The sequence below is a fragment of the Taudactylus pleione genome, unplaced genomic scaffold (assembly GCF_031769625.1).
Source record: "Taudactylus pleione unplaced genomic scaffold, aTauple2 ptg000245l, whole genome shotgun sequence".
NCBI classification, from domain to species: domain Eukaryota; kingdom Metazoa; phylum Chordata; class Amphibia; order Anura; family Myobatrachidae; genus Taudactylus; species Taudactylus pleione.
Window position 1 is genome coordinate 324 of NW_028284647.1, and position 144179 is coordinate 144502.

The 144179-nt window shown below is 47.9% G+C and overlaps 1 protein-coding gene across 1 annotated transcript; it reads right to left on the reverse strand.

The window, feature by feature from the left end:
* Window positions 1-819: 819 nt before the first annotated feature.
* LOC148516592 (phosphatidylinositol-binding clathrin assembly protein) lies at window positions 820-60290 on the reverse strand (the record flags this gene model as incomplete). Its single annotated transcript, XM_088479775.1, has 11 exons — window positions 59847-60290; window positions 22290-22432; window positions 14310-14385; window positions 13389-13491; window positions 11640-11733; window positions 10220-10331; window positions 9373-9479; window positions 8954-8995; window positions 5199-5284; window positions 1104-1227; window positions 820-956 (listed from the first exon to the last, which is right to left on the reverse strand). Coding segments are annotated over exons 1-11 (1154 nt in total), but the record flags the coding sequence as incomplete, so codon positions are not given.
* Between the last annotated feature and the right edge of the window lie 83889 nt (window positions 60291-144179).

Sequence of the window (144179 nt, forward strand, 5' to 3'; positions counted from 1 at the left end):
ACAGATGTGTCCTAGTACCCACTGGCTTCAGTCGCAACAAACCGCCCCTCTCGGGAGAACCAGGTTTCCGGATGACTCAGTTACGCCAACTGTCTTTCGCTCAAAATGTGCATCTTATCAGCTCAAATAAAAACAGCTGGAAGCCACAGAACTACTTTGCTAGATTGCTCTGATCAATCTGATATACAAAATAACCGCATATCCGTGTGCGACCGAGTGGGAATCTGCGTACGATTTGCCATGCGGCTGCTTCTCACGCCAATTTTCTGTGTGGTTGAAGTCGCAGCGCAGCAACTGTAGTACACTCCGAATGGTATTTTGCTGGTGTGCTGCAAATTAGACGCAAAATTAAAGAAAGACGCTAGACCTCTCGAAGCTGCTCAGTCGTATCAGTCAGTACACCTGCAAATCGCTTATTTTTTTTTTTATCTTATTTTTTTCAACTAAACAAGGAATTCTATAAATTATCTAAAAAATTCAGTTATCGCCGAGAATTAAACATCACTATGACCTGATAACTGCTCGCAACTTGGAGACGATAAAGGTTCACTATTAGAGGACAAAGAGCCATCAATTGCTGGACATCAAAAATCGTCTATCAAAACAAATAAAGCTCTGTGCTCAGTGAAGCCGCATTGACTCCACACGATGTATCTGCATAATAAAGCACGGATAAAACCCACAACACAATTGATACGTGCGGAGAAAAGACCCTCCCCCCTTCCTCCCACACCCCTCGTTTACTACCATTGTTCCCAGAAACAAAAGACAAACGTGCCTGCTCCCTCAGGTGACGCGGTACAGCGTTCAGCTTTTTACCTGTTTAACGAACCAGGCGTTGAAAAAAGGTCAATTGCGGCTGTGGTGTTTATGCTGCCGGCTGAGGAAGACACGGGGGAGGAGGCGGTGGTAGAGGCGATGTGAGGCTTTTTGCCGAGCTCCTTAAGACGCTGTTCCTGAATAAAATAAATAAATGAAGCCAAACCCATAGCTGTCCGAGGAAAAAACAGCACAAACGAGGGTAGAAACAAAAACATCCTCCTGCAGCAGTGTCCATAGGAGAGCACTGCCAAGGCCTCAGGCATGTAACACGCACACATTACCTTTAAAGCTTTTAGCCGCGCCTGCTCCTCCTCCAGCGCCGCCTGCTTTTCTCTTTCGTCCACTCTAGTGAGAGAGAGACCTGTGCTTGCGAGGGATGAGACTGCGTTGGACAGCGTGGTTGCCCTGAATTAAGGAAATAAAAAGGTCATCATTTACCGGCAGACTCTGGATAAACGGTACATGACGGTTACAGACACCCAGCGTTACAGCTATTCTAACACCTTCCATTTATTGGACTGTATCAGCCCCCATAAAATTATTATTACTGCACCTCCTGTGCTACCTGTACCTGCTGTGTCATTACCCAGGGCAAAGAAAATAACGCCCAGGTGATATAATGGGATACGTTCAGTTTGCCGACACAGGGCACGCCGACACTTAAAATCCAGACACCTGTCAGAATCCCGGTGCCGGCATCCCAAAGGTAAATAGCGGGGTTTGGTTGGGCAGGGTTAGTGTTAGGCACTGGAGAGGGGGAGGGTTAGGATACCTACCGGATGGTGTCGGTATTATAACCCTGTCGGTATGTCATCGACAGGATTTTGACCGCCAGGATCCCAAGTGCCGCCATCCTGTACCCATCCCGATATAGAGCCATATTAAATTTGAGACTAGCCGCGATACTTTTTCGCCTCCCGGACTTTTCGCCTACTTTGCCTGTTTTGCAGGTGGAAAAGTATCGCTCACATGCCTACTTTACCCCGTATTCAATTTGAAAGTACGCAAAAACGGGACCCGGCAAAACTAGAACAGACGGAAAGTACTGTCAGATTTGGGGAAATAGGCCTGACACCCCCCAAAAGATGCTCTGACATAGGGGTTCCCTATGGTACCCCCCGATTTGGCTTGCTGAAGGTATTTGGTGTTTTTAAACGGGCTCAATAGCTGCTAAATAGCGTTTTCTATACCTGATGCAGAATAGTATTCAGGAGTATTTTTTCCTGAAAATAACTTATCCCAGCAAATTTGGGATACTTGAAAATGGGGGGTCAGCATATTTAAAAGTTGCAAAAGTGAAGTTGGGGTGTCCTTAAGTGTTTTTAAAAAAAAAAAATTGACAGTTTACCTTTGGGGGACTGTCTTGTCTGAAGGCTGTACGGGAGTTCCCGCAACGTTGCACCCCCAAACCCCAATTCTGCACTTTTTTCCGCCTGCTATTCAAGGCGAAACTTTTTAGCCTATTACATAGCATTGACTTTCCGCCTTGAATACGGGGTAAAAGCAAAACAGGAGAAAATGACGTCATCGGCGAAAAAGTATCGCGGATCCGGACTTTCGTCTCAAATTAAATACAGGTCATAATGACTTGGCTGGAAATCACAGATGTAAGCCAGAAAAGCAGATCAATGCATCCATTAAAAAAGTTGCCCAAAGTCACATTTTAGCCACTAAGTGAAAGTTATCTGAAGGTTTAAATCACCATGAAGTACCCTAACGGTGCTCCTACTATCTTTATATCAATAATCCATCCACCGATTTCCACTGCACCCTTCCTATTGCTCACCCTTCCATGGGCTAAGTCAATATTGAACCTAGCAGCCTCTGAAGCTCATGTGTCAGTGAGGTCCCTACTTACCAATGAACTCAACCCCTGTAAATCTGCCATTTACCTTAGAGATCTAGAGAGCGTCTTATTGGCACCTGAAGCAGGAGGTACTCCAAGATCTCAATGAAAATATTTTCCTGTAGTAACTAAATGGGAACCCATCATTGTAGAGGCTGAATTGAGGGACAGGGTAGTAAGCACACTATGGTGCAGATGTATGAAGCTCTGGAAAGTGATAAAGTGCAGAGTGATAACCGTCCAGCCACTCAGCTCCCTACTGTCATGTTAAAGGCTGTGTTTGAAAAATGTCAGTTGTGAGCTGATTGGCTGGTCATTTATCACTCTCCACTTTATCACTTCACAGACCTTCATACATCTGCCCCCATGAGTGTAAAAAAACACGTGCGCAAGCAGTAGTGCGCAGAGTGAGTGTCAGTCTTAGGGGGCAATAAACTCCAACAATAACCAGAAAAAGAGGAATTAGAAAGGTCTAATAAAACGCATGGTATACCCAAAAAAACAAAAAAAAAATGGCACTGGTCACACAGGACAACCGATTAAATAAAATCCCTGTATTGAGGCATAAATATAAAAAGCTGATAATAAATGATCAGCATTATAAACTCCCAGTAGTGGGATGGTGTATACACATGCAATAAAAGATCATTCCATATATACACACTATAAAATGAGAGCGCATACAATCTATAGGTAGTATACGTATTAAAACAAGCTGAATATGCAAAAAACATACTGGCGGGCATATAATAGTCCATAATAACCTGTGTAGATCCTAGGCTAATAAAACACGAAGCAACCTTTTATATAGTTCTGGTTTTGTATGGTCTGAAACCAATGTACTTTAATAATGCAGCGCCCAGTGCAGATCTATTGGACGCAACGGTACAATCGCCAGTCTAAAAATCAATCGCTGGGAACACACTCTCTATGCAGCAGAAAATTTATTTTTATAGTTTACAAATAACCAGTCATTCAAGAACAATAAAAAAAAAAAAAAATCAATTAGAATACATCAATATTTAATAGCGTCTCGTAGGCAAATTGATACAGCGGGTGTATTGCCAGCAGTCATACGCTAGGCTGCCTCATCAGGAGGTTTTAGGTGAAGAGACCTAAGGCTTCTCTGAAATCATTTTGCAGAGTAATCTTTTAGGAATGACTGGAAAGATCTTATACACTCTGGGCCCGATTCACGCAAATGCCGATGTTTACGCAGATTGAGCGATTGTTAGTCATTGCGCATGCATGAAAGACGCACTGCGCACAAGCAATAATTGAATTGGAATTACGCTCATACAACGGATTCAATCCAAAACGGAGTAACTGGTTGTCAGCATTTGGGGGAGGAGACAGGCGTGTCGGACCGTTTAAACGCTGTTTTCTGGGCTTCCATATATTAGCCACTGCGTCCTTAATGGCAGCAGGAGAGCCCTCTGTGTATCTGGAGACCCGCTGTGTCTGACAGCTTAGACTTACTCAGAAGGCTAATGGTCGCCTGATCTGCCTTCCATGTTGCCGATTTTGTGCCTTAGAGTGGATGAGAGATGCTTTCTGGGAGCGTCTCTAAGCACTGGTCAGCAAGTGAGCCATTAGCATACTTCTACAACGGCCATCCGTGAGTGATCGTAGCTGTGACTGCATTTGCATGCGGATCTGGATCAGGCCCCTTATAAGGAAAATGACCGTGGTTTTTTCATCAAGAATACACTTAAGGTTAGGAGAGGGTGGCATGACTGTTAGCCCAACTAGAACGTTCGGGGCTCGGGGCCAGCTCTCTGTCTCTCAGCTAATACCCCCCGCTGTATATACACCGTACTCAAACGTTTGGAATAACTAAGACATTCTTTGACTATATATTTTTTTTATTGTCCTGCAACTATAGTCAATATAACCTCCTTTTGCCGCACTTACAGCTTTGCAGACAGCCTGCATTTGGTTTGTGCTGCCTACACTAACAAAGCTAGCGGACTGCGAAGGAAGCGTGCATGAGTGTGCAAAAAGGGGGGGGGAATGCAATTGTGAACAGAGCCCGCTAAACATATGAGCTATTAACATGCTGGAGCACTAGTTAGAAATAGTACCCAGGAGAGGATCCTATTATGTGTAGTAAAGGAGTTTGACCTTTATGTCCCCGGATATCCATCCTCCCACTTACCTGTATCTGGGAGCTGAGCAGTATGTGTGAGAGTAGCCACTGTACAGGACAACATACAGTAAACCCATCCAGTCCTATATAGAGTGACAGAACACTCACTATCTCTGGAAAGCGCTGTGTTATGTGGGAGCACTATGCAGGTAAATCATCACCACCTGTATAGAATTGGATGGATCATGTCCTTCATATAAACAGCACCGTTCAGCACAACCCTTTACAAAATGTTTCTAGTAATACAGACAGTTTTCTATATAAAAGTCCACAATGCATATTCCAAACACTAGCCATCAAAGTTATTAGATACGTAACTCAATGGCAAAAACTTTTGTTCCCCATGAAATGGACTGTAGCGACAATTATTTTACCAGTTACCTGCTTGCCGCCGTGGAATCTTTAATTTTCTTCCCATCCAGGGAGGCTAAATGCTGTTCCAAAGCATCGAGTAGACTACTTGGAGCCTGTGAAAAGAAGTTACCCATAATAACAACAGCATAATTGGCGTAGTGGTTAGCATTACTGCCTCACGCGCCTATGGTTAGAATTTCATTTCCTGACCAAGGCACTGTGTGTGTGGAGTTTGTATGTTATCCCCATTACTGCGTGGTAGGTTTTCACACGGGTGCTCCAGTTTTTTCCCACACTGCAAAAACATACTGGGAAGGTTAACCCCAATGTGTGCGTGTCCATGTGATAGAGAAGATAGATTGTAAGCTCCACTGGGACAGAGACAGCAGTGACACATTGAGGCAGTAATTGCTCAGAATTAGCACAACTGATGTGAGATTAATGTACCACTCTGGATGTGTCAGACCACAGAGTTTCACCAGCTGTATCACTAAGTACACAGGAGGCAGGAACTAGAGGTAACACAGGATTCACAGACCTTCTGCACACAGGAACAGCTTCACTAGGGATCCAGCCCCAGCATGAAACAAGCTGTGGTCTCCGATATACAAGAAATCAGTCAAGTCACACTCTTTATGGAAGGGAATGGGAGAAAAATAAACCAGGCACAGTCGGCCCCTACTATTAATTGGAATACATTTAGTGGCCAATTCAGAGGTGGGCACAGTGGCTGTGTGACGTTACGCAAAAGCCACAAGAGACGTCTTCAGTAGAGAACAAAAAGCCAAAAACACCCTGCGGCAGGTTTCTGTGATCCGCTGCTGCGTCCGCATCGATCACCTGTGTGAATATCTGTGAAATCACGCAGTCGGTGCCAGAGAAGCTGGATCAGAGCATGCGGCCACTGGCTTTGGCAAGCCCAGCAAACATGCCCCCATTTCCTGAAACACTGCCCCCACGCGTCAGCAGCATATCGGTCATACTGCGGCTTTTGGTGCACTGCGAGCGACGCCGCGCGACCTGATCTTCGCATGCCCAGATTTTCAATCAACAGAGTTCTGTAAATCTCTGAATCAGGCGATTAGAGCACTACAGAAATGAGAGGCAGCGCAGGGCCGCTGGGGAATAATGACTTTTTACAGCTGTACTTTCTGCTCCTTATGTAGGTGCAGAACACAAACTGTCCGTTCACATGACTGTAGAAAGTCAGGAGTCCTCGGAGATAGAGGACAAGTATTACCCGTGCGTCTGGACAGATTCTTGCTTATGGAAAACTTAGAAGTTATAAAAATTGTGGGATAGTGGAACTGTGCGTGGGTCCCCTGATTGTTATATATACACACACACACACACACCTTTTGGGATCCCGCAATAATGGCATTTGGGTCCCAACGAACCCTACATAATGCAGCTCAGAGTCTGTAGCAGCTGCCTGCAGCAGTCATTGATTGTGAGCCCAGGATCAATACTGTAGAAATACAGCAGCTAGAAATCCAGCCAGTGTGTGGCTCTCTGCATATAATGGAGCCCTGTTCTCGAGGAAATCTCTGCAGCGCGCACTCGCAGCTGGGAGCCAGACATCTGGACAGTGGTGAGCTGGCACATTCCTCGGAGAGAGTGTGCACCAAACGACAAGTGAAGCATCCCCTCCCCACCCCCGGTACATTCCTCTGGCAACCATCTAAGAGATTACAGCAATGAGCCACTGCTTATATGTAATCTCCAACTGTAGTCTGCTGCCTGGAATCATGCTCAGATATATCTTCCCATGAATGTGGCTGTAACACTCATAGGAAACACTGACGAGGACATGGTTACCCAGTGACTTGTCCCGGCTCTGGTGTACAGCTCTCGCCGTAATGGTGATGTGGATTGAAATTCCCCAGTTGCATCACCCTTGTGGGTTTCCCCAAAATCTTCCACAGATTCAGTGATTTGACCTTAGATTGAAGATTTGGGGCTAGAAGAGTAATAGACTGATAATTAGGATACAAAGCAGCCTGTACCAATGACATACTGATTGATTGGTGTATGTTATCAGGATGTGGTGTTAACATGAGCACACCTGAGTACACTTTGGCCTAGTATGCCTTACGAATATGCTGCAGATGGAATACAATGACAGTGGCGCCTTTGAAAATTGAGTCTATGGAAGGTCTGAAAGGAATTAAAGCCAATACGTGATATTAATAAATAGTTGGGTATTACTGACCTTGAACGTTATATATGAGATACGAGTTATTACACTTCTATAAACATGTCCACCATGATCTCTATAACGTATCTGAGGCAGGCTGCCTCGCTAAGCGGTAGGAGGCTCTGTAACTAGACAGGCAGATGGTGACTGACAGCTGGGCAGACTTTCCTCCCAGTAACACACTGTGCGTATGGGTGTATTCATGCACGTGGCGGGGGCCAGTGGTGTCACAGCAAGTCAGTCTGAGCTTTTGTGACCTGTATGGGACCCCAATCAAAACAATGTGTCTGATTTAGAGTTGTACGCTAACGCCATCGCAGCATTGATCACGTATACGCAGCCGCTGTGTGAAAATCCGCAAAATTTTGCAACACTGAGGATCATATTGGGACGCCCATCGGCGTCTCTGCAAATCCGAGCATCGGCGTACACTCACCGCCACTCCCCGTTACACCCACAACGGCCCACTGACTGGCAGAAAATAAAAAGTTGCTGTGAGCGACTACAGTAATGTACCTTGATGCGTGTGGAGGGCGACTTAGACACGTGCGCAATTTACGGATAACCGCTCAATTGCGTAAATGTCAGCGGTGTGTTCTTTTCTGAATAAGGGCCAATGCGCTAAAAATATAGGAAGGGCTACAGCTGTGTGTGTGTGTATGTATGTGCCTACAAAGCCCTCACCAAATCCTCTCCCGCATACATTTCTGACCTTCTCTCCCCTCACACTCCTGCCCGTCCACTTCGCTCAAAAAATGCATGCCGCCTCTCTCTCCAACTTATTACTTTCTCCCCCTCCCACATCCAAGATTTCGCCCGTGCTACTCCTTACCTTTGGAACTCTCATCCTCTCCCTATCAGACTCTCCACCTCACTGCATATCTTCCAACAGGCTCTCAAGACCCACTACTTCATCAAGGCCTTCCAGCTCTCATCCTAACCCACCTCATGCTCTTTCCTCCCTATCTTCCCCTTCTGTGTCACGCCTGTCTGTCTGCCCCTCCCCTTAGAATGTAAGCTCTCACGAGCAGGGCCCTCTTCCCTCATGTGCTTCTCTTTACATTTTCTTCTACTCTCTACTCACCATTAGGGCACCTAACACGGGACTGCCAACTCCCGGCTGCTTATTGTGAGTGCTTTAATCAGTATTGCAGCAATGTATATAAATCGTGTCCTTGCCCTGCACTGTAATGTACTGTAAGTTACTTGTTTCTTGTTCACCTATTAGTTCTATGTACAGCGCTGCGGAACACTTGTGGCGCCATATAAATAAAGGATAATAATAATGTATGTATGTATGTATGTGGTAATACTTTACTTCCTAACAGCTGCAATGGAATGTCAGGGTAACACTGGACATAAAACTATAACATCTAAGTCCCTCTCGTTAATCACTTTATAAAATATCACTGGCAAAATAAAAAGTCCGCCACAGCAGACAAGATCTAGAAGGTATTTTGCAACCAAAAAAACTATTTTGCATGGAGATGCCAGGTACTGCAAACTTTAAAGACTGCAGCAGCGATTTAACCTTCTAAGATCCATAACTAATAAAACAGACCAAATCAAGCAAAATGTTCCTTACCTGAGATAGATCCGGTATATCGCCCCTGTCAATCCCAACTTGCTGCATAGAGAGGGGGGGGTGGAGAAAAAAAAGCAAATATGACTCAGCATTTATAATGATGGAAATCACCCCATCCCCCTCCCACCTACACCGCGGAGGCGGCCATTCATTAGCTATTCATTCACTAGGAACTAGTGCCATCCCAGAGGCATGAGAAAGAGTAGGGCAGGTAGATCAAACCCGGACCATCCTCGCCAGGAAAAACCATGGTCACACAAATAAAATAAACCAATAAATAAAAATATCCCAGTAACATGGTGTGTATAAGCTGTGCTTTGTTGAGAAGAGAGAAAATTTTGGAAGTCTATTTATCTACTGAAGAAATGCAGCCATTGGGTTCTGGGAGGCCAATAAAAAGTCGGCAGGCGTCCTCTTACCTCCGCTACTTTCAAAAACTCAGAGATTCGGGTCATTCTGGTCAGAAACTTCTTGTAAATATCCAGCCCGTCTTTACACTGATTCTTCTTCATGTCAAAATATTTTTCTAGGGAAAGAAGTCTGTAAAGATCACTATGTGCAGGAAATACGCACACAAGCAAACATTCCGAGAAGTTACAGGTTCTCAGCTCCGGGTGGCGCTATACCAACACCACCACATCCAGCTGGGATCACCAGACCATGAGCCATATAGGGCCCGGCGGAACAATCTACTACCTCTCGGGTACACGTCCTGACCTAGTATCAGCTGGAAGATGGCGTTTCAGTTACAGCATCACATTTATTTGCCTATAATCTGGTTTCAAACATTCAATATAAGTGACATTATGGTTCCTTAAATCTATACGCCATGTGATATACCGGAACGGCACATCGGCACCAGCAAATTTTCCTTCGTGCCACATAGAGGTGCAAGGGGAAGACTTGCAATGTTGGTACTACTGTAAACGGCTGATATGTGCATAGCCAGGCTTTCTCCACCATGTGCGGTGACGGCGCTTTGAATTTAATTCCCCCATGGTAAGCTCTGTACTATTAGAATTTAGGTTCATTTTTTTTTTTAAGTCATCATTAAAACACTCAATGAAAATGCAAAATAAGCGTAGTCAAAAACACAGAAGTACAATATAAAATTCAAAACCCTGCCGTATTATTTATGTCAATATCACCTATTTAAAAAAAAAATAAAAAAAATTTTTTTTATTGAAGAGCAGGACTTGGCGGATTTAAAGGCTAGAGATACTAATTGGTGACTTGTTTACCAAGCATAACACACAGCATATTTACCTAGAAGATTAATTATGCCTTCGTTGTACGCAGCAAACAGCCTGATGGCATCTTTGAAGAGCAGCATGAAAGCGGCATTAATGACGCCATTCGTCAGCTCGTTGGCATTTACCTGGGGTTGGGGTGAATTGTGGGAAAAAAAAACACATGTAAACACAATAATAGTTTTATATCCTGCAGAATTACAAAAAATAGCACAAATACATATACGGATGTAGCGCACGGAGGTAAGAGGTATGTGGACAAGTCGTGTTAAACATAACGCGTGAGCGCCATGCAAATCTGTAGTGCAGAGCGTTTTTTTTGTACAACTTTTTACTTTCAAATGAGTCTTATTCACAAAGTAATGGAGACAGGACGCACAAGCAGCTTTTGCCGATTAACAGGATATGCGGCATGCTGTGCGCGACTGCGGGTGTATCTGCAGGCGAAACGCTATGTTACAGTGTCAGCGTAATGGAGCGAATAGAAGGGCTGTTTAACGCACAAGGAAGTAAGATGTATGTGGACACATCTGTAAGTAGGGAACAGCAAGCCTAACTGTTCTTTATATTTGCAGAAAGAATGTAAAGAATCCGTATACGACTCCCCACTCAGATTTGCAGGTCCACAGAAACGGTCACCCAATGGAGCAGGGCTATAAGAAGAAATGTAAAAGCTTCCTGTTCAGAAATTCCACCCTCAGAACCATCATTAAGAAATGGAAGATAAAGGGACATGGCTGAAAGCTCGGACAAGATCTGGACAACCCAGGAAAGGCTGAAACTGGTCAGATATACATAGTAGGATTCAGAGAAACAGGTTTGACAATTTTACATATATCCTGTAGACCCACAGAGCTATATAATAATTAGCGATGGCATGTACCGAGATGGACACGCGGTGTGAGAGCAAGTGTGCCCCACGCCGCAACGGAGACAGGTCAGACCAGAAGAGGAGCGCAGCGCTGGCACAAGTAAGTATTACAGCAGGGCGAGGCTGTGGTGACCCAGCATATACCAGGTCCATATTATTACACCACTGGGTGAGTTCACTTTCTCAATACTTTTCAATGAATTACAAAGTTACTGATTCATAAGTTCAAATATTGCGCAACCCGAAATTCTGAGTAACATCATGCTGTTCAAAGATCAAAACCACGTTTCCTTTTTATATACCATATGTCGCAAGAGTAGCTAATAGCTTAATAACTGCTAAATCCTGTGAAGGAGTGTAATGCAATACGAGAGCACAGCTTACGCGCAATACAATGCTACAAGGATACCCCTGACCCACCATAAATATTACAGTAAGGATATCCAATGTATTATGACATAGGGTTTAGTGCTCATCTCTCTTACGTAAAGACCCGAAACTAGAGAAGGCCTTACAGAGCAAATACACAAAAATAAAACCCCCTTTACGTCTAGAGCAAACTCACGTTGAAATCGAGCAGGGCGTCCATTTGGTTCTGTATGATGGGCATGGTTTTTAGTAATTTCTCCGTGTTCATTGTTCTCATCACCCCATCAGCCCTGAAAACAAACATTAGGCTAATTCATTAAGTCACCATACAACACATTGCACAATAAGGGAAATAGAATCGGACGTTCTTGGCAGGGTATAATAAGCTCTTATTAAAACGCCAACAATACAAGACGTAAAAGGACAGTGGTAAACAACACATAACTACTAAGGGTTGTTCTATTTTCCCAGCAGATATAGAATTAGATTTCTGAAAGCATTGGCAAGAGAGGCTCAGTAATATATTACAGGTTCAGTATCTGCATAGTAGGAGATATAGTATATACGCTCTGCAACCACCCCCCTTCCCAGCAAAGAGGAACAGCATTGGCAAAAATCTCCAACTTCTAAGGACTTTTGCAAATCTGCTACCTATCCCACCTACCCAAAGTTCTCCGGACAATGCCGTATTCTTCCAATCACTCATCACAATTAAAGGACTCTCGCCACAAAGGCCTCCTTAATATATTTATATCTATCCTCAACCCCTCTGACTATCATTACTGCTGGATATTGTGCTTCATGGCAATATTATTGGAGCCTTTCCTACAATCACCTCACAAGTTTCCCTTCAACATACTGGATCCCTGTCAGCCAGGTTTAATTCCCAAAGCTTCATAGAGCCAGCACTAATTAGTGGCCAGTGATCTGATCACTAATAAACCCTGTGACCTTCTCATCTGCATGCTATACTGTAACTACTCACTTATTATTACACAGACGCTGCATTCTGGCTGGACCCACATGCAATCTGTAGAATTTAACCTCAGGTGTCAAACGCCTATTTACCTATAGATTGTAGCCTGGTCTGTTAGCACTTGTAAAGCTCGGCGCAATATGCTGAGCGCCATATAAATTCATTTTGCTAATATTTCTTTAGCACTCATATTAGCCATTTGCTCAAGGAAGAATGTGTCAATTTCACTTGTCAACCTACCGGGTGTAGTAGGTATTACCGCCGGCCATCAAATCCCGACAGCTGCAGCCCAACAAAGGTGAAGATCACGATCGTCCCTAAGGTAAGTATCGCTAACCTAATTCCCCCCTCCCTAACCCTCCCTTAGGGGTGCCTAACCCCAAGTCCCCCCGGGAGCCCTAAACCTAACCCTCCTCCCCCCACGGCTGTGCGCGCCCGGATTACCTTCGTTCGGTATGCCAGGCGTCGGTCTTCTGGCGTATGGTTTATGACAGGCGTCGAGTTTGACGCCTGTCATTAGTACCACGCCGGGATTAGAGAGTCTGGAAGCCAGCGGTCGGCATTTAGACCGTCAGCTTCCAGACTACATCCCAACCTACAAGCTACGCTAAGGTATGCGGTATTCCAGGGAAGACAGACAAGCGGATTACTAGTACTTTAATACCAGCCCCCATTGTGCTTTGGGGTACATGATTAGTGTTATTGTAATCTACAATATTAATTATTAGCCCATTATACAAATGATTAGATATCCCGCAGTGTCAGCTCTAGAATGACAGGTGCACTGCAACTACAGGGCATAAAACAGAAGAGAAAGCGAGGACTTTTAGTAGGCCGGGGAGAATTACTGTACTACTATCCGATTTATCTAGCAATCCCCTGAGACTTCTAACGCTGTAACCAGCTTCTGATATTCGCTCATCTTATACTTCCATTCAGACCCAAATTTTGTGCATATCCCAGTCTTACCCTCTTTTTACTTTGGTGAAGTCAAAAGCAACTTGTCTGTATGACACGGCCTTTTCATTCAGGTACCGGCTATAGCGTCTAATAAACGTAGACATGTCGTAACCTAGAGAAAGATCAGCACAAATCAGTCTCATATAACACATTCCCTTATGCACACTATATACTTATAGAGCAGAACGGCAATTGGAATATTCCAAATCTCTATCTATTGAGACTGTTACTAGTAAGTGGATTATAACTCATATATATAACAAAGCAGAGGGACTAAGGAAACTGGCCATTGCTGCGATATCGCCAATCAGCCCTTCTCTGCGCTCCCTTGCGGCTTGTGCAGAGCTTTTTCACCCGAAAATGTGGCAAACGAATGCGACGAACCGCTTCAAGAGATTGACTGATGAATTTGATATGCAAACATTTCTGTGTGCAACGGAGTCTAAAGCTGTATACGGAGCGCTACGATGCCGTGGATGCGACTTTTCTCCACGCCAAGTTCTGCTGTGCTATACAGATTCAGTCGCTTATAGTTATGCAAGTGTTGCATATCAAATTATTCAGTGCACTCTCAGTGTTGCCGTAATATTAAGCAAACTGGCATGCGAGTAAGAAGAGCCACCTCTGCCCACATCCCCGTTACAGAGTCATTTGAAGGAAATGACACTTATCTTTACCAAAGGGCCCCTCCTTCCTTAACTAGTGGGAATGTGGCCCTACGGTCAGGGTTTAATTAACCTCACAATTCAGCAAAAGGCAGGGGGCTCAGGGCATGACAGCTGTCCTACCAACCTCCACGGGTTTACAAGTTGGGGGAGGGGGTTTTCAGGCACACAATAATAAGTGGACACCTCCTGCACCATATGTAAAGGGAGCCTCTCGTCTGTTTCACAAGTCCTCTTGTATTGTACTACGCTGCCAGGAACTTACCTTGTAGTCCACTTTTGTCCAAGAAATTACTCAAATTGAACAATGTATTCCGTGAAGCCAGATACTGGATAAAGCGCTGCAGGGAAGATATGACCAGAGGGGGAAAAATAAATACATAATCACTATATACATTTATATTCCAACAGTAACCAACCCTGCAGACATCACTAGAACTATACTTTCTATTGATTACCAAGATTCATTAGTTATTATGAACTATTGATACGTAGTTTTATTTTTTTATGACCAACAATTGTACTGGAGGCAGCAATCGGGTGTGATACGGTGCTCGTTCACAGCAGGGTTTCCACCAAAACCCCAGCATAGTCCATAAACAATTCAGAACAGGAACAGTACACAGCCAGTAACCCAATAAACTGCTTTATTTCAAATAAAGGGGGGAATTCAATTGTTTTGGGGGCACCGATCTCCCATCTAAAGTGCCCAGGAGCAATTCAATGGTTTATGGTAATGGAGGCGAGTGCTACGGGTGCCTGTTATTTCTTCTTACACCCTCCTAAGGTGGCGGGCAGAAATCCACCAATAGTCTGCGGTTTGGGCAGCACGCCCATTACTTTGAACAGGTTTAGCCGCTTTGCACGTCCAAGCCCAGTGCATTTGGGCGCCATAAGTAATGGACGCCTGCTGCACTTGAACCCATTGGCAAAGCAATTGAATAGCACGTAATGGGCGCAAGAAAACCATTAAATTCCCGCAAAACAATTATCCATTTTTGTGAGAGCAAACTAAATGTTATTTACATGACTGTAAATGGCCTTCTGACTGTATTATTAACACTTGCCCTAAAAGCAATATAGTATTTCATCCCACATGTATTATATTAGGTAGGTGACTGGTGCACGTGAATAGCATTGTGTGATATTGCACGATTCACCTTCCTCCAAAAAGGTACATTGGGAATGCAAGTCCAACGAGTCATCTTTAGTCTGCCTACCAACTCAGCCTAAAATATAGCTGCCTCCTTTAGTGCAAGTAATATGTACACTTCAAAAATCAATTATATGAATGTATGCCCAATATTCCAGGTGATCAATGAGTGTCTGGGGAAATAAAAGGAACGAAACTTAACTGATATAAGCTCGTATAGCAGGGGTATGCAACGTGCAGCCTTCCAGACGCTATGAAACTACACATTCCAGCATGCCCTGCTACAGTTTTGCGATTAAGGCACGCTAAAACTGTGCCAGGGCATGCTGGGATGTGTAGTTCCACAACAGCTGAAGCGTCACCTGTTGAATACCCCCTGTTATATTACTGATCAAACACCAGCCTCAAATAAATCAACATTTATGATGACGAGAAATGCCAATTTACCGCATTCAGACCATACACAGGTGAACATGCAGCAAACTAACTAACAAGGCCAAAACGTCCCATGGAAACCCAACAGGAAAGTGTTTCCCAACCAGAAAGCCGAGCAGCTGCAATAGCGAATCATCTCTGGACTCTGGCAGCACAATATAAAGTTAACCATTTACCAGAGAGGAGAGATCCGTGTTTGGTTATATAGCTCAGAGTACAGAAGCCACACAGCCTGGGGTATAGTGAGAGAGTGCTACATACATAATGGTCATTTTGCACATACATAGACAGGAGAGAGAAAGCATATGGCATGTTGAGACATGATCTATTCCCTCCTTTGCTTTGTCAGTGGTCAAAACAAGATCAGGTAAAGTGAGAAGTGGTATGTACTGTATGTGGTTGTGTTACCCTGGTAGAGACACGACTTCATGTTAGATGTAAATAAATAAGCAATATATTGGGTTCTATTTATTAACATTATTTTTACTAAAATTAAGTGAAAAAGGGTGTTTTCACACCCTTTTCACATTATTTTAGTATCACCTGTAGTTACTATAGGGCAATTGGAGTAGAATTAGTAAAATTCTACTCCAACCCCTAGTATCACTTATTTTTAGTAAAGCAGATCGCATTTCCCATAACTGTAATGGGAAATGTGATCCGACCATAGTTACTAAAAATAAATTGGGGAGGTCGCGGGGGTCCACGATCGCGGGGGGCGGGGCTTAGCGTCGGTGGGGGGCAGCAGCGATGGTGGGTCGGCGCATGCGCGGGCTCTTCGTCGCGGTATTTTTTCCGAAAATACCGCGACTAGAGTGCGGATGGGGTCCGCAGGGACAGAGCTTTATCGCAAGCTCTGTCCCTGCAAGGGATTTATAGTAAATCCCTGTGATATTGCCTGAATTCGCAATGCGAATTCACTCGGTAATATCACACTACAATCCGCATGCAATATGCGGATTGTAGTAAATAGAGCCCATTGTCACTTGTCAGCTTAGTAGACAATGGGCTCTGAGCCATAACTGCAATGGGCTCTCTATCCTGGCACACCTACCCTGCACGATCGATACAGCGAGGGTACCCGGCTCACGAGTTGATACTGGATAAGTGGGAAACAGAGACCTATCACTTGATGGCAGGACTACACTGTAAATAACAATTACACGGCCTGCCTGGTTTTGTATGGTTAATACAATCCTGACAACATAACTTTATTGTACCCCAACTTCATACAGCAGTGATCAAAAATATTTACACCTTGTTTATGACCAATTTAATCAATCAGTAAACAAGTACCATTATATAATCCCTGGAGGGGGGCATGGCTTAAGAGCTTCTCATTTTAACATTTTAATTTGCCAACGCTTAATAGGGCACGATTCTATTCAATGCGAAGTGAATAGAGCCGGGAATCAGCTCCCGGAGCCATCAATTCATCGCTTTGCTAAGCCCGACTAAGGATTTCTTCTCGCATTCCTCCTGGATAAAATCCGACAAAAGTCCAGGCGCGATGCTGTTCAGCTCTTAGCGCCAGGAAAACAGCATTGCGCTAGGAAATTTAGTCGGATAAGGCCCGTTCTCGTGCCTGGACACACAGGGTGTTCAGACACGAGAATGAGCCTTCCCCGTCCTAACTTTGCGCAGAATTGATTAGCTCCGGGAGCTCATTCCCGGCGCTATTCACTACGCGTTTATATGAATCGTGCCTATACACTTGTGTATTTAATTCTATAGGGGCGATTCAATTAAGAGCGAGTTGATAAGCACCGGGAAGATGTTCCCAGAGCTATTCAATCCACATCGCAGCTTAGTCCGACTAGCCTGACTTAAGTCTGGGAATGGCGGCTCTCGCGACTAAAGCAGAGTGTTTAGTCACAAGAACCGGCATTCTCTGACTAAAGTGCTGGCCGCGAGGCTTTTAGCCCCGCACTAAGCCAGGCAAACAGCTTTGCAGACGGCACTTTAGTCAGATTTCTCCTCTTACCCTTAGGAGAAATCCTTTAGTTGCCCTAACAGCGCCTTGATTTGAATAGATCTGGGCGCTCCCTCCCGGCACTATCAACAGTGCGAGCAATTGAATTTCCCCCCTATATATTTATTTGGATTTGACTCGTTTAGCGTAGTCTTTTTTTTCCCCCTTTCTAAACCTGCCTGTATCCTATAGGTAATAAAACAGATCCAGACATTCATCTAGGAGTCTACCTAGAACGTTTTATCAATATTTTTGTAAAAATATTTTGTGTTTAATAATTTATAGTATAATTCTACACCATGCAAGGATTATGGGAAAAGAAAAAAAAAAAAACACAAAACACTACAAATATTGTACTGTTCAATCATTTTTATCAAAAACCAACACAGTGACAACGTCAAACACAGCGACTGTCAGGCGAAAACTATTTATAAGGGAAACCCTGAACTGCAGGAGCAGATGTTTATACAGCACATTCCACCCAGATTCCGGGCTCCCAGGGGGAGGTGTTCAGAAAATGCTAATCAAAAGCATATAGAATACTTTGTGCTTGGTCATTCCTTCTAACATGGAAATAGCAACATGTTCTCAAAGCACCCCCTGCATAATGTATTATGTGCAACCATTGTGTTGTACTATACTTCTGATTTCTGTAGGTAACAAAAACATCAGCACAAACAAACGTGTGTACACTTCCATTCAATGACATATTTTGACCTATCAGCATCAAAGCTTAATGTAACAGGCCTTGACGTCTTGCTGAATTGGGGAGGGGTTTCTTGCTTTCCCCACCCTTGGGACACCCGCAGTGTCCCAGGTGTGGGAAAAGTTTTGGTGAACAACCACCACCAGGTGAATAGACGCCATGCGCATGGCATCTATTCACCGTAAGGGGAGAGCTGGGGGGGGGGAGGGGAGGTTTGGGGTAGTCCAGCACCTCCATAAGTGCTGGGCACGCCCCCAAGTGTGACACTGGAGATGTGTCACAAGGACACGCCCCCTTCCTGGCCGACCACGCTCCCGTTTCACCCTCAGCGCCCTGCCCACAGTCTAGCGGGAACACTATAAGCCCTATGAAGGGTTTTTAAAGGGACCTCTGGAAGCACAGAGGAACCTGGTATTTTCAGTATTTTTTCCATGAGGTGGATAATATCCACAAAATCAGTCACCTCATGAGAGTCTTTAGACCATGCCAAAGACAGTAAATTCCATAAACGGGTAAGGTCTTTCACAAATAAATCAGGGTAGAGGTATCTAATGTGAAATGGGTTTGAGGTTAGGAGATGTAAGAGTTAGTGGAGCTGGTCAGTGTGGGTGGGGGGTTTACTGGAGACAATGTCTTATGTTGGGTACACAACTGAGACGACCGGCATTCGTTCCGATTTTCCAGACCATTTCCCTTGAGCCCAGAACTAGCGAAATCGAGCGCGCACACTGCAATCATGCAAACGCCCAAACGGTGGCGCTGTAGTCAGGTGTGAAGTGCAGCACATGAAACCTGACGTCAGATGCGACCGTGGGAGTGCGCATAATGAGCGTAAACACTGAGCAATGTAGGAGATTTGTCGGTACGAAAAAGCAAATCGGCCTGACATCGCTCCATTACGTACCCAGCTTAGGTTGTAGATATGTAGAGAGATATATATATATATATATATAAAATTGCACTTCTTAAACAAACCATGTAGCACTACAAGGAAGGCGTGCAAATGCATTATCATCGGTTTGCTTGCAGTGAAATGACTGCACAATGTTACATGCTGCACGCACACAAGGTCAGTTCTACTTTCACACTGCATTCTAGGCTAGTCTGCGCCTCCATATCAGCTTTACATTATATTGTGCATCTTTATGTTCACAATCTAAGTAGCCTGTTGTTTTACGTGGTGATGAGGAAAAAGCCCTGTGCTATTATTTCACTGATTTGTTACATCCATGAAGGAGTCAGACAGTAGTAAAATAGAGTCGTCGGAGGTTTGGTGTATAAACTCCACAGCCCTGGTGCAGAGCTCTGGAAGAAGTCTGACATTTATAAATAAATTGCAGGTTTTACAGGAAAGGTTCCGTGATGCACGGCTACTGTAGTCTTCTACAGGGTAATGCGATTAGATGCACACACCAGAGTAGGCACATCAGACAGAGTACAGTGCTCACAGGACTGCTCCGTAGCTTAGCTCTGGGGTGGTGGACAACCAGCTGTCAATCAGCGGTTGGCCGCAATATCCTCTCCTCTCCAACAGGGAAGCCTAATGGAATATGTTACCAGTAAATAGACAGTATTAAATAGACGCTTCCCTGCACATCTCTTAGCAGGCTGCTTGCTGTCATGAAAAAAAGCACACAGTGTAGTTCTCCGACTGAGATTTATTGGATAAAGCAACACTGGATATCAGGTTCTCACTACACTCTTGCAGGCATTGAATCAGCGTTTCCGAGCTAATGAATGTCCACGCTACACTTAGAACCATTGTCTAAAGGCCCCCATACATCAGAGATTGAATGCAGCAATCGTGCAATTTGCAATCGATTGTGGATAAAAATCTTTCCCTTTTCAATCTATTGCAGATTGCAAAATTGCGACAATCGATTGAAAAAGGGAGAGATTTTTATACACAATCGATTGCAAATTGCACAATTGAATCAATCTCTGATGTATGGGGGCCTTAAGATAGGGGTAGTTCTAGACTAGCAGGTGCTTCCAAGAAAGTCATCACAGTTTTATTCAATGCAGACAAAGACGGCAACTTGTGCTCTATAAAGAAGTCACTGACATGTTTGAAAAGGGATCTAGGTTTGGTAGAACGAGATAAAACTTACGGAGCTGGGAGTCAAAGCTACAGTAACGAAGTTGGGCCATTTACCGAGCAGTTTGGTAAGCGAATACATTCATGTTGGTGCCGTTGGGCTCATGCTCAATAGAGCATATGGAATGGATAAGCGTTTGGCACTGATCTGCTAGTCACAGAGTATAAGCAAATGCAGGCACCTTGAAGCAAGATGCTGATTATTAGCTCCAAATAATAGGTCTAAAAACACAATTTGTAATTGAAATTACACCATACAGATGTTCTTGGTAGTTCAAATGTAATACAATGCTCTAGAACAGAGGTTCCCAAACGCGAACCTCAAGGCACCCCAACAGTTCCGGTTTTACAGATTTCCATGGTTGAGCACAGGCGGTCAAATCAAATTGACTGAGGTACTAATTAAGTCACCTGTGGTCAAGCTATCCTTAAAACCTGGACTGTTAGGATGCCGCGAGGACCGGGAACCTCTGCTCTACATTTCCAAGGCGCACACAAATCAGGCTCTCCGAGCCTTTTTTTTAATTCATCTGGTAAAAGAACACAATACAGCAGGGTATAATCCAGAACTTGGCCCTTTAAGTCAATCCAAGTGAATGCATGCACTGCCCACGTGCATTCATCTGGAGAGGCTGCACACAGTTTAGCATTATTGCCAATAGACTGGGTGGATATGGGGGTGTTTTCCTCTCTGTGCACAATGCTGACTGAGGAAAATAATCCATCCCTTTTACACCTCCCAGACATCTAGTCTAGGTGAGGAAGCTTTTATCTTCCTCCAGGCTCTGCTAGAAGAGACATGGCCACCTTCTCTGCGTCAAGAAATCCTTTAGTCGGGCTAACAGCGCGGTGAATTGAATAGCTTTGGGAACATCATCCCAGGGCTATTCAGCATCACGTTGAATCGCCCCCACTGTGCCTGGTGCTCCACACTGGTCTTTATTCACCTCTGCACTACAGCCCGGGATCTAGCCTTCATGTTTAACACTTAAAACACATGTATTTCTATAAACACTGTTCTCACTTAGACTGCAGCCCTGACTCCTGCTCCTAGCTGCCATGTTGCGCACATATTGGGAGAATGCATAGTGGCACACATTATAATATTCTCTTTTATTTTACCACATTCCCTCGCCCGGCCAGTAAGTTACACTTAACCCCCTCAGCGCTGGCAGTACCAGGAGCTAACTCTCCCAATCTTCAGGGCCGCACAGCAAACAGCGCCTGGCGCTAGGCACTCCCATTGTAACAGTCCTGCAGTCTTGAGGCCTAGCTTGCCCGGGTAACACACAAAATACGGAATTGCTCTTTACTAAAAAACTGTGTGTGCATTGGGTCCATATCGCCGATACTCATTGCAAACGGAGCAGCAGCACGGAGGTTCAAGCATTTCAGTGCCGCAGACGCCATCTTTGCCACAGTCAGTGAGGTGTGAATGATATGGTGCGTTTTGCAAGCCTTTATAGGTAGCAAAGTCATCGGATTTGGAGCAATCTGGTAACACTTGGCTGAATGTGACCTTATGACTACCAGCTGTGGAGGAAATGCACGTTTACATTCTCTGCTCGGTCAAGCTCTTAGGAAACAAGCGCCCACAATACACAGCGTTCTACTGAGTCACAAGCCGGGACTGACGTGCTCTTCATAGAATGACAACCACGCTTGAACATAAAATGCAACATTTTAAAAAACAGCGTTAGGATTGAGCACAGGTCCGGCGTCAGTAACATTAGCAATTAAAGGGCATGTTAAATGATACATAAGCGAATATGCAGCCGTAGCACAGGCCTCTAACAACCTATCAGAGTTTCTGTAGCAAAGGGCGGCACGTTTTCTCATCAGCCAATCGCAGAAGACGTAACGTGGGAGCAGTTTCTTTACCTCGTTGCCGTATACCATCAGGTGATGCGTTGTAATGAGGGACTTGAAGACCACCACCCAGCTGCTGTTGGTCGTTCTCTCAAATAAAGTGTCCGCCAGCTGTGGGATGTTCACATTCATCTCATTCGTGCACTGGATCAAATCTGGAAAACAAAATGTCATTGGTTCATATGTCAGCATGGGAACAGCAGCCAACACACCTCCAGCTAATTATTACAAGTTGTATATATAGGAGTGGACCCTCAGTCTATGGTACATACAGGGTACTGCATCGTATGACATTCAGGTGTAATAACACTTGTAAAAAGATGGGAAATATGCAACCAGAGGGTAATCGCCATATTCTACAGAGGTCAGACAGCAAATTGCTAATCTTTATAGACAAAGGTAATAAAGCACTTCTAACATTTAATGACATTCGCGGGAGGGAGCGTTAGTGCGCTGATCTTGGAGATTTAGTCATCTACTATGATGTCACCAAGAAAGTAGGCCCACAACAGACAAAGTCATACAGTGAGTGAAACCAATAATGACCATGAGTCCATTAAAGAAGACAGAGGCAATGTGACGTTCCAGAAAGGCACATTCCTGCCGACAATGTCACTTGTTTTCGTTCAACCGCCAGAGTGATGTTGAAGGTACCATATATGGCCTATATATGTGCGCAACTGAACACTGTGGTGATGTTCGGTGACACATCATGCCGAACTGAATCGGCCCTGTGGAGTCATATCGGCAGCCATATTTTCATACCTAAACCTATTATCTCCAATTACATTGACCAGATAAGACTCCATTGGGTTTAAAAGTTTAGCTATAATTCCATTTAGAAGATCTATAATACATCAATTACACGCTTATGGCTAGGCTACAAAAATGCAATAAACTGTATTTCAACATACATGTATTTTAACCATGTTGTAATTTTCGTGGTCGACCCAACATCCATGTCGACAGTCAGAACATGTGGACATTTTGCCGTTGACGTTCTGACTGACGACTTTTCATCACACACACGTGGACTTGTCCTGCCGCGCTGTGAGGTGATCGGTAATGCATGCATTATACACAGGGTAAAGGTTTGGAAACCAATTACACAGATCTCTTAACAGACGAGTCCTTAACTCTTTCCTGGCGGGAGTGGGTTTAATTGTCTTCTGCGAAAAGTCAGGGTCTTGGCAATGCTAACCAGAACTTTGCATGGATTTAGCTGCTTTACGCGTCTAAACCCAGTGCATTTGGGTGCGACAAGCAATGGGCGCCCGCAGCACTCGCAGGCAAAACAACTGAATAGCTCCGTCGGGGGCCCATTACTTTATTGGCATGAAAAAAACAATTGAATTCCCCCTTGGAATATACTGCACGCCTGGGTCACATTGTCAGGGTTTGCTGGTGTCGCGTATCTTGGCACTGCAATCTATATTTCTAAGAACAGCGGCAACCCTAATTGTCTGTGTATAGACCATATCCGCCAATGGCCACCACATGACAGATTAATATGAATATTAGTCATCTGAAATGACATCAGTTTTTCACGTCAGAGTTACACAATATTTTAACCACAACTATTTCTCAACACCATGTATACAGTAAGGATAGGAGGTGTCATAATCAGACTATGTAATGGTCATATTGCAACACAACTAATGAATGATAGACGACACTTCAATATATACATTTTGTCCATCTATAGCATACTGTGCAGTCCATTCTGGAAGCCTAGTAATACCTCTAATCACCATGCAAGAAAAGGCAGATATCCAAACTATTCTTACTTATGCTTTCCCACAAGACCAATACAACAAGTGGAGACCAGGAGGGAAAAAAAAATTAAAAATAAAAAAAAAATTTAAATGAAGTTCATCCATACAACATTTTACTGTTGAAACCTTTGCTACCCCAATCTTCCTGCATCAGTGCTATAGGAGACCCCACTAACTAAAGGTGTCCATAACAGCTGCCACTGACGGCCAGTTAGACCTAATTGTCTGCAAATCACAGTGTATGATCTCAGGCTGATGTTCAACATCGGACCTGGATCAATTAGATATGTAAACTAGGATGGACGATAAACCTGGTCAAACAATTTTACCCCACACTGACCAACCAGATCCAGGCCGTTTCATCCAAGTGCTGGACTTTCAGATTTGGCCACATACAAAAAGTACGTGTGTAATCTCAAATTGTAATGTTTGCTAGACAGGACGGCGTGCGCATCACCAGCGTAGCTATCTTATCTGGCTTCCTACCATTGTTATTATCCTTTATGTATATGGTGCCACGAGGGGTCACAAAGCCTTACTAAGTACATAAAACAGAAAACGTTTGAACAAAACTAGAAGAATACTTATAAAACATTGCAGAATACGGTTCACAAGTAACAATGCTACATCAGCGGTCATAAGACACAAATAAGCAGCACTGGCTAAACCCAACGGTTTGGCGCCGTTGTAGGTAGTGGGGAGGAGACGATGGTATAAGTGAGGGATGGAAAAGCACGAGGGAAGGAGGGCCCTGCTCGTGAGAACGTACAATGTAAAGATCATCCTCTAGCTGTTTTAGGGATGCCCCGCGTCCTGTCCAATTTGAAAGCTCTGAAATGCACCCTGCCCTTATTGCGGCACCCTGTTGCAACAGCCATCCCCCAACTGCGGGCCGAGGTGTCCCGCGGGGGAGGAAAAGTCCGGTGAAACAATCACCGACGAGCTAATAGATGCCGTGCACATGAGCCCGGCATCTATTCACACTGCGGGGAGAGTTTGGGGGCAGCCCAGCATCTCCATGGGCAGGATTCTATTCAACGCGAAGTGAATAGCGCTGGGAATCAGCTCCCGGTACTATTCAATTCATTTGTGCTGCTAAGCCCGACTAAGGATTTCTTCTCTCATCCCTCCGGGGAGGCGAGCAGAAATCCGACAAAAGTCCAGGCGCGATGCTGTTTTCTGCACTTAGCGCCGGGAAAACAGCATCGCGCGGGGAAGTTTAGTCGGAGAATGCCCGTTCTCGCGCCTAAACGTCCTGTTTAAGGTTCGAGAACGAGCCTTCCCTGACCTAACTTTGCGCAGCATTGAACAGCTCCGAGAGCTCATTCCCGGCGCTCTTCACTTCGCGTTTAATTGAATCGTGCCCCATGAGTGCTAGAGACACCCTGTACAGTGATGAAAAGAGGGCATGTCTCAGGGACACACCCATTATCTGAGTGACCACAACCCTTTTTCGGGCACGCACTGAAGTGCCCTTTTCTGACAGACGCCCTGCCTGCCCTAGTGTGAATACTAATCCTCCCACATCATGACTGCCATTGAAGTATTATATCGCACACATATATATTACATACATACAGTCAGGATCCATAAACTACAAACCATTGTTTTCTCAGGAAACAAAATGATCACATATAGTGCCTGGTTCTGAGTCGCACGCTATTCTGACATACATGGAAATGGCCACATTTTTTTCGTTAGCACATGCATCCCGATTGTGTTAGACGCACAGGGCGGAATTCAATTGCTTTAGCGTGCCCGATCTCCCGTCTAAAGTGACGGGAGATCGTGGGGCGCTATTCCATCTATGCCGATTATCGTGTTGACCATGCCCATAGAAGTTGGGTTTATCCGCGTAAAGCGGCTACCCCCCACCAAAGTACTGGGCGCGATAACGAGAAGTGGCGTTTGGGCGTCCGAGCTGAAATGGTGCACTGGCAGCTGACCGCGCCCGACAGGAGCAACAAGTCAATAGCTCCGCCGGGCGCGAAGGGGGCTGGAAACAATTGTATTCCGCCCAAAGTGTCAGAAATGTAAGGGGAGTTCCTAGACGCCGACTGCGAGGTAACAAGCAGGTGGCTAAAAAGGCGCACAGAGATGCTAAATCTTATGGGAGTCTCGCGGGCATGCTGCTGAATGTACAAAGGCGCACAGAGATGCTGAATCTTATGGGAGTCTCGCAGGCGTGCTGCTGAATGTACGAAGACGCACAGAGATGCTGAATCTTATGGGAGTCTCACGGGCGTGCTGCTGAATGTACAAAAGCGCACAGAGATGCTGAATCTTATGGGAGTCTCGCGGGCGTGCTGCTGAATGTACGAAGACGCACAGAGATGCTGAATCTTATGGGAGTCTCGCGGGCGTGCTGCTGAACGTACAAAAGCGCACAGAGATGCTGAATCTTATGGGAGTCCCGCGGGCGTGCTGCTGAATGTACGAAGACGCACAGAGATGCTGAATCTTATGGGAGTCTCGCGGGCGTGCTGCTGGATGTACGAAGACGCACAGAGATGCTGAATCTTATGGGAGTCTCGCGGGCGTGCTGCTGAATGTACGAAGACGCACAGAGATGCTGAATCTTATGGGAGTCTCACGGGCGTGCTGCTGAATGTACAAAGGCGCACAGAGATGCTGAATCTTATGGGAGTCTCACGGGCGTGCTGCTGGATGTACAAAGACGCACAGACGCTCACACAGGCCATACTCAGACTGGTGCAAGTTTCAATGGTGACATCAATAGTGCAAATGGTAATGCAGCCTCTGTAGACCGACACTGCAAGTGCGCGTCTCATTCCTTGCATAATCGGACGCATGGATGTACACAAGGGACGGCTTTATAGCGGCATTAGCATAAAGTCACTGGTGCAAGACTGGCTAAAGGCACAGACAGGAACATCTCCAATGCTAACTTCCATAGAACCCAGCAGACAGGTCAATTGTTTCGCACTGCTGTGAGCGTCCATATGATCAGATTGGCCAACATCCAAACCAGGGACATGGTCAAGGCGCCTTGTTATAAAGAGCAGGATACTAATGAAATCAGTGCTCAGCATTATGGTGCCATAGCTGGAACATACAACATTTATATCACAGATAGGAATTAATGAAATCACAAATGAATAGTCTAGAGAGGACAGAGCACAAATGAGGGGTTTCTATGAGGTCAATGCAATCAGCAGCAGGAGATGAATACAGAACCATAATGCACACTAGGACAATATGTCCTGTGACGGACCAGACCTGTGCCTCAATGTAGCCAGGCTTCTTATAGCTCCCAGGGAAGATGAAAAGCCAGTGGCTTATTAGGGATGAGCTGCTGTTGAACTACACATCCCAGCATGCCCCTGCCACAATTTTAGCATGCCCTGATAGCAAAACTGTGGCGAGGCATGCTGGGATGTGTAGTTCCACAGCAGCTGGAGGGTCACTTATTGCTCACCTCTGCATTATACACTAGTCATAGAGCCCTGGTTACCTGGGATTTGTGAAGTGGTGGGGTATGCAGCCACGAGAGTATTTATAACTCTGCCTCTACAGAGTACAGGTACAATAGGTCTTATCTACTGAGAACAATAGAGAGAAGAACCAATGACAAAGGCGCCTCATAGTGTATTACCCCTGAGGAAGTCCAGGAGATGGGACATAACCCCATCTAGACGAAACGCGTTGGGTACTACTAGACGTTCATATTCAGAGAAGCCTTTTTTATTCCTTGAATGTACGGGCATTTTATATATATTTATTCATGCCCTTATTTACAATCTTTATTGCACTATATGTGTTTCTGTTTTTATCCTATGTATGTTGTTGGAGTTCCATTAAAAACTTATGAACAATCCTATGGTGGACGAATTCGTTCATACCTGTGGAAAAAAATTGAGATAAGCTTACTCTATTATTCTGGTACGGGTCCACTTATTAGCTTTTTGAGCACATATTGGTGGCAATTGCACTAGGAGGCGCCTTTGTCATTTTATATATTACAGAATAAAGGAGGGGGTGTGGATCTAGACAAGGAGCTGTGTTGCCGTCCTTCACGTGGAATTTCCTATGCATTTCTGGAACTGTATCCCATTGGATGGATTGGGACCTCTGTATTACACATTTTTTTACAATTTATTTACATTGTATACACCTTGGGGGGAGGGGGGGGGGGGGCAAGAGAGGGAGATAAATATATATATATATATATATATATATATATATTCTCATACAAACTTGGCACTCACATGCTTTTCAAACTGCAACTCCTTTGAACATTGGGAATGTTGGTTCCAAAATATTATAATAATATTATAAATTATTAATTATAATAATTTGTTAAGCTGACCACTGCTTCACGGTCATTCCCAACAAATTATTGCAATATTTTGGAACCAACATTCCCTATGTTCAAAGTAGGGATGTGCAGGCTCGGATAGGTTCGAGTTTGCACGTGGAGTTCGGATTTTTCCCTCCAAAAAAACGGAACTCAGAACGAGGCAAAACGTCATCTTACATGGACGAACATCATCATTCCTGGACAAAAGACCAGGAATGATGATGTTCGTCCATGTAAGATGACGTTTTGCCTCGTTCTGAGTTCCGTTTTTTTGGAGGGAAAAATCCGAACTCCACGTGCAAACTCGAACCTATCCGAGCCTGCACATCCCTAGTTCAAAGGAGTTGCAGTTTGAAAAGCATGTGAGTGCCGAGTTTGTATGATATTTTTTATGTAGATGGTGTGGTCAGGCATGAGTGGCAGCTAAAAGATATAACACTACGCTTGCACTGACCTGGTCCTTGCATTAACCCCTGATGCGAAGGGTGAAAATTATTTTAAAAGCATGGGGGGGGGGGGGGGGGGAGAGATGTATTAAGCGCCATCAGCACACGTTAAGTGCCGCTATAATACATCTCCCCCGTGGTTAGAAATCTGCTATTCATTCTCCAGACACCACTTGGATAGTCTGATCTGGGAAGTGTCCATATGCACATCTTGCATTATCTGCATAACGTGGCATGATGTGCAACTACTGACCACCACAATGCTAACAGGGTTATGGAGAGATACAACACACCAGGAAAATGAGCAGCTCTTCTGTGCCTCAGAGCAGCGTAACCTGCCGTCAATGGCCCTAGTCAGTGTGTTACCATCAAACAGACGGAGTTTCAAGGCGAATGAAGAGCTGGGGAAGGTGCCACTCGCACTTGAAGTGGAACAGATGCACACACCATTCGGCCTAAACAATTGCTTATTGATGAGAGGCAAGGCATGAGTGTATTCCCATCTGCCTGCGCAGTTTAGGTAAAGGTGGGCAGAATGGGTTCCTTTCATTTCAGAAAAAAACCTGTGCTTGCTAAACAGAAATCCCCATGGCAGAGCTCATCAGAACAGCGACCAGCTCCCTTATACCCAAAATACCTCCAAACAATGCTTCAGTCATCCAAAAAGGGGGCTTTTATTCCCAAACTCCCAGAACATTTCAAAAGACCAAAAGGAGGAGACTGAAAATTGGGCAGAGCCAGAGGTGAGGCAAGTCCCATATAGGGGTAGATGGGACATTTAAAACACACACACACACTTAGGGGGTCAATACATGCGAGTTAGGTCTTGCAAGCTATACTCATGGAGATTTTCATTTCCAATCCAATTCCAAACTCACATTTATTTTTCAGAGGAAATTTAAAAAATTTTATGCGCACCCCCCTGATCAGGTGAAAAGGGGGAATAAATCTTTATTGTAAGGTAAAACTGTCAGAACCCCTTGTACTTCCTCCTAGTGAATATTAATGTACGGGGAGGGGCTTAAATAGTATAAATTGGCCAATAAAGACATGTCAGTTTTTAGGTGAATTTCTCAAAAAAAAATAAAAGCTTGATAATGAATTAATATACGTGAGACAGGTACGTGGAGGTGTTGTATTGACGGGAGAGGGGTTTTTGAACTTGCAAGTAATGGTGCATACATACGGTCAGATTTTTCTTCAGATCTGAACGATAACGATTTAAAAAATCGTTCATATCTGTCAGATGAACGATTTGAACAATGCGCGTTCCCGATGGTCAGATAACGATAACTGACATCTGATGTGTTTGCAGTCAGACTTGGACGATTCCATTCATTTTAATGCAGGGTCAAATCTTTGGTCAAATTGTTCAAATCTTTGGACAAATCGTTCATCTGACATATCTGACCGTGTGTATGCTCCATTAGTGGTAAAAGTGTTGATTACAACTTTTTACAAACTTGTATAAAAAACACTGAAAAATTACTCTGCAGACATTTTTCTGAAGCCCATATGCTGGGAAGACTTTAATTTGCTGAAAAACACTTTAATGCTGTCATTTTTAACCATTAATAAAAAGTGAAGAAAAAAAAAAATCAGTAATTTGACACATTTAAAAACCTTCCAGTACTTTCCTTATGGCCAATATAATGGTGCATACACACGGTCAGATTTTTCCTTCAGATATGAACGATAACGATTTAAAAATCGTTCAGTCGTTAATATCTGAAGGAAAATCTGACATATCTGACATGCCTGAACGATGGACGATTTACAATGCGCGTTCCCGTTTGTCAGATAACGATATCTGACATCTGATGTGTTTGCAGTCAGACTTGGACGATTCCATTCATTGTAATGCAGTCAAAAATCGTTCAATCGTTCAAAACGTTCAATCGTTCATCTGACAAATCTGACAAGTCTGACCGTGTGTATGCTCCATTAGCCTTCAACGCTGAAGTGCAAAAAAGCCATTGGATAAGTGCCTAGTATTGCGTAGGACCCCCTCTAGCCGTGGCATCAATTCCACAAGTGGACGAAAGATCACTGTTGAAAGGTTATCCCATTCCGTCTGCATAGCTTCCCACAGCTCACTAATATTTGTTGGTGCAGGATCTCAGGTGCACATAATGACGTCTATGTGTATCTTCCATTTTTGAAAAGCAGAAATATTAAATAAAAAAGGTGATGTTTATGGGCACACTGAGGGGGCAATTCACATCAAAGCGATGGCTGAAAAGTGGCCAGAATGCCGGCTACACCCCACAAAGGTGCGCAACTAAATGAGCAACTATTAAATGGCAAAACGTATAGAGGAACGCAACAAAATGTGCAACTTGTGGCCGCCAACACTCAATAGAGTTGCGCAGTTAAATGTGTAAACTCCTTTAATTAATCTCCACTTATTGTTACTGCAATACTCGGATGTGAGATACAAACACAGTTTTTAGGACGCAGATCTGAAAATGATGTTCGGTACATACTACTGAACAGTTCATGTGTTTCTTTCAGGCTACCCACATTCAGTAGCTTATGAACTTGACTGGTAACCGATCAAATATAATGAAGTGGGAAAAGCAGTGATGTCGCCCATATCAACCAATCCGATGATTTGTTTTCATTATCTAAAAACTATATGAAATAAAGGACAATTAGGATTCAATTCAGGACAATGTTGATAGTGCTGGGAGGGAGCTTCCGGAACTATTCAATTTAGCACACCGTTAAGGCACCTAAATTACAGATTCGAATAAAGTGCAAGTCACGAGGCTGATTTCCAGCTTAGCGCAGCGCCAACAGCCTTCGTGGCAGCCCCCACTTTGGTCAGAAAACACCGGTTCTCGCGACTAAACACCAAGGTTAAGTAATGAGAACCTGCATTCACGGTGTCAGACTAAACAGAGCGCTGAATTTAATAGATCCGGGCCAACATCCCGGCGCTATTTAACTTGTGCTGAATTGAATCACCCTCCTAGATACTGATAGGTTTCTGGTCAACATTCCAAACGCTTCCTACTTTTACATTTCTCAGAAGATTTCACTCTAATGATTTATAACATTTTATAAATAATTTAATCAGGGGGGGGGGGGTTATTCTCAATTTAAAAAAAAAACAAAGAAACAATGTAATCCACCTTTAGGGATGGATTCAATTAGCCACGATCCTAACTGTGGGCTTGTAGCCTCGGACTTTAACACCCGGAGCTGTTCAATTACTAAGCACCTTTCCCTTGCGTGGCAAGTCCGCAGCGAACATGCATTAACTCAAAGGGTGGAATTCAATTGTTTTCGTGGCCCGGATCTTGGAAAGTGACGGGAGTTCGCGGGCCGCTATTCAATTGTTCCAGCTTTTCACGCTGATCGTACCCAAAGTGGTAGGGTTTAGCCATGTAAATCAGCTAACCCAGACCAAAGTGTTGGGCGCGATCAAGAAAAGTCACTTTTCGACGATTTCAGCTCACACCCCTCTGGGGCTGCGAGCTGAAAATGGAGCGCTGGCGGCTGATCGCGCCCGACAGGAGCAACAATTGAACAGCTCCGTCCGGCGCGATGGGGGCTGGAAACAATTGAATTCCGCCCATAGATTCTGGGTTGAGCGTATGGGTTTAGGCGCTCGCGGCGGCCGCGGTAAGGGCAGACACCCATACTTCCTGAGGATTTTTGTTCAAGCCTCAGGAACAGGCGAACAGAATCCGCATTAAGTGCAACTGAATAGCGCCGGGCACTGCTACAAGCACACGGTAATTAGTGCGACTGATTGAATCCAACCCTTAATGTTGCTGTCTGCACAGTATAAAACTTGTTATACACCAGACAGACAAGAGGTACGATTCATGATTGACAGATGATTACAATCCTATGGCCATCAGATTTCCTAATTATCGTTCCCATCTGCAAAAAAGATATCATTGGGCACGATTCTATTCAACATGCAATGAATAGCTCCCGAAGCTATACAATCCATCAAGATTGCAAAGCCAGACTAAGGAATAAAAAAAATAGATAGATAGATATATATCAATCTATGTCTCAGAAAATTGTACCTGCTCTATAATAGGACACAGCTTCAGTAAGTCCTCTGCTAGTAGGACTGCTCTAGAAAATGTACAAATTGATTACTGCTGGGGCGCTTCAATAGGACTCTAAAAAGATTAAACATATTCCTTATGCTATGTGTTACAGTCCCTCCTAGGCTTAAAGGTTCCGATTCTTTTCTTTTAAAGATGCATTTTCGCCGGTATTCATGCTTGTTCTTAAAATATTGATCAACTAGTCGCATTCATGCAGGTATGAAACTCAGTGGTGACTTAACTGTGTCGTAAAGTCATCACTCTAGTGTTTAGTATGGAAACAGGTGAATAGTGACATGTACTAAGAAACAGGAGCTGTATTATAGCACATTCCCGTAGGCCGCATCCTCTGAAAAAATTATTGCCGCGGCCTCGATTGTGGCAACGCCGTCGTTTTCGACCCACAAAGGGCAGCCTAGGGAAGAGACAATGGTAGCCAGTCATTGTTATTGCGTGCGCTAGTCACCGCTAGTCGGTCTGTCAGTGTGAATCTATGAGATAAGGAAAATATATTTTTTTAATTAAATATAATAAATACCGTAGCAACTAATTTAAATTATGAGTGATATTAGAAGTTATGCTAAGTTCTGTGACCTGTATAAAATCACTATATGGTCAAACCTCAGTAACTAACAGCCGTATAATTTACTATAGGCTATACACTAAAAAAAAAATATTTGTTTCGCTTTACAACTATTTTAGATTTTTAAACGCAGCCAATAAAGACGTGACCACAATTTAAATATCAATTGATGGATCCAGGACAATATGCTGCCCAGTTTTATACCAGACTGGACCTATAGCTCAGTGCATATAATCACAGTTACAGGGAAACCAAACTTTGTTGTAACTGTACAGTTGGGGTCATTCCATGAATTATAGGACACAATACATGAAAATTAAATTGTATCACAGCAGGTGCCTAAGACCTTTTCAAGTTCAATTCTTTCTACTGATAAACTTAATGTAACTGTCACAGTGACGAGGATGAAGTGACCGTTGGTGACGGGTTCTAGGTTGAATATGATGGATGGAAAACGTTTCCCAGGTGAGATCAAGGACATCAGAGATGGTGAATCGTCACAGTTGATCAGGAAGGTAAAACATGCCTACATTGATTAATTCAAGTGGATTCTACAGGTTTGAGTCCTTTGACTGGAGACAGAAATGTAACGCTAGTCACATTGGTATGTAACATGAGTCACATGTCAAAATTGATTTTAAGTATAGTTTGATTAACATTCAGTTTTTTGTGTGTGTCAATTATAAGTTTAAGGGTCTCATAAGTGTATAGTATAACTATCATTTTGTAAAAGTAATTAGGAAAGGTCCTGCCCAGATAGCCCTTTAATAACTCTACGTCTTCTTTGTGTGGTAAATTTAAGTATTTAGGAGTTAGGATTTGCAACTCCCCATCGGATTATACTGCCCTAAATGTCCAGCCACAGCTGACATACTTAACAAGGCAAAAACCTGACCTTGGAGGTAAATTACCCCTTACATTAACTGGTAGAGTCAACCTGGTTAAAATGGTGATCCAGCCAAAGCTTCTAAATATTTTCCTCCAGTCCCCTATTTGTCTTCAATATCAATATTCCGCAAAGTGGAGGGCTTGGTTTCCTCTCCGATCTGGGTGGATAAACTAGCTCAAATTAGTTACAATACTCTTACTAGAGCCAAATCTGATGAAGGTCTGGCATTGCCGCATTTTCGGGTTTATTACTATGTGGCTCAACTATCACACTTGAGGCTTTGGCTGCAAGATACCGCAGTAAATGCCCTTCATACTTTGCTAGTAGCTCAGGCAACGGCGAAACAGACACCTTTGAAGGCCCTATTGGCCAATAAGGAATACAGACTGGGCCCCCAGCTACTTCTTCAAAGTTGCTTAGATAATGGGTAATAAACTCCTGGGTTTCACAGATATTAACCCGGATACACCCTTATGGAATGCTAAAGCGTTGCCGGAACTATCATCCTTAGATGCGGAAGCAGTATGGGGTAGCAGAAGAATAACTGTGTTGAGACAGGTCTAGGACGATAATGTTCCAAAATCATTTACCCATGCACTATTCTTCAGATATATACAGCTTATATACAGCTTATACACGCTTTAAATGCACAATTTGCGAGTGTATCTCTAATGTTACAGGATTCTGTGCTCAAGTTGTTCCTATTTTCCCTAAATGCTGGTAGTGCTCTCTCATGTCTTTACTCCTTTATAATGAATGCTCACCATTCATCTAACTTTCCAAGTATTAAACAAAAGTGGGAGGTGGAGGTTGGCCCAATGTGTGAATACTGGTCTCTGGCCCTTGGTAGTCCATGAGACTCCACGGCGGCTATTCAATTCCAGCAAATTCAATTATTTATACTACACAGGACCTACCTCACCTCTGTAAGTCTCCATCAATTTAGGGGCATGCTGATTATGTTTGTCCTATTGCAGGTGTTCCCAAGGGACCTTTTGGCATCTGCTTTGGTCCTGCCCGAAGGTACACAGTTTCTGGGGCCAGGTAATTAGAGTGAATGCATCATTAAATATACCCCAATCTGCTTCGACTCCGGCAGTTTGTACTCTTAGTACTTTGGCCGAGGATGTTTTTGATCGGTACACTAGACAATACATTCTTAATTTGTGCACCTTGGCCAAAGTATGTACTTTATAGCGAGAGACTGGATGGCTACTACAGGTCCTGAGTTTCAAATGTGGGTTGCTCTAGTTAATACAGTGCCACAATATCTAATGAGCTGTATTTATATACTACTCGTAAAGCTGAATCATAGTTTGACCGAATTTGGCAGAGATGGTTACAATCTACATATGCTAAATTGCCGCTGGATCAGCATACTTTACCTAGACCCGATATTTTGTCATGTTTATTGATTGGCAGTCAGACTATAGTTGGATCTTGCTCAATGCAGTTTATATATGATTATCTAATGCATAGAGCCGTATTCAATTTGATTCGCACCCACGATACCGGACTTTCCGCCTACTTCGCCTGTTTTGGAGGCAGAAAAGTATCACTCGCGTGCCCGTGTATTCCTGTATTCAATTTGAAAGTAGGCAAAAACGGGACCCAGCAAAACTGAAGCAAGTGGAAAGTACTGTCAGATTTGGGGAAATCAGCCTGACACCCCCCAAAAGATGCTCAGACATGGAGGTTCCCTATGGTACCCCCCAATTTGGCTTACTGAAGGTATTTGGCGTTTTTAAACGGGCTCAATAGCTGCTAAATAGCGTTTTTCTATAAGTGGTGAAGAATAGTATTCAGTAGGGATTTTTTGGCAGAAAATAACTTGCCCCAGCAAATTTGGGGTACTCGAAAATGGGGGCCAGCATATTTTAAAATTGCTAAAGTTATGTTTTAAAAATTGTGAAAAAGCCACCTGCCGCAAGCACCTGCAATGAAAAAAAAAAAAAAAACACACCTGTGGCATACTTGGGGACCCCCCTGAAGTGTAGTTCGCTAGTTTTTAATTTTGTCCCCCAATTTATTTTCTGCCCCCAAATTGAAAGTTATTTTTTTGGGGTGTTCTTAAGTGTTTTTTTAAAAAAAATTGAGGCAGTTTACCTTTGGGGTACTGTCTGAAGGCTGCACGGGGGTTCCCGAAACGCTGCACCCCAAAACCCCAATTCTGAACTTTTTTCCGCCTGCTATTCATAGGCGAAACTTTTTTGCCTATTACATTGCATTGACTTTCCGCCTAGGCGGAAAGTCTTTCAAATTGAATACGGCGATACTTTTCCGCCTGGCGAAATGACGTCATCGGCGAAACTTTATTGCCGATTCCGGCTTTTCGCTCCAAATTGAATACAGGCCATAGTGGGAATGGAGGTTTCTACATTCTGTGCCCTAACATGTAAGTGTTAATGCTCTAGTGTAAAATATAAGGGGCACGATTCTATTCAGCGCAATGTAAATAGCGCCAGGAGTGAGCTCCCGGAGCTATTCAATACACCGCGCTGACAAGTCAGACTAATGATTTTTTCTCTCATCCCTCCAGGGATGAGAGAAGAAATCCGACAAAAGTCCCAGCGTGAGGCTGTTTTCTGCCCTTCGCGCCGGGAAGTTAGGTCGGGGAATGCCCGTTATCCCGCCTAAAAAACAAGAGATATGGTAAGAACTTACCTTTGTTATCTCTGTTTCTACGAAGTCCATAGGGTCCACAGGGTTGACCTTGGGGTATAGCTGGATCTGGATCCACGGGCACCACGCAGTTAAAGCTTTGCTGCTCCCAGGATGCACTTGGGTCCGTCCTCCTCTATACCCCGCCCCGGCCACAGGCACCTCAGTTGGTAAGCAGCTAAGGCCGGAGGAGGAGACTAAACAGAGAGAAGGAAGACTGGAACACACAAGAAACCATACTCACAGAAATGGGAGACGGAAAACCGGTGACCAGCCACACAGCCCATTTGAAGCCAGGTGCGTCAGGGCGGGCGCCCTGTGGACCCTATGGACTTCGTAGAAACAGAGATAACAAAGGTAAGTTCTTACCATATCTCTTGTTTTCTACTTCAGGGTCCATAGGGGGTCCACAGGGTTGACCTTGGGGGATGTCCCAAAGCAGTTCAACTAAGGGCGGGGACGCTCCTGTGCTGAAAGGAGTACCCGGCACCCAAAGGATGCATCGTGAGAGGCGAAGGTGTCAAACGCATAAAACCTCAAAAACGTCTGAATTGAAGACCAAGTAGCCGCCTTACACAGCTGAACAGCGGAGGCGCCACGTCTAGCAGCCCAAGAGGGACCCACAGAACGAGTGGAATGAGCCTTAACAGAGGCTGGCACAGGTAAACCCTCCTGCGCATAAGCCTCACAAATAACTGAACGAAGCCAACGGGCTAACGTTTGCTTGTTGGCAGGCCAACCCCTCTTGTGAAAACCGAAGAGGACAAACAAAGAATCCGACTTCCTAACCGAAGCAGTCCGGTCCACATAGATTCTAAGTGCCCGGACCACATCCAAGGAAGCCTCACCAGCAGAAAGATCAGGTGACTGAAAAGCTGGCACAACAAGTTCCTGATTAATGTGGAACTTTGAAACCACTTTGGGCAAAAACTCAGGACGCGTGCGGAGCACTGCCCTGTCCTGGTGAAAAATCAGAAAAGGAGGGCGACAGGAAAGCGCCCCCAATTCTGAAACCCTCCTGGCCGAAGCAATTGCCAGGAGAAAAATGGTCTTAAACGTCAGCCACTTGAGCTCCACCGACTCAAGCGGCTCAAAAGGAGGACCCTGCAAGACCCTCAGTACCACCGTCAAGTCCCACGGAGCCACCGGAGGCACGAAGGGAGGCTGGATCCTGAGAACACCTTGGAAAAAGGTGTAAACATCTGGCAGTGTAGCAATCCGTCGCTGAAACCACACGGATAAAGCAGACACATGAACCTTCAGAGAGGCCAGGCGTAAGCCGAGGTCCAAACCCGACTGAAGAAATTCCAAGATTCTGGAAACCCGGAACACCTGCGGATCATAGTTTCTGGATTCACACCACTGAAAATAAGTGCGCCACACCCTGTGGTAAATCCGCGCGGAGGCAGGCTTGCGTGCCCTAAGCATGGTACCAATCACTGAACTGGAGAAACCCCTAGACCTCAAGACGGCTGTCTCAAGAGCCACGCCGTCAAAGACAGCCGACCCAGATCCGGGTAAAGGCAGGGCCCCTGAGACAACAGGTCCCAACGCTGAGGAAGAAGGTACGGAGCGTCGATGGAGAGGCACCTCAGATCGGAGTACCAAGGACGTCTGGGCCACGCCGGAGCCACCAGCACGAGCGTGCCGCCGTCCTGCTTGAATTTCCGCAGAACCCGAGGAAGTAAGGATATCGGAGGAAACAGATACGCCAGGTGAAACGTCCATTTCACCGACAGAGCGTCTACCAGACAGGCGCCTGCGTCTCTTGTCCTTGACCCGTAAACGGGCAACTTGTGATTGTGACGGGAGGCCATCAAGTCCAGCTCCGGCAGCCCCCACCTGTCCACGAGTAGCTGAAACACCTCTGGGTGAAGCGACCATTCCCCGGGATGCACATCGTGACGGCTGAGGAAGTCCGCCTCCCAATTGAGGACTCCGGGAATGAAGACTGCCGAGATCGCTGGAACGTGACACTCCGCCCAAGCAAGAATGCGAGACACCTCCGACATTGCTGCCCGACTGCGAGTTCCCCCTTGGTGGTTGATGTACGCCACCGTGGTGGCGTTGTCGGACTGCACCTGAACCGCCCTTCCGTGAAGAGCGGGGCCGGACGACTGCAGGGCCCTGTACACAGCCCGCAGTTCCAGGATGTTGATGGGGAGAAGTGCTTCTTCCGCGGACCAACGACCCTGAAGCGATAATGAGCCGGTCACTGCCCCCCAACCCCGAAGACTGGCATCCGTCGTGAGCAGGACCCAGTCCGGGATCCAAAAGGGGCGCCCCTCGACCAGATGCACCGTCTGAAGCCACCAAGCCAAAGACTGCCGAACCTCCGCGGACAACACCAGCATCTGAGAGCGGATCCGGTGAGGTAACCCGTTCCATTCCGATAGAATCAGCCCCTGCAGGGGCCGGGAATGGAACTGGGCAAATTCCACCATGTCGAATGTCGACACCATGGACCCCAGAACTCTCATAGCTGAATGGACTGACAGGCGGCAACTGCTCAGGCAACTGTGTATCCGCAGCTGCAGGGAGGAGACCTTCTCTGGAGTCAGGAAAATCCGCTGCTGACGAGAATCCAGCAGGGCTCCCAAATGAACCATCCGCTGTGATGGAATCAGGGAGGACTTCTTCCAGTTTATCAACCACCCGTGTGCTTGAAGACAAGCAATGGTCAGGTGGAGATGTCGAAGAAGCACCTCCGGGGAGCTCGCCAGCAGCAGAAGATCGTCCAGGTACGGCAACAGACGTAGACCCTGACCCCGAAGGTGGGCAGCCATAACCGCCATCACCTTGGTGAACACCCTCGGAGCCGTGGAAAGGCCAAAAGGCAACGCCCGAAATTGGTAGTGATGGTTCAGGATAGCAAACCTCAGATACCGCTGATGTGCCGGTGCTATGGGCACATGGAGATAGGCGTCCTGGATATCGAGGGAGACCATATAATCCACGGGTTCCATCGCCAGAATGATGGAACGTAACGTTTCCATCCTGAACCTGGGAACTCTGAGGTATCTGTTCAGAGACTTCAAATTCAGGATAGGGCGATGAGAACCATTGGGTTTCTGTACCAGAAACAGAGTAGAATAGTACCCCGTCCCGCGCTGAGACTGCGGAACGGGAACAATGACCCCTGCTTGTAGCAAGGATTCTATAGCTACCTGAATCTGACCAGCTTTGGTCTTGTCCAGAGAAGGACTCGTACAGAAAAACTGGTGGGGCGGCCTGAACCGAAAAGACAGGGCGTACCCCTGAGAGACTACTTCTCGAACCCAGGCATCCGTGGTGGTATTGTGCCAACACTGGGCGAATTGGAGAAGTCGGCCTCCCACTCTGGGGTCCCCCAGAGAGAGGCCCGTCCCATCAGGCAGCAGGCTTATCCTCCTGCTTGGAAGAAGGGCGCCGAGCACTCCATGCCTGCTTCTTGGGCTTGGGTGCGGCCTTGGTCGCCGAATGTCTCGGGAAGGACTGGCCCTTGGCCTTACCCTGAACCCGAAAGGACCGAAAGGCAGAGCTCCTCACTTTAGCCGGCGCAGAGGCCGAAGGGAGAAAAGCCGACTTGGAATTAGCCAAAGTATCCACTATTCTGTCCAAATCCGGACCAAATAGTAAATCACCATTAAAAGGCAAGGCCTCCAGACCCTTTTTTGAATCTGCATCAGCCCTCCAGGACCTCAGCCACAGGGAGCGCCGAGCAGATACCGCTGCAGCCGACACCCTAGAAGTGAGCAGGCTGGCATCCAAAGACGCTTCCCCAATATAGGAAGCTGCATCCCGCATCTGTCCCACTAACGCTCTCTGGATATCCGGAGCCTCATCAGGAAAGGTATCCTCCAAGGCATTGGCCCATGCCTCAATGGCTTTAGCCACCCAGGAGATAGCCATGGACGAGTGAGCCACCGCCCCGGAAAGAGAATAAATGGACTTTAAACAAGTCTCCACCTTCCTGTCCGTGGGATCCTTCAAAGAGGAGATAGACGGCAATGGCAACGTCGCGCTTTTGATCAAGCGGGTAACGTGGGAATCCACCGCCGGCGGAGTTTCCCATTTCCTGCAATGAGCTTCAGGAAAAGGATAGTTCGCCGCCAACCTCTTCTGTGGATGGAACCTCTTACTAGGTAATTGCCAGGCCGCCGCCATATGATCCGATAATTGATCAGACAGGGGGAACACAGTTGAGGTCACCTTGGCCTTTTTAAAATTAGGAAACTTCGACCTAGGAGCCGGCGCATCATCCTCAACATGTAGGATAGCCCGCACCGCCCTAACTAAGGCTGGAACAATAATGGAGGACTTAGCTTCCACCTCCTGCCCCATGACATCAGAGTCAGAGTCCTCATGGATTTCTCCATCATCTGAGGACACTTCCGAGTCCGACAACTGCGCAGCTAGTGAACTCACAACCGGACGTTTAGACACCCTTCATTTCAAAGCCATTGTGGTGGTGAGTAGAGGCCAAAATATGAAAATTCTGTCAATGTCCCAATATTTATGCACCTGACTGTAAATCTCTGCTCAGATAGGTTGCAACAGTCCATGTTGCAAGGCACATCACCTTGCAACATGGACTGAAACGCCGAGGATGAAGCCGCCAGACTCTGTACGGAGCTGGATAGAACATCCACCCAAGGCGGAGGAGCCGTCGGAGCAAAACTCTGCAAAGGCACTACAGACTGACGCGTCCCTGGGGAAGACTGCACATACACAGGCAGTCCCGAGTAAGGACCCACAGTCTGGGCCCCGGGGGAAGACCGCAACATTTGTGGAACCCTCGGGGAATGGGGGATGGTGGGCTGCGGTAACGCCCTAGAAGGGACCGCTGATGGGACCGATAACCGGTCCGCAATAGACGCCAGCACCTGTGAAAACATCGCCCAAGGAGGGTCCTGTGATACAGGGGGGTTGGAGGGGTCCGGTACCAGCTGGCACCGCCCGCACAGACCATCCTGAGATAAGTCCTCCCCATCAACTCCAGCAGCACAACGTCTGCAGGAAAATAGCACAGGAGCCACAGAGCGCTCAGTCTCCTCATCAGACATGATACCGTAAATCACAAGAAATAGGTATCACCAGAGGAATTACGGTTTTAACACCCGCGCACTCACCAGTATGCGACACAACAGCCCAGATATGGTACTGTGTAGCACACAACAGTATGTGACTGACCCCACAAATACGTGTTTTATATAAGTGAGGGTCTCAGAAAAACGCCCTTCCCCCACACACCTGCCTGGCTGTAGGAGAAGGAAAGGGATAGTTATAAGCTGACAGTAAGGAGAATAAGTCACAGACAGGCAGCACTAGCAATAGTCACATACAATGCAGAAAAGTTATACTCACTGCACCTTCCGCTACAATCAACCGCCCAGATTCAGTGTCTGGGAGGGCTATAGCGCTGTGTACACTGTCCTTTAGCAGGGGAGAGGTACACAGGGGGACCGGTCCACTTGATACCGCCTGGGAGTCTGCGATGTGCCAGTAAAGATGGCCGCCGGAGACCTCAGAGGAGGAGTGGCCGAGAGATAAGAGCAGCTCAGCGACGCCAGACTGCTAGTTGAAAGGCGCGCTGAGCTGAGGGGAGGAGCCGCTAGACAGGGAAGGCTGCCTCCCCTGGCTAGCAATTAATCCCCGGGTTGCCGGTCCCGCTACCAGCCTGATACCCTGGTGGTCTAGCGGACACGCGGGGTATTCCTCAATTGAGGGGGAGCCCGCCGCCGCCGCTAGCGCCTCCGGTCTGTCCCCAGAGACCGGAGGCTCCTGACTGCATTGAAGTATCCGCGGGCCGCCGCACGCGGCGACCCGCGGCTTACCTGATCCCCGTCGCGTCCGGCAGCAGTCAAGGGAGTCCCCAGAGCCCGGCTAGTACAGGCTCTGGGGTCCCGCCGCGATCCCCAGAGCTGTACTGGCGTCGCGGCGCCAGCGGGGAGAAGGAGCGGCAGCGTGGACGTCCTAAAGGACAGTCTGATGCTGCCGCTCTAACAGTGTAAAAAAAGTAGAAAAAAATAAAAAACTTCTCTTTTAAAATAAAGCTTAGGGGCTGCTCCTGCAGCCCCACTGCGACAGGGTGACCCGACTCCGGCCGGGCACCAACTAAAACTGAGGTGCCTGTGGCCGGGGCGGGGTATAGAGGAGGACGGACCCAAGTGCATCCTGGGAGCAGCAAAGCTTTAACTGCGTGGTGCCCGTGGATCCAGATCCAGCTATACCCCAAGGTCAACCCTGTGGACCCCCTATGGACCCTGAAGTAGAAACCCTGTTTAAGACGCGAGAACGAGCCTTCCCCAACCTAACATCGCGATGAATTGATTAGCTCCGGGAGCTATCTCCCGGCGCTATTTACATCGCGTAGAATTGAATCGTGCCCATGGAGTCAATTATTTTTATATGTTTATGCTGTAAACTTTTTCTCTGCTAAGCAATTTGCGAATATGTTATTTATATTAGGTGTTCTATATTTGTGATAGATATGCTTTCCGATTGTAATGTGTGATAATTGTTAATTTTTTTTGTTTTATTGCTATATTGCTTGTTCAAATGAAAAAAAATATACTCAATTTCAAAAGAATAATCAATAATAATTAGGAAAGTAGGTTTAAATAAATACAAGTGTCCCCTCAGTTCCAATGTCCATTCTGTTGTAACTTGAGTCACGCATATAAACATAAGTGTACATTTTTTTCTGCTTCTAAGCATTAAGACTACCTAACCCATATATTATCGTCATATTTTTCAAATGTTGACCTTCAGCTTCATTTTTGTGTGGTACATTTAAACTTCTACAAATTAACATGAAATGTAAAGTGAGTTACATGGAATGACCCAGGTATGACACGTATGGTCACCTCAATCTTCCGCTAAATACAATCAAATATTCAACTTTTTCAAGTTGAAATGTGATCGCTATGGAACACTATATTAAATTCCAGTCATCAATTTGCTCCCCCTGTGCCGTTTAATAATTTTCGCTAAACATAAGCAATATTTGCTAAAGCTCATTGCAAGTCATCTTCAACGGAAGAGACGGCTGCCAAAATTCCAACATTTGCTGTTTAAAACCATCTCCTGAGAAAGAAGCGGGTGGACACGTGAGCAACTAATGAAAGCTTTAAGGAGTAACAATTGGAGACGGAGGATTGCTGCAACCTATCTGAGCAGAGATTTACAGTCAGGTGCATAAATATTGGGACATTGACAGAATTTTCATATTTTGGCCTCTACTCACCACCACAATGGCTTTGAAATGAAACAAACAAGATGTGCTTTAACTGCAGACTTTCAGATTTAATTTGAGGGTAATTACATCCAAATCAGGTGAACGGTGTAGGAATTACAACGGTTTCTATATGTGCCTCCCACTTTCTAAGGGGCCAAAAGTAATGGGACTATCAACTCAAAAGCTATTTCATGGACAGGTGTGGGCTATTCCCTCGTTATTTCATTATCAATTAAGCAGGTAAAAGGTCTGGAGTTGATTCTAGGTGTGACATTTGCATTTGGAATCAGTTGCTGTCGACTCTCAATATGAGATCCAAAGAGCTGTCACTATCAGTGAAGCAAGCCATCATTAGGCTGAAAAATCAAAACAAGCCCATCAGAGAGATAGCAAAAACATTAGGTGTGGCCAAATCAACTGTTTGGAACATTCTTAAAAAGAAAGAACGCACCGGAGAGATCAGCAACACCAAAAAACCCGGAAGACCACGGAAAACAACTGTGGTGGATGACAGAAGAATTATTTCCCTGGTGAAGAAAAACCCCTTCACAACAGTTGGCCAAATCAAGAAAACTCTCCAGGAGGTAGGTGTATATGTGTCAAAGTCAACAATCAAGAGAAGACTTCACAAGAGTGAATATAGAGGGTTCACCACAAGATGCAAACCATTGGTGAGCCACAAAAACAGGAAGACCAGATTAGAGTTTGCCAAACAACATCTAAAAAAGCCATTACAGTTCTGGAACAACATCCTATGGACAGATGAGACAAAGATCAACTTGTACCAGAGTGATGGGAAGAGAAGAGTATGGAGAAGGGAAGAAACTGCTCATGATCCAAAACATACCACCTCATCTGTGAAGCATGATAGTGGTATTGTCATGGCGTGGGAATGTATGGCTGCAAATGGAACTGATTGCCTTGTATTTATTGATGTGACTGCTGACAAAAGCAGAAGAATGAATTCTGAAGTGTTTCGGGCAATATTATATGCTCATATTCAGTCAAATGCTTCAGAACTCATTGGACGGCGCTTCACAGTGCAGATGGACAATGACCCGAAGCATACTGTAAAAGCAACCAAAGAGTTTTTTAAGGCTAAAAAGTGCAATGTTATGCAATGGCCAAGTCAATCCCCTGACCTGAATCCGATTGAGCATGCATTTCACTTGATGAAGACAAAACTGAAGGGAAAATGCCCCAAGAACAAGCAGGAACTGAAGACATTTGCAGTAGAGGCCTGGCAGAGCATCACCAGGAATGAAACCCAGCGTCTGGTGATGTCTATGCGTTCCAGACTTCAGGCTGTAGTTGCCTGCAAAGGATTTGCAACAAAGTATTAAAAAGTGAAAGTTAGATTTAGGATTGTTTAGTTTGTCCCATTACTTTTGGCCCCTTAAAAAGTGGGAGGCACATACAGAAACCGTTGTAATTCCTACACCGTTCCCTCAAATTAAATCTGAAAGTCTGCAGTTAAAGCACATCTTGTTTGTTTCATATCAAAGCCATTGTGGTGGTGAATAGAGGCCAAAATATGAAAATTCTGTCAATTTCTAGTGTTCACTCTAGCTCCGGCGGCAGGCAGGGCACTGGAGCTAAAGAGGGAAACTTTGTGCGTGCGCCGAAGGCGCGCGTTCGTCTGAAAAAGGGGCATGGCCATGAAAAGGGGGCGTGTCTGTAAGATGCGTCCCCTGTTCATCATACTTGGGGGCGTGCCCGGCACTTACAGACACGCCGGGCAGCCCCCAAGCGCTGCAGACAGTGAGAATAGATGCCGCACATTTCTCCACCCGCGGGACACTGGAGGGCAGGGCGCCGTGCCCCGCTAAAACAGCCTAGCGGGAACGCTAAATGTCCCAATATTTATGCACCTGACAGTATTAAACTAACCATATCAAAAATTGTGATCTCCCATTAAAGGTAATGCCACATGATCCAAATCCCATATGTAACCGTGCCTATTGTAAAGCTTGGATGGACCTGTTATTGTCGTCCACAGTAACCACCAATACAAGTAGGCTGGAATGGTCAAGGGCTGTAAGATTGTGTAATTCCTTTATTAATAAATTATTCTGGAAATCCAAACACGATATCTACAGGTCTTCTTATGCTGGACATACACCTAAAGATTATCATTCCAAGGGGGGAATTCAATTGTTTTGCGCACCCTGCAGCTCCTGTCTAAATTCAATTGTTTGTGCGAATGGTTGCGAGTGCCGTAGGAGTCCATTATGCAAGCAGAAACACAGCGGGCACAGTACTATGCACGGGTTTACCCGCTTTGCGCATCTAAACCCGATGCATTTGGGCGAGACAAGTAATAGGCTCCCGCTCGACTCGTGTCCGCAGCACAAACCATTGCATATTGCTCCGTCACTTTAGACGGGAGATTGGGCGCAATAAATCAATTGAATTCCCACCCCCACAGATTTTCGTTCCATCCCGCCGACTAGATAGATGGCTGAAAATAATCTTTAGGTGTATGGCCAGTTGTATCTTTCATTTGCAACACTGCTAAATTCTTCTTACAGACAAGAGGGCGATTCAATTGTTTTATAGGGCGCCTAAACCAAGAGCAATTCAATTCTTGTTCTGTTCGGATAAGCACAGCCGTGGTTAGACATTTTTGCTCGCAGCCTCCTGAGGTGATGAGCAGAAATGTGCGATATGTCGGCAGTTTGGGCAGTTGCTATACGAGGCTAAATCTCCTGCTTTTGGGCACGCACATGAGTCACAGGAACCCACACTAAGCAAAAACGGAATTGTTCCATTGAGTCCCTAGAAAAACAAATTGAATCACCCCCATAGTTACATTTTTGCCACCCTAAAGGCAGTAATGCTAAGCTGCTGAAACCTCTCTCACTGGGACTAGCAGTTCAAGTAGTAGTATTGTAGCATGAACAAATGAAAGGGTCTGCAATCTATAGACAAAGGGCTGTATTCAATTAGCTGCGACAAGCAGTTTTCGGCGTAAAAGTTTCGCCAGTGACATCATTTCACCAGCGGAAACTTATTCCCGTATTCAATTGTAGCTAATTTTTCGCTGGTGCAGAAACGCAATGCAATATACCCTGTGGAAAAGTTTCGCCTATGAATAGCAGTCAAAAAAAAAAGTGCACAATTGCGGTTTTGGGATACAAAGGTGGGGAAACCACCCTGCACCCTTAGGAAGGTCCCCAAATTTAACTGCATAAAAAAAAAAATCCTAAAAATTTAAGAACACCCAAAAAAATTACTTTGAAAAGGGGGGCGAAAAAGTACAAAGTTGGCGAACAAACTTGAAGACTAGCGAAATAGACTTTGGGGGGGGCCTGCAACTGTGGGGGAGTTGTCTTTTTTTTCTTTTTTGCAGGTGCTTGCTGAAGGTTCGATTTACTGGTTTTTTTAAAACCACACTTTTGCGATTTTTAACCATTTTCATGTAGCCCAAATGTGCCGGGACTAGTTATTTTCACCCAAACAAATATGTTAAATACTATTCTTCACCACTTGTGCAAAGACGCTAATTAGCTGCTAAAAAGAGCATTTAAGTACCCCAAATAGCTTCAGCAGGTCTATTCTGGGGCATCTACATTGATCCCCAATGTTAGTGCATCTTTTGGGGGGTGTCAGGCTGATTTCTCCAAATCTCACAGCACTTTTCGCCTGTTTGCGTTTCGCCGGGTGCCGTTTTTGCTGATTTCTAATTGAATACGGGGATAACCGACGAGCGCGATACTTTTCCGCATGGAAAACCAGCGATGACAGCGAAAATCTCACCAGGCGAAAAATACTCGACTTTTCGCACCTAATTGAATATGGCCCATAGACTGAAAACAGTGTCAGGTGTGGGGGATCACTTTAAAGGGCCATTAAACCAGTCTGGCTTGCAGTTTTCTAGGCCAGTCTTGTCCCAACAACTTTGAAAGGAAATAAGATTCTTTCCCTTATATATAATAATCCTCTCCGCCACTGCCCAGTTCTCTCAGGTATGTCGTCTGTAGCTGCCATCAACAACACTGAAGAGAATAAGCCAGATGAAGACGGAACCATCGTTCTGCCATAACACTTTACATCTGAAATGTTGCAATTAGCCACCTTGTTACATGAACCCATCAGCCTGGCGGCGCAGCCAATCCCTAATCTGCCTATCGGTCCGGTACAATTAATTTCATCACTTAGGGGGTGATTTAACTGTTTATAATGAACGGGAGTTAGTTGTTTAGGGCGACAAGCATCGATGTAGCACCTATTACGGATTTCTGTCCGCACTCACCGAACTTGCGAGCAAAATTACGCATAAAGTAGGGCTTTGGGGCTGGTTGCGAGGGTTGGACGCACCTTAACTGCAATTTGCTTAGCGTGGCCAATCACATGCATTTTAGGGCAAACAATTGAATAGCCCTGGGTCACTTTAGACAGGAGTGATAAACATTTGATGATTGATAGGCTGCCTGTATGGAATTTATATTATACAAAAGGATACCACCTATAAACAAACAAAACACTCTAAGGGGTATATTTACTAAAGTGCAAGTTTCTAGAAGTGCATATGTTGCCCATAACAAACAATCAGATTCTAGAAGGTGCTGGATAATTAGGTAGAATCTGATTGGTTGCTATGTGCAACATATCCACCTCTAAAAACCGGTGCTTTAGTAATTCTAGCCCTAACTCCAAAATAAAGGAGAAATATGGGATCAGTCAGGTAGAGATTCCCTAAGGTTCCAAAGATATCAATAGGAACAAACAAACATTACATCATCATCAATAATCTCATGAGAAATACAAAAGGTAAAGGATTAAAGATACCACAAGCTTGAGAGCAAATAAGAAAGGTCACCCGGGGAATGCTCAGGTGAAACTCGCTATTACCAGGAAGGTATACAATCACACTATGAGGACCTCCCTGTGTACTAGATCGCAGAGCTGGTGCCATCACTTATCTCTGCAATGATTCACCAGAGAACGCAGCCCATAGGAAACCACCTGCCATGAGATGGAACGGCTTAAATGATAGTACTACCCTCTTGTAACCACAGAACACGGCGGATACTTTGTAACATGAGTGGAAGCTGCCACATCGATGTAAACTGAAATATTGTCCATCAATAACGATAGTGATTGCAAAATACGCGCTATAGCGTGTTTTTATGCGCTGCAGGAAGTTGGGTACCCATTTTTTTTTTTTTTAAACTCAGCAGGTCCCGCAGGACGCGCGGTGTGTAGTGCCGAAGCAGCCAATCACCACCGCCGGCTGCGTTTTCTCAACCAATTGCCACTGGCAGAGTCTAATCGACCTATTGCTGCTGGAAGAGTCTCCTCCCCCGCTGGGCACAGACCGGCTGGCTGGAGATGTGAGAACTACAGCTCCCACAATCCCCGTGTCCGCCAGCGCCTTCGGCAGATGCCCCTACCCGCTCTCTTGGACTCTCCCTGTGCCTCCCTCCCCAATCTTAGCCTTTTCTACTGAACCTCCCACCTCTGCTCTGTGCCTCACCCTCCTCCCCGCGGGCAGCTTCCTCCTCCTACAGACTGGCAGCACACCCTGTAGGTGAGTAATGATAGTGGCTACATTAGTAAGTGTGTATGCTGGTAGTACAGTGCTGCTGTGCATGTGAGGAGAGCTGGGGGACAGGACACGTACATGCTGCACAGGCACTAATCACAAGAGCTGGCAATCTACCTCAGTGCCTGTGCAGCATGTACGTGTCCTGTGTACCTGTGTGCAGGAAGTGGCTCTGTGCATTGTGGGGAATCCTGCCCTGTTGCCCCGAGGGTATGGAAGAGGGGTGATAGGGGCTCTGGGCAGGGTGGGTAATAGGAGGGTGTACACCCAGTGTTCTACTTCCCACCCTCCCCCCACGTGTGTATGTAGGGGGCAGCGCTCAGTGATTGCTGTGTATGCGCATGGTTACTGCAGTAAGTGGGGCATTAGACAGTGCCCCTGGCACTTATTCTGGGCAGAGTATTAAAGATTGTATGGGATATATTTATTTCAGGGTAATAATCCCACCATAGGGCATCTGAATTATTCACATAAAGCGTTTTTTCAGAGCAATACACATGATGCTATCATTCCTCTGAGACACCTATACCTGCTGTGAGCTACAGAGCTAGCACTCCATCCCCAGCTGCCACTGTATTTAGTGTCCTTAATCAGTGCTCTCTACCCCAGCTGTCCTGGTCCATAGTGACCCTCTAATACGAAGCAAAACCCCAAACAATCTTTGAAATCACCCCACAGGTCATAGGTTACCCCCATACTGTGCTTACTTCCATAATACATACAAATCACTGTAGGCAGGGATACTGGATTTATCCTACTGTACTGTAAACTACCTTAGCGGTAGTGTGCAGCTGTTAGGACTGATACTGAAAAGTACTTTGCATTTCCACAGCATAAACACCTTACCCCCAGCACTGCCTGTCCTTAACCGCCCCCTTGCCCCCAATTCTACCCCAGCTAACTACCCTTGCCCTCTCCCTACACTTAGTACTGCCTACCCCTAATCTCTTCCTTGCCCCCAGTACTGCCCCAGCTGCTATCCAACCTTTTCCCCTTCCTACCCCCAGCACTACCTGACCCTAGCCCCCTCCTTGCACCCAACATTGTCGCAACTGCTGGTTGCGCTTACCCCTGCCTTCCCCCAGCTCTGCCTGCCCTAACTCCCCTCTAGCCCCATCTCTACCCAACTTCTCCTTTAACCCCCTGTACCCCAACTGCTATCTGCCCCCAGCAGTGTCCCAACTGCTGCCTGCCCTCACCCCACATAATATGTTATGGGACCCAAACACAGTGGAGTAGGTCCCCAATTTCTTAAAGTGAGGGATCGATGGGACCCACAATTTATTGTCGCTCAGCACAATCACTGAGATAAATGTGTTGCATCACATAATAGGGAGTAAAGAAGGGTCCGCGTCTAGGAGTGGTAGGGCGTCTTTAAAAACAAACATCAGTAGAACTTTTAATTTCAGCTGCCAACACCCCAGTACTGACCGGTGGAAGATCAAAACGGATTGGTCGGATTGCTGCGATCAATCTATGCTCTTAGTACAGAGGTGCATTGTGGGGGGGGATTCACTGCCTACTTTTACAAGGGACTACATGTTGTCTATGCCGCATGGAAGAGGAACATTATTAGTAGAGGAGATTAAATTATCACAGTTATTTGAATGCAAGAAAAAGATTTTATGTAGAGAAATACTGTGGTTGCTTAAAACATCTTGTTATTTTTCTGTTTGAATCTATCACGTCACTACACACTGACAGGCAACAATCAATAAACGCCCTTGTTGCAGTATTGAAGGATACAGCATCCAAAAAATAAAAAATAAAAGAGAATATGACAAAGCATGTCCTGTCAATTGGTCATTAAGAGCTAGCTGGATTATTTACTTGGGAAAGAACTTTATCCAGGCCTGAACTATAGTGCATACACGTCTCCACACAGTAAAACAGAGTATGTAGTTACTATGGGCCTGATTTAGAGTAGTACGCAAACCCGATGGTTTGCGTACTGCTCCGATTGTGAAAGATCTGTGCATGCGTGTCATCTGTTCGTGCATGTGCAGGTTTCCCTCTGCGAGCTCTCTAGCCGCTCCCCGAAGCTGTAGGCTGATAAGGCAGGCTTCGGCCATTTTGGGGTGGGGAGTGGGCAGGGCCGGCCTCCGTCCCAGAACACTGGGGCATGTCGCTCCAGTCTTCTGGGAGTGCCGAGGCCAGGGTGCGTGCCTTCCGACGCAGCTTTCCTGGCCTCGGCTACAGAGGGCAATCTGAGTAACCTGGTCTCGCAGAAGATCTGATACTGCGTTTTAGGACGCAGCTAACGGATCTGCGAAGCAATCAGAGGCATCTACTTACACCAGACGCCTCCTGCTGTATTAGCTGTACGGTATTGCACAGCCACTTCCCTTCGGTTGCAGCTCTAAATCAGGCCCTGTGTCAACAGATCAGAATTTCAATGTGCAACACACCAACATTTTATGGGGGGGGGGGGGGGGGGTCAATTGCTTTTTCACGGCTCAGTTCCTGTGTAAAGTGACAGGAGCAATGCATTGGTTTGTACCTCCAGGCACCCATTATTTCTGCTCACACCCTCCTGAGGTGGCAAGCAGAAACCCGCCCAAACTATTGTTTGGGCAAAGCGCCCATGTGTTAAGCCGCTTTGTCAATATTGGGGGCGATTCAATTCAGCGCAATGCCGATTAGCCCAAGTAAGGAGCCATTCAATTGACCTCACTGTTAAGGGTGCGAGTAGATATCAGACTTTAGCGCTGGCCACTATGCTGTTTCCCAGCGAAGTGCGGCATTAACAGCCTCGCAGCAGGCACTCAAGTCAGAGAATGCCGTTTAGCGCGTATAGACACCCAGCTTAAGGCGCGGTAACCAGCATTTTTCCACTTAATTGGTTCTAGTCTGACTTAACATCGCCGTCAATTGAATAGCTCCGGGAACTCCTTCCCAAGATGCCCTGCCAACAGAAACAGCCTACGGGTTCTGTCCTGCACCCACGGGAAACCGGCAGAGCAGCGGTCAGCGCCGGTGAATAGACTCCGGATGCATGCGCCCGGCATCTATTCACAGTGACCACGGCACTTGGGAGCTGCCCAGCATGTCCATAAGTGCCGAGCACGCCCCCATCAGTTACGTAAAGTGTACAAGTCATAAAGACACACACCCTTTTCATTAGCGACGCCCCTTTTCTGGCGTACGTGCCTTCGACGCGCGCAGGTGTGCCCGAGCTCTAGGCTCGGCGCCCTGCCTGCCGCCGGACCTAGAGAGAACACTAGATTGTCTTGGAATTCATTACCAGAGAAGGCTGGGAGAACTGAACATAAAAAGGAAAACTACACGTTTAATATTAAATGGGGGATAAGATGCACAGAACAGAAATCTAAGTCTATCAGCTATTCGCAGGTGGCAGCTTGCAGCACAGTGGGGGCGATTCAATGGTTTTTTGTGGCTGTGACTAATGTGGGCCCGTCGGAGCAATTAAACTGTTGCTCCATTCGGGGGCGTGAATAGCCGCAGGAGCACAAATTTCTGCTCGCACCCTCCTGAGGTGGCGAGCAGAAATGTGCGGCAAGTCCTTGGTTTTGGCGAGCCAACCAGGACTTTAGACGGTTTTAGCCATTTCACACAGCTAAAAGCGGTCTAGTTGGGCGCGACATGCGTGATGATGAATGGGCACCCAAAGCAATTGAATATTGCACCCCGATCTCCCATTACTTTAGATGGGAGATCGGGCGCAATAAATAATTACATTGCAACCATGGTGCATATAATTCTCTTTCCAAGAAGCACTAAGGCCCTATTAAAATAGCTTATTCATAATGAATATAATGATGAATTAGTGTTGATCTTTGTTAAACTCTAACGCATGATTTATATCTGATTACAGCAGACAAAAGTTCCCCGAGTGACAAAACAGAAGAAATGAATAATATTGTAGCTTTATATTTGCAATTTCTACAGACAATGGAGTTTTAGATGCAGTGTAAGGACTTCCTACTGCAGAGATGTGCGCACCTGAGGGGGATGTCTTAAATAGAAGCAGCTTCTGGTGACACTACGGCCTTTATTACAGCAGAGGGGGCAATAAGAACTGTGGCAAATCATATCAAATGTTCTACAGTTTGACAATCTCAAAAGGAAAATTACAATTGCTGCCCAGAGAGGTGGCTGTAATGGATCCGGAGAGGCTGGACGATGCATGTAAAAACGCAATCACATATGGGATTTGTGGCATCACGTGCTTCTCCTTCACTTAATTATACTCTAATTTACAACAGCACCCAACCCTTGGTTACAGCCACCATGCTGCAATGTATAAATCATGTACTTGTCCTGCATTGTCTGTACTGCTAATATCTCTTTTCTTGTGTGCTTATTTGTTTATGTACGGTGTAAGGCGCTGCGGAACCCTTGTGGCACCATATAAATAAAGGATAATAATCACACAAACCATGCAGCAAGCACGTCAATCTAAAGCCAGACCACGGAGTGTCCACTAATAAAAAAAAAAAAAAAAAAAAAAAAACATACCAGCAGTGACTATGTCTAGCTCTGATGGTGTACAAAGACCATTACTTTCACCGGAACATGCTGTATGGGGGCAATTCAACGGTTTTCCCCGGCGCCCGATGGAGCAATTCAATTGATGTTCAGTTCAGGCGTGAGCAACCGCTAATGCCGCCATTTCTGCGCGCACCCTCCAAAGGCAGCAAGCAGAAATCTGAGAAGTCGGCAGTACTTTGGACGTGTTTAGCTTTGCAAGGCTAAGCCGATGCTTCTAGGTGAGCAAATGCAGTACTCACACTTGGGGAGGGGGGGGGGGGGGTTGACAACTGGATTGCTTTGATTGGCGCCCACAAAACAATTGCGTCCCCCCCTCTACGAATAGTCTGCAATAAGAAGGAATGCACACACACCGAGGGGTCTACTGAGGATACTGATCAAAGCACTTTCTCCAGTCAAAACATTTTTTCTACACAATTTAGAAGCCAGGCTTTGCCAACATTGTAATCGTGCAGTCGTTTCACAGTCTGTGATGTGCCTACACTGAACTCTCAGTGTAGGCACATCAAACATCCCCGTACACGGGCAACCCGACGACGCCGTCCGGTTGACCAGCATGTTCGGGGGTGATCGATGTAGAAAAAGACCAGGGGGCGCGTGCATCGCTGGTCGTTTAACTGCCCGATTTGCGGACGATTACTGAGCGAATTAGGATTATGATGTCGTCATCGTGCAATCGCTCAGTAATGTCGCGTAGTGGATACGCGGCATAAGACACTGGTGACATTTGCGTCTGCACAAACGTGTGGCAAAAACAGGTGGACTTATGGGTTATATTTTTCTACTAGACAATGTACAAGTAATTTAAAATTAGCATTTCATTATTTTTTTTAATACACTGTGTAAGAGTATTTAGAAATGAAAAAGTGATAAATGTTTTATGAAATCAAAGTAGTTCACCAGCCTCCACTCATGTAGAATGAAAGGAGCCAGCAGGAATTTAAGAAGTTAGGGAAAGTTAGCGCCCATTAAGTGCAGTAGATGTGACTCATTTTAGGTGCACCGGCTACCTGTCTCCTGGGATTAGTCTGTCCCTGCCCTGAAGCAGGCTGTCTGCGCTGCCTGTGTTTGCAGCATACAAGTTATTTAAAAGCTCACCTGCTTATTTGTGTTAAGCAGAATATTTTTACACCTATCTCGTGGTCTACTAATATATTCTGATTCGCTAAAAGTTTATTTACACAGAGATAACCTCTGCCTAGGCTCTACTACAGAAGCATATGGCCTCCTTATCCCTGTTGTAAACCAATAAACAAACCAACACTGGAGATCCACCATTTAAGTCTAAATTCAAGTTTACCTTGCGCCCGCAGCTCCCATCTAAAGCGACGGGCCATATTCAATAGTTGTGCCGCTGGGTGCGAATGCCACGGGCTCCCATTACATGCACTGGGACTAACTGCGTAGAGAAGATAAACCTGTGCAAACTACTGGGCTAGCTGCCCAAACTGCAGTTTGGGTGCCCAGAAGACCAACGTTGTGTGACGTTCTGATTATCACTGCAGGATGGTGCGCGCAGAAACAATGGCCGTCCATGGCACTCGCTCCTAGCGGCACAAACTGTAAAATAGCTCCAGTCACATTAGACGGGAGCTGCGAGGGAGAGTAAGCCATTGAATTCTCCCCAATGAACGCAAACATTTCATGGCTCCTTAAACAATCCTGCTGGTTCATACATGGTCACTGAAGGCTTTTCAAATTCTAGATTGCTTTGTCAATCCCTTGGTAGTTTATTTATATTACTGATATTTCAGAATGGACTTTTGCAGAAATATGGCAGCATTCAGTCATCAACTGCAGACTAATGTTCCATCAACCAATAAAAGCTGAGATAGCACAACTTAATCTTCTATGAAATACTGGGCATGGAATGCTTATATGAAACAAGACCGGCGTCATCACTTGCTCATGGGTGAAAATGTTTAGTGCGTTTTGGCATCACATATGGTCAAACCGGGATGCGGTCAATATCCTGACCATGGGGATTCCAGCGGCCAGAACGCTGTCGCCATAATCCCGACACTAGTCACAAGTCCGTTGCTGGCATCCAGACCGACAGGATCCCGAATGCAAGTACTGGGGTTAGCGGGAGGGGGAGCGATTAGGCACTAAAGGGGAGGTTAAGTTTAGGCTGTGGGGGAAGAAGGGTTAGGGTTTGGCCAACAGGTGTCGGTATCCTAACCCTGTCGGTATGCCGGCGTCAGGATTCTGACCGCCGGCATCCTGTACCCATCCAGGTCAAACCCTATAGCCAGGATCAGTGCATGCAATTGAATATGTGCCAAAAGGCATTTTGCCTGCAATACATTTTCAGTCAATATGGTGTTATCCAAGCACGATTTGGGAAATCAGTCTTAAATATAAATGGGTGTTTGATGATTATATACATTATTCTAGGTGATCAGATTGTGCTGTCCCATAATCCCATGTCAGTGAAGAATTGATAAATAAAAGATCACATAATACTGTGTACATAGCTGGGAAACCTGCAGAGTAAGGTCACAGATGAATGCACACAATTTTATGGATCACTTTGAGCTAAAAATTCCATCTAGGTTATTTCTATAACACAAAAAAAAATCCAGACAAATACAAATGAATGTGCATAGAGTACGCAAACTGATATGTAACCAAGGTTTGCATAGCAGATACCACGTCATCTATTAAGTATCAAATTAATAAATAGGAGTTTTTGCATAACATTTTACAGTTGGAAAAAGAAAGTCTACAATTGAATCCAATGAATACGCAAGTAAATGTACTGGTGGGTATGCAGACACTGGAAAGAACTGAAAAGCGGTAAAATGGATTTCAAAAACACCAGAGGATGTGACGCAACAGACGGCCAGCTTAAAGAGCGCTATAGCAAATGTAACATGCTATAAGAAGATACGAAAAAGACATTAATAAGGGGGCGATTCAATTGTTTTTTGGGCACACAACGGAGCAATTCAATTGTCGCTGTTTGGGCTCCCAAAAGCACAGGGTTTAGCCGCATATAGCTAGCGTTCCCGCTAGGCTGTTCAAGCGGGGCGCGGCGCCCTGCCCTCCTTCTGGAGGGCAAAAAGCCCCTGCCCTCCAGGAGGAGGGCAAAAAGCGCCCTGCTCTCACAGCCTGCGGGTGCCGTTCTCACCCGCGGGACGCAGTGTCCCGCGGGTGGAGAAAAATGCGGTGACCCAGTCACCCCCGGAGAATAGACACCGGGCGCATGCGCCCAGCGTCTATTGTCCCTTTCTGCAGCGCTTGGGGCATGTCCGTAAGCGCCGGGCACGCCCCCAAGTATGACGAAAAGGGGACGCGTCTTATAGCGTTCCCGGTGTAAAGTCCTGCTTTGGGAGCCCAAACAGACAACTTATCGCACATGTCTGCTCATCACCTCAGGAGACTGCAAGCATTAATGGGCACGATTCTATTCACCGCGAAGTGAATAGCGCCAGGAATCAGCTCCTAGAGCTATTCAATTCATATGTGCTGTTAAGCCCGACTAGGATTTCTTCTCGCATCCCTCCGGGGATGCGAGCAGAAATCCGACAAAAGTCCAGGCGCGATGCTGTTTTCTGCCCTTAGCGCCGGGAAGTTTTAGTCGGAGAATGCCCATTCTAGCACCTAAACACCCTGTTTAAGGCGCACCCATAACAGAGAAACAATTGAATTGCTCTCTCCGGCACCCATTAGTTTAGGTGCCCTATAAAACAGTTGGATCGGACCCAAAGAATTTTGAAATGGACAAGTCTCACCATTCTCTTTAACACTAAGGAAATATATAACACAGATATAAAAAGCACTACCAGCAATGTCAATATGCCTGATCACAATCTACATAGGAAGACCGTAGAGCAGGCCTGGCCAACCTGTGGCTCTCCAGCTGTTGCAAAACTATAAGTCCCAGCATGCACTGCCACAGTTTCAGCATGCTCCAATTGCAAAACTGTGGCAGGCCATGCTGGGACTTGTAGTTTCACAACAGCTGGAGAGCCACAGGTTGGCCAGGCCTGCCCTAGAGTGACACTGCTCAGCGTGAACACCACAAAACTATAGACATGTTCAGCTCCAACGCTTCAACAAAGTAGAATTTAGAACAGAGGTGGGCAGTAAGCGGCCCGCCAGCTGTTGTTGAACAAATCCAAGCATGCATCCCAACATTTTTTAGCATGGCCAAATAGCAAAACTGTGGTAGGGCATTCTGCGATGTGTAGTTTTAAAACATCTGAGGGGCCGTTTATAGCCCACCCCTAATTTAGAAGCCAATGTACTTGTCATAGAGAGTGACAGCATGAAAGTCCCAAGTCTAGGGAGGAGCAGCTCCAACGCTGCATGAATTCAGGGCAATGACACTGTGGTTCTGTCATGTGTCCACATAATAGATCACTCAAAAAACACATACACAAAGCTGAAGCATATTCATTTAATCAATGAAAAGGGGGCAGCTAGAAATGTATTCTTGAAAACCCCCATGAAACTCAATTCAAAATATGCTGTTGCGTCGACAATCTGTAAAAACATAAAATGTTCATTCATACAGTGCATAGAGAGTGTTAGAAGGTAAGTCTTAAGCTTGGGGTCTGTATAGTACCATCCTGTATCTAAATACAAGCAAAGTCCATGATACACCTCCACATAATAACTGGTGTGTTCTTATTAGAGACCCTCCTACCTGTGGTTCCAATATTATCAATCATACACAAAATACCAAGAGGCAGCCGCTCCGGTAGATGAAGGAGCACCAGCCGGTGACAGATTGTAGGCTTTGGCAGTTCTGGAATAAACTACTCAAATGGGAGAACGTGCTCCTTGGTTCTATTTGGTCTACAATATACAGTAGCCAACAACAAAGGCTCCTAATAAGTGGTCTGAGCAGGCAGCATGGTGGTCAGCCAACGCATGAGGGGTATAAGCTGGCAGTAGTGTGACCAGGTGACCTGAAGCATGATCATCAATGACATGTCAAGCCAATGCTCAGAACCATAACAAGACACTGGCACATCATTCAGGCACCACCAGCAGGATTCCACAACAATATGGTACCCTCCAGGTATAATATAGGAGACTACTACTACTACTACTACTACTACTACTACACACTGGTACCACCCTTGCACTACAGAGCCGGGTCCCACCACACACTGGCACCACAGAGCCGCGTCCCACCGTGCGCACACACACGCGCTGGCACCACAGAGCCAGGTCCCACCGCGCACACCCGCTGGCACCACAGAGCCGGGTCCCACCGCGCACACGCGCTGGCACCACAGAGCCGGGTCCCACCACGCACACGCGCTGGCACCACAGAGCCGGGTCCCACCACGCACACCCGCTGGCACCACAGAGCCGGGTCCCACCGCACACACACTGGCACCACAGAGCAGGGTCCCAACAACTTGGGCATAAATGAGGGTCCCACAACACAATAGAGAACAGCACAAGTAACCTCAAGCCACCCTGGCACCACCACACATTGGCACCTCCCTGGCACTGCACAGCAAAGGAGTGCCACTGGCAGCCCCAGGTATGACTTCAAGCGCATAAGCACTGGGCTACTTACAGTCCAGGTGCTTCTTCTTGGGGCCCATGATCTCGTGGGTAGTGGCCTTGCAGACGATCTTGGACACGGCGGAGCCGGTGACACTGTGCTGCGCCGCCGTGATGCGGTCCGTGATGCTCTGGCCGGACATGGCGGCTCCGGGCTGGGGTCTGACACGAAGAGGATCGGGCCCGGGAGGAGGAAGAGGGGAGGGGGGGGGGGATCCGGCGTCACCTAGCCACTGGCCGCACACCTGAGCATGGAGGCCCGGAGCACAGAGTCACACCGTCAGCCCGTGCTGCCCGCCGTACGGCGCAGGGTGTCAGGGAACGGGAGCTGCTGTAGGAAAATGGCGGCTCAGCTCCACCTCAGAGATCCGTGAGGAGAGAGAGCCCGGCGGAGTCACGTGACCGGGAGGCGGACATCTCCAGCGGGGGCGTGGCTTCCCGGAGACTGCTAAATGGTGGGCGGGGCTCCAAAGAGACGTCTGTGGTGAGGGAGGGCTTTCTAGGGACGTACGCTGTGTAGGCGGGGCTTCTCAGACACTGCTGGACTGTAGGCGGGACATCCCACAGACGTCCCTGTTGTAGGCGGGGATATCTTGTGTTGTAGGCGGGGCTTTAAAAGAGACGTTAGTATTTGGGCGGAACTTTACGTGAGAATCCTGCTATATGGGCGGGACAAGTCCCTGAATGACACTACTACAGTGGTGGAATACATCCCAATCAGTCTCAAAGTATTGCTAGTGCAGCCAGTGATATATAGTATACTTGAATATCTAGAAATGCCAATACAGCCCATACAGTGATATTGAATATCCTTAAACCCCCAGTAATGCCAATACAGTACACCCATATATCCATCCAGTCATATATAATAACCTTATCCTCCCCATAGGCAAACGCAGGGGGGGTTTCCATCTGCCTGGAAACCCCCCTCCCCAGCCCACACCATGACCACAATAGAAATAGTAATATAATAGATTGTTACTAGTGCTACATGTTCTTCTCAGTATCACAAATGAAATAATTAGCACCACATGTGGTTCTTTTAACATGTATCAGCCAGTAATAGATAACCTGTGCACCAATTAGAAAATCTGGAAAACAGGCACTATCAGAGATGCACTGCTATAGAGCCCAATATGTACAGATACAGTATGTTCAGGGCAGTGATAGGTTCTTCTGCTGCTCCTCCAGGCTCCAGGACTTGCTCCAATAGTCTGGAATGGTGCTCACATCCAAAATAAATATATTTAGCTCAGGCAAGATGGCTTACAGACACATCTAATGGGTTACTGTGATCGCTAGTCCTGTATATGCTGGAATTATTGTACACACTACACTTTGTATGACGCTTATTAAAGCTGGTTAAGTACTAATTCTGCCCTCTTCATTGACAGGCCACACTCACTCTAAAATTAAGCCTTTGGAAACCCCCCTCTGGAAATCCTGCGTTTGCCACTGCTCCCAGACAGGGCCGGCGCTAGGCTGTGCTGCGCCCAGCGCCGTCCTGTTTTGCCACCCCTTCCCTCCTCCGCTCCCTCCCCCTGAGGTTACATATGTGCTATAGTACCGGGAGGGAGGATGGGCGTTTCCTGCGCCCTCCGGAAACAGTAGCGCTCCGGGCGACGGACCGGCTTGCCCGTGCCTGGAGCCGCTATTGATCCCAGTAATGCCAGTACAGTACACCCATGATATATCCATCCAGTCATATATAATAACCTTGATTCAGTATACCCCCAGTAATGCCAATACAGTACACCCATATATCCACAGGGCTGGACTGGCCCACAGGGGAAATCCCCGGTAGGCCCCACTGCTTGAGGGCCCACCCTCACCTCTGAATTATACATTGTTACTCTATTACGCAGTCAGTTACCTGGAGGAGTAGGACAATTGATCAGCATGGTGCTTGGTTACCAAACTACACCAAGATTTTCCTAATTGTTAGCCAAACATCTGTGACGGCTGGCCACACCACCTCTGGTGGATGACCACATTCCTTAAGTAAGGGCCCTTATCACGCAATCTCCCGGTGAGCCCTTCGTATCAATTCAGTCATAAATAATAACCTTATACCCCCAGTAATGCCAGTACTGCACATACATCAAGTGATATATAATATCATTACACCCTTATACCCCCAGTACTGCCCATATATCCAGTGATATCTAATATCCTTATACCAGGGCTCGACAAATCCCTGGGGCCAGGTCGCCATTGCGACCAAATTTTGCTGCCTGGCGATCACATTTTGCAGGGAGGGAGGTTTTACATATACGTTGGTTACGCAGGGCGCCACCTAGCGGAGGGCGCCCTGTCACCGTGACACAGCTGCCTGTGCAGGTGCGCTGCAGCGCTCAGGAGGGCACTCGCCGACGTTGCTGCCAGAGCTGTCCCCCGCTGCCATTACTCTACTGCCGCTGTTGGAGCCAGCAGGTAAGTATGAGCAGGGGTGCCCAGGGCCAGATTAAGGCTTGTGGGGGCCCCAGGGCAACCGAGATGTGGAGGCCCCCACCAATAAAATTGACAGCCTGCTTACTCTACTAGTATGCCCCTTACTTACCTTGAAAATCTGGAAGCTCTGTTCAGCGGTTTTCCCCTGCAAAGTCGACGTGGAAGTCCACAGCTCCCGCTGCGACTGATATCCTGCGCCCGGACCACATGCTGACCGCTGGCGCCAGGTCCTGCCTCCATATTGCTGCCTGTTGCTGTTTGATGTAGTGCCGCGCGCCACTGGGCCCATGCGATGACGGGAGGTGTGGCCGGGTTGCAGGAGTTTGTCAGTGGTGGCCAATGCAACCTTGCGGTGCAGCCAGCCGTGAGGGAGAGAGGCCGCAGCGCAGAGGAGCCTTCTCTCTTGTGATTGCTGTTGCCTGGACTGGCAACTGGCTTCCCCAGGTAGGGACAATACGTGCGGCAGTGTGGGGCCCCCCAAATGTGTGGGGCCCCCTGGACGACTGCCCCGTTCGCCCCCCCTATAATCCTGCCCTGGGGGCGCCCAGAGGAGAGGTGGGGTGGAGCGGGTACAGTTTGCCCATGGTTGCTGGAGGGGCCCGGCCCAGCCCCCTCCCTCATAACTCACTGCAGCCCAGCACATGCTACGGTGTGCCGGGCTGCAGTGGGAGGATGCACTCGTCTGCTAAGCAGCAGCCGCGGCAGTATCATATGCCTGTGGGCAGGGGGGGGCGATCACACTGATCATGCCCCCCCCATGGCTTGCCACAGGGCTGAGGGTCTCACAACGCCCGCTACCCCAGAGGCGCTGAAAGATTTAATTATAATCATTTTAAGCCTAAGAGGCGTGGCCATGCCACCAGCAATTAGGCCATGCTTCCTTCACCGGGCCCTGCACGGCTCTCTACAGCCCTGAGTCTGAGTGGGGGCTGTGATGGAGGGTACTGTTATGGGGGGGAGTGAGAGGGGGCTGTGATGGAGGGGGCTGTGAATGAGGGGGAGTGAGAGGGGCTGTGAAGATGGGGTACGAGGGGCTGTGATGGACGTGACAGTTGGAGGAGCTGTGACGTTTGGTGTCTGAGAGTTACCTGACTCAGGTGATGAACTGGATTCTGCGGAGAGCGGCATGACAGGAATCACAGATGAGGTAGATAGCTCTATTGCAAGACTTGTGGCAGTGAGAACTGCCTTTGATGATAAATGACAGGAACTTGGAACCAGTAGAAAACTTTGAGGAACCAGACTGGGACCGGCAGGAAGACTTGCTGAGTTGAACTGGTGAACCGAAGAACAAGAACGGGCTTTGACTCCGGACTGGAGTGACGTGGATTGAACTGAAGAACTTGGGCTTTGACTCCGGACTGGAGTGACGGGAATTAAACAGAATCCGGATTGGGACCGTAACGGGCAGTATCCGGGCTGGAACCAGAACGGGCTTGGAACTTGACTCTGGACTGGAATAATGTGACAATGGCTGAAGGGAAATCAGGTAATGCTGAGATGAGGGCTGAACAGGGTAATCCAGAAATGCTTTGACAAAGGCTGGAAGTCAGGAGCAGGCTGGATTGGGTAATTGGGAATAACATGTTCAGGAAGGAATAGGTAGGTTTGGGAATTTAAGGTTCAGGGAGGACTGGGTAGGTAGAGGGAGCAGGAGTTGATCCACAGCAGGAAGCAAGGCAGGGTAACACTGTGCAGGTTTGCAGGGAGCCAGGGACCAACCAGGAGTAGGGCAGGCAGCGGAGCACAAGACTAAGGGCAGGAACTCACTTATAGCTGATGCTGAAACACACGAGTTGCACTGGCCTGGGAACTAGCAGGATTTCTGGATGCTTCAGATATTGCTGTAAGCAGGATTTCTGGATTTGCCAGGTATTGCTGTAAGCAGCATTTCTGGATTTGCCAGGTATTGCTGCAAGCAGGATCTCCAGATGAGCTAGTCTAGGAACCAGCAGGATTTCAGGATGCACCAGGTATAGCTACCAGCAGGATCACCAGATGAACTGGTCTAGGAACCAGCAAGAGCCTGGGATTCACTTGTACTCAGAAGTAGCACAAACTATACACCATGGGAAGTAACGAGATGTTCATGTCCAGAATGCTATCAGAGGAGGATATATATACCCTTGGTCTGGCAGCAATTGGTGGATATGGACAGGTGGTCTGGTAGTAGCACTCTGAGTGGTGGAAGGCACAACATGCAGAGGGAGTGATCATCTCTGCAGCACTGAGAGACAGAACCACACCTGTGATTCCAATCAAGGCTTCCAGTGTTCACAGACAGAGGAGGGTTCAGGTGAATAATCACTTGTGGAAAGGAATGCATTCCCAGCATGATCAGAGCAGCTCTCCCAGGTAAATTACACACACAGGGCCTGATTCAGAGCCGCTTGTTCGCTCCGAGTGATGTTCGCACAACTGCGCATGCATATGGGTCGTAATGCGAATGCGCCAACCAGTCAGTGCGGTCGGAAATCGAGCGCTCGCAAAATAGCGAGTGCCTGCTAATTTGAGTGACAGGATGAGGCGTTTGTGGGTGGTAACAGGGGAAGGTGCTTGAAAACGGGGAGTGGTGATTCGAACGCAGGCGTGCCAAATGGTCAAAATGGGCGTTTTAAGGGTGTGCATAACTAACAAAGCAGCGTCATCGGCCACGTCACTTGGTTGTCTCTTAGCCTGAACTGTTCGCATGATTGCGGTAGGAAAATCCAACCACAAGCACTGCGAGCAGTTCAGACGCCTTTCGATGTACTCGATTAATCTAATAAATAGCGGAGATGACATAGGATGCGAGCGGCCAGGGGGTGTCTTTACAAAATAGCGAGCGCATGTTACGTTCGCTCGCTCAGACATAGAGGCGTCAACAGACCGCAAAGAGAAAGCGCTCAATTTAAATATCCGGCCCCTTTTTCTGAACGAGCGAGCGCAAATAGCGTCCGGCTCTGAATCAGGCCCACAGATCCATGAGACAGCTGGCAATGGTAAGTCTACAGGCAAAAGGTGAAAACTAGACAGGGTTGTGCCACGAGGGGGATATGAGGGACTGTGATGGAGGAGCTGTGATGACGGGGATACCAGGGGCTGTGAAGAGGGGATATGAGGGGCTGTGATGGAAGTGACTGTTGGAGGAGCTGTGATGAGGGGGATATGAGGGGCTATGTTGGAGGGGACTGTGATGAGGGGGAGTGAGAGGCCAGTACTGCCCATACATTCAGTGATATATAATATCCTTACACCCGCACTAATGCCAGTACTGCCCATACATCCAGTGATGTATAATATCCTTATACACCCAGTAATGCCCATACATCCAGTGATATATAATATCCTTACACCCGCAGTAATGCCAGTACTGCCCATACACACAGTGATATATAATATCCTTATACCCCCAGTAATGCCAGTACTAGGCAGGGAATCGGTATGAAATACCGCCGGCCGCATGGCTGGCGGTGCGATTCCCGGCAGCGCCTGTCCGACATCAGCAGAGTTCCGACAGCGCTGGAAATCCCGATCGTGGATAGGTAAGTACTAACTGTTGATTTTAAAATGAACCTCTATATACCCCTGCCTGTACCTTCTAAAATCCTTCCTATAAACCTCTAAGGATGACGCTAATTTGCGTACGCAGTCATACAATAAATAGAGACTCCAGACTCAGAACATGTGGTTCCGAAGCACAAAGTATTATTCAAGTAAAAGTACAGTCAGTTACACGCTATGATCTTTGTATAATAAGCGCAAATAAATACGATGAGAGAGTCAGAGAGACACACAGAGAGAGAGAGAGACAAAGAGAGAGAGAGGCACACACAGAGAGAGAGAGAGGCACACACAGAGAGGCACACAGAGAGAGAGAGACACACACACAGAGAGAGAGGCACACGCACAGAGAGAGAGGCACACGCACAGAGAGAGAGGCACACACACAGAGAGAGAGGCACGCACACAGAGAGAGAGGCACGCACACAGAGAGGCACACACACAGAGAGAGGCACGCACACAGAGAGGCACGCACAGAGAGAGAGAGGCACACACACAGAGAGAGAGGCACACACACAGAGAGAGAGGCACACTTTAGGCACAAAAGGAAATTATACAGATACATACGCTGCGCCTCCGGACACGGAGATAGGCATCAGTAAGAGACCCTCAGTTCATATTGTATTCAGCATGGACTAAAAAACCAGTATCCGGGCACACATATTTATCCCCCACAGACTAAAACAGGACAATGGGAAAGTTTCTTGCTGATGTCATTGGTTCCCAGAGGAGAAGCATATGTTACAGAACATTTAACAGGCTGGTTCAAATAGACTCTCCCTGCCTCTAACAGCAGGGGAATCTTTCTAGTAACGCCCTCTGTAACATTCTAACATTTTTGTTGCTTGTAAGTTCTGCGATCCATAACTTGAGTTTGCATGATGCGATCTCTCCACCAATAACATCGGGATGCTGTAAAAAGCGTACGCATCAGAACAAAACCAAACACAACTTGCTTATCATGTATAATACCTTAATTATCAAATACCTTTATTTCTCAGCATTTAAACTACCTAAACCAACTTAAATCATACATTTTGATGCTTATTGAACCTTATGAGTGAATATGAAATGTGTGGGTATTCAGGGTTTGATATAAAGACATATTAATGTGTGTATGGGGATGGGTACACTTGACTCTAACATCTTAGCATGCTGGGCCAGATAGTTCTACATGTCCTGTCAGCAGGCCCTCCCACCTTTCCTGTGTCCAAAGGAAAGATACCTCTGTCGGTCTCTTGTGTGAAAATGCAAAATATCCCAACTACAAGAGACAGACCTAAGGTGACACTCCAGCCCCCGAAATCATGTCATTGCAGGAAGCCTGCTTATTTATTCTAGCCAGACCACCCGTAGTGGGCAAACACTATGCAGGAAGCTTATCTACACAAGCCAGTTGTCACCTGGCCACTTGCTTAATGTAATACTGTAAAGCCATTTCTGGAATATATCCTTTATAATACGTAAAGTAATGAAATAGGCTTTTAGTGAATCGCCGTAACCTATGGTAATGGTCACAGATGCATTCGCATGATGCTAATGGTATTATCGCCACATGTACTAAAATGTGAGTTTATCTAAAATGGCGCTTAGGCGGCCATTTCGCAAAATGGCATCTTGCGGCCAGTCGCAAGATGGTGTCGCTGCGATTCAATTTTAAACTGATCTTGTCTCAGCCAATAATCCAGCTTCGACATAACTAACCCCCTAACCCTCCTTAGGGATGCCTAACCCTAACCCCCCAAGTGCCTAACCCTAATCCCCCCTCTAAGTGCCTAACTCTAACCTCCCCCATCCCCGCTGCCTAACCCTAAGTCCCCACCAGGGGTGCCTAACCTTTAGCCTCCTGGGGGAGTGCCTAACCCTATCTCCCCCCGGGTGCCCTAAACCTAACCCCCACCCCCCCCCCCGCGGGTGTCCGCTCGTGGCGCCTGGCATCCCGACGATCGGGATGCCGGGCGCCTATCTGCCGGCATCGGGGAAATGTCAGGCGTCTACATCTAGACGCCCGGCATTTCATCCCTTGCCGGGATATGACAGTCGGGAAGCCGGCTGCCGGTATTAAGGCACCTGGCTTCCCGATTAAATACCCTGCCCATACATCCGGTGATATATAATATCCTTATACACCCAGTAATATCCATACACCCAGTCATGTATAATATCTTTACACCGCCAGTAATGTGAGTACGTCCCATACACCCAGTGATTTATACGACCTGATTTTGAGTCATACACAAAGTGTCTGTATTTGTGGGAACCACTGGACCCAGATTTGCCACTTTATGCTAATGAAAAAACTCACAAGACTAATGCGAGGATCTGTGTGGCTATAAGCAGGAAGCAGCTCCACCGACAGCCGCACCTGCCATCATTAGTATCGGCACATGCACCTGAAATCTGACAGAAACAGGCTTCCCTTACAAGCCAATAGACATCAACATCTGTCCTCCTGAGAATCAGTTGGAGATGCAGAATCAGAGGCGCAGAGGGGGTGGGAACAGGTACTGATTAGCCAGGCCCGGACTTGTTGGAGAAGCCCAGGTCTGCTGCTGAGGGTGACACAGCAGCACCGCGTGTGTAGCGCTGACCGGATGGAGTTCGGTCAGCGCTACACAGCACAAACACACAGCCGCCGGCGCCGGCAGCTGTGTGTTTGCCTTAGCAGCTGATGAGAGTCAGACAGACTCTCATCGGCTGCTGCTGCTCCCACTGCCAGAGCCGGACATCTTCCGGCTCCCGCAGTGGGTAATGGGAGTGACGTCATGATGTGATGTCACTCCCATAATGCAAAGCGGCGGACGGAGGAGCTGGTATCGGCGGCGGGACCAGTTTTTTTTTTAATTTTCATTACATCTCTACTGCGGGGGAAGGTGGAATACTACTGGGGGCACTACAAGGGGTAATACTACTGGGGGCACTACAGGGGGCACTACAAAGGGGATTACTATGGGGGGAATACTACTGGGGGCACTACAAGGGGGGATTACTAGGGGGGGAATACTACTGGGGACACTACAGGGGGTAATACTACTGGGGGGCACTACAAGGGGGGATTACTAGGGGGGGAATACTACTGGGGACACTACAGGGGGTAATACTACTGGGGGCACTACAGGGGGGAATACTACTGGGGGCACTACAAGGGGGGGTGATTACTACTGGGGGCACTACAAGGGGGGAGGAATACTACTGGGGGCACTACAAGGGGGGGATTACTACTAGGGGCACTACAAGGGGGGGGACCACTACTGGGGGCACTATATAAAGGGCACTGCATAGTGTGTACCACTACTGGGGACACTGCATAGGGGGGGAGTACTACTGGGGCACTATATAAGGGGAATACTACTGGGGCACAGCACAGGGGGGACCACTACCGGGGGCACTGTAAAAGGGGCACTGCGTAGGGGGTACCACTACTGGGGGCACTGCATAGGGGGACTACTACTGGGGGCACTATATAAGGGGAATACTACTGGGGGCACAAGGGGCACTGCACAGGGGGGACCACTACCGGTGGCACTGTAAAAGGGGCACTGCATAGGGGGGCGCCAAAAAATATACTTGCTTACCAAAAAATTTGGGCTAGGGCCGGCCCTGGCTACCGCTCTGCTATGCAATCAGCGCCAGGAGGCAACGACCCCAGTACTTTCATCGGCAACTTCCCCAAAAGACCAAGAAAGGACAGCTAACCTGGCCGGGCATTCAGCAGCAGCAGCAGGCAATGCGGCCAGAGCTTTGCTAGCAGCTTCGGGATCCAGCTGCAGCAACACCCCCAGCCGTTGGTCTTGAAGGCTTTGAGAGCTGGGAGTATGACACTTCTCCAGTCAAACACGTGAGAAGATCGGGTATAGGGAAAGAGCAGTGCAGGAAGCCTGCTCTGCCTCCCACTCCTCAGCTATACCACCGGTTTTTCAGAGAGTTCAACTCTCAGCGGCCTCGCTATTTGAAGCCTGTAAGGAGCTGTGCCTGTCTCAGAATCAGTCCATTATATACTTATTCTCCCAGTAATGCTAGTGTGTTCAATTATATCAAATAATACAATGCCGTATCCAGCCATATCCCTATACCCCAAGTAATACTGTAGTGTAGGTTGAGCAGAATGTTGTGCTCTTATGCACAAAATAATTCTGTACCGTAGTGCACATCCAGTTATATGTTATGTTCCTATACACCAACAGCGCTTTACATAGTCATACATTATGTAACGTTAATATACAATCAGAAATAACTTACTATACTTCCAGTGATCTGTAATGTAGCGTTCCCGCTAGACTGTTTTAGCGATAACACAATATGGCTGGTGACGCTCCCACCTGCGGGTGGGAAAAATTGTGGTGCAGCGATCACCGCTGGTGAATAGGCAGCATGGGGGCAGCCCGACATGTCCGTACGTGCTAGGCACGCCCCCGAGAGTGATGAAAAGAGGCACATCTTGAATACACGCCCCCTTCGCTCATGGCCATGCCTCCTTTTCAGGTGCGAGCTAGAGTGCCCTTTCTAAGTCCAGTGCCAGATCTATTGTGAACACTATAATGTCCATACTCACCAAAGAATTGTCAGAAACCGTGCTTACCCTCTGGCCTGGGTCATGCTGCTCTGTCTTGGCCTGGGGGCTCTCAGAGTGCGCTGTTATTGGGTTCCCTGCATGGTGGTGGTCTCAGGGGCCTGGAGCTCTGGCAGCATTCCCTCCGGCTCCTGACACTGGGCGCAGCCATAGTGGTTCCCGACCAGCTGAGTGCGTTGCTGATGGGCTGCCAACATGGTGGTGGTCTCAGGAGGCTCCGGCGGCGTTCCCGGCGGCTCCAGACACTGGGCACTGCCATATTGGTCCCAGTCAGCTGTCCGCTAGTCTCCAGTGATAGCCAGGCTGGTGTCCACCTGACCAAATCAGCCAATCCCTGCGAATCACAGGATTTATATTGTCCTGGCATTCAGGGCCTGATTCAGAGCCGGACGCTCTGACCAGAGCGCTCGCTCTGAATCAGGGCCCTCCTACCTAAAAATGGAGCGGTCTCTTGGACGCTCGCATAGCTGTGGGTGACCACCCACAGCTATAGCGAGCGTCCATGATGATGGTCGCGATGGTCAAGACCATCGCGACCATCGGGTTTGTGACGGAGACCCTGCGGTAGGGTCTCGCTGCCACAAGCCCTGGAGTGATTTTGGCTCTATCAGAGCCAAAATCACTCCCACTGACATCACTACTGATGTCAGTGGGGCCGGCTTCAGACGGTAGGCGTTCCCTGCTCTATTGTAGGCTCCAAGTCCGATGCCAGTGTGCTCTCCTAGTCCGGCTCCAGTGTCTAGTACAGTGCTATCTTCAATATTTATATTTAATGTTCCTTCCTATACTGTCCTGAAGCATACTACATTTTTCTGGGCCGCGCAGCTCGTGCATTGTCTCTGGACCACGTATGCGCTCGAGTCCCGGCACAGGAGTGAAGAAACCGCTGACGCGGTCACTACACTCCCAGTACTATACATCGCAGGGAAGGGCGCCTTTCAGAGCTTTTTGTTACATCCGGGTGGTATGATCGCAAGCTGCAATGAGATCATGAGCGCTAATATCAAACCCAGATGACATTGCAAATGCAATCATTAATAAATGGGCCCCTCAGTATCTATAATGTGTCGGATTCCTTCTTACCGGAGCCGGCGCTGTCATTTCATCTGCTGGAGCGCTCCTGTTGGCCATTACAATAAACATAAACAATTGAGCTTGGTGAGCTGCTGATGGCTTTGCAACTATTCCTGGGTTCTGCACTGCATGGGTGCCGCCATGTTGGACTAATCAGCTGACTCTGGCTTCTCCCAATCACAGGGGGGTTAGCCTCTACCTTACCACAGTCACCAATGGCTGATCAGAGTGTCCTATTTGTCGAAGCTGGAATTTTGCGAATGGCCGCCTAAGCGCCATTTTAGATAAACTCACACTTTAGTACATGTGGCGATATTACTATTAGCATCATGCAATTGCATCTGTGACCATCGCCATAAGTTACGGCGATTCATCAAAAGCCCATTTCATGACTTTACGTAGTTTGGGTGCTCTGGATAAAGTGTGTATATTAATATAATTCCCCTAAAGGATATATTTCAGAAATGGCTGTACAGTATGTCAAAAGTGGATTGCATTAGCTAAACAGAGCAAATGGCCACGTGACAACTAGCCTGTGTAGACAAGCTTCATAGACATAACGTCTGCTCTCACTCCAGGTGGCCCTGCTTGAATACAGCAAGAGGGTCGTTTGTAGCACCTTACATTAGCAGGCTTCCTACAATAAAATACCTTCAAAGCCAAGAGTGTTATCTGAGGTTTGGGTCTTGTAGCTGTGCTAATTTGCATCCACACAGGCCCTGGGAGAACAAAGACCAGTATTTTTGAGCCTGAAAAGGGTGGGGGCTGCTGGGGCATGAGCAAGGCATGGAACTATAAGGCTCAGCATTCCACACTGCTAGGTGTTCACTTAGTTTAAGTGAGATTTAAGTGCACCATTTCTCATACACACATTAATACGCACAATTGGCTGTTAACTAGTCGCATATTAGCGAATGCATAAGATCCTGTATGAAAACGCTGTTTATTAGCTTCATGTGCACGCATCTGCTCCAAGTTAACTAGCGTCTTTACATCACACCCCGCATACTTACACATTACATATTCACATAAAAGGTTTAATAAGCTTTAAAGTATAAGATTTAAGTTTGTTCATTTAGCATAAATTATGTGAAATAAAGATTATTTGATAACTAAGGTTTTATACATGATAAGCCGTGATTGGTATTGTTCTGATGTGTACTCTTTCAACAGTATTCCGGTACCATTGGTGTGGAGATTGCATCATGCATTCTCAATTTATGGACCGCAGAGACTTCAAGCAACAAAATGTACATTATATGAACTGTTAGGATGTTGCATGAGGCAGGAAACCAGAGACCTCCAGTTGTTAGAGGCTGGGTTGTGTCTATTTGAATCAACTTGCTAAATGCCTTGTAACATATGCCCTCTCCTTTAGGACCAATGGTATTAGCAACAAACTTCTCTATTGTGTTGTTTATTTCTGGGGGGTATAAATATGTGTGCTGACCCTGGGTTCCTAGTCTTTGTGCTGAATGCTGATTGACGAGGGGTTTCTTGCTGATGCCTAAAATCTGGACCAGAGAGCGCTGCGTATGTATAATTGTACTTGGGTCTGTATAATCTCTTTGCGCTAAGATTATATGAGGATCAGCGTGTAACTGCTGTACTTTTACTTCAATAATACTTTGTGCTTTGGAACCACAGATTCTAGGTCTGGAGTCTTTATTTACTGTATGACTGCGTACGCAAATTAGCGTAATCCTTAGAGGTTTATAGGTAGGATATTAGAAGGTATAGGCAGGGGTATATAGAGGTTCAAAGGCAGTATCCTTATATTTTAACTAGGGGTGTGCACCGGCCACTTTTTGTGTTTTGGTTTTGGATCTGGATCTTTCTTCGTATTTTGGATCTGGATTGGTTTTGCCAAAACCACCCTTCCGTGTTTTGGGTTCTGGGTTTTGTGTTTTGGATCTGTATTTTTTTGAAAAAAAGCATAAAAACAGCTAAAATCACAGAATTTGTAGGTTTTTCTGCTCCTATGCTATTATTAACCTCAATAACCTTAATTTCCACTCATTTCCAGTCTATTCTGAACACCTCACACCTCACAATAGTGTTTTTATGTCCAAAAGGTTGCACCGAGGTAGCTGGATGACTATGCTAAGCGACACGAGTGGGTGGCACAAACACGTGGCCCATCTAGGAGTGACACTGCAGTGGCAGATAGGATGGCAGTTTGAAAAACTAGGCCCCAAACTGTACATAATGCAAAGAAAAAAAAGAGGTGCAAGATGGAATTGTCCTTGGGCCCTCCCACCCACCCTTATGTTGTATAAACAGGACATGCACACTTTAACAAACCAATCATTTCAGCGCCAGGGTCTGCCACACAACTGTGGCTGAAATGATTGGTTCGTTTGGGCCCCCACAAAACAAGCTGGCAATTAATCTGTCCCTGCACAAACTGGCTCTACGGAGGCAAGATGTCGTCCTCATCCTCCTCATCCACCGATTCCTCACCCTCTTCAGTGCTGTGTACATCCTCATCCTCACAGAGTATTAATTCATCCCCGCTGGAATCCACAACCACAGGTCCCTCTGTACGTTCTGGAGGCTGGTCTCCCTGGAAGAGTTGATAATTCATTTTATGAACATCATCTTCTCCACATTTTGTGGAAGCAACCTCCTACGCCTTTCGCTGACAAGGTTCCCGGCTGCACTAAACACTCTTTTGGAGTACACACTGGAGGGGGGGGCAACTCTGGTAAAATAGAGCCAGTTTGTACAGGGACCTCCAAATTTCTTCTTTTTCCTGCCAGTACAGGTACAGACTGTCTGACATGCCTACTTGGATGTTGTCACCGATGTAATCCTTTAACAGACAGACGCACGCTTGTCGCTGCTGCTTTAAGGATGCAGGTGTGGCTACAGCCCACACATTTCACAAAGACAGAAAAAAATTTTTTTTTTATTGTTTGTGGAGCGCACTTTGAGGGTTACACCACCCTTTAACAGACAGACGCACGCTTGTCGCTGCTGCTTTGAGGATGCAAGTGCGGCTACAGCACACACAATTCACAAAGACAGAAAAAAAAGAAGAATATTTTTATTGTTTGTGGAGCGCACTTTGAGGGTTACACCACCCTTTAACAGACAGACGCACGCTTGTCGCTGCTGCTTTAAGGATGCCAGTGCGGCTACAGCCCACACATTTCACAAAGACCGAAAAAAAAATAAGAATTTTACACCACCCTTTAAGAAATGAGCCAGCCGGCTCTTTACTTATGGGACACAGGCGCACGCTTGGCGCTGCTCCTTTGTTGATGCACGTGCAGCCACAGTGCACACAATTCACAAACACAGAAAATATATATTTTTTTGGTTTGGACTGGAGTGTACTTTGGGGGTTACAGCACCCTTGAACGGTTAAGCCAGCCGGCCCTTTACTTATTACACAGGCGCATGCTTGGCACTACTTTGTTGATGCACGTGCGGCTACTGCGCACACAATTCACAAACACAGAAAATAATTTTTTTTTTGGTTTGGACTGGAGTGTACTTTCGGGGGTTACAGCACCCTTTAATGGTCAAGCCAGCCGGCCCTTTACCTATGACACAGCCGCACGCTTGGCACTACTTTGTTGATGCACGTGCGGCTACTGCGCACACAATTCACAAACACAGAAAATAATTTTTTTTTTGGTTTGGACTGGAGTGTACTTTCGGGGGTTACAGCACCCTTTAACGGTCAAGCCAGCCGGCCCTTTACTTATGACACAGGCGCACACTTGGCACTACTTTGTTGATGCACGTGCGGCTACTGCGCACACAATTCACAAACACAGAAAATAATTTTTTTTTTGGTTTGGACTGGAGTGTACTTTGGGGGTTACAGCACCCTTTAACGGTCAAGCCAGCCGGCCCTTTACTTATGACACAGGCGCACGCTTGGCACTACTTTGTTGATGCACGTGCGGCTACTGCGCACACAATTCACAAACACAGAAAATATATTATTTTTTTAGCACTTCGGGGGAGCACCCCTGATGGACAGAGCACCCCCTGGACAACACTACAGCACCCCTTTAGGACTGGGACACTGCACAGGACTTTGGAGTGGACACAGCCCCTATGGAGAACTGACTGCACAACACAGTCCAGCCAGCCCCTATGGACTTTGAAGTAGTGGACACAGCCCCTATTAACAACAGCAGCACAGCACAACACAGCCAGCCCCTATGGACTTTGAAGTAGTGGACAACAGCAGCACTACACTACACTACACTACACAGCCCAGCCAGCCCTAACTCCCACCCTCCCTCTTCACTGTCCACAGCCGAGTGAGAAAATGGCGCCGACGCGGGTACCTTATATAGGTTCCAAAACCCGCGAGACTCGGAAGGCGGGATGATGACGTTTTGCCTCGATTTCAGATCCGAGTCAGGCGGGAAAAGTCGAGCCTGACTCGGATCGGGGGGGTTCGGATTTCAGAAATCCGAACCCGCTCACCCCTAATTTTAACCCCCTCAGTGACAAATGCCCATTTCCGGTACAATTTGTAGCTAACTTGTTCCAGTGTCAGCTACTTTGTTTCCTGGTTTGATTGCTGTAATTACCATCTGGTGCACACTGCATTGTTCATGCTCTAGTTCACAGGTTCTCAAACTCGGTCCTCAGGACCCCACACTGGTCACGTTTTCCTGATCACCCAGCAGGTGCACAGGTATACTCATTACTCACTGACACATTTTAAAAGTTCCACAGGTGGAGCTAATTATTTCAGTTGCGACACTATGAGGAGACCTGGAAAACGTGCACTGTTTGGGGTCCTGAGGATCGAGTTTGAGAACCACTGCTCTAGTTCTGTGTTAAATGGCTCCTGTTCCCTGCTTCAGTTTCTCCAAGCTTGCATCTGCCTGCAATCCTGTGCAGTTTCACACTGCTAATCAACTCCAGCCTCCAAGCCTGTGCAATTAACCTCTGCTGTCCTGTGCAGTTTCCAGACTGCTGAACATCTCCATCTCATACTTACCTGGTTCTCCATCTCATACTTTACCATCGCGACCATCAACCTGGTCGGTCGCTAAAGTTGTGGGTGGTAACCCACACCTTAGCTAGCGACCAGGAGGCCGCACTTGATTAGACAAGCGCCCGCCCTCATTCAGAGCGAGCGGTCGCTTCTAGCGACAGCCTCTGAATGAGGGCTATATGTTACTGCTTAGATCTAACCATAATCATCACAGTATATACGGACTACATACATCTGTGTTCTACGTATTGCATAGGGATACATGATAACAGTGTCTGAGATTATACACATAACTATCCTGTGTCACTATTGCTATTTTTCGTAAATTTTTATTATATATTTTTTTTTGTCAGTGTGTGATGTTAGTGCTTTGATCATTCATTTATCTCCGTAATGTGGTCATAGATAGTTATTCTACTGATTTTCTCTTTTTCTCTTTTTATTATTTAATAAAAGGTATGTTTACTTTTAACTACTATTCTATTTCTTGTGATTATGAAATTGTGGGGTGTGCCTCGCAAAGGAGTCTTTTTCTTTACCCTCTCTTGCTGCATAGAAACGTACATTCTAGGGAGCACCCCCATCTTTGCCTTGAAGTATAGACCCTACCTGAGTAGACTTCATTTTCTCACCTACTTTTACTCCTGTGCAATTGTTTTTCCAATTCTTCCCCTCTTCTATCCTTTTTACCTGCATAAACTATCACAGCCTGCAGATTGCATATACAGTACCTGCGTGCACTATCACTCACAGCCTACAGATTGCATATCCAGTACCTGCATACACTATCACTTACAGCCTGCAGATTGCATATCCAGTACCTGCATACACTATCACTCACAGCCTGCAGAGTGCATATCCAGTACCTGCATACACTATCACTCACAGCCTACAGAGTGCATATCCAGTACCTGCGTGCACTATCACTCACAGCCTGCAGAGTGCATATCCAGTACCTGCGTACACTATCACTCACAGCCTACAGATTGCATATCCAGTACCTGCGTACACTATCACTCACAGCCTACAGAGTGCATATCCAGTACCTGCATACACTATCACTCACAGTCTGCAGAGTGCATATCCAGTACCTGCATACACTATCACTCACTGCCTGCAGAGTGCATATCCAGTACCTGCATACACTATCACTCACTGCCTACAGAGTGCATATCCAGTACCTGCATACACTATCACTCACAGCCTGCAGAGTGCATATCCAGTACCTGCATACACTATCACTCACAGCCTGCAGAGTGCATATCCAGTACCTGCATACACTATTACTCACGGCCTACAGAGTGCATATCCAGTACCTGCATACACTATCACTCACAGCCTGCAGAGTGCATATCCAGTACCAGCATACACTATCACTCACAGCCTGCAGAGTGCATATCCAGTACCTGCATACACTATCACTCACAGCCTACAGAGTGCATATCTGGTACCTGCATACACTATCACTCACAGCCTGCAGTGTGCCATATTCAGTACCTGCATACACTATCACTTACTGCCTACAGAGTGCATATCCAGTACCTGCGTGCACTATCACTCACAGCCTACAGAGTGCCATATCCAGTACCTGCGTGCACTATCACTCACAGCCGGGAGGCCAAGAAATGAGAGGAAGAATCTGTGGAGCTATTTACTAAAATGAAAGGGAAAAATAATTAGTGCAAGGCCGCAAAAACCCTGTATCATGTACGTTTCCTTCATCAAAATATACATTAACCCCAGTGATCTGCTAGACACAATTTGATTAGTCAATTTAGGTATTAGGGGCGGGATGCATGACGATCCCTGCAAAGTACGGCTCTGTTGGTAAGAGCGGCCCTTTGCGGTGGAGGGGTTTCCGGGGCTATGACCGTGGGGGGTGCTGGGAGGGGATCCCTCTCTCGGCTCACTCCCAATAGAAGCCCATAGGTTTCTATGGGTAACTCCATCAGGAAGCTGGCATTACGCAAAGCAACCAAGAGCTTGGTGCATATGAGAAATGCGGTCAAACCCGCATTTTTTGGGGTTTGACCGCATTTTTCTCATTGATGCATCCCGCCCTAGGACAGTGGTGTCAAACTCGGGCCATCCAGCTGCAGTGGAACTACATATCCCAGCATGCACTGCCACAGTTTTGCACATAGGGCATGCTAAAACTGTGGCAGGGCGTGCTGGGATGTGTAGTTCCACAGCAGCTATATGGCCCGAGTTTGACACCACTGCATTAGGATTTATCATGACAACTTTAACATACAAGCAGGGGCGGAGCTAAGGCAGCTACCGGGCCCAGAAGTGAAGGAGAGCCCAAGAATGCCAGGTCACCCTCACCCCCAGCATCCCCCATCCCTGAGGCCCCAGCTGAAAAAGGCCATCATCAGGCCCATCCCAAATTTTGCTGCTGTTTCACCCCTGGGGATGTTTTACCCGCTCTGATTTGACATTATCATCTATTAGCAGAGTAAGTGGTGATAGCGTACTGGGTGACACAATCTGTCACGGTTAATGTGGCTACCAATATGAAATGCGAGTGGATGTGCTGGGAGCAGTAGTCCTCCAGACAGAAAGTTAAACCAGGGTATAATGCACTTTGGCCAAGGTACATGTGGCGTTGGATACGTAATGCAGTTGCTGATGCTGGTGGTAGTTAGTCCACACATTGTACAGCTTAACCAGTTCTTAGATTCACTGAATCAGGTAGAACAACAAGTAGCATATGGCACAGGGAAATCACAGGTTTAACATCGGTATGCAGAATGTATGAGTAACGGCAGCCAGGAGCTTAGGGTGTTGCTGGGCATTATAATGAGCCAGACGTGGTTGCCGTAAATACCCCGGCAGATGGTAGCACTGGTGCCCTATACAATAGCAGTGGCATACTTGCCTACCCTCCCGATTTGGTCGGGAGCCTCCCGAAAATCGGGTGCCGCTCCCGACCTCCCGGGAAGGCAGGCAATTCTCCCGGCTGCCACTCACCCTTCCTATCCCCCAGCTATAACCCCTGCAGCCCCCGCAGCGGGGGGGCCGTTACGCGATTCGCGTCATTTTGGCCCCGCCCCCTGCTTCACAATGCCTATTTTATCAGCATTGTGTAGCGGGGGGAAACTGACGCGATCACATGACTCCGCCCCTGCCACGCCCACAAGTGATGTCACCCGACTGGCCACTCCCCCTTGTCTCGGCCACGCCCCCTGTCCTGCCGATCTGGCTGCTCCCTCCCGGAAGGAGCAGCCAGAAAGTCGGCAGGTATGAGCAGTGGTGATACAGTGTACTTGCTGTGTGGTATTAAGGTCCTGTATGTCAGATGTCAAGCCTGTTTAACTGACTCCGGCAGGTCCCAGTGACTGCCAAGTTGGCCTACCTTGCAAGGTTAGTGGGAAGAGGCAGTGGAGGAACGCACTCCTTCCAACACCTCCTCGCTCAAGACTGCCATCCATTACAGGACACAATGTGAGCATTGCACAATATTTGATGTCTCTCTCCTGTAATGGAAAACATTGAGAATTAGGCAAAGACTTTCAACAAATAAAGCATCAAAACAATTCAAATATGTTCCAGTCCTCATTCCTGCAAGAAAAGACTAAGGGCCTGATTCAGACCCGCTCGCGAGCACAAGCGGGTCGATGGTGGGCCATTGCACACGCGCGGCATGAGCACCATGCGTGCGCGAGCCGTGGAGCGAGTGAGAGATCACTCGCTCCGGGGCTTGCTACAAGACAGCTCACCCCGTTTTGTAGGCGGGGGGGTGGCTGCACAAAAGAAGCAACGCCTGCCATTTGTGGGCGGCCCTACTGACATCACACGTGATGTCAGTAGTGAACTTCCTGCTCTATTAGAGCAGGAAGTCCACTCGGGCTTGCGAGACCTGAGACCCTACCACAGGGTCTCCTTGCAAGCCCGATGGTCGCGATAATCGCAACCATCGCCAGGCCGCACGCACAGGCTGTGGGTGGTCAACCACAGCTGTGCGAGTGGCCTGGAGGCCGGTCAAAAAAAAGATAGGGACGCCCTGATGCAGAGCGAGCGCACGCAAATAGCGTGCGCCTCTGAATCAGGCCCTAAGCATGGAAAGTCAGACTTTTAGTCAACATTGTACTGGATACATAAACTGCACCAAGTAAAGCATTCTCCATCAGATCCCTGATAACACTGTGTGATGGCCCTCTCTGAAATAGAAAAACTCAAATGATGCTTAGTCCCAGAAGTAGGAAAGCAACTGCAGGTATTCTTCCATTTCCTTCCTTTGCAGTTGAGTACATAGCACTTGATGCTCTCACGCTTCTTGGACACTCGGGTTGGAATTCAGGATCTATAGTAGATTTCCACTCTTGCCAATAATAGGTTGTTTTAGGATCATGAAGTGCCTGAGGTACACAGCGAACAAGTCCAGCAAACTCCTCACTAAACTTTCTCGGAGTATTTCCTTTGTTGCTCCTCATGGAACTCCTGTTTCCCGAATAGTAGTTTACTTTTGTAATTTCACTTTCTGACACACTTTCAACTGCAGGCATATCTAGCAAAACAGATCCCCTGTGGCTGCACGATACTCCTGTTAACACTAACTGAAGTAGTCTCGTGAAACACAACGTCCCGCGACAGTATGTTTACAGTATCCTAGGATGATGCACTCGATGGATATGAAATAATTTGTGTCTTCTCTCTTTAGGTACGTGAGCATAAGCTTTTAAGCTTTACTTCCAATTACACGCAGACGACTGATATCTGGCTTTATACCAGTCCTTCCAATGGTATCATCGGCTGCCACTGTAGGTGATCGGTTCTTGAGATATTTAACTGTTCTTACTGCTTCAGCCCAACATTTCTTGTCAAGACTTGAATCATTCAGCCTCGCTCGAGTGCTTGCAACTACTGTTCTATTTGCTTTTTCACTGGCCCCAATTTTGTTCTGGTGTGTAGGCAATAGCTAGCTGATGCTGTACGCCATTTTCTTTCAGGTAATTGGTTAGTTTTCTATTCTCTTATTCTCCACCATTGTCAGATCTTAGAACTTTCAGCTTCTGACCTGTCTGGTTTTCAAAGAGATTCTTGTACACAGTGGGCCTAATTCAGAGATGTACGCTAACCCAATGGTTTACGTACATCTCTGATGGAGTAAGATCTGAGAAGGTGCAGGTGTCGCCCCGCGCATGCGCAAATCTTATCCTGTAAGGCTATTCACCTGATTGACAGGCTATGGCCATTTGGGGGCAGTGACAAACAGCGTTGCAGAAAATGGGGACTTGTCTTCCCCGTTTTCTGGGCATGCTGCAGCCAGTGGCTGCGCCCTTGGACTGGCTTCAGCAACGTGAATTCCCCCGGTCATCATGAGTAACCTGAGGGCCAGCAAATCTAGATGCCGAAATTCCAAAATACTTGCACCAGTCCTATGGCAGGTGCAGAATCAACGTCTGACCATAGCCTCCTATGACTGCGTCTGTGTACGCTTTCACGGACACGCCCGAGATACCCCCATAATATGCGTGTATGTGTGCATTCCTAGCCACCTCCTAGTCACTCCTGATATCGTGCATATCAATCGCGTACACACCATGGGACACATGCACTGTCTGAGTTTTTATGAATTTTTGCACTTGAGCTGCAAAAAAATTGCTTAACACACTCAACATTGCCATTGTGTGCAGCTCTGAATCAGACCCTATGGGGCTTACAGTATGTAATAGGGTGCGATCTTCCCGTGCTTTTAAAGCGGCATTCATTTTAAAGGCAAAACCAAGCTGGTGCCGCATTTAAAATGATTGCCGTTTTAAAAATACGGGAAGACTCACAGGAGTTCCCGCATCGGCTGCAAACTGCATCCTATTGCATAAGCCCCCATATATGTGAATACTGCATCCAGTACATACAGCAGTACTGCGCTGTGTCTCAGAGTGATGTGCTAGGCATACTTAACTAACAATCAGTACAATTTGCAGGAGATTTACATTAATCACATCTCAAGGCGGAAATCCATGTAATGCAGTTTGAAGTTCTTGGATTGCAACTGCGATTGTGCGCGCAGTCGGCCGATTGTTGATCGGGACTTCGATCGCAGTGGCTGCGCAGACCCATCGCAGAGTGATTGACAGGAAGTACCACTTGGGGGTGGTGACTGGAGGGGTGTACGGCAAAACGCAGATGTTCCAGTGCGTTTGAACGCCGTTGTAGGGGCGTGCATAAATGATACACTACGATGCCATACGCAGCTTGTGTACTCACTGCGTGCGACGAGGTTAGCAATTCCTGAGTAAGGTCAGAGCTTGTACAAGTGTGTGTGAGGCTGTGATGGTAGTCGTGTTACCAATGGTTTCACAGTCTTGCTAAGTGTTATGGATGTGTGTAAGGTAAGCTGGGCGTCCTTATGTTGTGCTGCGACGGCATAGAGATCGCAGAGGATTAGCATACTATCGCAGTGAGACTGCGTGCGTAATCGCTATTGCATTCGCAGTTGCGATCCGTACTGAATCAGGCCCTATGTTAGAAAGCAGTGCGCTCCTGCACACATGACTTCAGCCATCTTAGTACTGTGTGTGAGTGTCACAGTGGAAGACAAATGTCATCCACTTAGCTTCAGAGAGTCCTCAGTGTATACCTGCATAAAGCTGTTCCAGCATCCAGCACCAATACCTGCAAGCAACATTCACTCACTGGCTGGTGAGCTGTATACGTCTCTGCTCCGCTCAAGCTTCACTCCATTACCAGTGTGCGTGTAACAGTGAGTACGGATATACCTGCTATCTATCAGTAAACCAACACTACTGGTTAAGTAACTGGGCTGTTCATAGTTTGAGTCATCTGCTGGTGTGTGCCTATATAACTCTGCAATATTATCACACACACACAATCACACACACACACACACACACACACACACACACACACACACACACACACACACACACACACTTAACAGAATAGACTTTTGTAGCTTCCTCTTATCTGTCCTTCCCTACCCCCGCCTCATTCCATTTCTTCGCTGCTACTCAGCTCATCATTCTCTCCAACCTCTCTGTTTCTGACTCCCCTCTCTGCCAGGCACTACCCTGGCATCCCTTCCCTGCCCAGTTCAAACTCCTCAGACTCCCCTATAAAGCTGTCACTTAGGGGTGTATTTATTTATTTATTTAAATATGCAGAAACCTCTTCAGAATTATCAGCTTTACAGTATCCTCTGATTGTATCTATGGAGGGACCACAGCAGATATCGGTTGCGGTTCCCAGTTTTTGCTCGCAAAAGCAGACCCCGAAGGTTTATTATGGGAGCTGCTTTGTTGCAGAATCTACCAAGTTATGGAATGCGATCTGTAGAGGGCGATAGCCGCTGTAGCCTATGAACTACAGATCACAAGAGAAAGATCCATAATAAATTCTTATTGCCGTCAAGAGCTGAAATGATAATTATCGGGCCTATGGGCCTGATTCAGACCCACTCGCGAGCGGCTGTCCGCTCGCAAGTGGGTCGATGTTATGGACTGAGCATGCGCACGACGGAGGGAGCTCCGTCGTGCGCATGCGCCAGACGCGACGAGCGAAGGAAAGTCCTTCGCTCGTTGTGTCCGATCAAAGGGGGCGTGCTGTCAATGTTGATTGACAGCACGCCCCCTTTGGTTGGCGTGCCGGGGGCGTGCCTCCCTGACGGGGGCGTTCCCACGGGAACGCCTCCCGTCAGAAGCCGGCCCACTGACATCACTAGTGATGTCAGTGGGAGTGATTTTGGCTCTGATAGAGCCAAAATCACTCCGGAGCTTGCGGTTGAAAACCTCAACCGCAGGCTCCGGCTCGCAAATTCGATGGTCGCGATGGTCTCGACCATCGCGGCCATCACAATGCACGCTCGTATAGCCTGTGGGTGGTGACCCACAGCTATACGAGCGTCCAGGAGGACGCTCCATGAAAATGGAGCCCGGCCCTCATTCAGAGCGTGCGCTCTGCTCAGAGCGTACGGCTCTGAATGAGGGCCTATATCTATACAAGGAAATCGCTAATAACAAGGGTCTGAATGGGTATAAAAAAAAATTAACGCATAAATGTCAAATGCCCAGCTCTTGATTTCAGTGTGAGGGTCCTTTAATGGGTTCGAAAGAGGTTTATGTGAAAGTACACAGCAAACAGATTTCAGGCTCGCTCTGATGCTGCTCTTTACTCCAAACTAATTTGTTAGAGATTTATTTGGGTCATTAACCGTACAAAATATGTTATAAACAGGAAATGCCAGGGCTTCACATGAGAAGAGCAGGGACAGCGGCAAGATGCAGACTAATGCTTTCGTCATTGGCACATATTAGTGGGGACATAGTGTATTCTCAGCAGAATGTCATTATCCAGGGTAGACTCTAGATGACTTTGTAAGGATTTGGGATCACACTGGGGACATTATGGGCCTGTTTCTGAGTCGCACGCCACATCTTTGCCGCCATCGTGTCTACGTCTTTATGCTAATGCCGTGGTGCGTCTTTATTCCTACTATCGGTCGCACCATTGAAACTTGCACCAACCCTATGCCCATAATTGGCTCTCAAATAAGCCACCCATAAAATGAGTATGCTGTATCTACACCCATATGCTGAGTCGCATACATTGCTAGATGCATCCCGGCATGCCGAGAGGAGGAGGGGGCAGGTACAAAGTAGGGACCCGGGAGAGCAAGAAAGACATAACCGCACCTCCTATAATGACGCAATCACGCATTCTCACACACCACAGAAAATACCCATAGATAGGGCATAGCTGTGCCACCTCTGGAAGCCATGCTCCCAGTACCAGGGACCACGACCACCCAATGTCTCAGCAGCACCTGAAGCACATGTGTCAGGCTTACCATAGGCATACATATACCCAGATATACTTATACCTAGGGGTTAAAGTGGGCCAGAACATGGCGGAACTGCGTTCCGTCAGTTCTATTTGGAGGCGGAACGAGTTCCATCTCCTCCAGCCCACCTTAGCTGGCCAGTCACCCCGCGCCGCAAGGAGGCTCCATTTGCCTGGCGCCCGCTGAGATTTTGTTGCTAACGGGTGCTCGGCTCCTTCCCTGCAGCGGACACTTGGCTCCTTCCCCGCAGTGGGCGCTCGGTTCCTTCCCCGCAGCTGGAGACTGGAGTTCACTCCTGAGCTGCGGCTTCGATTGTTGCTAGATCCAATTTGGAGAAAGGACCTCTGATGTCACTATGCTACGGCAGGGTCGGTCAGCTACCAGTGTCACTATCCATGTGGGCATAGAGAGGGAATATAAACCTGTGCCCGAAGAGTAAATTGAGCCCACGAGGGGACACTTTGGACCCCGTTCTGAACCTTGCCCCTCCCCCCTTTTGCTGTGGGTCACGTGGTTGTGACAGCAGAGGTCCTTTACAGCACCTCGTTCTAGGCCTAAACCTCTTGTTTCCGGCTACTGCAGTGGGCACTATGGGAGAGACGTCATGACATCTCTCCCATAGTTCCGAGGAGCAGTTGGACTGGACGGCAGCGGACGCAGGAGTGGGGCTTAAAGTAAGTATTATGTTTGTATTTTTAATTGAATTTTTTTGTGTAAGGGGCACTACTATGGGGGTGCATTACTACTGGAGGCAGTACAACTGGGGGTACTACTAGAGGTGGAATTACTAAAGAGAGCACTACTACTGGGAGCACTACTAATGGGGACATTGCATAGGGGGCACCACTACTTTGGGCACTGTATAAGGGGCACCACAACAGTGGGCATAGCATAAGGGGCATGACTGCTGTGGGTATTATGTGTAGGGGCACTACTGCTGTGAGCATTGTATAAGGGGCACTACTACTGTGGACATTATGTGTATTAGAGACACTACTACTGTGGGCATTGTGTGTAAGGGGCACTACTGTGTGCATTGTGTATAGGGGCACTACTATGTGGTGTAATGTGAATCAGGGGCACTATGTGTGGTGTCATGTGAATAAGATTGTGCTACTTTGTGGCATAATTTGAATTGTGGATATTATTGTGTGACCACGCCCCTTTCTTTTGTGCGCCTACAGTGCGCACTGTCCCTTTATTGAAAAAGCACTGAGGACAGGGGCAGGTTGAGATCCACCACGTCTCTAGGACCACTTTAAGCACTGCTTATACCCAACCAGGTTATAAGTGTAAAACAGTTCAGAACATCTGTTTTTGTTGAAGATATAATTTATCCTCATGTACAAGAAATACTATAATAGAGGCACATTCAATGAAGAAAACACCTATCAACTTCAGAGATCAATCAGCCAATCAGAAGCAGCTAGTGTTGGAAACCATCATGTATTTGCATATGCAGCAGTAATTCCGAATGTTTCTATATGGATTTGCATCTGTAGTTATGACTACACTAGCATTAGACCTCCACTTCCCTCCTCTGTCCAACAATTCATACGCACATATGCGCAAATTACTTATTTTACACAATTGAAATGGATACCTCCAATTCCACTTTCGCTATCTCTGTAATGGGTGACCTGCCATTATCTAACTCTATATTGGGTGGTCTGCAATTGGCTATCACTGTATTGGGTGGCTTGTCATCGGCTATCTCTGTATTGGCTGGTCCGCCACTAGCTATCTCTGTATTAGGTGGTCTGCCATTGCTTATCTCGGTATTGGGTGCCTGACATCAGCAATCTATGATTTGGTGGCCTGTTGTCATCTATCTCTGTATTGTGTGGCCTGCCATAATCTATCTCTGCATTGGTTGATCTTTCATTTTCTATATCTGTACTAGGTGGCCTGCCATCAAGTATCTCTGTATTGGGTGGCCTACCATCAGCTATCACTGTATTGGGGGCCAGCCATCAGCTATCTTTGTATTGGGTGCAGTGGTGTAACTAGGGTATTTGGAGCTCAGGGCAAGATGAAAAGTGGAGCCCCCCCAAAAAAACGATGTGAGCGTGCCATAAGTATACGTGTCAAAAAAAAGTGGGCATGGTTCACATGCCACAAGGGGCATGGTCACTGAAAATGGGGCCGTGTCCACATGGCACCACCGTTTCTCATCACTGTGGGAACATTCATTTCCATTCCATATGCACCTTAATGCCCCCAGTAGTAGTGCCCCTTATGCAATGCCCCTAGTAGCAGTGCCCCTCATGCAATGCCCCTTATGCAATGTCCCAAGTAGCAGTGCCCCTTATGCAATATCCCAAGTAGCAGTGCCCCTTATGCAATGTCCCCACTAGTAGTGCTCCTGATACAGTGCCCCCAGTAGTGCCCCTTATGTAGTGCTCCAGTAGTGCCCCTTATGCAAAGCCCTCAGTAGTAGTGCCCCGTACACATAAAACACATAGGGCTCTATTTATTAACATTATTTTTACTAAAATAAAGTGAAAAAGGGTGTTTTCACACCCTTTTCACATTATTTTAGTTTCACCTGTATTTATTACAGGGCAATTGGAGTAGAATTAGTAAAATTCTACTCCAACCCCCAGTATCACTTATTTTTAGTAAAGCAGATCGCATTTCCCATAATTGTAATGGGAAATGTGATCTGTGTGCAAGTTACTAAAAATAAATTGTAAAAAAAATACTGGGGGAAGCCCTGTGATAATAACGCCACCTGGAGGTGGCGTTATCCAGGGTCTCCCCCGGTTACCGGGCTCCCACTCTGCTCTAACGGGGAGAGCAAAGGCGGGAGCCGGTACCAGTAATCAGCTATGTGGTCTAAAGAGACCGCAAGCTGATTGCTGTAAAAAAAAGAAAAAAAAATTAAACATTTTTTTTTTCACTTACCTGAATCCAGGGACCGGTGATCGGGCCTCCGGTGATGGCTCCTCTGGTCAGCTGGTCTGGGGCCCGTGCACTGGGGCCCGGTCATCAGGTGATCGGGCCCCAGTGCAGTATGGGAGATCACCTGATCGGGAAGCCCGGAGAAGACCACCGAAGGCCAGGAGGATGCAGGTAAGTGTAATGAAGGGAGGGGTGGTCGCGGGGGGGGAGGGGGGTCGCGGGGGTCCGCGATTGCGGGGGGCGGGGCTTAGCGCCGGGGGCGGGGCTTAGCGTCGGTGGGGGGGTAGTAGCGGTGGTCGGTCGGCGCATGCGCGTGCTCTTAGTCGCGGTATTTTTTCCGAAAATACCGCGACTAGAGTGCGGATGGGGTCCGCAGGGACAGAGCTTTATCGCAAGCTCTGTCCCTGCAAGGGATTTATAGTAAATCCCTGTGATATTACCTGAATTCGCAATGCGAATTCACTCGGTAATATCACACTACAATCCGCATTCAATATGCGGATTGTAGTAAATAGAGCCCATAGACACACATATTTATACTTACCTGAAGCCCCGCTCCTCCGGTCCCGCTCTGCACTATGGGAAAGATGTCATTACGTCTCTCCCTTCACCAACTGTGGGAGCTGGAAGGCGGAGCTCATGAGTGAGCTCCAGCCGGGCCCTGGGTACAGCAGCTAATAAGAGTATGTCTGACTCTTATTGGCTGCAGTGCTAAAACAAACACACCGCCATCGTGTATGTTTTAGTGTGTAGTGCCTCTGACCATACTGCCCTATATGGCGGTGCCGGGTTTGACAGCACCCAGTGCACGTGTCCCACTCCTCCTCCCCTATATACACCACTGATTGGGTGGTTCAAGAGAGGAGGTAGCCTGTGTGCAGCTGTGCAGCCTCCATGCTGTCCCTTCTCTCCGGCAACGCAGCAAACTCAGGATCTGTGGCTGAGCCTACTGTTCATGCACATCTCCGGTATCATGGTGCCCGTGTTATGTTCCTAGAGACACCTCTAGTGCGCATGCGTAATTCACAAGGAAAATGGTAATCTTGCCATTTCCCTAGTGATCCCAGTACACAGCACCAGCTGATGCAGTATTCGGGAGAGGTTAGTATAAAAATTATAGATACGCCAAATTTCCCTGTATAGGGGGGGCGGCCATCAACTATCACTATATTGGGGGCCGGCCATCAGCTATCACTGTATTGGGGAGCCTGGAATTAGGCCACCGGCCTTCATATACTACACACAGCACCTGTCAGATACTCAGTGTAAGGAACACAGAGCTCCGAATTAGCTGCCGCTTGTAAGACGGAACCTGTGACCAGCCGTCCTTCATCTTTCATGGAGCCGGCATCTAAGTAAGGAAGAGAAAGTGCCTCTACTTAACCAGGACATGTGGACAGCTATAAAAAAGGAAATCCGCTCTCTGCACACACTGTACTACCCCTAACTCCTGCTTCCCACTCACACAACACTACCCCTAACCCTGCTCCTGCTTCCCGCTCACACGACACTACCCCTAACTCTGCTCCTGCTTCCCACTCACACGACACTACCCCTGACCTTGCGCCCACTCTCTGCACACACTATACTACCCCTAACTCTGCTCCTGCTTCCCACTCACACGATACTGCCTCTAACCCTGCTCCCGCTCTCTGCACACACTATACTACCCCTAACCCTGCTCCTTGCTCACACGACACTACCCCTAACCCTGCTCCTGCTTCCCGCTCACACGAACTACCCCTAACCCTGCTCCTGCTTCCCGCTCACACGACACTACCATTAACCCTGCTCCCGCTCTCTGCACACACTATACTACCCCTAACTCTGCTCCTGCTTCCCGCTCACACGACACTACCCCTAACCCTGCTCCTGCTTCCCGCTCACACGACACTACCCCTAACTCTGCTCCTGCTTCCCACTCACACGACACTACCCCTGACCCTGCTCCCGCTCTCTGCACACACTATACTACCCCTAACCCTGCTCCTTGCTCACACGACACTACCCCTAACCCTGCTCCTGCTTCCCGCTCACACGAACTACCCCTAACCCTGCTCCTGCTTCCCGCTCACACGACACTACCCCTAACCCTGCTCCCGCTCTCTGCACACACTGTACTACCCCTAACCCTGCTCCTTGCTCACACGACACTACCCCTAACCCTGCTCCTGCTTCCCGCTCACACGAACTACCCCTAACCCTGCTCCTGCTTCCCGCTCACACGACACTACCCCTAACCCTGCTCCCGCTTCCCGCTCACACGACACTACCCCTAACCCTGCTCCCGCTCTCTGCACACACTGTTCTACCCCTAACCCTGCTCCTGCTTCCCGCTCACACGACATTACCCCTAACTCTGCTCCTGCTTCCCACTCACACGACACTACCCCTGACCCTGCTCCCGCTCTCTGCACACACTATACTACTCCTAACTCTGCTCCTGCTTCCCACTCACACGACACTACCCCTAACCCTGCTCCTGCTTCCGGCTCACACGACACTACCCCTAACTCTGCTCCTGCTTCCCACTCACACGACACTACCCCTGACCCTGCGCCCGCTCTCTGCACACACTATACTACCCCTAACTCTGCTCCTGCTTCCCACTCACACGACACTGCCCCTAACCCTGCTCCCGCTCTCTGCACACACTATACTACCCCTAACCCTGCTCCTTGCTCACACGACACTACCCCTAACCCTGCTCCTGCTTCCCGCTCACACAAACTACCACTAACCCTGCTCCTGCTTCCCGCTCACACGACACTACCAATAACCCTGCTCCCGCTCTCTGCACACACTGTACTACCCCTAACCCTGCTCCTGCTTCCCGCTCACACGACACTACCCCTAACTCTGCTCCTGCTTCCCACTCACACGACACTACCCCTGACCCTGCTCCCGCTCTCTGCACACACTATACTACCCCTAACTCTGCTCCTGCTTCCCACTCACACGACACTACCCCTAACCCTGCTCCCTCTCTGCACACACTATACTACCCCTGACCCTGCTTCCGCTCTCTGCACACACTATACTACCCCTGACCCTGCTCCTGCTCTCTGCACACACTGTTCTACCCCTATCCCTGCTCCTGCTTCCCGCTCACACTACACTACCCCTAACTCTGCTCCTGCTTCCCGCTGACATGACACTACCCCTAACCCTGCTCCTGATTCCTGCTCACACGACACTACCCCTAACCCTGCTCCCGCTCTCTGCACCCACGACACTACCCCTAACCCTGCTCCCCGCTCACACGACACTACCCCTGACCCTGCTACTGCTTCCCGCTCACACGACACTACCCCTAACCCTGCTCCTGCTTCCCGGTCACACTGTACTACCCCTAACTCTGCCCCTGCTTCCTGCTCACACTATACTACCCCTGACCCTGCTCCCGCTCTCTGCACAGACGACACTACCCCTAACCCTGCTCTTGCTTCCCGCTCACACGACACTACCCCTAATCCTGCTCCTGCTTTCTGCACACACTATACTACTCCTAACCCTGCTCACGCTCTCTGCACACACTATACTACCCCTAACCCTGCTCCCACTCTCTGCACACACTATACTACCCCTAACCCTGTTCCCGCTCTCTGCACACACTATACTACCCCTAACCCTGCTCCTGCTTCCCGCTCACACGACACTACCTCTAACCCTGCATATCAAAGAGGGATATATGTGCCTGAGGATAGCTTCAGTTAGTGTAGGCTAGGCTGTGAGGGACACATCATTGGAGTTTACAGGCAGTGAAAGTAATTAAAGGAAGGCAAGTGCAGTCTCTCCCCTCGCGGTTGACCCCCCTCTCGCGGCCGACCCACCCTCGCAGAGTGTGGAGATGGCGCAGCACTTTCCCTCCTTTAATTACTGTCCCTGCCTGTAACCACGAGCAGGGGAGCGGGGGGGGGGGGGGCGGCCGCGAGAGGGGGGCAGCACTTGCCTTCATTTAATTACTTTCCCTGCCTGTAACCACGAGGAGGGGAGCGGGGGTGGGGGGGCCGGCGGGGGGGGGGGCCGCGAGAGGGGGGTGGCGATGACACGGGACTTACCTTGTATTTCCGCAATGTACCCTCTCTGGACACACGCACCTTGCCTTCTAGGTAACATTTCAGCTCCTCCTCTCCTGTGTGCGTAAGACGTCACGCGCAGCACACAGAGCAGAGGACACAGTGATCCACCAGACAGAGTGGCATCCGGCTGCTGTCCAATGTGCTGACAGTCAGCTGGTGCCGGTAATTTATAATGCAAGCCTCCATTAGGTAGCCCTGTCAGCGGGCCCCCTGGGACTCGCCGGGCCCTAAGCGGCCGCCTGTGATGCCTAGCGGTAAATCCGCCCCTGACTGCGGGTAAATACAAGTGTGATCGTTGTTTCAGTACAATAAAATCTCTATCTCAGCCTTCTAAATTGGACCATTTTTTAAGAGCTCTAATTACATTCTGGGTAGGATAAGCATTATAACAACATATTTCAAGCCCTCCACTAATAAAAGTGCTCTTAAATCACAGGACTTTGATGAGATAAATAAGACCATTTGTAACTAAAGGCATTTTTATTCCTCTGTATAGTCTAATGATTTTGCTCTTACTGCATATGAATTGCTCATCAAGTAGAAAAGGGAGGGGGGTTTAACCCCCTATTGTTCCTCAGCACACTGAATTATACTTGCAACAATATATGAACACTATATGGCAGCGGTTTTCAACCGGTGTGCCGCGGCACACTAGTGTGCCATGGCCGGTTGTGAAGTGTGCCGCGGGGATGTCAGAGCCACCGGGCACATTTTACTGTACTTCAGCATCCCGGGCCGCTGAGCTCCTCTGGGAGACTCAGGCGCGACCGGGTAGTGACCTGCAAAGATGCGGCGGCGTGACATCACAGGTCAGGCACGCCGCGTTGTCCACTGCCCTCCAGCCCGCTCTGCCAGCCAACGCCCTGCGCCAATCAGCCAGCCCGCGCTCTGTCCAAGCAGGCTCTGCAGTCTGCCTGGAAGCCCGCCCGCACGCGATCCTGCTGCAGTGTGAGTGACAAGGGGGGAAGAAATGTGGGTTTTGTGGGGACCAGACATTTTTTTCTTCTTCGTGGGTACCAGCCATAGTTTATTTTTTCGTGGGAACCAGTCATGTCATTTTTTTTAGTGAGAACCAGCCATATGTTATCCAGCCATATATTTGCCTATTTAGTGGTTAACAATGTGTTTTGTTTTTTGTTTCTGTGGGGCCAGCCATAGGTTTCTTTTTCTGTGGGGAGCAATTCTGTGGGGCGCAATGTGGTATGGTTGTTTTTTTTTGTGGGGAGCAATGTGGGGTTTTTTTTCTGTTAGGCCAGCCAATTGGATTGTTTTATTCTTGTGGGGGCCAATGTAGTGTGTTTTGTTCCTGTGGGAACTAATGTAGTGTGTTTTTTCATAGTCCGCGCACACCAAATCGCCGGATAGTGTGCCTTGGCAATTTTAAAATCTTGTGTAGTGTGCCGCGAGTTAAAAAAGGTTGAAAATCACTGCTATATGGTAATAGAACGTCAGAGATATTGGTTGCATGCATTTGCAAATACATGGGAAGCTGCTAGGCCACGTCACGGCTTCTTTGTCACTAGCAGTCCCTAACACTAATGGGTTCACGTCCGGGGCGCAGAGCACCCCCAAAAAAAATTGGGGGTGAGCGTTTGGACGTAGGGCGCCCGAGGCTACTCTTGCTGGGCTTCCTCAGGGCATCACCACTTAATACACATAGTTACTTTTCACATCACCTTTTACAATATGTTTGTTTTTTATTTATGTAATCTTTTCACATATATTTTAACCTCTTTTTCAACACTTATTAACTACTCGAATACTTCTATATTTTACACTGCACTGTCACTCTTTTTCCATTTTCGTGTGATGCCCTGGGGGGGTCCTGGGCTGGACTTTTTTTGGGGTGCTCTGCACCACAGACGTGAACCCATTAGGGACTGCTAGTGGCAGAGAAGCTGTGACATGGCCTAGCAGCTTCCCATGTATTTGCAAATGCATGCAACCAATATCTCTGACGTTCTATTACCATATAGTTTTCATATATTGTTGCTAGTATAATTTAGTGTGCTGAGGAACAATAGGGCGTTAACCCCCCCTTCTACTTGGTATGACCCCTCCCCTTCATGCACTTGGAAAGTACTACCAGATTGATTGAGCAGCTGCCATTTTTTTGAATTGCTAATTAATGCTTTTTTTGTGAGCAGCTATGAATGGAGATAGAAGTGCAATAATACAATGTAACTGAATTGGATTATGAGTATATTACTTTGTATCTAATTGAAAGCTGGTACTGAGAGGGTTCTCCCCGCTGATACTGTGTCCCATCCTCACCTCCACAATCATTGGAACCGAACCTGCTGGTCCCCGGTCACCTCCAGGACCTACCCGCTTCTTCTGGGGCGCGTCTCCATTCAGGACCGCGGCCTACCGCGGGTAAAAGCCAGGGGTCTCAATTTCCGGCTGGCCGCGATTGCGATTTTCGCGATTACCATGGCCGCTCAGCACACGGCTCGGCTGCCCGGCCAGCTGCTCCTGGTGCTCGCCCTGGGCCCTGGCCGGCTGTCTCTTACTCTCCAGGGGCTCCTGCATTCCAGGGATACCCCTGGCTGCACAGACACTGCTGGAGCAGTGAAAGGGCCGCCATTTTGGATTATAAACGCAGCCAGTCCACTCCCTGTGGAGTAAGGATATTAGTCCCTCTGCACTCCTTTGATTTACTGCTGCCTGAACTTGTGGCCTCACTATTAGCACTCCAGGCCATTTATTCAGCAGTGCTCCTGGGTATCTGCCCTGGTGCCCTTCAATACCTCCCTGCATATCTATTTTCCATTGCTATGGATATCTGGAATTGCTTTTAATGTAGATATACTGCTGACCTCCATCGCTCACTCATGATATGATATGATGATTGATGTACAAATTGCACCGCATTCCTCATCGATTCTGATATATTTCCCACTAATTATCACAAGTTCCTTACTCCTTATTTGATTGTAACCCAATCTATTCATGGCACCTAAACGTCAGAAACCTTCTCCAGCTGTTCCTCCTGTAAGCATCTTTAAACCTTCTCCATTGTCACAAAACTCCAAAGCTAGCATAGCGCAAGATAGGAGTACTAAACAGCTATCTGCACTTAGTACGCCTTTTTATTACCCTCCCCCTATCTCATCGCAACAGAACAACATGGATGATGATGCCCCCCTCACCTTGGGGTCCGTGAAATTACTATTAGCTTCTTTTAAAGCCGATATCTCCACTGACTTCAAAGCTGCTCTACAAACGTGTCAACAATCGGTTGACAATTTGGGGACTCGCTCTGATCATCTCAAAAACAAATTGGAGGAGGTGGTTAAATCTCGTAACGAACTGATTACCCAACATGTGGAACTTCGGGTAGAAGTAGCCTCCCTCAGAAATAAAGTGGGTGACCTTGAAGACAGGTCAAGACGCAATAATATTAAAATTCATGGTATCCCGGAATCGGTTTCCAATACGGATCTGAAAGAATATGCAACTGACTTATTTATGAAACTACTCCCGACCACCCCGATTACTGACTTTCTCATGTATCATATTCATCGATTACGTAATGCCCCACCGGAGTTCCTAGAGACACCTTAATGCGTCTTCACTATTTCCATGTCAAGGAGACAATACTCTGTGCAGCCAGACCATCTGTGCTATCATCTCCGATTCTTGGTATCCTCCAAATATTTGGTGATCTCTCTGCTGCTACCCATGCTCTCCGGAGAACCTTTCTACCAGTTACTAGGTCCCTCCAGAGAGCAGATATCCCTTATCGTTGGGGATTCCCCACAAATTACTAATAAGGAGAAATGGCTTCACCAACATAATCTCCACCCCGGCTGATGGTATACAGCTTTTGGTGTCTTGAAATTTGCAGGACATCTCGCTAAAGATCCCAGGCAGTCCGCGGATTAATCAGGACTGGTCGCAAGCAGGCTCCTTGACCTGCTATCCTTTGATTTACATTATTGCGATTTCGTTGTAGTATCAATACGTCGGCTTTTTGTGTCCCTTAAAGTATTGCTATTTTCACTAGATGATATAAGATTTATGGAGTGTTGAGCTCATTTTTGATGTTGACTATTACTGTTCTCTATATTTACGATATCTCAAACTGTTGTACTACAAGTTTATATATATTTTTTTCTCTACAACCGTTGGGGAGATTGTTAACTTTGTTTTATTTACTATTTCTGGCTCTAAGAGGGTATACTGTCTCAATATATTTATTCCTATTATTACGGATGGTTAAACGCCCTTTGGGTTAATTGATTGGGTTATTTTATTGTTCCGTATATTTTCCACTACAGGTTGGGACTTGATTTCTCCCCTCCCAATGCTTTTCTTGTGACCAATAACACCCAAAACTATTTTAAAATTATGTAACGGCTCATCATTTTTAGTGGGTTCCAGATATATTGGGATGAAGCTTATTTAATAATTTGTTCTGTAATTTGTACTGTTTTTTTATATAGTTGTATATGGAGTGATGGAGGTCTATTTCCTCATACCCCAATGTGCCGCCTTTGGAGGCGGTTCTTTATAGTTCCTTTTTAGGTACTATTTTTGTCCTTATTATGAATGTATTCCTTCCCTATTATTTTTGCTTTTCCATTTTACCCCCTTTTTATGGTACACTGATCAATATTTCTTTCAGAGTGTCTATGTACACAGTGGTTCTCAGTATCTTTTTGTATTTTCTAGATGGTGAAGGTATTATCCTTGAATTAAAAGGGCCTCAACTCCCCTAATAAAAGAAGACTAGCCCTTCGATAATTTGCTAAATCTAAGGCTCATATTATTGCTTTGCAGGAAATTAATTTCCTTCAATCCTCCCCTCCCCAGTTCTCTGATTTCAAATTCCCTTACTGCCATATGTCTAATGGTCCCTCAAAAAAAGCGGGGGTCGCAATACTTTTTTCTAGTTCCTGTAATTTTGTTTTTCAAGATCAGGTGACAGACCAAGAGGGCAGGTATTTAATACTTATAGGTCATCTGGACAACAAACCAGTAACGATCGCCTCTGTTTGTGCCCCCAACACCAAACAATCCACCTTTACTAGAAAATGTTGTAGAGCTCTCCAAGCTTGTAGTAAAGGATCAACTTTGGTCCTAGGAGATTTCAATATGGTGGTTGACCCCTCTCTTGAGAAATCTTCTACAAAAATTAAAACTCGCTCCAATTCCCTCCAGGATCATTCCCATAAATTTAGACGTATTTTATGTGAGTACAATTTATGATGTCTGGAGATCCAAACACCCAGGTGAGAGAGATTATACCTTCTATTCTCATGTCCATAGCTCATACTCCTGTATTGATTTGGCCTTTCTGATAAGTTGGCCCTGCAACACAATCCTCTATTTTACCAGTTGACTGGTCTGACCATGCGGCATTAAATTTATGTTGGGATGTTACACGTTCCCAAACCCCTCCAGGTCCCTGGCATCTGGGTGAACATCTCCTTTCAAATCTAGAAGCTAAACAAACTATTTCAAACTCCCTCTCTTAATTTTTGGAGACTAATAAACCAGAAGATACATCCCTTTTCACATTTTGGTGCGCCTTAAAAGTAGGGGTGAGCGGGTTTGGTTTTACTCGGATGTACTCGGTTCTTATCGCCACTTTACCGCAAATTCGGATTTATTATATTGGCTATCCAAAACACATGATAGGCGATAGCCAATAAAATGCCGTTTAAAGATCCGAGTAAATCCGAGTAAAACCGGACCCGCTCACCCCTACTTAAAAGCAGTAGTGGCACGTATACGTAAAACAGCAATGTCTCTCCAAGCATATATAGAATCCCGACTTGCTGACCTAGAATCCAAACATAAGCTTGCCCCATCCAATAAAACACTCTATCGTGAACTACTTATAGTTCGGGAGGAGTGGAATACTTTAGCTCTGGACAGGGCTGCCATCAGAAATTATGGGGCCCGGGACTGACGAACTAGGCAGGGCCCCCATCCCTTCTCCACCAGGGCCGGTTCTAGACATTGTGAAGCTCAGGGCGAAAGTTCCTAGTTGCGCGTCCCCCCACAAAAAAAAAGTTTTATTAGATGGCGTTCCTCGGCGCGTGTGCTTATGGAAAGGGGGCGCGTCCTTCCCTGTGTGTATATCTATAGTGTCAGCCCTCCCCCTGTATGTGTGTCTCTATAGTTTCAGCTTTTCCCGTGTGTGTCTCTTTAGTGCCAGCTGTAGCCCTGCGTGAGCCTCTATAGTGTCAGCCCACCCCCATGTGTGTCTCTATAGTGCCAGCCCTCCCATTCTGTGTGTCTCTATAGTGCCAGCCCTCCCCCTGTGTGTCTCTATAGTGCCAGCCCTCCCATTCTGTGTGTCTCTATAGTGCCAGCCCTCCCATTCTGTGTGTCTCTATAGTGCCAGCCCTCCCATTCTGTGTGTCTCTATAGTGCCAGCCCTCCCCCTGTGTGTGTCTCTATAGTGTCAGCCCTCCCCCTCTGTGTGTCTCTATAGTGCCAGCGTCCCCCTCTGTGTGTCTCTATAGTGCCAGCATTCCCCCTGTGTGTGTATCTATAGTGCCAGCATTCCCCCTGTGTGTGTCTCTATAGTGTCAGCCCTCCCCCACTGTGTGTATCTATAGTGCCAGAATTCCCCCTGTGTGTGTCTCTATAGTGTCAGCCCTCCCCCTCTGTGTGTATCTATAGTGCCAGCATTCCCCCTGTGTGTATCTCTATAGTGTCAGCCCTCCACCTCTGTGTGTCTCTATAGTGCCAGCCCTCCCATTCTGTGTGTCTCTATAGTGCCAGCCCTCCCCCTGTGTGTGTCTCTATAGTGTCAGCCCTCCCCCTCTGTGTGTCTCTATAGTGCCAGCGTCCCCCTCTGTGTGTCTCTATAGTGCCAGCATTCCCCCTGTGTGTGTATCTATAGTGCCAGCATTCCCCCTGTGTGTGTCTCTATAGTGTCAGCCCTCCCCCTCTGTGTGTATCTATAGTGCCAGAATTCCCCCTGTGTGTGTCTCTATAGTGTCAGCCCTCCCCCTCTGTGTGTATCTATAGTGCCAGCATTCCCCCTGTGTGTATCTCTAGTGTCAGCCCTCCCCCTCTGTGTGTCTCTATAGTGCCAGCGTCCCCCTCTGTGTATCTCTATAGTGCCAGCATTCCCCCTGTGTGTGTCTCATAGTGTCAGCCCTCCCCCTGTGTGTATCTATAGTGCCAGCATTCCCCCTGTGTGTGTCTCTATAGTGTCAGCCCTCCCCCTGTGTGTCTCTATAGTGCCAGCATTCCCCCTGTGTGTGTCTCTATAGTGTCAGCCCTCCCCCTGTGTGTGTCTCTATAGTGCCAGCCCTTCCCCTGTGTGTCTCTATAGTGTCAGCGTTCCCCCTGTGTATCTCTATAGTGCCAGCCCTCCCCCTGTGTGTGTCTCTATAGTGTCAGCCCTTCCCCTGTGTGTGTCTCTATAGTGTCAGCCCTCCCCCTGTGTGTGTCTCTATAGTGTCAGCCCTCCCCCTGTGTGTGTCTCTATAGTGTCAGCCCTCCCCCCCTGTGTGTCTCTATAGTGTCAGCCCTCCCCCTGTGTGTGTCTCTATAGTGCCAGCGTTCCCCCTGTGTATCTCTATAGTGTCAGCCCTCCCCCTGTGTGTGTCTCTATAGTGTCAGCGTTCCCCCTGTGTGTGTCTCTATAGTGTCAGCCCTCCCCCCCTGTGTGTCTCTATAGTGTCAGCCCTCCCCCTGTGTGTGTCTCTATAGTGCCAGCGTTCCCCCTGTGTGTGTCTCTATAGTGCCAGCGTTCCCCCTGTGTGTGTCTCTATAGTGTCAGCCCTCCCCCCCTGTGTGTCTCTATAGTGTCAGCCCTCCCCCTCTGTGTGTCTCTATAGTGTCAGCGTTCCCCCTGTGTGTCTCTATAGTGCCAGCCCTCCCCCTGTGTGTGTCTCTATAGTGTCAGCGTTCCCCCTGTGTGTCTCTATAGTGCCAGCCCTCCCCCTGTGTGTGTCTCTATAGTGTCAGCGTTCCCCCTGTGTGTGTCTCTATAGTGTCAGCCCTCCCCCCCTGTGTGTCTCTATAGTGTCAGCCCTCCCCCTCTGTGTGTCTCTATAGTGTCAGCCCTCCCCCTCTGTGTGTCTCTATAGTGTCAGCCCTCCCCCTCTGTGTGTCTCTATAGTGTCAGCCCTCCCCCTCTGTGTGTATCTATAGTGCCAGCGTTCCCCCTGTGTATCTCTATTGTGTCAGCCCTCCCCCCTGTGTGTCTCTATAGTGTCAGCCCTCCCCCTGTGTGTGTCTCTATAGTGCCAGCGTTCCCCCTGTGTGTGTGTCTCTATAGTGTCAGCGTTCCCCCTGTGTGTGTCTCTATAGTGTCAGCCCTCCCCCTGTGTGTGTCTCTATAGTGTCAGCCCTCCCCCTCTGTGTGTCTCTATAGTGCCAGCCCTCCCCCTCTGTGTATCTCTATAGTATCAGCCCTCCCCCTGTGTGTGTCTCTATAGTGACAGCCCTCCCCCTCTGTGTGTATCTATAGTGCCAGCCCTCCCCCTGTGTGTGTCTCTATAGTGCCAGCCCTCCCCCTGTGTGTGTCTCTATAGTGCCAGCCCTCCCCCTCTGTGTGTCTCTATAGTGTCAGCCCTCCCCCTCTGTGTGTATCTATAGTGCCAGCCCTCCCCCTCTGTGTGTCTCTATAGTGTCAGCCCTCCCCCTCTGTGTGTCTCTATAGTGTCAGCCCTCCCCCTCTGTGTGTCTCTATAGTGCCAGCGTTCCCCCTGTGTATCTCTATTGTGTCAGCCCGCCCCCTGTGTGTCTCTATAGTGTCGGCCCTCCCCCTGTGTGTGTCTCTATAGTGCCAGCGTTCCCCCTGTGTGTGTCTCTATAGTGCCAGCGTTCCCCCTGTGTGTGTCTCTATAGTGTCAGCGTTCCCCCTGTGTGTGTCTCTATAGTGCCAGCGTTCCCCCTGTGTGTGTCTCTATAGTGTCAGCGTTCCCCCTGTGTGTGTCTCTATAGTGTCAGCCCTCCCCCTGTGTGTGTCTCTATAGTGCCAGCCCTCCCCCTGTGTGTCTCTATAGTGTCAGCCCTCCCCCTCTGTGTATCTCTATAGTATCAGCCCTCCCCCTGTGTGTGTCTCTATAGTGCCAGCGTTCCCCCTGTGTATCTCTATAGTGTCAGCCCTCCCCCTGTGTGTGTCTCTCTATAGTGTCAGCGTTCCCCCCGTGTGTGTCTCTATAGTGTCAGCCCTCCCCCCCTGTGTGTCTCTATAGTGTCAGCCCTCCCCCTCTGTGTGTCTCTATAGTGTCAGCGTTCCCCCTGTGTGTGTCTCTATAGTGTCAGCGTTCCCCCTGTGTGTCTCTATAGTGCCAGCCCTCCCCCTGTGTGTGTCTCTATAGTGTCAACGTTCCCCCTGTGTGTGTCTCTATAGTGTCAGCCCTCCCCCCCTGTGTGTCTCTATAGTGTCAGCCCTCCCCCTGTGTGTGTCTCTATAGTGTCAGCCCTCCCCCTCTGTGTGTCTCTATAGTGTCAGCCCTCCCCCTCTGTGTGTATCTATAGTGCCAGCGTTCCCCCTGTGTATCTCTATTGTGTCAGCCCTCCCCCCTGTGTGTCTCTATAGTGTCAGCCCTCCCCCTGTGTGTCTCTATAGTGTCAGCGTTCCCCCTGTGTGTGTCTCTATAGTGTCAGCCCTCCCCCTGTGTGTGTCTCTATAGTGTCAGCCCTCCCCCTCTGTGTGTCTCTATAGTGCCAGCCCTCCCCCTCTGTGTGTCTCTATAGTGCCAGCCCTCCCCCTCTGTGTCTCTATAGTGCCAGCCCTCCCCCTCTGTGTGTCTCTATAGTGCCAGCCCTCCCCCTGTGTGTGTCTCTATAGTGTCAGCCCTCCCCCTCTGTGTGTCTCTATAGTGCCAGCCCTCCCCCTCTGTGTGTCTCTATAGTGCCAGCCCTCCCCCTGTGTGTGTCTCTATAGTGCCAGCCCTCCCCCTCTGTGTGTCTCTATAGTGCCAGCCCTCCCCCTCTGTGTGTCTCTATAGTGCCAGCCCTCCCCTTCTGTGTATCTCTATAGTGCCAGCCCTCCCCCTCTGTGTATCTCTATAGTGTCAGCCCTCCCCCTCTGTGTGTCTCTATAGTGCCAGCCCTCCCCCTCTGTGTGTCTCTATAGTGCCAGCCCTCCCCTTCTGTGTATCTCTATAGTGTCAGCCCTCCCCCTCTCTGTATCTCTATAGTGTCAGCCCTCCCCCCCTGTGAGTCTCTATAGTGTCAGCCCTCCCCCTGTGTGTGTCTCTATAGTGTCAGCCCTCCCCCTCTGTGTATCTCTATAGTGTCAGCCCTCCCCCTCTGTGTATCTCTATAGTGTCGGATCACCATCTTTGTGTCTGTATAATTTCCAGAACCTCCCTGTGTCACTTCCTCACTTACCTGAATCTTCTCTTTATCTTTATTCCTCCTCAGTCATGGCTGCAGGCTCCTCACTGCCAGTCTTCAGCGCGCTCATGACGTCACGCGCGCAGCGCAGGCTCGAAAAAAAAAAACTTTATTGTGCCGGGTCACATGATCACAGCTCCATGCCTCACCGACCGTTACTGTCAGGGAGGAGGGGAGGGAGCAGGTCCGGTCGGTGGCGCCCGGAGGTAGGTACTGGTACTCGCCCCCTGTGCCCCCTTTATCCAGCTGGGGATAAAGCACAGTGGGGCCTGGAATAGCGCCGCCAATACTATGATAAAGAACATTTTAGAGGCAGGTATTTTTATAGGAGGGACGCAACGGCGCCCTAAAGGAGCTAGGGCTCCGGGGAGGGGCGGCCGGGGGAATAGCGGTGGGCACTTGCATGCCTGCAGTGTACTACCATTGGGCCTGTCAGGGGGTAGTAGCGGGCGAACGGACACTAGCAGGTGGCGGGCGGGCCCCCCAAGTGTTCGGGCCCGGGACTCCAGTACCGGCAGTCCCCCCCTGATGGCGGCCCTGGCTCTGGAAGAGGTTCACAAAACATTATTCAAATAACAGCAAAAGTTCTATGTTCAAGGGGACAGGGAAGGTCGTATGCTTGCAAGAACTAAGAGGTAAAAGGGCGAAGGAACGTATTAGATTGATTACTAACTCAGGGGGCATGAAGGTGTTGGACCCCTTCTCTATAGCTGATGCCTTTGCTAAGTATTATTCCACTCTGTATAATTTGCATGCAGACTCAGAGGTCCCCCAACCAACAATGGCTGATATAAATGAGTTTTTGAAAATTATTAAATTGCCATCTTTAAATGATGACGCACTTCGCTCTCTTGCGTGCCCATGGTTCAGAGAGGAAGTTGAATCAGTCATTAAATCCCTTCCCTTAGATAAGGCCCTGGTCCTGATGGATATATTAACACACTTTACAAATGTGTCACAGACATTTTGTCTCCAATCCTGGTTCAAGTTTTTAACGAGGCCTCCTCTATCGTTGCATTTCCTAAACCAGGGAAAAATTTGGCTTTGTTACCCAATTATCACCCGATTGCACTCCTCAATACAGATGTCAAAATTTATGCAAAAGTAATAGCGAATAGGATTAATCCTTCTCACATTTATCCATCGGGACCAGGTAGGGTTCGTTCAGGGCCGTCAGTCTCCTAACAACACGAGACGAGTGATTGATATTGTGGATGCCTTCTCGGAATTTGATCAGCCCCTCTTATTCTTATCATTGGATGCCGAGAAGGTATTCGATAGGTTGCATTGTGGGTACCTTCGTGCAGGCCCACCAAGAGCCGCGGCGGGCCCGGGTAACGGGGCGTGGCCTAATCGCGGGAGGCATGGACATGCCCCCTTCCCAGAAAAGAAAAAAGCTTTGCAGCGCCGCAAAGCGGTGCTGTGCGCTGGGGAGGGGGGAGCTCTGGGCCCCCTCAGCCCTACTCAAAGCCAAGGGGGCGTGATCAATGTGATCGCTTCCCTTCCACAGGCACAGGAGACTGCTGTGGCTACTGCTCAGCAGTATACCCACTCAGGGACATAACTAGTACATGGGGGAAGAAACTCCCAAATTTTCTAGGGCCTCATTCCTTCACAACCCTTAATGAGCCGGACAAATAGCCGCCTCCTCTTTCTGCGTCACTGCTCGCACTGTGGGCTTCACTTTGTGCTTGGAGCGGAAGGGAACACCATAGTCGTCTGCGGTTATGAACACCACTAATTCCCTGCCGTGTCGGTGGGATACAGAAGGCAGCTTATTAAGAGGCCTATTTTTTAACAAGTGAGGATTCTGTTATCATCACAATTTGTCAGGATGTAGTCATAAAGTCGACATTTTCAATTTTCAACATTCATAATGTCGACACTACACCACAATGTTGAGCATGTCGGCATCTGCTGGATGTCGACATATTCACAATGTTGACATGTGAAATGCAGGGAACGGAGGTTAGGGTTAGGCTGCGGCAGTGGAGGATTAGGGTTAGGCAACGGAAGGGTTAGAGTTGGACCCTAGAGGGAGGGTTAGGCTATGGGAGAGTTATGGTAAGGCACTAGGGGGAGGGTTAGGCTGCGGTAGTGGAGGATTAGGGTAAGACACTAGGGGGCGGATTAGGCTATGGGAAAGTTACGGTAAGGCACTAAGGGGATGGTTAGGGTTAGGCTGCGGTAGTAAAGGATTAGGGTTAGGCTGTTGGAGGGTTAGTAACCAGAGGGAGGGTTAGGCTATGGGAGAGTTATGGTCATGTACTAGGGGGTGGGTTAGGCTTCAGTAGTGGAGGATTAGGGGTAGGCTGCAGGAGGGTTAGGGTTAGGCTATGAAAGAGTTACAGTAAGGCACTAGGGGAAGGGTTAGGGTTTGGCTGTGTTAGAAGAGGATTAGGGTTAGGCTGTGGGAAGGTTAGTCACTAGGGGGATGGTTAGGCTACAGGAGAGTTATGGTAAGGCACTAGGGGGAAGGTTAGGGATAGGCTGCGGTAGTGGAGGATTAGGGTTAGGCTGTGGGAAGCTTAGTCACTAGGGGGATGGTTAGGCTACAGGAGAGTTACGGTAAGGCACTAGGGGGAAGGTTAGTTGTAGGCTACGGTAGTGGAGGATTAGGGTTAGGCTGTGAGAAGGTTAGTTACTAGGGGGATGGTTAGGCTACAGGAGAGTTACGGTAAGGCACTAGGGGGAAGGTTAGGGTTTGGCTGTGTTAGTGGAGGATTAGGGTTAGGATGTGGGAAGGTTAGTCACTAGGGGGATGGTTAGGCTACAGGAGAGTTACGGTAAGGCACTAGGGGAAGGGTTAGGGTTTGGCTGTGTTAGTGGAGGATTAGGGTTAGGCTGTGGGAGGGTTAGGCACTAGGGGGAGGATTATGGTTAGCTATACTCAATCAGATGTAACTGGTGGACCCAGCAGATACTGCTGAAGCTGCCGTCGCCGCCGTACCAGGTACCTTTTGTTGACATTCGAACCATGTCGACATTTCATTGGTGTTGAGACGATGAATGCCGATGTGGTCAATGTCGACATGCTGCATGTCTTGACATCCCTGGTTACAAGCTTAAATGCTTTGATCAAATTATTAACTAATACTTCATACTTTTATTTTGCTAGATATATTCAGATCTGCTATAGTACTTGCTGACCATCACTGTCTCTTTATATTGCCATGCAACTGGTACTACAGTATGTATAGGATGGGATTAACCATCCTATACATCTTATGTTGTATTGTTCTATTGTAGTCTACGCAGAAAATGTATCAGATAAGTATATGCTAAATATGACTTACACCAATATATTTATCGGTATATATCCTATATATTATTATTATCATAATAATTTAAGTAAAGGACCCCTATCTGTGAATATGTGATATATATCTCTATACTGCAAAAAAATATGGTAGTTGCTCAAATCAGCTTAATTGCATAACACAGGTGCTTGTAAAGGGCGGGTTTACACTGAACACAGGAAAAAAAAGAGATTTGCCCCCCAGCACACTGCAGCAAAAACAATACTTAAATCCTACATGATAATAGCGATTCAGAGGTATTAGTTACATACATTTGCATTGGCTGGAATTTTTTTGGGGTGCCTTGCTTCTCGGACGTGAACCCCTTAATGTTAGGGACGCCAGTATAGAGGAGCCTTGACGTTTGGCCTGGCGCTTATTCATATATTTGCAAATGTATGTAACTAATACCTATGAATCGCTATTATCATGTAGCATTTAAGTATTGTTTTTGCTGCAGTGTGCTGGGGGGCAAATCTCTTTTTTTCCTGTGTTCCATATATATCTCTATGTCTGCTGGCTACAGGTCAGACTTTGGGAAGTGAATGAACTGCCTTTTTTTCTGGGGAATAAGATAACTGTGTTATATTAGTCTCTATTTTATAGAGAAGTATTAATTGTAGGAAGTAAAAGTCACTATTATTGTTCTCTGTATGTCAGTGAAAGTTACACATCAGTTGTTCACACAGACCTGCACCCAATGAGTACTACTTACTTCTCTTACTCTATCTCATACGCCCCAACTCTCGCGGAATGGGCGGGAGGCTCTATGAAAATCGGGGCAAGTCTCCTGGTCCGGCCGCCACCCGCGAAAAATGTCAATGTCGACATTTTAGGTGTTGCCATTGTGGCCCATTATGACATTCGGCATATTGGTGTCAATCATGTGTTGGTCTAGATTTCCATTGCTGACAACATGTGTGCTTCCCATTTTATACAGGCCGACTCTGGGTTTAGGAGAACAGTATCCGGACACTGAAATTTAAGTTACATTTAAGAGTTGCGAAAAGGTTAATTAAAGAAAACTCCTGAAAGCATTAAAAAAGAGAGAACAAATTGGTTTCGTTACCCTAAGTGTCACAGAGTTAGAAAGTTGTAGAATTCTTTGCGGTAATCTCACTAATATTGAGAGAGCGGCGCATCATACATCTGTATAGGTGGCATATAATAACAGTGACTGGTGACTGACAATGTACCGGAAACATTGCCCCATTACTTGTACTGTAACCATGGGACCAGAATAGAGACCTTAAATGACCACTATAAGCCCAGCAGGTATCACAACATGTCCCACGAGTGCTCCTCTTATAGGTCCAGCCACCCTGTCCATGGACTTCTTTGCTTATCTATATAATAAGTGTGTGTGTGTGTCCTTTATGCGCGGCAAGAGGTTTGTACCTGGGGCCTCATTCAGACCCACTCGCAAGCGGGTCGATGGTGAGACATTGCGCAGCGTGTGCGAGCCCCGGAGCGAGTGAGAAATTCACTAGAATTTCAATTATATAAATAACAAGAAATCCGGTTGTTTACATAAAAACAGGCAATAAAAAGTATACATTACTATGTAAATGCAATATGGAGAGGTGAAATAATAACTTTTATCATTAATCTTCTTAATAGCTAATCACACTTAAATATATATTGATGTCTCCAATAGATATCTATATTAAAACTTCAATGAGTCTCCACCGTTCTCCTGGAGATGATCAAGAAATATCCACACTCCTCTATATAAAAGTATCTGAGATGTGACCAATTACTTTATTTGGAATCCTCATCAGCTAAGCGTTGTGTCAGGATTCCTGAGATGCACCTGGCATACACACCAGAGGGTCCCTGTGTGGCCGTATTATTAAGAAAGGGCCTGATTCAGACTCGGACGCTATTTGCGGCCGCTCGCTCTCAAACAGGGGCCATCTATGCAAACCATGCGCTCACTCTTTGCTGTGTAAGGACGCCTCTATGTCTTAGCGGGCGAGGGCTTATTGCGCTCGCAAGTGTTTAAAGACGCGCCCTTGCCACTCGCAACAAACGTCATCTCCGGGAAATGTAGGATTAATCGAGACCATCGGGAGCCATCGGAGCTGCTCGCAGCACTTGAGGAAAACCTAGCCTCCCGCAAGCAGTGCGAGCAGTTCAGGGAAAAATCATCCAAGTCACATGTTCAATGACGCTGCTTTGCTAATTATGCACACCCATTGAACTCCGTTCTGATGGTCAGGCACGCCTGCGTTCGCACATCCACACCCCCGTTTACAAGCACCTTCCCCTGTTACTACCCACAAACGGCACTATCTGTCACTCAAAATAGCGGACCGACTGCGGGCTACAGGCGAGCACTTTCCCATCGCACTGACTGGTTCACGCAGGTGCATTGCGAATCATACACATGCGCAGATTGCGAAAAATCGCTCAATGCGAGCGAGCGCAGCATAGCATCCAGGTCTGAATCAGGCCCAAAGTTCCCAATGCCAGAAGCACCTCTAATCGATGTGGGTGCCAAAGGTGCCATGCTGATCATACCTTCAAAGCCGCGTCGGGCCGGCTGGATGCAAACATTGCCGTTCGCTGTTAGGTGCACACCCTCCAGTTTCAAACATGCAACAATGTGGCTCTGGGGTTCCTGTATAGCACGGCTGTGAGCAAAGTCTCTCCCGGCTGTATAAAAGTTCACACAAATGATACGGTCATAGATCTCCCTCAGAAGTGGTCTCACACAAGTGGGCTCCTTTCCCACTAACGCATTTCGCTCCTGTATGCTGGGAGCTTTATCTTTGAAAAAGCTCCCAGCATACAGGGGCTGAGGAGCTGGCTTCATACACACACTGTCACAGTGCCTGGCAGGCTCATGAGCAGCTCAGCACTTGATACATTCAGAATGTGACAGACAGCATAATCAGTCCACAATCTTTGATCCTGGCAAAGCTTAGCACGCGGAGATAACAAACAGCATGGGAGATTGATCGCAGGCACACAGTGCCACTGCGGACGGACCTCCTTCTTTCCTGGAACGGGACTCCAGTCCCGGCATTCCCACCCCGGTGGCAGCCCTGCTAGACATGGTCTTTAATATTGGTTTGCAGAGTGATTTCAGGGCGTGATTCATGATTTCAGGGGGTGATTCAGCTGAGGATGCAGTGATAGGAATCACACAGATTCCCGATTATTGTGAATTTGCGCATGTGCATGACCCGTACTGCGCATGTGCGGTATGGGTCTGTCAGTGATTGACAGTCTGCTGCCATTTCTGGATGGGGAGCGGGTGGCGTTGGCCTCACTTTCCCAAAATAAAGGCATGTTGCCGCCGGGGGGAAGTGGAGAGGCCAGGATCTCCGTAGGCTGACGGAGATATCCTAGTCTCTTTTACTCATCTGCGTTGGCCAGCTTGCATGACCCCATAGTCATTCAGCCGGCCAGAGGGATCGCAGATGATCCGATGCTGCGTCCATGGATGTATCTCGGATCAGTAATACATTCAGGAGGCGTAACGCCTCCTGCTGTATTACCATATTGCAGCTGCGTCCATATTACCATATTTATTTTTTTCACGTCACCCTTAGGCCAAACTTTTCTTATTGAGAAATTCAGCAAAAATAATGAAATGACAAACTGTGCTGACCTGTCATCCATCGGTGCAGCTATTGGGTGGTGGACAGGGTTGTGCTTCTGTTTGTCCACATATGTTATGATTGGTAGCCTCCAGCACTAATTTTGCCTATTTCATTGACCATAATATAATTTGGTTTGGTCCTGGATCACCAACCCGTAGCACACTTGCAGGTGCCTAGAGACAGCCCAGGGTACCCGGTTTGGGATAGACTATACCAATTGTTTCAGTAGACTGGTTATCATCATGAGCCAGGGGGGTAGGGGAAGGAAGAGGGGGTTCAGGGGTTAGGTTGAGGGGACGGTGACATGTGTCTATTTGCACTACGGTTTTGTTCTTTTGCAACAATATTTTATGTATTTATGATGTGCAATTTTATGATGTATTGTTGCAATTCTTGTTTTAATAAAACAAGACCATGCTGACGAGGAGGACATTGCCGGACGTCGCCAGAGGGGTAAGTAATGATGAATACCAGCAGTATTTTTGTTCGAAAAATGCCACTGGTATTAAGGATCATTGATAAATGACCCGGTAACCATGCGGAAACGCTGGTTTCCGCATATTTTAGTTATCGGCATTCATCAGCAGGGGTCCCAAATGGACCACTTGATATTCAGCAAACTCCGAAAACTGAAAGATTTTGGAGTTTGCTTGCGAGAACAAGCGCCATCTGCAGATGGCGCTTGTTCTCGGATCCCCGCTCCTTCCTATTGGAGTTCTGGGGATGAGAAGAGGGATCCGAGCGGACCCCTCCGCCGCCTTCTCACTACCTCCCCGGTTGCGCATGCGTGACCTAGCTGCACCGATGGGGAGGAGGTAAGTAACGCGGCTACTTCTGTAGATGCGATACTAACCGAGCAGAGCAGAGCAGCTGTCCCCGCACCGGAGGAATTGCTCCCGTGCAAAGTTTCCCCTGCTGCAAGTTGGATGCTTAAGTATCCCTCGCAGTGAGATCAATACTTATTAATCAGGGGCCATATGGCCTCCGATGATGGATCGGCCCCTGAGTCTTTTATGTGGACACAAATAATTTCCTTTTTCTTAGGAGTAGATATTGGGCCTGATTCAGAGCCGCTCGTAAGCGGTAGCTCGTTCGCTCCGAGCGATGTTTGTCCAACTGCGCATGCGTACGGATCGTTACACGCATGCGCGAACCAGTCAGTGCGGCCGAAATTCATGTGCTCGCAAAATAGCGAATGCCTGCTAATTTGAGTGACAGGAGTAGGCGTATGTGGGTGGTAACAGGGGAAGGTGCTTGAAAACGGGGAGTGGAGATCCGATCGCAGGCGTGCTTAAAGGTCAAAATGGGCGTTTTATGGGTGTGCATATTTAAAACAGCAGCGCCATTGACCACGTCACTGGGTTATTTTATAGCCAGAACTGCTCGCAAAATTGTGGTAGCAAAAACCAACCACAAGAATAGCGAGCAGTTCATACCCTGTTCGATGTACTCGATTAATCTAATAAATAGCGGACATGACGTAGGATGCGAGCGGCCAGGGGGCGTAGTTTCCCAAAAAACTACCGCAAGTTTTGTACGCTCGTTCAGACCTAGAGGCGTGAACAGACCGCAAACAGCGAACGGTTCATTTGAATAGCCACCCCTATTTTCAGGACGAGCGAGCGCTAATTGCGTCCGGCTCTGAATCAGGCCCATTATCACACTAAATTTGTGTCTTATGCACGACCACAAAATACTTTTTTCACAAAAATAATAAACATAAGCTCTCCTTACACATACGATAAACTACAATTCATGGTAAAGTGTCCTTCTCTGAATACATTTCAAAGTTCTCGTTGAAGTGCAGTACATGAACAAATCCACATTTTTCTTGAGTGCAAAAAAATTAAATATTCAAAAAGATTAAAAACTTATTATAGTTCAGTAAATTGAGTGACAACAAATGCCTGCACCTTCATGACTACATGATAGGTGGTGATAACGGGATGCTGTAAGTACTTGTTGTCACTCATTCTAAAACACTACAATACGTATTTTTTTCTTCTTTTTGTATATTTCGTTTTATTTGGATACACTTAATTGGGTTTATTCATAGGCTGCTCATCGGCGCCATTTTCTCGGAGATTTGCACACGTGGATTAGACTCTGTCAAAGTACTCAGAGTCTAATGTGCCAAAGAGAGAGGGGAGGTGCTCGCATACTGGCCCCGTCCTCTCTTGAACCACCACCCTATGTACACTTTACCAACAATTCCCACGACACGCACTCAGATCATGGAGCGTCCATGCGAATGCCCCTTTGCAGTGCGGTTACACTAATTCAGCCACAAGTGGAGATATGACTTAGATGCGCACAGCTTGGAATCACCGGTAGTTGCTCATAGTTACGTAAGTAACTTGAAGGCACCTGCAGGGAAAAAAACTCGCAAGATCCAATCGCAAAAAAGATTTGCATGCAGCTATGAATTAGCCCCTTTAACATTTGAAATGTGTTTCCCGCAGAACAGTAAAGTCCTTGTATACAGTAAATGTGCTGCTATTTGTCTTTTCAAAGCAGATTTAAGACCTTGAACATTATGGGATAATAACTTTACTCCCATGAAGAACTGCAATAACACCTGGACTGATATATATCGCTATATATAAATTAAAGTCCCCGGTTTAGGAGTCTGCCTGCTCGTTTGGGCTAATCTATTGAACCGCTTGACAGATTTTGATGGGGTTTTCATTATTCTATACAGCAGTGGTCAAGGAAAGTTTAGGTGCATGAACCATTCATCTGTGACAAAAGGGAGACGGACAGTCACAATTTTAGTGAGGCAAAAAAAAAAAAAATCTTGCACCAAGCTGTTGTATAGGAGCTGGCCAGTGTGCTGAAACAGCAAGAGAGCATCTGAAACTGAGCCAATCAGAGATAGCAATGTGCCCTGTTGCTAAGCAGCAGCCTAAAGAGGAGAGGGAGTCAGGGACACGTCTGAGGCAGACAGAGGGCCTGATTCAGACATGGTCGCTCGCTCTGAATCAGGCCGGGCTTTTTTTGGAGCGGCCTCTTGGCCGCTCGCATAGCTGTGGGTGACCACCCACAGCTATTGCGAGCGGCCATGATGATGGTCGCAATGGTCAAGACCATCGCGACCATCGGGCTTGCGACGAGACCCTTGTGGTAGGGTCTCGTTCATTGCAAGCCCCAGAGAGCTTTCAGCTCTAACAGAACCAGAAGCTCTCCACTGACATCACTCGTGATGTCAGTGGGGCCACCCCCAAATGGCAAGCATTCCCTCGGGAACGCCTCCGTTTGGGCAGCCACCCCCCTGCCCGCTCACCAAAGGGGGCAAGCTGTCACTCAACATCGACAGCTCGCCCCCTTTGGTGCGAGACCCGGAGCGACGAATTGCCCGTCGCTAGCCAGGTCTCGCGCATGCGCACGACGGAGCTGGCTCCTTCGTGCGCATGCGCTGTGGGCCACCATCGACCCGGTTGCAAGCGCTCAGCACTTACGACCGGGTCTGATTCTGGCCCAGAGAGTGAAAGACCCAGGAAGTTGCCCTGATGCAGACAGTAGCCAGGAAGAAGCCAGTGGAGGCATAGCTAATAGGAATTTGATAAAAACAAACAACTATCGGAACACCATCAAATGATTTTCATTCGATGGTGGCAAACATCAAACCGCCACCATCAAATAGTAAAAAAACTCCTATCAGAACAAACAACCATCGGAACACCATCAAACGATTTCCATTCAATGGTGACAAAACATGGAACCATCATTATCAAAAGGTAAAAACACTACCATAGGAGAAAACATTGTTGGTTAGTAACCATCGGAGTCCAATGTCCATTCCTGAACCTGCAGGCACACTCCGGGCACCACTACTCCACCATTAAGAAGTGCTCCCTCTCCAGCGTGATGTTCTGTTCATCCACATGCTTTCGATGAACAGAAGGCACCTCCCACGGAAGTCAGCGCTGTTCTCAGGTGGGGCACCATGGCAAAGAACCTCAATAGGAAGCCCAGGAAATACAAGGCACATTGGACCTCATTCAGACCCGCTCGCAAGTGGGTCGATGGTGAGGCCCTGCGCACGCGCAGCTGCCGCAGTGCGCTAGCCCCGGAGCGAGTGACAAATTAATTTGCTCCAGGGCTTACTACAAAAGGGGTGGCTGTCGATGTTGATCGACAGCTCGCCCCGTTTTGTAGGCGGGGAGGGGGGGTGGCCGGACAAACGGAGGCGTTCCTGAAGGAACGCCTGCGGTTTGTAGGCGGCCCTACTGACATCGGCAGTGATGTCAGTAGGTAGCTTCCTGCTCTGTTAGACCATCGCGACCATCACCTGATCACTAGCTAAAGCTGTGGGTGGTCACCCACAGCTTAGCGAGCGGCCAGGAGGCCGGATTTTAAAGAAGCATCCGCCCTCATTCAGACCGAGCGCTCGCATTTTACGAGCGGCTCTGAATGAGATCCATTGGGCAAAGACGACATTGCTTGTGTTGAGTAGCCAACAGAGGCGTCTTTAGAGAGGAGGGGCCAGTGCGCATCCCCCGTCACAGGCCCCCTCCTCTCACCCCGGTGGGCGGCAGCCGACTGACGCAGCTGGCCGGCCACCGCAGAATCAGTAGACTCTAGGCACTAGAGTGTGCAAAAGTCTACTGCGCATGCGCAGATCGCCGAGGAAATGGCGCGGCCGTCAATTTCCCGGGGATTTCCTCACAGTACATGCGCCAAAAAAATGGCAGAGGCGGCCATTTTCTGGCATTTTCAACAGCGCTGAGAGACCCGATGCGGGACCTCGGAGAGTTAAGTTTTAGATAATATGCACCCATTATAGATATGCCCCTGGCAGCCGGGGAGGGGTGTGCATGGAGGCTGCGGAAATATGCACAGGTGCCCCAGACCCGGGGACATGCTGCTGATAATGCTTACGGTAGCTGCAATGCAAATCTCTTATCCATGATCCTCCTCCCCTTTCAAGCACATGCCAGAGGCCGGGCCCCAGCCAGCTGCAGGGCAGCAGCAGTGGGGGTTGTGGTGACACTGGTGAGATGCAGGGGGCAGGAGTGAGAAGCAGGGGGTTGTGGTGTGATGCAGGGAGACTGTGGTAAGAAGCAGGAGTGAGAACCAGGGTTCTGTGGTGAGATGCAAGGGGCTGTGGTGAAATGCAGCGGGCAGTAGTGAGAAGCAGGAGGCAGTTATGAGATGCAGGGGGCAGTAGTGAGAAGCAGGAGGCAGTTATGAGATGCAGGAGGCAGTAGTGAGAAGCAGGGGGCAGTAGTGAGAAGCAGGAGGCAGTTATGAGATGCAAGGGGCAGTAGTGAGAAGCAGGAGGCAGTAGTGAGATGCAGGGGGCAGTAGTGAGAAGCAGGGGGCAGTTATGAGAAGCAGGAGGCAGTTATGAGATGCAGGAGGCAGTTATGAGATGCAGGGGGCAGTAGTGAGAAGCAGGAGGCAGTTATGAGATGCAGGGGGCAGTAGTGAGATGCAGGGGACAGTAGTGAGAAGCAGGAGGCAGTTATGAGATGCAGGGGGCAGTAGTGAGAAGCAGGAGGCAGTTATGAGATGCAGGGGGCAGTAGTGAGAAGCAGGAGGCAGTAGTGAGAAGCAGGGGGCAGTAGTGAGAAGCAGGAGGTTATTGTGAGATGCAGGACGCTGTGATGAGATGCAGGACGCTGTGATGAGATGCAGTGGGCTGTGATGAGATGCAGGGCGCTGTGATGAGATGCAGGGGGCTGTGGTGAGATGAAATTGCTCCCGTGCAAAGCCAGATAGATATAATAGATTTGAAACATCTTAATTATTGAATGTAATCTTAACCACTCCAGTCAAGAACATTAAATAAGACATCACAATCCCAATTAATAAGATTAGAATGACTATAATGTTGGAACACGGTGTGTGTACAGCATTGGCGTATCTATAATGGGTTCAGTGGCCCCCAGGTCCAGGGGGCCCCGCACCGTGCACCCATATTATTTTAAACTCACCTGTCCGTGGCCACCGCTGCCATTTTTCCGGTGTTCTGCGCATGCGCAGTAGACTCCGGGCACACTCTAGTGCCCGGAGTCTACTTATGCTCTGGTGCTGGCCAGTCGTGTCAGTCGGCTGCCACCCGCCGGGGAGAGAGGAGGATGGCACTCGCCAGGGGCGCTGGCAAAGGGCAAGGTGCCGGTGCTTCCACCCGCTGCAAGTTCTATCTGTACTGCTGCTGCTCTCTCAGTCAGAAGCATCCGTGCTAGATGACGAGGGGGGGGGGGGGGGGCGATCACCGCCCCATAGGAACTAGCATGAGGTCTGCGCAGTAACGCACTCCATTTTATCAAAATATAATAGCCAAAATAGCAAAACACATATAATTGTTCAAGACAATTGTGGAATATAAAATGATGAACAAATCAAGAAGAATAAAAAAGTAAACTGGTACATACTGTAAAAAATACAAAAAGTAAACTGCTCCTGCAATGTCCCAAACGTGTAGCCTGTAACAGCAGCAGAACACCTAAAAAAGGGAGTGCTGGAGGTTGAACTGGTCTCAGTATTAGCACTGCAGTATGTAAAGGAGGGATGCCAGACCGCTAGGAGTACCCAGAACCCAAAAACCTCCTCAGGATATTTTCACATATGCAACATAATTTAGAAAAAGCAAAATATTGTGGGCCTGATTCAGGCATAGCGCTCAAGAGCTGGTCGATGGCCGGGCAGTGCGCAAGTGCGGCGTGCGCATGCACGAGCCCCTGAGCGAGTGAGAACTTCACTTGCTCGTGGCTCGCATCCAAACGGGGCAGCTGTCAATTTGTAGGCGGGTCGGGGGGTGGCTGGCCAACCGGAGGCGTTCCCAAAGGAACGCCTGCCGTTTGGGGGCGGCTCTACTGACATCACACGTGATGTCAGTAGTGAACCTCCTGCTCTATTAGAGCAGGGAGTTCACTGGGGCCTGCGGTGGACGAGACCCTACCACAAGGGTCTCGTCGCAAGCCTGATGGCCGCGACCATCGTGACCATCACCTGGCCGCCCGCTAAAGCTGTGGGTGGTCACCCACAGCTTAGCGAGCGGCCTGGAGGCCGGACAAAAAAAACAAAAACAGGCCGCCCTGATTCAGAGCGAGCATTCGCTATTTGCGAGCGCCTCTGAATCAGGCCCCGTGACCCAAAACCACTCAACCCAGGTGAACTAAGCACTGTAAACTTTTCACAAACCAGAGAATGTCCCCGTATATGTAGCTGGCATGACCAATCAAATCTGCTGCTACCTGGTCACATACACTTGTGATCAGTGGCGGGCTGGGCCGGGGGCAGGGTGCCATGTGCCCCGCGGGCCGCAGCGCCATGTGGGCCACGGGCAGTCTGTGTCTCTGTGACACAGGCTGCACCGCGCGTGTAGCGCTGACCGGACGGAGTCAGCGCTACACTGACTAACACACAGCCGCCGGCTCCGGCAGCTGTGTGTTTGTTTTGATCAGCAGCCAATGAGAGTCTGACAGACTCTCATTAGCTGCTGCTACTGCGCCCACTGCAGGAGCCGCTCCATCTTCCGGCTCCCTCAGTGGGTAATGGGAGAGGCGTCATGACGTCTCTCCCATAATGCAGAGCGGCCCGGCCCGGGAGGACAGACGGAGGAGCGGATGGCGGTGGCGGGAGCGGGGATTCAGGTGTTTTTTTTTTTTTTATTATGTGTGTCTACTGAGGGGGGGGGGCTGGCACTACAAGGGGGAGACCACTGCTGGTTGCACTACAAAGGGGGGGATTACTACTACTGGGGGCACTACAAGGGGGGGACTACTACTACTGGTGACTACTACTACTGGTGGCACTACAAGGGGGGGACTACTACTACTGGGGGCACTACAAGGGGGGACTACTACTACTGGGGGCACTACAAGGGCAGGGGACTACTACTAGGGGCACTGCATAGGGGGGGGAAAGGACAACTACTAGGGGCACTACATAGGGGGGAGTGGCCGACCACTGGCGGCACTGCATCGAGGGACCACTCCTGGGGGCTCTATATAAAGGGTAATACTGGGGGTACTGCATAGGGGGAGACTACAACTTGGGCCACTATTTAAGGGGCACTGCATAAGGGTTACCACTATTGGGGGCACTGCATGGGGGGTGGACTGCTACTGGGGGCACTATATAAGGGGCACGGCATAGGAGGTACCACTATTGTGGGCACTATATAAGGGGCTTACTACTGGAGGCACAAGGGGCACTGCACAGGGGGGGACCATTACTGGGTGCACTATATAAGGGGCTTACTACTGGGGGCATAAGGGGCACTGCACAGGGGGGACCATTACTGGGGGCACTATATAAGGGGCTTACTACTGGGGGCACAATGGGCACTGCATAGGGGGGAACACTTCTGGGGGCACTACTGGAGGTCTGCATAAGGGGGTCCTCTCCTGGAGCACAGGGGGGCACTGCATATGGGCACTACGACAGCGGGCTGTCCCTAATCTTTATTTTTACTTTACATTAATCCCATATGGAACCGCTTCCTCCCTGGAACACTTGAGGAGGAGGGGGGGAGAAGCGTCGTAGAACGCACATTCTTCGGGCACCCTGGCTGCACGCTACTCCTCTGCCGGGGTCGCCTGCAGGAATTTGCCCCCCAGGCTAAAAGTTGCCAGCCAGCCCCTGCTTATGATGGTGATTTGTTTGCCCAGGCAGGTACCAATGACCCATCTCTAGAATGGGGAGACATCTTGGTAGAATTTGGTGCTGTGGGTGGGATCTTTGGGCTTTGAGAGCCTAGGCCTGGACATTGTAGCAGTCACCATTTATCGGACCACTTGTAGCAATTTGCATTATACATGTGACATGTGGGTGCAGAGTTTTGTCCTTCTGTCTCTGCTCCGGACTGTTATAATAAAAGTGAAGGGAGTTTTGTCACTGTTTTCAGTAGCGTGGATCATGGCAGCTTCTGATAAAGTTTCCTTGGCTGCAGTCCCAGCCATACTCTCAAAATATTTCCTGCAATTTAACAGCACTAATCAAAGTCAGACACATGTCTAATCTCCAACCCAAACATTCCACAAGACCCATGCCTCCTTCTATTTTTACAAATCTAATCTTGGAAACTTTAAGTGTAAGTGAAAACATGTAACCAGGAAATTCTTTCATCTGAGATAGAAAGGTTTTAGAGCGGAGTGAATGAAACATTCGGTCTGCATTGTACACAATTGAAAGGGTCGCAAGCAAGCGTAGATATCTTGTCTGAGCCACAAGACTTTACTAGTGAGGTTTTTTTTGGCAGCCTCTAGACATCATTTCATTTCAATATAAAGACAAAATTAGATTGTAACAAATGTGTGAAAATAACTGTGGCCCTGATTCAGAGACGGACGCTCTTTGTGAGCGCTTGCTCTGAGTCAGGGCGGGCCGTTTTTTTTTACAGGCCTGCAGGCCGCTCGTTAAGCTGTGGGTGACCACCCACAACTTTAGCGGGCGGCCTGGCGATGGTCGTGACCATCGGGCTTGCGACAAGACCCTTGTGGTAGGGTCTCGTCGACCGCAAGCCCCAGTGATCTTCCTGCTCTATTAGACACGTGTGATGTTAGTAGGACCGCCCCCAAATGGCAGGCGTCCCTTCGGGAACAGCCACCCCCCCAACCCGCCTACAAAACGGGGCGAGCTGTCGATCAACATCGACAGCCGCCCCGTTTTGCTGCGAGCCCTGAGCGAGTGAAGTTCTCACTCGCTCTGAGGCTCACACATGCGCACTGCCCGGCCATCGACCCGCTTGCAAGCGCTATGCGCTCGCGAGCGGGTCTGAATCAGGCCCAGTATTCACTATATGTAGAACTGGGGGATGTAGGGGAGATGCCGGGGCTCAGAATTCTGGTGCCGGAATCCCGACACCAGTCAGAATCTCAGTGCCAGCATCCGGACCGCTGACATCCCATCAGTAAGTATTGGGGTCATGGGGAGGGTTAGGATTTGGGTTTAGAGTTAGGCACTAGGGGGAGGGTTAGGCTGCGAGGGGGGGTGAGGTTAGGTTTAGGGGTAGGGTACTTACCAGCAGGTGTTGGCAGGACCAGATTAAGGTCTGTGGGGGCCCCTGGGCAACAAACATGTGGGGGCTCCTATTAAATGTGACGAACTGGGGGTATGCACAATGGTGACCCAAGTAGTGTCAGTGCCCACTGTGGTAGTGCCCCGTATGCAGAGCCCACAGTAGTGGTGCCCTTTATGCAGTGCACCCAGTAGTAGTGCCCCCTGGAGTGATGCCCCTTATGCAATGCCCCCAGTAGTTATGCCCCCAGCAGTAGTGTCCCCAATAGTAATGCCCCCTGTATAAATGCCCTCAATAGTAATACCCCTGTAGTTGTGCCCCCAGTAGTCATGCCCCCTGTGGTAGTGGCACCAGTAGTAATGCTCCCTGTAGTAGTACCCTTTGTATAAATGCCCCTGTATTAGTGCCCCTAATAGTAATGCTCCCTCTGTACTAGTGCCCCAGTAGTAATGCCCTACCTTCAAGTAGTCCCCAATAGTAATGCCCCCAGAAATGGTGCCCCCAATAGTAATGCCCCCTGTAGTAATGCCCTTTCCCGAGTAATGCCCCCTGTAGTAATGCTGAGTAATGCCCCCCCAGTAATGCCCCCTGTAGTAATGCCCCCCGAGCAATGCCCTCAGTAGTAATGCCGCCCCAATAATTCCCCCCAGTAGTAATGCCGCCCTCGAGCAATGCCCTCAGTAGTAATGCCCCCCCCCCGAGCAATGCCCTCAATGGAAAAGTCGCTTGCGCTAAAAAGAAAAAAAACCTCATACTTACCTTAAGCCCGGCTCCCGCTGCCTTCTGGTCCACCCGGCTGCTCCTCTGCACTATGGGAGAGTCATGACGTCTCTCCCATAGTGCACTGCATGAGCCGGAAGCCAGAGCTCACGAGTGAGCTCTAGCCTCCGGCTCTGGCTGCCGCTGCCGGGAGGGAGCCGGGTGCCCGCTGGTGACAATCTCAGCGGGCGCCTGGTCAATGGTGTCTCCCTGCGGCGCCGGGGTTAGGTGTCCGGAGGAGGCGGAACTGGTTCTGTCTCCTCCGGTTCACTTTAACCCCGATGGTTGGCTGTGGGGGCTCTTCAGGTGTGGGGGCCCAGGGACCATCGCCCGTCGCCCCCCCTTTAATCCAGCCCTGGGTGTCGGCATCCTAACGCTGTCGGAATGTTGGGATCCTGAGCGCCTGAATCCTATACCTAACCCAAAACTAGTACTAATAGGGAGAATAAACACATTTCCCTGGTTTGCAGGGCTTTAGTGAGTGATAAGCCCTGCTGGAGAAACCACAACTCTTTGGCTAACAAATGTTTGATTCTCACCCTCCCACCAGCTGCTTTATCAGAAGGGCAGCAGTAACAGTAAATCCTGCAGTTGTAATATTAAATGGACAGGTCTCTAGGAAAAGACAAATATTTAATTGTAGCTAATTCTAGTTCGCTCTCTCTCATTCTGGGGCATATTTCTTAACATTGGGCCTGATTCAGACCCACTCGCGAGCGGCTGTCCGCTCGCAAGTTGGTCGATGTTATGCACTGAGCATGCGCACGACAGAGGGAGCTCCGTCGTGCGCATGCGCCAGACGCGACGAGCGAAGGAAAGTCCTTCGCTCGTTGTGTCTGATCAAAGGGGGCGTGCTGTCGATGTTGATCACGGGAACGCCTCCCGTCAGAAGCCGGCCCACTGACATCACTAGTGATGTCAGTGGGAGTGATTTTGGCACTGATAGAGCCAAAATCACTCCGGAGCTTGCGGTTGAAAACCTCAACCGCAGGCTTCGGCTCGCAGTTTCGATGGTCGCGATGGTCACGACCATCGCGGCCATCAAAATGCACGCTCGTATAGGCTGTGGGTGGTGACCCACAGCTATACGAGCGTCCAGGACGACGCTCCATTTTCATGGAGGGCGGCCCTCATTCAGAGCGTGCGCTCTGCTCAGAGCGTACGGCTCTGAATGAGGGCCATTATTTGTACTAAAATAATGTGAAAACAGGGGTTTCACACCCTTTTCACATTATTTTAGTATCACATGAATTTACTAAAGGGCAATTGGAGTAGAATTTGCAAAAAAAATTTTTACTCCAACCCCTAATTATCACATATTTTTAGTAAGCAGATCGCATTTCCCATAATTGTGATCTGGAAATGTGATCTGGCCAAAGTTACTAAAAATATATTGTAAAAAAACCTGGAGATGGTGTTATCCAGGATTTCCCCGACTCCCCGGGAGCCGTGCCCCAGTGATCAGCTGTGTGGTCTAAACAAGATGGACACTGCAAAGGAAAACTTACCTTGCATCCAGGGACCGGTGATCGGTACTCCGGAGAGGTCCACTGGGACTCCGGTCAGCTGGTCTCCGGGCTCCTGCACTGTGACCTTGGATAGAGCAGCTGATCAGGGTCACAGTGCAGGAGCCGGGAGACCAGTTGACCTGAGCCCCAGAGGACATCACCGGAGCACCGATCACTGAGGTAAGTGTAAGAAATAGTTGCCTACTTTTGATAAGTGGTTTCAGGGAGACAATAAATGGCAGTAGAATGTGCCGCGTGCAGCGCCATTGAGGGGGTGTGACAAGCTTTGTGCGAAGAGCATGTCTATCCAACTGGAAGGCTACCTATAGCATCCTCACGCATAAAGTGAGTGTGTATACAGTATAATATAGTTTAGTTGGCTTGACCAGAATGAATACTGCCTCTGATCAGCTGCCGCCAGTAGTCGCTAATTCCGGGCGGGAGGAACAGCAGTGCAGTGCGACTGCATGATGGGCTAGGTGCCAGCGGCCACCACTACCCATAACCCCGCAGTGGCCGGCTTATAGTAGAAGTGAAGATGTCACATGTCAAACCCGGGACCTGCCTCCGCTACAGCCGGAGGACTCGCGCATGCATGCGCAGTCCGGATTTCAATGGGACAATGATGAAACTTGGGGATCCTGTGTGCTTTCCAGGGTAGCGGGAGCTCCCGCCTTGAAGCGGGAGGCTCCGGCATAAATTGGGAGGGTAGGCAAGTATGGTGTATGCTGAGTGGGGGTTGTGGGGCTCGCGAGGGGGGGTTGCGATATCTGGTATCGACGCATGTGCAGACATATTCTCCCTGTATTTTTGTACAGACAGGATTGGCGGGGACATAGGGTTATCGCAAGGTCTGTCCCTGCATGCGGATGTTTGTGCATCCATGTGATATTTTTTAAATTTGCAATGGGAATTTAGGGCCTGATTCAAAGCTGAACGCTCTGACCAGAGCGCTCGCTCTGAATCAGGGCCCTCCTACCTTTTTTTGGAGCGTCCTCATGGACGCTCGCATAGCTGTGGGTTACCACCCACAGCTATAGCGAGCGTCCATGATGATGGTCGTGATGGTCTAGACCATCGCGACCATCCGGCTTGCGACGGAGACCCTGCGGTAGGGTCTCGCTGCCGCAAGCCCTGGAGTGATTTTGGCTCTATCAGAGCCAAAATCACTCCCACTGACATCACTAGTGATGTCAGTGGGGCCGGCTTCAGACGGTAGGCGTTCCCATGGGAACGCCTCCGTCTGGCAGGCACGCCCCCGGCACGCCCACCAAAGGGGGCGTGCTGTCAATCAACATCGACAGCACGCCCCCTTTGATGCGAGACCTGGAGCGACAGTCCGGGTCTCGCGCATGCGCACGACGGAGCTCCCTCCGTCGTGCGCATGCGCAGTTGGGCAACATCGACCCGTTTGCGAGCGTCCTTTGCTCGCAAACGGGTCTGAATGACCCCCTTAGTCGGAAATATTACACTACAAACACATTTTAAATGCGGATTGTAATAAATAGGGGCCTATGTAATAGAGACTCTCTTTATATTAAATCTAGCATTGAGGTGCAAAATCCGCAGCATGCAGGAGCATCTTAAGTGAGGAGGGGGCCCGTGTGCATTCTCCGCCCGGTGTCTACTGCGCATGCGCAAAACGCCAGAAAAATGGCCGTGACTAGCAGTTTCCGGTGTTCTGTGCAGCGCTGACACCCGACACAGGACCACGGACAGGTGAGTTTTAAATTATAAGGGTGCAGGGTGTGCGGTGTGGGGCCACCCTGGACCTGTGTGCCCTGCACCCATTATAGGTACGCCCCTGGCAGCATAAGGTGCTGCCATCAGGACTTGGGCCCTGGGAGGTGAGCATAGATGCACTAAATATAATGGACACAGGGCCAGATCCAGACTTGTATGCTCAGCGGGCACTGAGAGCCATCTTTCTAGTGTACGGGATCACAGACGCAGGATGTGACGCGCCCCCTAAGTGATGCAACACTACTGCGTTTATTTCCGCCACTTCCTGTTACCTCCCCCAAATACTCCCTGACTGTCAGTAACACTGCGAGTAAAGTATCACTGCGAGTGACTACGGTAACGTACCTTGAGGCACGCACAGTGTGACTCAGAGCCATGCGCTGTTTACTGATAATCGCTCAGCTGCAAAAATATCGGCATAGCGTACATCCCTGAATCAGGCCCACAGACGGTAAGACCATGAGGCCCATTTATTAATCAGTGGTTTTTTTACTCGATAATTAAAATTTTTTATCAACGCTATTCGAAGTAATAAGAAATCATGTCCCACCAGGATGTATCATTACACATATGTAGGGACAGGAGCCCATCGAGGTAATAAGAAATCATGTCCCGCCAGGATGTATCATTACACATATGCAGGGACAGGAGCCAATCGAGGTAATATGAAATCATGTACTGCCAGGATGTACCATTGCACATATGCAGGGACAGGAGCCCATCGAGGTAATAAGAAATCATGTACCGCCAGGATGTACCATTACACATATGCAGGGACAGGAGCCCATCCCTGCAATGTCTAAAGTAAAGTGACTGCACTAGCGATCACTTTACTGTCACTTCCAGGGGGGCATTGCACTATGCATGTACTGTCTGCTGACCCCGCATGCACGAGTGGTGAGTGACAAATATGAGTGATTGCATACCTCCCAACATTTTAGTTTCTCAAAGAGGGACAGGTCACACGCCGCAGGGTGCGCCCAAAAGGGGGAGGAGCCTCCCTGCAGCCCCGTTTACGTCACCGTGGCGGCATGCCCAGCACTCTTTGAGATGCTGAGAAGCCCCCAAGCTCTTCTGACACTTTTGAACAGATGTACCTCTTCTTGCCCACTGGTCAGCTATCCAGGGCAGCAGTGTGTGCTCCTCCCCTTTACCACGGGACACTGCAGCCCGGGGGTTGGACAGCGGGATAGTCCCAGAAAAACGGGACTATCCCACTGAATGTGGGGCAGTTGGGAGGTATGGCGTTTGGCCAAAAATATATCCCTATCTACCACGTCAAGGTGAACCCTTGGATTGAAATGCGTAGTTGCCAGAACCTAATTTATCCTCCATGTTAATGGTAGAGGTTATCATAATTGTTTTGACTATCAGTATTCTTAGCGCTTAGAGTGTGCACCGGCATTTTATTTTTTTCTACATAACACTACAAGTCTCAGCATGGTAGCAATTCTTATTGTGTTTAGAATTAGGGTGCGCAGCACTAGCCCCCACCATTCCAAAGTTTGCTACATCTCACACTTTTGGCTCTTTAGATTACAATTGTTATAGGAGAAGCCTCAAACCTGCGCTAGTACAGGTCTTGCCCTAAAGTCACCTGTATCTTTTTGATTATCTAAGACTTTAAAATAAAAATAATAATAATAGTAGTAATACAGTTCTGGCCATGTGACTCCCCTTACTCCAGCCGTGCGCGGTTGCACCAAAGCCAATTGTTTTTCTTATGCTCATCTTTTGTAATGGTCCCAGACAAAAATAATTATATAGCTGTTGGTTTTACCTACTGTACATCCACTCAGCGCCCGCTTTCTAAGCCTTGTGATGAGACAGATAAAACAATTTTCTTAAAGGTCACTGTTCAGGAACTTGGAAATTGCTGGTAATAGTTCCGAGCACAGTTATTTTTGGTTAGGGCTGTGAAGACATTGCATAAGTGCGCTGTTCTCAGCAATTAATTAGAAATCTTAGATGAAGCCACAGTGTAAGTTCATGTAAAAAATTACAGATTTTCAGGGAAAATTATATATATATATATTATATATATATATATATATAGATATAGAAATATATAGATATAGAAATACTGGCGCACACATTTTTTGAATCCCTTCTGTAAATAGTCTTGTGACAAACAATGTCACCAATTAATTCTTTGTGATATATGTGAATTGCGAAAAAAACACTCCTGATGATAACAGGTGGCTGCAATCTTCTAATGATCCGTATGGCCACGGGTAAACAAGGGTGCTGAAAGATAAGAAGACGTGCGCCTAATAGTGTAGTATTTAAATAACAGCAAATAGTGCTCAAAATAAGTAATGTGCGTACCAAACAAAAACTTTCAATAAAGCTTATCTGATGTCCAGGTCTCCCTCATATGGTCAGGAAACAACTGCCAATAGATTCCGGAGATAGGTACCCTCTTATATGGACCTTAAATGAAAAGGCTCCATCCAAGCCCATACATATATTATAGTGTAGTAATTTCAGCCATTTAGAGTGGATAGTAAATAAATATTTCTGCGTACCAGATGTAGCAAATAGTAGTGCATATAAAGATAAGCTTCCTCCTGTTCTGTAAATTACCAGAAATCATCCTCTAATTCATACATCGGGGGTCTGATCAGATATAGTGGAAAGGGGATTTCACTGTGAATGGATAAGGTGTGAACTACTACAAGATCTCTCAGCTGACATGTCATATACTGTATGGACGTTTTAAACCTGGAAGCCATTCCTGAATAACGTGCTTTCATTCAAAGTATTTGTCCTTGGCTGGATACCCCCGATGTATGAATTAGAGGATGATTTCTGGTAACTTACAGAACAGGAGGGAGCTTATCTTTATATGCACTACTATTTGCTACATCTGGTACGCAGAAATATTTATTTACTATCCACTCTAAATGGCTGAAATTACTACACTATAATATATGTATGGGCTTGGATGGAGCCTTTTCATTTAAGGTCCATATAAGAGGGTACCTATCTCCGGAATCTATTGGCAGTTGTTTCCTGACCATATGAGGGAGACCTGGACATCAGATAAGCTTTATTGAAAGTTTTTGTTTGGTACGCACATTACTTATTTTGAGCACTATTTGCTGTTATTTAAATACTACACTATTAGGCGCACGTCTTCTTATTTTTCAGCATATATATATATATATATATATATAGTCAGGGTAGGGGCTCCCTCTCCTGGGGTAGATGGACACCTCCTTACACACAGCAGCCAGGAAACAGCACACCAGTCCAGGGTTTTCGTGCAAGCTGGTCAGAACCAGTTTTATTGTGCAATATACACAACAAAACATAAAAACAAATCCTAGCCCGTCTGGGCACTAACTAGACAGGTTATTCCCTCTCTACAAGTGACAGGACCTACTGCCTCACCATAAACACAAACACAGCACTTTCAAATAACACAGTGTCTCTGAACAAACCTCAGTGTCTGTTATTCCCCAGGGTATGTGAGACACTGAACCAAAACCTAAAGCTGGCCACACACTAGACCAACTTACATCCAACAAGCCAACTAGTTGATTGGTTGGAATGAAAATCTGGTAAGGTATGAAAGCAAAGGACAATCAGCAACTTACTCACAAACGCAGGAAAATGGACAAAAACTGCTGTTTGAACAAATTGTTTGGATCAAACATTTAACAAACTTGTCTAATGACCATTTTCATCTGTTTTCTGGCATTTAGGAGCAAATTGCTGATCATTATTTACTCCCATTCCTTACCAGATTTTCATTCCAACCAATCAAGTTGGATGGTTGGATGAAAGTTGGTCTAGTGTGTGGCTAGCTTTACACAGCTTATCTGAGCCACTTTCAGGTGCAATTACTAATCAGCCTGCTCTCAGACTGACAGACGGAATACCCAGAATGGCCTATGGATGGAGCCCTCCCTTCTCTTCTCACATCCACACCACTAGGACCCATTATCCGGCTTTTACCCAAAGCCGACACTTCTGGTCTGTTTGGCATAACAGACTTTTCCTGGGGTTTTTAAAACACATATGATAGGAATCTGGGACACACATATATGCCATCCCAGACCTCTCTAGTGCTTCTACCACAATATATATATATATATATATATATCTACTTTGTAAGGCGCTGCGGAACACTTGTGGCGCCATATAAATAAATGATTATATATATATATATATATATATATATATATATACAGTCAGGTGCATAAATATTGGGACATTGACAGAATTTTCATATTTTGGCCTCTATTCACCACCACAATGGCTTTGAAATGAAACAAACAAGATGTGCTTTAACTGCAGACTTTCAGATTTAATTTGAGGGTAATTACATCCAAATCAGGTGAACGGTGTAGGAATTACAACGGTTTCTATATGTGCCTCCCACTTTTTAAGGGGCCAAAAGTAATGGGACTATCAACTCAAAAGCTATTTCATGGACAGGTGTGGGCTATTCCCTCGTTATTTCATTATCAATTAAGCAGGTAAAAGGTCTAGAGTTGATTCTAGGTGTGACATTTGCATTTGGAATCAGTTGCTGTCGACTCTCAACATGAGATCCAAAGAGCTGTCACTATCAGTGAAGCAAGCCATCATTAGGCTGAAAAATCAAAACAAACCCATCAGAGAGATAGCAAAAACATTAGGTGTGGCCAAATCAACTGTTTGGAACATTCTTAAAAAGAAACACCACACCGGAGAGCTCAGCAACACCAAAAGACCCGGAAGACCATGGAAAACAACTGTGGTGGATGACAGAAGAATTATTTCCCTGATGAAGAAAAACCCCTTCACAACAGTTGGCCAAATCAAGAACACTCTCCAGGAGGTAGGTGTATATGTGTCAAAGTCAACAATCAAGAGAAGACTTCACAAGAGTGAATATAGAGGGTTCACCATAAGATTTAAACCATTGGTGAGCCACAAAAACAGGAAGACCAGATTACAGTTTGCCAAACAACATCTAAAAAAGCCATTACAGTTCTGGAACAACATCCTATGGACAGATGAGACAAAGATCAACTTGTACCAGAATGATGGGAAGAGAAGAGTATGGAGAAGGAAAGGAACTGCTCATGATCCAAAACATACCACCTCATCAGTGAAGCATGGTGGTGGTAGTGTCATGGCGTGGGCATGTATGGCCGCCAATGGAACTGGTTCCCTTGTATTTATTGATGATGTGACTGCTGACAAAAGCAGCAGAATGAATTCTGAAGTGTTTCGGGCAATATTATATGCTCATATTCAGTCAAATGCTTCAGAACTCATTGGACGGTGCTTCACAGTGCAGATGGACAATGACCCGAAGCATACTGCAAAAGCAACCAAAGAGTTTTTTAAGGCTAAAAAGTGCAATGTTATGCAATGGCCAAGTCAATCCCCTGACCTGAATCCGATTGAGCATGCATTTCACTTGATGAAGACAAAACTGAAGGGAAAATGCCCCGAGAACAAGCAGGAATTGAAGACATTTGCAGTAGAGGCCTGGCAGAGCATCACCAGGGATGAAACCCAGCATCTGGTGATGTATATGCGTTCCAGACTTCAGGCTGTAATTGCCTGCAAAGGATTTGCAACAAAGTATTAAAAAGTGAAAGTTAGATTTAGGATTGTTTAGTTTGTCCCATTATTTTTGGCCCCTTAAAAAGTGGGAGGTACATATAGAAACCGTTGTAATTCCTATACCGTTCACCTGATTTGGATGTAATTACCCTCAAATTAAATCTGAAAGTCTGCAGTTAAAGCACATCTTGTTTGTTTCATTTCAAAGCCATTGTGGTGGTGAATAGAGGCCAAAATATGAAAATTCTGTCAATGTCTCAATATTTATACACCTGACTGTATATACTGTATATATTTTAAAGCAATACGTATTTAGCTCAATGTGAAAATGTCTGAGTGCCATACTTCGGGTATTGTCACTACTGTTCTGACTTTCACACCCCAAAAGGAATGCGTTCCTTTGGACCTAGGGCCTGATTCAGACCCACTCGCAAGCGCATAGTGCTTGTAGGCGGGTCGGGGGGGTGGCTTGCCAAATGGAGGCGTTCCCGAAGGAACGCCTGCCGTTTGGGGGCGGCCCTACTGACATCACTCGTGATGTCAGTAGTGAGCTTCCTGCTCTATTAGCTCACTGAGGCCTGCGGCAGACGAGACCCTACCACAAGGGTCTCGTCGCAAGCCCGATGGTCGCGACCATCACCTGGCCGCTAGCAAAAGCTGTGGGTGGTCACCCACAGCTTAGCGTGCGGCCAGAAGGCTGGACAAAATAAGAAAAAAAAGAACCCCTTCAGACCTACGAGCTGCCTCCGGCAGCAAGCGGGTCTGAAACAGGGCCCTAGTGTGTACCCAGCTTGAGAAACACAGGAGAGGCTGATTGAAACAGAGACAGAGAGAGGCTGAGAGACACAGGGGAGGCTGATTGACGCAGAGGGGGAAGCTGAAAGACGTAGAGGGGGAAACTGAAAGACATAGAGGGGAAGGCTGATTGATACAGAGGGGGAGGCTGAGGAATAGGGTGAGGGGGTTGAGACTGAGAGACACAGGGGTCAGGAGTCTGGAAGGAAAGGAGGTTTGGGTGACAGGGCAAAGGGCAGGAAGCTGAAAAGACAGGGAGCCGGAAGAAGTAAAAACTGAAGGCTGGAGTGACAGTGCAGGATGCAGTCCCTTACTGGAAGCCGGAAAGACGAGGGGCAGGAGGCTGTAAAGATAGGAGGCTGGAGAGACACAAGGAGGCAGATGGCTGTAGAGGCAGGAGGCTGGAGTGACGGGGCAGGGGACAGGAAGCTGGAAACACGTGGGCAGGAGGCTGCAAAGATTGGAGGCTGGGGGCGATACAGGGGGCAGTAGATGACATAGGGGACATGAGCCTGATTGAACTTCTCTTGCATGATGATGACATTGGTTATATTCCTACACAAACAGAATCTTCTGGACCATGTGATCTCCTACATGAATAGTAAATACTAACTGAAGGCACCGTCTGTCCAGGGAGAATCAGTTTCTTCAATGTCTCCCTGTTGCAGAGAAATAACCATTTAGGTAAGGTGTATTTGGAATGGAATGCTCCCAGAGTGACAAGATATGGGTGTCATTTTGAGTGGCCAAGCCCTCATGACGAGAGGCCACTCCCATTTTGTGTGCACGCCGCATACAGTATCACTAGGAATGTTTTTCTACTTGCACCACTGGTGGTTCTGTAGGTATGTTCACCCTGAGGAGATACTCATCACCAGGACAATAAACTCTCTTCCTCTAATACCTGAGTACCAATGTGGAGAGGCATCTGCTGGAGGATAACTTACCTGCATACCGGCAAATGGCTAAGTCTTTGGCAGCGGCACCATTCTCGGGCCATGGACATAGCGATTCTGAGAAGCATCACTGTGGGTTACTGCAGCGAGCCAATCAGAGCTCATCTCTGGCCTTTTGAATGGGCGCTGTGACAAGTCATTTATTTATTTTTTATGTTTTGCTACATGGTGCATGAGAAATACTCACTTTCCTTGCACTAAACATATGGGGCCTGAATCTGACTTGGACAGATCTCTCTACATAGACACAAATGGCGAGTTTTAGCATATAGGGCGTGGGCAGAAGCGTATGCCTGCCCTGTTCCAAGTCGGACTCAAGTTGGCCAGATCTGTCTTTCTGTGAAATAGGGTGTTTCAGGGTGTGAACTGGGCAGCGACAATGCGAGTGCACGGAACCACCCTCTCTTGTGGTAGTATAGCATGAGGCTGGTGCAATAATGGCGGTTGCGTATAATCAATGATCGGCACCGTTTTACGCTTGCACACGCACAAACCCCCACATTAGTTGAACAGAACCTGGCAATGGCATAGGTTAGTAAATCTGGCTACCTATAACTACAGCCACGTTGCCTGCGGCTCAGCCCCATCCCGTTTAATATAGTTTTCATGCTAATGATTCCCTTTTATTACATGTCACAATATTTACTTTATAATACATGTAACATGAACAACTCAGTGCCGCCATAATTTGCTCCCACCTCACCCCCTACTGCTAGACGACGGACAGAACTAGAACGTGCTGAGAAAATCATCTCCCAAGTTCTGTTCCATATCTGCTGCCTTCTCACTAGTGGGGACAGGTGGAGGCAGTGCCCTTAGCAACCAATCAGATACTTAGGGGCAAATTTAATAGGTCGCATTTAGGCCCTCATTCAGAGCCGTATGCTCTGAGCAGAGCGCACGCTCTGAATGAGGGCCGCCCTCCATAAAAATGGAACGTCCTCCTGGACGCTCGTATAGCTGTGGGTCACCACCCACAGCCTATACGAGCGTGCAGTTTGTTGGCCGCGATGGTCGTGACCATCGCGACCATCGAAACTGCGAGCCGGAGCCTGCGGTTGAGGTTTTCAACCGCAAGGCCCGGAGTGATTTTGGCTCTATCAGAGCCAAAATCACTCCCACTGACATCACTAGTGATGTCAGTGGGCCGGCTTCTGACGGTAGGCGTTCCCTTGGGAATGCCACCGTCAGGGAGACACACCCCCGGCACGCCCACCAAAGGGGGCGTGCTGTCGATGTTGATCAGACACAACGAGCGAAGGACTTTCCTTCGCTCGTCGCGTCTGGCGCATGCGCACGACGGAGCTCCCTCCGTCGTGCGCATGCTCAGTGCAGACCATCGACCCACTTGCGAGCGTACAGCCACTCGCGAGTGGGTCTGAATCAGGCCCTTAGTCAATTAAAAATCTCTTAATCAACATCAATGTTGGGTTTCAGGGACTAAGGACCTCATTCAGAGGTGGTCGTTAGTTGCAAGCGGTCGCACTGAATCAGGGCGGCCGCTTGCATCCTGAACGGCTGCCTCCTTGTCGATCGTTAAGCTGTGGGTTACCACCCACAGCTTAACGAACGACCAGGTTGATGGTCGCGATGGTGATCACTATCGCGACCATCGGGGCTTACGACCGGACCCTAAATTTGGGTCTGGGCACTCCTAAGCCCCAGGGAGCTTTCTGCTCTGATGGAGCAGGAAGCTCCCCACTGACATCACTGATGATGTCAGTGCGGGCGCCCACAAAACGGTAGGCGTTCGTTAAGGAACCCCTCCGTTTTGGAAACCACCCCCCCGGCCCGCCTACCAAACGGGGGCAGCTGTCGATCAACATCGACAGCCACCCCTTTGGTAGCGAACTCCAGAGCGACAGAGTTTCTCTGTCACTCCGGGGCTTGCGCACGCGCAGTGCGGCCGCTGCGCATGCGCAGGCCTAACCATCGAGTCGGTTACGAGCGCGAATTGGCGCTCGCGACCAACTCTGAGTAAGGTCCTAAATCACACATTTACTAACACTTAATAGTCTATATAAAAAAAATCGTCTGGTAGTAAATTTGTGATTTAGGCCCTCATTCAGAGCCGTACGCTCTGAGCAGAGCGCACGCTCTGAATGAGGGCCGCCCTCCATAATTCTGGAGCGTCCTCCTGGACGCTTGTATAGCTGTGGGTCACCACCCACAGCCTATACGAGCGTGCAGTTTGATGGCCGCGATGGTCGTGACCATCGCGACCATCGAAACTGCGAGCCGGAGCCTGCGGTTGAGGTTTTCAACCGCAAGGCCCGGAGTGATTTTGGCTCTATCAGAGCCAAAATCACTCCCACTGACATCACTAGTGATGTCAGTGGGCCGGCTTCTGACGGTAGGCGTTCCCTTGGGAACGCCCCCATCTGGGAGGCACGCCCCCGGCACGCCCACCAAAGGGGGCATGCTGTCAATCAACATCGACAGCACGCCCCCTTTGATCAGACACAACGAGCGAAGGACAGCCGCTTGCGAGTGGGTCTGAATCAGGCCCTTAGTCCCTGAAACACAACATCGATGTTGATCGCTTTAGATTGATTTTTAATCAATTTAAATCTATTAAAATCGACCATTAGTAAATGCACTACGTGAAATTTCATTTACATAGAGCAATCTAGAGAATGGTAGCTGGAATCTGATTGGTTGCTAGGGTAATCCACTCCAATTATCCCCTGTGAGGATTTCCACATTTTCTGAGCATCGGGGGAATTTATAATCTTCTTTCAAATCATAGGTGCAGCCCCCATAGGTTTCAGTGGGGATTGCAAAAATGCCTCATTACAATGCTACAAAAGGTGTAGCTGTTATACGCAGGGGCAGGCTGGCAACTTTTAGCCTGGGGGGCAAATGCATGCAGGCGGCCCTGGCAGAGGAGTAGCGTGTAGCCAGGGTGCCCGAAGAACGTGCGTGCTACGGCGCCGCCCCCCCCTCAAGTGTTTCAGGGAGGAGGCGGGTCCATATGGGATTAATGTAAGGTAAAAATAAAGATTAGGGGCAGCCCCGTCGTAGTGCCCATATGCAGTGCCCCCGAATGCCACAGGAGATAACACCCTTATGCAGGCCTCCAGTAGTGCCCCCAGTAGTGATCCCCCCCTATGCAGTGCCCCTTGTGCCCCCAGTAGTGGTCCCCCTTGTTCAGTGCCCCTTGTGCCCCCAGTAGTAAGCCCCTTATATAGTGCCCCCAATAGTGTTACCCCCTATGCAGTGCCCCCAGTAGCAGTCCACCCCCCAATGCAGTGCCCCCAATAGTGGTAACCCTTATGCAATGTCCCTTAAATAGTGGCCCCAGTTGTAGTCTCCCCCCTATGCAGTACCCCCAGTATTGCCCTTTATATAGAGCCCCCAGCAGTTGTCCCTCGCAGTGCCCCTACCCCCTATGCAGTGCCCCTAGTAGTAGTCCCCTCCCCTTGTAGCCCCCCTTGTAGTGCCCCCAGTAGTAGTAGTAGTCCCCCCCTTGTAGTGCCCCCAGTAGTAGTAGTCCCCCCCTTGTAGTGCCCCCAGTAGTAGTAGTCCCCCCCCCTTGTAGTGCCCCCAGTAGTAGTAGTCCCCCCCTGGTAGTGCCCCCAGTAGTAATCCCCCCCCTGGTAGTGTCCCCATAGTAGTCCCCCCCTGGTAGTGCCCCCAGTAGTAATCCCCCCCTGGTAGTGCCACCATAGTAATCCCCCCTGGTAGTGCCCCCATAGTAATCCCCCCCCTGGTAGTGCCCCCAGTAGTCCCCCCCCAGTAGAGAGAGAGAGAGACTTAATAAAAAAAAAGAAATAACACTTACCTGAAACTCCCGCTCCTGGTCCCGACGCTTCCACCGGCTCCTCTGGCCGCTTTGCATTATGGGAGAGACGTCGTCATGACGACGGCTCTCCCATTACCCACTGCGGGAGCCGGAAGATGGCTCCCGCAGTGGGAGCAGCGGCAGCCGATGAGAGTCTGACAGACTCTCAGCGGCTGCTGATTACAGCAAACACACAGCTGCCGGCTCCGGCGGCTTTGTGTTTGTGCTGTGTAGCGCTGACCGTCCGGTCAGCGCTACACACGCGGTGCAGTCTGTGTCACAGTGACACAGACTGCACCGGCCCGCGGCCCGCATGATGCTGCGGCCCGGGGGGCACATGGCACCCTGGCCCAGCCCGCCACTGGTTATACGTATGGCCCCATTAGGTAACTCCATCTTTAGATGCTGTTAACTCCTTCTAGCCTACAATTGGCTTCCTAGAGAGGTTCTTCAGACCATGATGTCTGTAAGAAAAGAAAATATTTCCTCCTTTTTCTTCATGGCATGGTCGTCAATAGAGCTATGCGGGTTCAGTTTCCTGGAAACTGAACACACCCGAGTCCCGGCTTGGGTCATCCCGCCAAGTTCGGATCCCATAATGAGGCAAAACGTCATCTCCCCGGCATTGGATCTTGCGTCTTTTGGATTGCATATTAAAGTCTCTCCCTCGTGACCGGGCGCCATTTCTCACAGGCGACCGGAGGGAGCGGGTGTGGGACTGGGAGATGGAGCACAGTCTCAAATACACTTTAGCAAGCCATCAGGGCACCATTGGGGTGCCATTAGCAGCATTAGGTTAGGAGGAGGAGTTAGGTTTAGGAAATTTACTAAGAATCGTGTCTGGCCCGAGGTTCAATATACTCAGTATCGCAGGGACACTGGAGAGTTTTGTCAGCTGAAAACACTCATATTTACTAAGAATTGTATTTTGCTGAATCGGGTTTTCCGATGGTATATGAGATCCAGGGTTGTCCAGTCAGGGGAGGCAGAGCCTCCCCTGTCATTAATGATAAAAATAATACATATTCTGTATCATAAATATCTGCTTTATATTATTCTGTAGGACAGACGACAGAGTGTAATATTATGTTATGTTTGGGAGGCACTGAGAGCGGTACCTCCCACTGTGTATAGTAATAGATAGGAAGCAGGGGGCGGGGCTAAGCCACGGGCATTAAAAGCCCCTTGAAAAATAGCAGTAGAAGTGGCACATATAGAATTGCCTCAGTGACAAGTGCTTTCAGCCCACATCAAAGCACTCCACTGAGGCAGATGTGATTGGGCATCAGCTCTGACAGTGACTGTATCCGGCTGTCATTGTCAGTGCTGAACTCTGTGGGAGAGTGTCAGTGTGAGACAGGCTGCATGTGAGTGTTTAGTTATATACATAAAAAAAACATGACACTTACAGTAGTGGCTATTTTATTGTCCAGGTCTTCCTTTTACTTAATAGCGCTGCACCCGCTATTAGGTAAACTGAAGCCATGGACAATAAAATAGTTTAAATCCTAATGTCCCACTCCCTCCCCAGTCCCACTCCACACACACTGACACTTTATTAATAACTTATTTCACACCTGTCCTTCACAATATACAGTACTAGCCTAGCCTGGTCATCGCAAGTTTGTCAAACTTGTGATGAGCGGCTACTCGGGCACCGAGGTCGCGGATATTGGTGTGGGCGGCGGTGGTTGCAGGAGCTGGCGGTAGTAGCAGGAGGCGGAGGCTGTGGCATCGTCCCGCCCCCTCGGCTGGCTTATATAAGCCAGTGTGAGCCAGCGGCATGCCAGTCCGCCGACGGGGGAAGGAGCAGTGAAGAGCCCCTGAAGACAGAAGACGGCCGAAGTCCTAGTGGGCGGCGGCCATGTAAAAGAGCTTAAAGGCTGCCACCCACCAGGTGAAGAGGACTCCAGAAGTCCTAGTGGGTGGCGGCCATGTAAAAGAGCTTAAAGGTCGCTGTCCCCCAGGTGAAGATGCCGTGTAATAAACTTTTATTAAACAATCAAGTCTCTTGTATTTATTTTAATATTTTCTTTACAGGCGGACTACAGGTGCCAGCGGGCCCTTGATGTCCGGGCATGTGGCATGACACAGTGATGGTAGCGCTCACCTTTCCTTCTCCAGACAAGCATTTTTCCAGATGCCCCAAACAATCATAAAGTGGATTCATCAGAGAAAATAACTTTACCCCAGTCCTCAGCAGTCCAATCCCTGTAGCTTTTGCAGAATATCAGTCTGTCCTTGATGTGTTTGCTGGAGAGAAGTGGCTTCTTTGCTGTCCTTCTTGACACCAGGCCACCCACCAAAAGTGTTCATCCTGTGTCATGCTAACAGTAAAGCATCCTGATACCTTTCATGTGTGGGGTTGCTTCTCAGCCAAGGGAGTGGGATCACTCACAATTTTGCCTAAGAACACAGCCATGAATAAAGAATGGTACCAAAACATCCTCCAAGAGCAACATCCAAGAACAGTTTGGTGAGGAACAATGCCTTTTCCAGCATGATGGAGCACCTTGTCATAGGGCAAAAGGGATAACTAAGTGTCTCGGGGAACAAAACAGAGAAATTTTGGGTCCATGGCCAGGAAACTCCCCAGACCTTAATCCCATTGAGAACTTGTGGTCAATCCTCAAGAGGCGGGTGGACAAACAAAACCCCACAAATTCTGCCAAACTCCAAGCATTGATTAGGCAAGGATGGGCAGCCATCAGTCAGTATGTGGCCCAGAAGTTGATTGACAGCATGCCAGGGCGAATTGCAGAGGTCTTGAAAAAGAAGGGTCAACGCTGCAAATATTGACTCTTTGCATAAACTTAATGTAATTGTCAATAAAAGCCTTTGGGCTCTATTTACTACAATCCGCATTGGTAATGCAGATTGTAGTGTGATATTACTGAGTGAATTCGCATTGCGAATTCAGGCAATATCACAGGGATTTACAACAAATCCCTTGCAGGGACAGAGTTTGCGATAAAGCTCTGTCCCTGCTAATCCCCTTCGGAGCCTTATCACGGTATTTTCGCAAAAAATACCGTGATTAAGTGCCCGCGCATGCGCCGACCATTCGCCGCAGCTACCCCTCCTCTGGCGCTAAGCACCGCCCCCGCGATCGCGGTTCCCCCCTCCCTTACTTACACTTACCTGCATGCTCCAGGCCTCCGGTGATGTTCTCCATTCCTCCGGTCAGGTGATCTCCCATACTGCACTGGGGCCCGATCACCTGATGACCGGGCAGCAGTGCATTGTGGAAAACCAGCTGACGGGAGGGGAGACATCACCGGAGGCCCGATCACCGGTCCCTGGAGTCAGGTAAGTAATGTTTTTTTTTTACAGTAATCAGCTTGCAGTCTGTTTAGACCACACAGCTGATTACTGGGACCGACTCCCGGGTCTGCAGGGAAGGAGGCCGGTAACCGGGGGAGACCCTGGATTATCACAGGGCTTTCCCCGGTATTTTTTGCACATTTATTTTTAGTAACTATGGTCAGATCACATTTCCCAAACAGTTGTGGGAAATGCGATCTGCTTACTAAAAATAAGTGGTACTTAGGGGTTGGAGTAGAATTTTACGAATTCTACTCCAATTGCCCTGTAATAACTATAGGTGATACTAAAATAATGTGAAAAGGGTGTGAAAACACCCTTTTGCACATTATTTTAGTAAAAATAATGTTGATAAATACAGCCCTTTGACACTTATGAAATGCTTGTAATTGTACTTCAGTATACCATGATAACATCTGACAAAACGGTCTAAAAACACTGAAGCAGCAAACTCTGTGAAAACCAATACTTGTGTCATTCTCAAAACTTTGGCCATGGCTGTATACTCATCTTGTCCCTGGTGACCCTAGGCCCAAATTACAGTATTTTAGCTGTTTTTAGCAATTTTTTTTTTTTTAAAGACCCAAATCAAAACTCGATGATAAATTAGAACTAAAACACGGGGATCCGCTCACATCTCTAGTCGTCACCTGTTCATAGTTTCCAGGGACAGTCCCAGGTTTTCATGACTTCTTCCTAGAAGTGAATGAACAAGTAATGAATTAGGGCCTGATTCAGAGCCGCCCGTAAGCGGCCGCTCGTTCGCTCCGAGTGATGTTCGCACAACTGCGCATGCGTATGGGTTGTAATACGCATGCGCGAACCAGTCATTGCGGTCGGAAATCGAGCGCTCGCAAAATAGCGAGTGCCTGCTATTTTGAGTGACAGAATGAGGCGTTTGTGGGTGGTAACAGGGGAAGGTGCTTGAAAACGGGGAGTGGAGATCCGAACGCAGGCGTGCCAAACGGTCAAAACGGGCGTTTTAAGGGTGTGCATAATTAACAAAGCAGCGTCATTGACCACGTCACTTGGTTGTCTCTTAGCCTGAACTGTTCGCATGATTGCGGTAGGAAAATGCTACCACAAGCACTGCGAGCAGTTCAGACGCCTTTCGATGTACTCGATTAATCTAATAAATAGCGGAGATGACGTAGGATGCGAGTGGCCAGGGGGCGTTTTTTTTAAAATAGCGAGCGCATGTTTCGTTCAATCGTTCAGACATAGAGGCGTCAACAGACCGCAAAGAGCGAGCGCTCAATTTAAATAGCCGGCCCCTTTTTCTGAACGAGCGAGCGCAAATAGCGTCCGGCTCTGAATCAGGCCCTTAATTCCATGTAAAAGTCCAGAAAGTAAGTATGCCTGCATGTTGCTTGGCTGTCCTGCTGCACATTTGCACTACCAGATAGTATTGTTTGGCAGCAACTAACGAAACCCCCCCTAGGCTAAGGCTAATTTTCCTTTAAGAAAAAATAGAAACAGCAATAAGTACACTATTATTACATTCATCAAATATGAGGGGATTGCGGAACCCCAAGCTCCGCATGGACAGTGGGCCTGATTCAGACCCAGACGCTAAGCCACGATCGCTTGATATGGGCGATGGTCGCCCATCTGCGCATGCATCGCAGTGTGCGCGCCAGTCACTGTGATCGGGAATCGTGCGGTCGTAGCACGAAGACTGAGCGCCAGCTTGAGTGACGGATAGCGCCGTTTCTGGGTGGTAACAGGGGAAGGTGCTTGTGAACGGGGGAGTGGTGCTGCGAACGCAGGTGCGCCTGGTCGTCAAAACGGCGTTTATGGGTGTGCATAATCAGCATGGAGGCGTCATTGTAGACGTCACTTGGTTGTATTTCAGCCTGCAGTGATCGCATTGCTTGCTGTGGGGTAGGGTCTACCTCAAGTGCTGCCTGCAGCTCCGATGGCTCTCGATGGTCCTGATTAATCATACACTTCCTGGAGATGACGTGTGCTAAGAAATGAAAGGGGGCTTCTTTATACACCAGTGTACGCTCACTGCTGTTGCTCTATAAGACATAGAGGGCATCCTAAGGCCACACATTGCGATCACAGAATTTGTATACCCAGCCCCTTTTGGCAGCGAGCAATCGCGGCTTAGCGTCCAAGTCTGAATCAGGCGCAGTATTCCACGTCACTGACGTAGATGATTTTGGCTCACCAGCAAAATGTCCCTATATAAAGTTATAGAAAATATTTGCACATGTTGCAGCTACGTTAATTAAATTTTTTTTCTTTTACCAGGTGCAGATCAATTGAAAGGACCCGTTCATACATAACAGCTACAGTTTGCTCTCTACACGATTAGGAATGCCGACATGGTAACGTTGTCTCCTGCCAGGTTACAGTGAAGCTGACATTCTTGGTTTCTAGCCGGTTTTGAAAATAGAAAAGCCCCTAAATCCATGAGGACTATATATAGGCTGTACGTCATACGGTGACTAATAGCTAACAGGTAGCTGCCTTGCCAAACCACAGGAAGTACTTGGAAATGGAGCTTTCAAAAATAACGAGTTCTGCGTGCGGAGCATTAACACTGGAATGTAACTAAACTGAGATGACTGGCAGAGGCAAGTTTTACATGCTCTGCAAAAACAGAGAAAGGCCTGCAGTGTTACTGGGCTTGTTTCTAAGGCGCTGAGATATATTTGGCTGGCAGGACTAACAAGGCGGTTAGGCGGAGCCGCAGCCACATTCCTCGCTCCTTTAAGTGTGCACACTGTCTATACATAGAGGGGGCAGCCATTTTGTAAATGGTTTATCAATGCACTGTGAGTTAGTGATGTTATTTTGTACTTCATGCCTCAGTGGGATCGGTATGAAATACAAATCCCGATGCCAGAAGACCGGCAACTGAAGATCCCGACAGCAGGGGCGTATCTATAATGGGTGCAGGGGGTGTGGTGAACACAGGCCCCTGGGTCCAGGGGGGGCCCGCACCGCACACTCTGCACCCATAATATTACTTACCTCTCCAGAGTCCCACGTCGGCCTGGGCGTCCGGCGCTGTAAAATGGCTGTGGCGGCCATTTTCCCGTCGTTTGTGCATGCGCTTTACAGGGAAAATGGCCGCCGCGGCCATTTTCCCAGTGACCTGTGCAGACACTATAGACTCTGGGCACACTCTAGTGCCCAGAATCAATAACTCTGGCGCTGGCCGCGCACAGCTCAGTGTGCTGCTGGCCGCCAGGCGGAGAGGAGGGGTCCCGTGTTGTAGACTGCACACGGGCCCCCTCCTCTCCAGAAACAGGTAAGTATTTTAACTATAACTAACCTAACCCAACCCTAACCCCACCTGTAAGTGCCAAAACCTATTCCCCCTTTCCCCATAGCCTAACTCTAAGTCTTCTGGGGGGGGGGTGCCTAACCCCCTAACCTAACCCTTCCCCCCCTGTGGCTGTCCGCCTTACCTTCGTTCGGTATGCCGGGCTCCCGGCATAGTTAAAATGACAGGCGTCAGGATTTCAACGCCTGCTGGGATTAGACAGTCAGGAAGCCGGTGGTCGGCATTTCAACCTTCAGCTTCCTGACTGCATCCCGCCTCAGTGATGTCTGTGACATATTACTATTACTATGCTATAAGAAACTCATGGTAGATTGGTGCGCGCAAATGCAGCAAGGAATTGTTTGACACCTCCTTCAGCATTTACATTAAGAAGGATGGATTTGCAATGCAGCTTGTGTGCAATTCCGACCATCCCTGAATCGGGCCCCGAGTGAATTCCAACTTCATGGTAGACTTTTAATTATCTTAAGATTCTTTTTACAACCATCCAACGCTGCCTTCCTAGGTTTGTAGCAACTGCATGTCCCGACACTTGCATACGTTAGTTGCCCGATGGTACAAGATAAGTAGGGGTGTGCACCGGGCCCCTTTTCGTGTTTTGGTTTTGGATCTGGATTGGTTTTGCCAAAACTACCCTTCTGTGTTTTGGGTTTTGTGTTTTGGATCTGTATTTTTTTTTTAAAAAAAGCATAAAAACAGCTAAAATCACAGAATTTGTGGGTTTTTCTGCTCCTATGCTATTATTAACCTCAATAACCTTAATTTCCACTCATTTCCAGTCTATTCTGAACACCTCACAATAATGTTTTTATATCCAAAAGGTTGCACCGAGGTAGCTGGATGACTATGCTAAGAGATACGAGTGGGCGGCACAAACACGTGGCCCATCTAGGAGTGACACTGCAGTGGCAGACAGGATGGCAGTTTGAAAAACTAGGCCCCAAACAGTACATAATGCAAATAAAAAAAAGAGGTGCAAGATGGAATTGTCCTTGGGCCCTCCCACCCACCCTTATGTTGTATAAACAGGACATGCACACTTTAACAAACCAATCATTTCAGCGCCAGGGTCTGCCACATGACTGTGGCTGAAATGATTGGTTCGTTTGGGCCCCCACAAAACAAGCTGGCAATTAATCTGTCCCTGCACAAACTGGCTCTACGGAGGCAAGATGTCGTCCTCATCCTCCTCATCCACCGATTCCTCACCCTCTTCAGTGTTATGTACATCCTCATCCTCACAGAGTATTAATTCGTCCCCACTGGAATCCACAACCACAGGTCCCTCTGTACGTTCTGGAGGCTGGTCTCCCTGGAAGAGTTGATAATTCATTTTATGAACATCATCTTCTCCACATTTTGTGGAAGCAACCTCCTACGCCTTTCGCTGACAAGGTTCCCGGCTGCACTAAACACTCTTTCGGAGTACACACTGGAGGGGGGGCAACTCAGGTAAAATAGAGCCAGTTTGTACAGGGACCTCCAAATTTCTTCTTTTTCCTGCCAGTACAGGTACAGACTGTCTGACATGCCTACTTGGATGTTGTCACCGATGTAATCCTTTAACAGACAGACGCACGCTTGTCGCTGCTGCTTTAAGGATGCAGGTGTGGCTACAGCCCACACATTTCACAAAGACAGAAAAAAAAAATTTTTTTTTTTATTGTTTGTGGAGCGCACTTTGAGGGTTACACCACCCTTTAACAGACAGACGCACGCTTGTCGCTGCTGCTTTGAGGATGCAAGTGCGGCTACAGCACACACAATTCACAAAGACAGAAAAAAAAGAATATTTTTATTGTTTGTGGAGCGCACTTTGAGGGTTACACCACCCTTTAACAGACAGACGCACGCTTGTCGCTGCTGCTTTAAGGATGCCAGTGCGGCTACAGCCCACACATTTCACAAAGACCGAAAAAAAAATAAGAATTTTTTTATTGTTTGTGGAGCGCACTTTGAGGGTTACACCACCCTTTAACAGACAGACGCACGCTTGTCGCTGCTGCTTTGAGGATGCAAGTGCGGCTACAGCCCACACAATTCACAAAGCCTAAAAAAAAAATAATAATTTTTTTATTGTTTGTGGACGCACTTTGAGGGTTACACCACCCTTTAACAGACAGACGCACGCTTGTTGCTGCTGCTTTAAGGATGCAAGTGCGGCTACAGCCCACACAATTCACAAAGACAGAAAAAAAAATAAGAATTTTTTTATTGTTTGTGGAGCGCACTTTGAGGGTTACACCACCCTTTAACAGACAGACGCACGCTTGTCGCTGCTGCTTTGAGGATGCAGGTGGAATCTAGACGGGATTTGGAACCGGGGACACACTACCTCCATCAATTGTCTAAATCCCACTGCACTAATGGCGGATACCGGACGCACGTCTAACACCAACATAGCAGTCAAGGCCTCAGTTATACGTTTTGCTTCAAGATGACTGCTGTCGTACTTCATCCTCATCGCTAGGGACTGTTGCAGGGTCAATTGTTTAGTAAAAGTAGTGGTGTTCCTACTTCCTCTCTGGGATGATGAACAACTCCCAGCAGCAGCAACAGCACTAGGAGGAAGTGGTTCTTGATCTTTCCCTATTTTATTTTTATCGGAGAAAGTTTGGTCCTCCATTTATGTTATATTGATATATACGTGCGGCTAAGGCGCACACAAACACAGAAAATATTTTTTTATTTGGTTTGGAGTGTACTTTGGGGGTTACAGCACCCTTTAACGGTCAAGCCAGCTGGCCCTTTACTTATGACACAGGCGCACGCTTGGCACTACTTTGTTGATGCACGTGCGGCTACTGCGCACACAATTCACAAACACAGAAAATATTTTTTGATTTGGTTTGGAGTGTACTTTGGGGGTTACAGCACCCTTTAACGGTCAAGCCAGCCGGCCCTTTACTTATGACACAGGCGCACGCTTGGCACTACTTTGTTGATGCACGTGCGGCTACTGCGCACACAATTCACAAACACAGAAAAAATATTATATTATTT